This window comes from Pseudorca crassidens, chromosome 3 (genome assembly GCF_039906515.1).
Source record: "Pseudorca crassidens isolate mPseCra1 chromosome 3, mPseCra1.hap1, whole genome shotgun sequence".
NCBI classification, from domain to species: domain Eukaryota; kingdom Metazoa; phylum Chordata; class Mammalia; order Artiodactyla; family Delphinidae; genus Pseudorca; species Pseudorca crassidens.
Window position 1 is genome coordinate 163,746,955 of NC_090298.1, and position 116,241 is coordinate 163,863,195.

A 116,241-nucleotide genomic window follows, 5' to 3' on the forward strand; every position below is an offset into this window, starting at 1 on the left:
AATGGGCCCACTCCAGGCTCTCCCTGTGGGACTGACCACCACTAGCTTGGACATTGTGTAGAGGGCCCTTAGTCTCCCTAGCCGCGTAATGCGGCCAGCCCCACAGAGTTACTGAACTACTGCACTGATCCTAACCCCAGGGAAGTGGCAATGAGAAACAAGCTGTGAGTTTCTGGCAGGCCTCTTAAAGTTGCAAAGGGTAGAGAATCGAAGCCAAACGAACTAATACAAACAAGGGTATTTATTAACTCATGAATGGAAATGTTGAGGGGCTGTCCTTCAGGCATAGCTGGATCCAGGGACTGGATGACACCTTAAGGATGACACCTTAAGGATGGAGTCTCTCTCTACCTCTCAGCTCTACTGGCAGGATTCTCTGTGCAGTGCCAAGATAGCTCCAGCTTTAGTCCTGCTGAAAGCCCCAAGGTTATATGTCATTGGCCTAGCTTTGATCACATGTCCATCTGGAATCAGTCCCTGTGGCCACAGAGAGATGGAATGTGCTGATTGGCTAGGAACATAATCACCACTCTTGTAAATGACCCACTGGCCTTATCTTCCTGCAACAAACTCCCTTCTCTACACTCTGCAGTGCCCAGCCCAGTCCAGCACAGCCCAGCTCTGCCCAGCCCAGCTCAGTTCTCCACTGCCCTGCCCTGCCCAGGAGGGAGTTCTGCAGGGACAGCAAAGGAGTATGGTCCACCAACGTAGAGCCTGGCAGAATCAGCATTTAGTACACCTTTATGAAATACATGTAGAATTGTGTCTGTATGTGTGGGGAAGTTTGCATGGGGAAGGGCTGTTGGTGTCTCTTGGTTTCCCTGAGGCTCTGATCTCAGAGTAGGGATGACCGTGGAGTCAGCGGGTTGCAGTAACACCGTGAGCAGCTAGTGCAGCAATCTGGTCTTATTTTGGTTGGTGGGAAGAAGAGGCAGGGTTGATGTAGGAGGGAGCAAGAAGCTGATGGAAAATGTAGTTTTTTCCCAATTAGAAGAGGAAAGGAGGGGTCTTAACTCAGTAGCAGTTAATGATCCCAAGGCACACCTTGGGCCTGCCCCTCCTCATCCTATGATGGCATCCAGCCTTGAGACACAGGCTAAGGCCAAATTCCTCAGTCAGCCTTCATCTGGCTGATAAGTCCCTCAGGATCTGGACCCAGTCCATAAAATTACTGATATTTAGACAGGCATATGGCTGTCTAGAATAAAGAACTACATTTCCTAGGCTCCCTTGCAGGTGGATGTGGCCATATGTAAGCAGAAGTGGTGTGTACAACTTTGAGGAAAGGGGGGTGCTTTTCTGTTTCCTACTGATGGAATGTAGATGTGATGGCTGGAACTCCATCAGCCATTTTGGGCCATGACATTGCCTTGGGACTAGAGGCCTTGAATGGTGGAGCAACAAGATAGCAGGAACCTGGGTCTCACATACCATGGAAGGCTGTGCTACCCATGGACTGACCAGTGTTTTGATCACCTCCTATTGACCCCGTTGGTGAAAGAGGAATCACATGCCCTAAATAGTACAAGATGGCCAAACACATGACACCTAATATGGATAGACGACATCATCTGATGATTAGTTAGTCACATTCACAGGCCAGAATTGGAGGAGGGCACTGAGCCCCATGGTTGGGGCTCAGCAGCTGAACCAAGAAGCAGGGGCTGTGGGAGATGGGCTTGGTAGTGACAAAAGGGAGGGGTGCCCTCTGGTTCCCATCAGAGGATGTGATTGTCTTGTTTGAATAATTTCTCAGTCTGGTAGAGAGGTGAAACCCATTAGGTCGAGGACCACATGGGGTGTGGCTGGTCTGGCTGATAGAGAAACAAGTCAGGTGGTTGGGGGTGGGGATGCATATCTGACAAAAGCAGGGAAACACAGTTAGACCTTTGAGGCCCTACGAGGCTCAGAGATATCAAAGCAGCCCCTGGAATTTCAGGCTTTTCCAAACAACCAGCGTCAGTCATTTTGACCAGGCGTGAAAAAGAGGTCTCTCTCTTGTTTAAGCCACCATTTCTCTCTCTTTTATTTCTTCTCCCCCCCCCACCCTTTTCTTTTCTTTTCTTCTTTCTCTTTTTTTTTTTTGGGCTGTGCCTGACTAGGGATTGAACCCACACTACCTGCAGTGGAAGCGCAGAGTCCTAACCACTGGCCCACCAGGGAATTCCCTCCCCTCCTCTCACCTCACTGTAGAGACACGGCATGGATTATATCCACCAAGGAGAAAGTCTAGAAGGAGAACAGAAGGGAGTCCAAGGGAGACCCCCGAGGGATGCTTATGCTTGAGGGGTGGGCAGAAGAGAAGCCAGCGATGGCCATGGAGAAGGAGGGTCAGAAAGGAACCTGAAAGTATCTGGTAAAACTACAGATGTACCTGCCACATACTCGTTGGTGATGGTTAAATATGTCAAATATAAAATCATATGAAAACATTTCATTGGGTCATGGGACCCCCCAGATTAAACATTCTTTCTGGGCACATCTGTGAGGATGTTTCCAGAGGAGCTTAGCATGGGTTATCAGTGGACTCAGTAAATTCAGTGACCCTCCCCAATGTGCCTGGGCATCACCCAATCTACAGCAGCTCTGAACAGAATGAAAGACGGAGGAAGGAGGAACTCACCCCTTTTCTCTTGTCCTGCCTGCCTGCTTGAGCTGGGACATCAGTCTTCTCTTGCCCCAGGACTGGGATGTACGCCATCGGCGCCCCTGGTTCTCAGGCCTCAGACTGGAATTATGCCACCGGCCTTCCCGGGTCCCCAGCTTCCAGACAGCAGCTTGTGGGGCTTCTCATCCTCCAGAATCACTTAAGTCAATTCCTCATGATAAATCTCCTTTCATTTATATAGATTTTATATAAATACATGAAAGGATACACATACATATATATGTAAAAGGATATATATAGCAACTGTATGATATATGTCCATATATACTATATATACACGTATTTTATATATATACGCACGCACATTTTATATATGTGTGTGTGTGTATATATATATATATATATATATTTCCTTGAACTGCATGCGTCCACTTATACACGGATTTTTTTTCACTAAATTTGTGCTACAGTACCACACCATGGTGGGCTGAATCTAGATCTGGAACCTTGGATCTATAAGGTTGAAGGGCCAACTGTAAACTTATACACGGATTCTTGACTACGCAGAGGGTCAGCGTCCAAACCCTCACACTGTTCAACGGTCAAATGTATATACGTGTATATTGGGCAGGCAAGATCATTCCACACAGCAAACAACCCCAACAGTTAGTGACTAACGTCAGAGTCGGTCATCCCCACACCGCGATCTCAATAGATCAGCAGCAGGGGCCTCGGAGCCACAGTCACCCTGCGATCCAGTCCAACAGAGACCGCACTGGCTTGAACAGCTGCCTCTGCGTGGCTGGCGCAGTTGAAGAGAGAGACTCCCCAACACTTTTTCAGGGCTTCCACTCTGAAGGGCCCCTCTACCCTCCTGCTCGCGTCTCATTGGCAAGGATTAGTCACGTGGTCCTGCGTGACCGCAAGGAAGGGAGAAATCGACGGGGGGCTGGGCGGGGCACCGGGCTGGCGAAGAGAAGCAAGTGGAATATTAGGAATATTACCCTCTCTGCGACACCCAAGGACCAGCCATCTCTTCTTACACAGCCCCAACACGTAGGCACAGGGACGTTCCCTGCAGGCGCGTTAACTGGAATAAGAATTCTCTCTTGCTCTCCATCTCACAAGGCTGGCAACTTCATTTCCGCAGAGAACCCCCCCCCTCACCAAATCCCCTGATCAGAAGCAATTTTTTTGACTCTGTTTCCTCTTCCCTGCCTTATTTTTCTTCCTGGCATTTCTCACATCCTAATTTATATTTCTGCCCACTGGCCGTCTCCCCCACCTGAATATTAGCTGCATGGAGGTGGGCACCAATGTCTCCCCAAACCTAGAACAGTGCGTCTTGAGTGCCAGGTGATCCATGAACATGTGTTGTGTGAGCGAGTGAAAAAAATCCCGTAAGAGGGGAATAGATAAACAGACAAAAAAGAAAAAGTGTCCTATTAAAATAATAGACAGCAAGATCTAGGACGCACAAGGGACTCTACACATATTGTATTCATTTCCTGTGGCCATTGTAACCCATGACCACAAACCAGATGGCTTTAAACAACATCAACAGATTCGTTTCAGAAGTCCAAATTATTTATTTGGACTTGTGGAGGCTAGAAGTCCAAAGTCGAGGTGTTGGCAGGGTTGGTTCCGTTCGGAGACTACTTTGTCTCTCTTCCAGTTTCTAGTGGTTGCTGGCAATCCTTGCTGTTCCTGAGTTTGTAGCTGCATCACGCAAATATCTGCCTCAGTTTCCACGTGGCCTTTTCTTCTCTCTGTGTGTGTGTCTGTGTTTCTCCTCTTCTGTCTCTTTTAAGGACGCCGGTCATTGGATTTAGGGCACACCCGGTTAATCCAGGATAATCTCACAATCCTTCATTTAAGTATATCTTTTTTTCCCCAATAAGGTCATACTCACATGTTCTGGGGGTTAGGACGTCAGCACATCTTTTTGTGGATGACCATTCAAACCACTATATGGATTAGTGCGAGTCGAGCTAATCTCGTGAAGAAAAAAAAAAGTTGCAGAGCCAGGCTAACAATAGCGATCATTTTCATAAACTAAACGTTTTCATGAGTTGGCTGTCTCTGAGGGGAGAACTGGGTGGCTAGGGCTGAGAGGAGAGGGGGCTTGCCCCCAAATATCCTTGTATATCTGTTGAATAAAAAATTTGATTGAGATATAGATGACATACAATAAAAATGAAAATATTTAAAGCATACATGAGTCAAAACTCATTTCTGCCACTGGAGACTATCATACTAAGTGAAGTAAGTCAGAAAGAGAAAGACAGATGCCATATGATATCACTTATGTGTGGAATCTAAAATACGACACAAATGAACCTATCTATGAAACACAAACAGACTCACAGACATAGAGAACAGACTGGTGGTTGCCAAAGGGGAGGGGGTTGGAGGAGGGATGGAATGGAGGCTGGGGTTAGCAGATGGAAGCTTTTATATAGAATGGATAAGCAACAAGGTCCTCCTGTAGAGCACAGAGAACTATATTCAATATCCTGTGATAAACTATAATAAAAAAAGAATATTTTAAAAAAGAATGTGTATATATGTATAACTAAATCACTTTGCTGTACAGCAGTAATTAACACAACATTGTAAATCAAATATACTTCAATTCAAAAAAAACTCATCATTTCAAAACTCAACATGGATGCACCTGTGATGAAACCATCACCATGGTTTAGTGAACGTTTCCATCACCCCCAAAAGTATCTTCATGCCCCTTTGTCAGCCTTCTCTCCCTCCCTCCCTTTACTCCCCACCCCAGGCAACCACTGGTCTGCTGTCACCATAGATTAGGTTGCAATTTCTAGAAATTAATATAAATGGAATCATAGAGTGTGTACTTTTTGTTGTCTGACTTCTTCCATTTGGTAGCAAGGTTTATCCATGTTGTCAAATGTAACCATAGTGGTTTTTTAAAAATTATCTTTATTTTTTAAATTAAGATATAATTGACGTAAAACATAGTTTTACGTGTACCATCATTCGTTCTTTTCTATTACTTGATAGTATCCAGTGAATGGATAGACCAACTTTTTTTAATCACATGTTGATGGACTTTTGGCTTGTTTCCCATTTTTGGATGATACAAATAAGGCTGCTGTGGACAGTCATATATGAATCTTTGAATAAACATATGTCTTTAAAAATATTTATTTATTTGGCTGTGCCAGGCCTTAGTTGCAGCACGCGAGATCTTCGTTGCAGCATGCAGGATCTTTAGTTGCAGCATGTGGAATCTAGTTCCCTGACCAGGGATGGAACCTGGGCCCCCTGCATTGGGAGCGCAGAGTCTTAGCCACTGGACTACCAGGGAAGTCCCAAACATATGTCTTTTAGAAACTTTGGTAAATATGTAGGAGTGAAGTGGCTGGATTGTATGGTAAGTGTACATTTAACTTTTTAAGAAACTGCCAAACTGTCTTCCAAAGTGGTTGTGTCATTTTCCACTCCCAACAGCAGTCTAAGAGAGTCCTAGTTCCTCCACATCCTTGTCAACACTTAGTGTAGTCAGTCTGTTTCATTTTAGCCATTTTAGTGAATGTGTAGTGGTACATCATTGTGACTTTATTTGCTTTCCCTTAATGACTAATAATGTTGAGTAACTTTTTATGTGCTTACTGCCCATTCTATGTCTTCCTCCTGCTGAATTTTCAATCGTGTGAATATAATACTTATTAAAAATCAAATGATTGCACCCATTAAGTTGGCTTGGATCAAACAAACAAACCAGAAGATAGCAAGTGTTGACGAGGTTGTAGAGAAATTGCAACACTTGAGCACTGGGAGGAATGTAAAATGGTACAGCTGCTGTGGAAAACAGTATGGCAGTTCCTCAAAAAATTAAACATAAAATTATGTTCCAGCAATTCCACTTTTGGGTATACACCAAAACAAAAAACAAACAAAACAAAAAAAACCAAAACAGGGAATCGAACAGATATTTGCACACCATGTTCATAACACCACTATTCACAATAGTCAAGTGTCCATCGGTGGCTGAATGGATAAACAAAATGTGATATATTCACACAATGAAATATTATTCAGCCCTAGAAAGGAAGGAAATTCTGACACATGCTACAACATGGATGAACTAGAGGACATTATGTTGAGTGAAATAGGCCAGTGACAAAAGAACAAATACTTTATGATTCCATTCATTTGAGGTCCTTAGAGTTTCAAATTCATAGAGACAGAAAGTAGAACAGTGGTGGCCAGGGGCTGGGGAAGGGGGAATGGGAAGAGATGTTTAGTAAGGACAGAGGTACTGTTTGGAGGGATGAAAAAGTTCTCGAGATGGAGGTAGTGATGGTTGCACAATGATATGAATTTACTTAATGCCACTGAATTGTACACCTAAAAATGGCTAAGATGGTAAATTTTTTTTTTTTGCGGTACGCGGGCCTCTCACTGTTGTGGCCTCTCCCGTTGCGGAGCAACAGGCTCCGGACGCGCAGGCTCAGCGGCCATGGCTCACGGGCCCAGCAGCTCCGCGGCATGTGGGATCTTCCCGGACCAGGGCACGAACCCATGTCCCCTGCATCGGCAGGCGGACTCTCAACCACTGCACCGCCAGGGAAGCCGTAAGATGGTAAATTTTATGTTATATACATTTTACCACAATTTTTAAATGTGATAAAATTTTTTTTTACTACAAATAGGCAAGCTTAAGTGGTGGTTTCTTTAATAAATTGTACTTGTTACAAATATGTGTGTAACATATATGCATACACATACACATACAATTTAAGTACAGACCTCCCTGACAGTCCGGTGGTTAAGACTCTGCACTTCCAGTGCAGGGGGTACGGGTTTGATCCCTGGTTGGGGAACTAAGATCCCACATACTGTGTGGTGTGGCCAAAAAGTTAAAAAAAAAAACAACTTAAATACAATGAAACGAATGTATTTATATATGTATATATAAAAAACTTAAGTACACTGGAATACAAAATGTATATGAAATGTGTATATACTATATACAATATGTATACAAATTGCGTATATTTATTAAAAGGAAATGTTTTGTACATATTGTATTAGTTTGCATACAGGTTTGGCCACAGTAATTAATAGTGGCTTCATGAGGGCATCTTGTATCCTTCTTCTGATCCCATGCTTGCCACGACCCCAGCAGGTCGACCCCTCCTCAGAAGCTACCATGTTTTTCTGTAGGTTCTACACATACAGAATCTACATATCTTAAATGTGTGTCAACCACAAGTCCATGGAAGCAGTAACAATGCCATTATGGGAGAAGGAAACACAGAGAGGGCACCAAGCTTGGGGGAGGAGGCTTCCTAAGGGAGGTCACACCTTTTTATAACTAGAATACGGATACCTTTCTTGATTGGGATACTCCCAGCAGGGATGAATGACACATCAGTGCTGTGTTTCTGACCTGGTAAAGGACACGTCTGAAGAAGTCTGACTATGTCAAGTGTTGCTGCAGATGTAGAGCAACTGGAATGCTCATACATTGTTGCTACAGGTGTAGATTGGCACAACCACTTTGGAGAAACAATTTGACACATACCAGCAACTCCACTCCAATGTATGCGCCTCAGATAAAGTCTTGCACAGGTTCCCTGGGAACCCTGTGTACAAAAAGGCTCATAGAAGCACTGATCATGATAGCCCTCAAACTGGAAATAGCTGCACTTTCCACCAGCAGGACTATGACTAAATCAATCATGGGGCATTCACTATATGGTAGTGAAAATAAATGCATCCCCAACTACTCACAATATGGATGAATCATAAGAGCATATTGTCGAGTGAAAAGAGTAAGTCATAGGAGACCCCCACCATTATGAATCCATTTATATAAAAGTACAAAACAGGCAAAACAAATAATATATTATTTAGGGATATAAACATATAAGAGTGATAGAACAAAATTCCAGAATATTGTTACCTTGAGGAGGAATAAAGATAATGGAATCTTCAAGGATATTGGTAAAATTTTTATTCTTATACAAGGCATATACATGTATTTAAAATTATTATTTTGTATATTCAATATCTGATAATTCACATTTATCAACATTTGATGACTATGGCAGATTGTAATTTCCAAAGGTGGCCGTAACAATAACTCAAATGCCATGTGCTTTTAAAAAATATATTAATACTTTAGGGCTTCCCTGGTGGTGCAGTGGTTGAGAGTCAGTCTGCCGATGCAGGGGACGCGGGTTCGTGTCCCGGTCCGGGAAGATCCCACATGCTGTGGAGCGGCTGGGCCCGTGAGCCATGGCCGCTGAGCCTGCGCATCCGGAGCCTGTGCTCTGCAACGGGAGAGGCCACAACAGTGAGAGGCCCGTGTACCGCAAAAAAAACACACACACAAAAAAAACCTTTACTGCATAGTTATTTAAATTTTGGGACCGCATGATTTTCTTACAATATGTTCTTCCATTCCCCCATTAAGAGGTGGATTCTATGTCCCATCCCCTTGAATCTGGGTGAACCTTTGTGACTAATGCAATCAATAGAGTTTGGTAGATGTTATACAATGCCACTTCTGAGCCTAGATCGTGAAAGGCGATACAGATTGCTTCTAGTTCTCTCTCATAGGACTTGCCCTTGGGACCCCTCCACCATGCTGTGAGGAAGCCCAAGACACTTGGACAGATCACTCTGCTCTGTTCTGGCTGACAGACAGCATTTGCTGACAGACAGCATGAGGCATGAGAAAGCCTTCAAGGTGACTCCGGCCCCAGGTACCATCTGACTGCATGAGCGACCTCAAGTGAGAACTGCGCAGCTGAGCCCAACCAACACTTAGGACTGAGAGATAATAATACTAAATGATTATTGTAATTTTATACCACTGTTTTTGGTGTCGTTTATTATACAACAATGGATAACGGATACAAGGTCTCTTCCATTGGGGCAGGTGGGACTCTGGAAAGGGGATGAGGGGGACTCCCTGTCTGGTTTCCTTCATCTTGCTTAAGGAAGTCACTGACTTAACTCCCTTCTCGCCTCCACCCCAATATCCAATCCATGAGCATTGCCCCTCATCTCTGCATATGACCACTTTTCTCTTTCTGCTACTACCATCTGAATTCAAGACACCATCACAGCCATAATGACCTTTCCCCCTTTAAAAACTTTTAAACTCTTTAAAAACATTTTATTTTGAAGAATTTTTTGATTTACAGGTCTGTGCTATGGACTGTGCTTGTGTCCCCCTGAAATTCAAATGTTGAAGCCCTAACCCCCCCCCACAGTTTGATGGTATTAGGAGTTGGGGCCTTTGCGAGATAATTAGGTTAGGCAGGTGGAGCCTTTATGAATGGAATCAGTGCCCTTATAAGGGAGCTTTCGAGCTCTCTGTCTGCCTCTCTCTCTCTCTCTCTCTCTCTCTCTATGTCTCTCTCTCTGCCATATGAGGGTACAGCAAGGAGGCACTGTCTACAATCCAGGAAGTGGACTCTCACCAGATACCAGATTTGCCAGTGCCTTGATCTTGGACTTCTCAGCCTCCAGAACTGTGAGAAATAAATGTTTGTTGTAAATCTACCCAGTCTATAGTATTTTTGTTATAGCAGCTCGAACAGACTAAGATAATTGCAGATAATTTGTACAAAGAATTCTTGTCTACCCTTCACCCAAGTGCCCCAAATGTTAACATCTTGCCTAGCCATGGCACATTTGTCACAACTAAGAGATTAACCATTGTTGGTATAATACTATTCACTAAACTGCAGGCTTAATATGAATTTCCCCAAAAAAGGACACTCTGATGTCCTTTTTTTTTTTTTTTTTTCCTGCGGTACGCGGGCCACTCACTGTTGTGGCCTCTCCTGTTGCGGAGCACAGGCTCCAGACACGCAGGCTTAGCGGCCATGGCTCACGGGCCCAGCCGCTCCACGGCATGTGGGATCCTCCCGGACCGGGGCACGAACCCGTGTCCCCTGCGTCGGCAGGCGGACTCTCAACCACTGCACCACCAGGGAAGCCCTGATGTCCTTTTTTCATTCAGGATCCCATCTAGGACATCAAATTTCATTTGGTTATCATGTCTTCTTAGACTCCTCTAAACTGTGCCCGTTTCTTGGTCATGCTTTCTCATGACCTTAACACTTTTGAAGTATACTGGTCAGGACTTTTGTAGAATGTCCTGTCCCTCCATTTGGGACAATCACTTGATGTTTCCTCATTAGATGGAGGTTATGGGTTTTGGAGACGATGCCAGAGAGGTGCGAGTGTCATCACATCACATCAAGAGCCCGTGACATGCACATGACTTATCACTATTGATGGTAAACTTGATCACTTGATTGAGGTGGTATCTGCCAGGTTTCTTCAGTGCCAGTTTACTTGTCCCCTTTCCATTCTTTCTTCCTCATAAGTGAGTCACTAAATCCAGCCTACACCCAACGAGGGGAATTAAGCTCCACCTCCTGGAGGGAGGCACATCAAATAATTTGTGGACATATATTTAAAAACTGCCAGTACTGAATAAATATTTTAGGAGAGATACCTTTAGGGTAGGCAAAAGTCCTATTTCTCCTTCAAGTTTCATCCATGAATTTTAGCATCCGTTGGTAGACCTTGCTTGCTGCAATGATTACTGTGGTAATTGTGTGATGATGATTTTCTATTTCCCTCCCTCATTCCTTCTACCTTTATTATTTTTATTTATTTGTTTGTTTATTTATTTCTCTGCATCAGGTCTTAGTTGCGGGGTCTTCGTTGCAGCACGTAGGATCTTTCATTGTGGAACGCAGGCTCTTCGTTGTGGTGCGCAGGCTTCTCTCTAGTTGTGGTGCACAGGCTCTAGAGCATGCAGGTTCAATAGTTGCAGAGCGCGAGGGCTCAGTAGTTGCAGAGTGCCAGGGATCTCTAGTTGTGGCGCATGGGCTCTAGAGCGGGCAGTCTTAGTTGCCCCATGGCATGTGGGATCTTAGTTCCCCCAAGAGGGGTCGAACCTGTGTCCACTGCATTGGAAGGCAGATTCTTAACCACTGGACCACCAGGGATGTCCCCTACTTTTATTATTATTCCCTCATCTTCTATAAGGAAGATTGGTGCCTTCCCCCCCCCAATTATTTATTCAATCATTTATTTATACCAGTATGGACTCATGGGTATTTAATTCTTTGGATCACAATGATCTTTTAAAGTTCATCTCAGATTCCATCATCTTCTATTAAAAACCTTCCAGAGACTTCCTTTTATGCCTTCCCTCTTCCTTAAGAGTGAAATCCAGGTGTCTTTCTTACCTACAAGCCTCATATACTCCCTACCTGCTTCCTCCTTTTCTGTTTTCCTTTCTTACTTTCTTCCTTGCTCATTCCTGCTCTGGCCCAGCTGGTCTTTTTATGGTCTCTCAATCTTGCCACCCTGAAACCTTTGTTTTTGCTGGAATATTCCTCCTCCTCACCTTCACAGGGCCCCTCACTAACTGCCCTGTTTAAGCAGCCTTCTTCCTTCCTCTCTAATCCTAGCTGGAATTAGATAACATAAATTAATTTCCTTGTTTATTATCTGCTTTTTTACTGCTGTATCCCCAGTGCTTAGAACATAGTAGGTGCTCAATAAGTATTTGTTGAATAAATGAATGTGAGAGGCTTGGAAGAATATGAGAGCCACATCCATTTGATTCTTCTCTAATTATAGTAGCAGTTTGCATCTGGGGTATATATGTACCATTCAGGAACGCTACACTGTAAGGCTCAGTTTCATCATGTGTAAAATGAAGATAATAAAAGGACCCATCTCCAAAACGGTTTTGAAAGTTAAATGAGCTAAAAGCACAGGAAGATGATACTCATAACAGACATTAAACAATTGTTATTACTATCATCTATAAAAGGGGCATAACAGCGACCTACTACATAGAACCGTAAGCTCAGAACTGTTTCTGGTAAGTGTAAAGTGATATACAAGTGATTAATGTTGTCATTATTACCATCATCATCATCCAGTCAGGTCGCCCCCCAGACCATCTGAAAGATGTTTTAATCGAATTTCTTCCTTTTATTTTGCAAATCCCTTCCTTCGGCCCGGCCCGGTGGCCCCGGGATGCTCGCCAGGCCTCCGCGCACCCGGACGGGGCGCGGAGATCCCTGGGCTGGGAATTCTGGTCCTTCTGGACCACAGGCTCCCATCGCCCCGCCCACAGGCCTGGACCACCTGGGTCTCCATGGAAACCCACCAGACACAAGGGGGCGTGACGCCGTGGGGACTGATGGGCGCCTCTGCCTATTGAGTCAAAGTCATCTCGGCGAGGGGCGCAAATGGGGCCTCTGACGGGGGCGTCCTTGCGGGAAGGCGGGAATACGGCGACAGGCCGCGGGGACTGTACCGTCTCTACCAATCAAGGGCCGAGGTGGCTGTGATGGACAGGCGTAGCGGGCAAAGGCCCTGAGTGAGGGCTTTCACCCAACCCGCGGGCGGCAGTGCCGAGAAAGGGCCAATGAAGAGGCGGAGGGGGTGGGGCTAAGAGGCCGGTTGCTCCGGAAGTGGAGGGAGGGGGTGAAAATGGCGCCCAGCTCGAAATCGGAGCGGAACAGCGGGGCCGGGAGCGGCGGCGGCGGCCCCGGGGGCGCCGGGGGGAAGCGGGCAACGGGGCGGCGGCGGGAGCACGTCCTCAAGCAGCTGGAGCGGGTCAAGGTGAGGCCTGGAGTCTGGGAGGAGCGCGTCGAAGGGTGGGGAGGAGGGACGAGGGAGGCGGAGGGAGGGAGGGCGTTCGCGGGGTGAGGGGTTGGGGGCGGAGCCCCGGGGGAGGGGGGCTCGGAGGAAAGGGGTTGGGCGGGGCCCCGGGGAGACGGCTTGGATTGGGGGGGCTGCTGCGGGAGCTTGGATGAAGGGGGTTGGGGGCGGGGTCCCGGGGATGGGGCTTGGATGGAGGGGCTGGGGGCGGGGCCCCGTGAAGGGGGCTTGGATGGAGGGGGCCTTAGAGGCCGCTGGGGGAGTAAGGAGGAAGGGGGCGATCCAGGGTCAGACTCATTTTTCAAAACCCTGCTCCCACGGCCCTTCCGTTATGGAGCCTTACCGCCCCCTTGGCAGAGCCCTTGCTACCGGCTTTGGGATTCCTCCGCCTGGGGTTCCTCTCTCTGTCCAGCTCTGACCACAGGGGAGCTGGGAGTTCCTGTAGCTGCGTCTGCCTCCCGCATTGAATGGGAGGGAGCTCCCTGGAGAAGGCCTGATCTTCAGCTACCTGAGCAGGGCTCTGTCTCCCCATGATACTGTAAACTCTCAGTGTGCTGGGATCTTTCCCCCATCAGTTTGGGAGCTCCGGGAGGGCGGACAGTCTGCTGTCAGGTCAGCAGCAACTGGGGCAGGTCTGTGTCTCCATGGATTGGGAGTAGTGTGCCTTGTCCATTAGGCTGGGAACTCTGTGAGCGCAGGGCTGTGGCTTCTCCTTTTGACTGGAGTTCCTTGGGCAGGGACAGTCTCCACCCTCAGCTTGACTGCTCCTGGGTTGGGCTGTGGCTCCGCCCTTAGCTTGGAAGCTCCCTGGACAGGGATTGTGTCTCCCCAGCAGCCTGGGCCTCGCTGACAGGGCTGTTCCACCCTGGGATCTCCTTGAGGGCTGGGTTGTATCTCCCCCATTAGACTGGATAGCAGGGTCCAAGGTGCTCTGATCCCCCAGTGCCCAACTTGTGCCTGCCTGGCCCCCCAAATCCGTCCTTGGTGAAGTTTTTGGGATGAGGGAGTCTGTTGGAAGGGGGAATTGGGCAGGAGTTGGAAGGTCACTGGTCAGGTTTACCCTTCTGTCTGCCTCAGCTGGCCCCCGAGGGGCCTGTGCGCCCCGTGTATGGGCTAGAGGGTCGGGAACAGGTGAGTGTAGTTGGTCAAGCCCCCATTCCAGGCTCCTTAGCGGTTCTCGAGGCCCACAGCTCACTGTGCAGTGAGGCAGCCTTCAGGAAGGCAGCTCCGTGGCCCAGTGTGGGCCAGGGGTGACTGGGGGCGGTGATGCCAGTCCTAGTCCTCAAAGGTTGGGGGCTTAGGCAAGAGGAACCCTGAGGCTATGGAGGTGGGAGGATGGCTCGGGTCCCTGGTGGAGAGTCAGGCTCACGCCGTTTGCACCTTCCAGAGCTTGGACCTCCCTGGACCGCTATGGTTGTCAGGGAGTAGGCCTGCATGGCTGGGCTGGACCCCGAAGGTGCTGCTCGGCCTTGGGTGAGGGGACTGGGGGGCTGCAGGCTGTTTCCGCCACGTGGCGCCTCAAGAGCCCTGGCTGCCCCTTCCTCAGATCAGTGGGCAGCTCTCTCCTCGCCTCTTCCGGAAGCTGCCACCCAGGGTCTGCGTCTCTCTCAAGAACATTGTGGACGAAGACTTTCTCTATGCAGGGTGAGGCTGGGGCCAGGCAGGGGGGTGGCTGGGTGGGGCGTCAGGCTGGCCCTGACCTGGTTACTCTGCCCCTCTCCCCATCCACACAGACACATCTTCCTGGGCTTTTCCAAGTGCGGCCGTTATGTTCTCTCCTACACCAGCAGCAGCGGGGATGACGACTTCTCTTTCTACATCTACCACCTGTACTGGTGGGAGTTCAACGTCCACAGCAAGCTCAGGCTGGTAGGGCCAGGCCTGGTGCTGGGCGTCCCTTCCAACAGCACGGCTCCCACCGGTCACGGCACCCCTCTGAGCCTCGGGTTTCATGTCCGCAAATGAGAACAGCGTACTCATGGGGCCATTGCTGAGACTCCAAGTGTTAGGTCGAAGTGTAGGAAATCGCCATTTTTAGAGTTGAAAATGGGTAAACGGCAGCCATTTCATATGGTTTGAGGGCTCAAGCCAGGAGGGACCCATTAGCTTTGTTAGGACCCAGCAGGCTGCCACACCCAATTTAGGCCCTGACCTCGACTCCTCAAATGCCCCAGCCCAGGAGGTGAGTGCCGTTAACCCCAGTTTACACACGAGCTCAGAGGGGAGAACAGGTTTCAGGGTGGGTTGGGCTTGGAACCGATGTGTCTGGCTGAGCCCCCTCTGCTGGGGCAGGGCTCTCCTTGGCCGTCTCCTTTCCTGGGCCCGGCCTCCCTGTGTCCCCCACTTGTGAGGGGAAATGCTTGTGAGTCTCCTCAGCCTGTCCTCAGGAAGGCAGAGGGGTGCTGGTGGGGGCTGTTTGGGGCTCCCTGGCCCGGTACTGCTGGCTGGTGCGGCCTCGGGTGGGCCTTGGGCCCGCTCGGACCCCCGACCCAAACATGCCTCTCAGGTCCGGCAGGTACGGCTCTTCCAGGATGAGGAGATCTACAGTGACCTGTACCTGACCGTGTGCGAGTGGCCCAGTGACGCCTCGAAGGTCATTGTCTTCGGCTTCAAGTGAGACTTAGGGATAGGGTGGTCAGGGGTGGGTGGGGCGGGCGCCTGGGCCAGGCTCTGAGGCTGTGCTGGCCCCCAGCACTCGCTCAGCCAACGGCATGCTCATGAACATGATGATGATGAGCGACGAGAACCACCGGGACATCTACATCAGCACCGTGGCCGTGCCGCCGCCAGGACGCTGTGCTGCCTGCCGGGACGCCAGCCGCGCCCACCCAGGTGAGGGACCGGGGCCTGGGGCGCAGGCTGCCTGCTTCCCCGCCCTGGGGCCACAGCTGAGCCTGCGTGGCCTGTGTCGCTGCAGGTGACCCGAGCGCGCAGTGCCTGCGGCATGGCTTCATGCTGCACACCAAGTACCAGGTGGTCTACCCCTTCCCCACTTTCCAGCCCGCCTTCCAGCTCAAGAAGGACCAGGTGGTGCTGCTCAACACCAGCTACTCCCTGGTGGCCTGCGCCGTCTCGGTCCACTCGGCAGGTAGGCCCCCAGGTCTGAGGACAGGCCCTTTGCGCGTGCGCTGTCAGCCTCGGGGCCCTGTGACCTAATGACTTGGCCAAGCGGCCCTGCGAGCTCGGTGCTGTCACTACCCCGCATCACAGATGAGGAGACCAGGGCCCTGGGGAGGTGAAGTCCCTCATCCAAGGTCACACAGCCAGGAAGTGGGAATGTGGCATCCAAACCCAGCCACTCCCCACCCCAGCGCTGTCCAGTAGAACTTTCCACAGGGCTGGGATGTTCCAGATCTGCTGTATCTGCTCTAGCTGCCACCAGTAGCCACTTGACCGTGGCTCATGTGACCAAGGAACTGAGTTGTTCAATTTAGTTTTAGTCATGTTAAGTTCAAGTAGTCACGTGCGGTCAGTGGCTACCATGCTGGACAGTACAGTGCGTTCTTCTCCGCAAAAAGAGAAATGTTGATTAAAAATTTCAGGGAGTGGTTAGTGGACAGATGGCCTTCTTACATCTTTGATGATCGCAGAAATGCCAGTGAAAATCAGGTGATGTCCCCCAGCAGAGTGGCAGATGTTAAAAAGCTGGATAATGCCACTGGCTGGTGGCAGCGTGGGGCCCTGGGGGCTCTCCCGCTCTCCCAGGGACTTATGGCAACAGACGTGCCTGTGGCCCAGCAGCGCTGCACCCAGACCTGTTTGAAGGTTTGGTGGCAGGAGCCAGGGGCTGCCTGGTGTCCATCGCTGGGGTTTGGGGAGGTAGCACAGGGTGGGCGCTTCCCTTGGGTCAGCAGGGAGAGCCCCAGCATGCACATCTGTGGAGAGTGTACCTTAAAGACATGTTCAAGTGCAGAAGAAACACAAGAAGATCTGTCACCTGATACTGATACCACTTATATTTAAATTTAAGACGTGTTCCAATTTTGCCAGAATGCAGTCAAATAAAGATGCCCACTGCGAATTCCCTGGTAGTCCAGTGGTTAGGACTCCGTGCTTTCACTTAGGGCCTGGGTTCAGTCCCTGGTCGGGGAACTGAGATCCTGCAAGCTGCGCGGTGCAGCCAAAAAAAAAAAAAGAAAAGATGCCCACTAACTACACTTAAAATGGTTGTCCCTAGGGGTGTGGGAGGGTAATGGACATGAAAAGAGGAGTCTATGTATAGAACTAAGCCCACGGACCAGCAAGGGGCAGGGTGCTTGTCCTCAGGCCTGTCCAGGGGGCTCCCACCCCTGCCCTGGCCACCTGTGCCGGCATGGGCGAGGCCCTGCTTCTCGCCAAGCCGTGAGCCCCCAACAAGCCAGGCCTGGATGGGGCCGCCACCCCCTGCCCCGTTAGGAAGGACCACATGGGACAGGGTTCAGCCCGTGTGCACACAGCCCAGGTGAGGGGCATTGTCATCAGTGGTTAACACTCATCTCACCCTAGGAGGGTATTCACACAGAGGGGGAGTTTTGACTTGAACATTTTCCACTCACTCCCCCTCCCCTCCGGAAGAAGCGCCGCCACTCTGGCAGACAGGAGTTCGTTGGCAGACTTGTATTATCTCTCAGTGCGACCTTGGACAAGTTTCTCTGAGCCTCAGTCCCGAGTCTGAACTGGGAGGACAGTTCCCCTCTCCAAGGGTTGCTTGAGGGGGGCCCAAATGAAGCAGGGCAGGCAGAGCCCAGGGCCTGGCCATGCTGCTGCTCGTGAATGCACTGGGTTCTCCACACTGACGTTCCCCAGAGGGGGATCTGCCTCCCAGTCAGATGGGGTCATAGAGGCCTGGGATTCGGGCAGTCTGTGCCTGTGCTGGTCTGGCTCGCGTTGGGAAGGACAGAGGGCTGTGTAGTAAACTGTCAAACTTAAGTGGCTTTTATCTGGTATGATGATGACATGTCAGCTTACCAAGCGCAGGGATTTTTGTCTGTCTTGTTCAGTCCTCAGTGTGTGGCATAGAGCAGATGCTCAAGAGGAAGGTTTGAATGAACATGAGTGTGTGTGTGTGTGTGTGTGTGTGTGTGTAAAAGTCCTTTTTCCCTTTTGGGTGTTTCAGACTGATCTCAGAATATGTACATCTTCTAAAGGGATCTCCTCATGGTGGATTTCTAAGAACCCCCCAGCATAATGAGGGAGATCGGAAGAGCATTCTGGACTTGAACTCATCTATTGACCCCTTTCCCACATCCATCACTTTATTTTTATGTTCTAGGTGATAGCAGCTTCTGCCAAATCCTGTACGACCACACCACCTACCCCCCGGCCCCTCCCAGCCCCCCTGGGCCCCAGAGCCCAGAGATGCCCCCTGTCATCCCCACCCTCTGCCCTGAAGTGGCCCCAGCCCGGCCCTCTGGGGCCCCCGAGCACTCGCCTGCCATCGCCAAAGCCAAGGAGTTTGTGGCTGACATCTTCCGCAGGGCCAAAGAGGCCAAGGGCGGGACCTCGGAGGAAGTCCGGCCACCCCCCTGCCCGGGGCCCTCTAGCAGCCGCTGCCGCCTGCCCTCTGAGCCCTTGGCCCCAGGTGGGGAGGCGGTGCCCCGGGACAGCCCCCTTGCAGCAGAGGTGCCCGCCTCCGAGCCTGGATACGTCAACTACACCAAGCTGTATTATGTGTTGGGGTCCGGTGAGGGGACGGAGCCAGAGGATGGTGAGCGGGGAGCCCACCTGGTGGGGTCCCAGGCGTGGGAGGCTGGCCTGGAGGGGCCTCTAGGCCTCCTACCGCCATCCCTACCCCTACATCCTGCCCCCTCAGAGTTGGAGGATGACAAGATCTCCCTGCCCTTCGTGGTGACTGATCTCCGCGGCCGCAACCTACGGCCCATGCGGGAGCAGGCTGCCGTCCAGGTTGGTGCTGGCAGCGGGCAGGCCCAGGGGCAGCTCCCGGGGGACCTGCTGGGATGGCAGTTGGCGCAATCCTCCCCCTCCCCCTCTGCCCACTGTCCACAGGGTCAGTACCTGACAGTGGAGCAGCTCACACTGGACTTCGAGTATGTCATCAACGAGGTCATCCGCCATGATGCCACTTGGGGTCACCAGTTCTGTTCCTTCAGTGACTACGATATTGTCATCCTGGAGGTGGGCCCAGGTGTCGGGCAGGGCAGGCCCAGGGCCTCCCAGCTCTGGGCAGCACTCTCAGTGTGTGTCACCATCCACACCCCACCCCCCAGGTCTGCCCAGAAACCAACCAGGTCCTCATTAACATTGGCCTGCTGCTCCTGGCGTTCCCGTCCCCCACCGAGGAGGGCCAGCTCCGGTGAGTGGGCAGGGACCCCACCCTCACCCTTGCCCAGCGGGGTCCTGCACTCAAGACCTCTCAGTGGGGGGACGGGGGGATGTGAGAAGACTCCCCCTGCCCACCAAAACTTGGACTGGCCGCTCCATTACTGCTTCAAAGATAAAGGCCCCTCTGGGTAGCCTGGGTTCAAGCTCAGGGACCCTGTGGTCCCACTCCCTTTCTCCTCTGCTCACCATCCCTCCCCGCTGTAGACCAAAGACCTATCACACCAGCCTCAAGGTGGCATGGGACCTCAACACGGGCATCTTTGTGACAGTCAGCGTGGGCGACCTCACTGAGGTCAAAGGGCAGACCAGGTGAGGCAGGGCTGGGGGCCAGGGCTGGGGGTGGGTTGGGCCAGGGTGAGGAGAACTGCTCACCCCCTCTCCCTCAGCGGCAGCGTCTGGAGCTCATACCGCAAGAGCTGCGTGGACATGGTCATGAAGTGGCTGGTGCCTGAGAGCAGCGGCCGTTATGTCAACAGGATGACCAACGAGGCGCTGCACAAAGGTGGGCCCCGTGACCTGACGACAGTCCAGGACTGAGGTCCTTATCCTGGGGCCAGGCCAGGCCCAGAGCACGCACTAATCCCTAAGTGTTCCTGAATGGAGGAGCACATTGGCTGAGCTAGTGGACGCCGTGGCATTGGGTGAGGGGAGGGCAGCCCAGGCCAAGGCCAGGGGGCCAGCTCAGGTGTGGCACCTGGGGGCCCCCGGCCAGTCATTCAGTCATTCAACAGACATTTTATTGAAAGGCTGCAGGCAGGAGGCAGACATAACTTTGCAGAGTGCCTGCTTTCCAGAACCTTTTGGGCCCATATCAAGTCAGGGAAAGAGGCCTCTCCTACAGCCTGGGCAGGCCAAGGTTCCAAGGCTTTGTCCCCACCCTTCCCTGCAGGGTGCTCACTGAAGGTTCTGGCAGACAGTGAGCGATACACGTGGATTGTGCTGTGAGGGCCCGGCCGCCCTGGACACTGACTCCAACTACCTCCGCGGCCTGGGAGCTGGCCGCCTTCCCGGCAGCCTCTGCCGACCGACCGATGACCGGCACTAGTGTTAGGCTGCGGGAAGGGGGCTGGGCGGGGCAGCCCCTGGTGGCCTGAGAGTCTGGACGCTTCTTATTTATGCCTATTTAAGTTGGAAAGGGGCAGAGGGAGGGAGCCCCCTGCCCCACCAGCCTTGAGCGCCTGCCTTCACCCTAAGCTGGGCGTGGGCCCTCGTTCCTCACGAGTTTGCCCCTTTTCTCGGCTACAGGTGTGGACGTTGCCCCCCTACCCACACCCCAGGGAGGCCAGATGGATCCCATACCCCTGCCCTGTCCACCCCCAGCCTCTCCCCCGACCTGAGGTGGTGAACCTCGTGGCCATCACACCTCCCCTTCCCGGCCCTGTTGTTCCTCTTCACATAATAAATGTTTTATTTCTGAACCTCACTGAGTTCCCTTTACTGCCTGCCACTCAGGTGCTCGGGGCCCAGCTGGAGCCCCCAGCCCCAAGGTTCCCACCAAGGCCCGGCAAGTCAGCAGTAGGCAAATATCACAGCGGAATTTATTGTGTTTTAAGAAAGACTACAAAAAGGTAGAAAACAGCTCGGCACACTAGACTACCACACGCGTGGACACTTCCACCACCAGGAGAGGGGAGGCCCCGAGGGGTAAGGAGGGGGAGTCGGCAAGCCACCCCAAAAGCTGGAGCACACGGAGCACACAAAATAGTGATTTTTATACAATAGATCAGGTTTGTTTTTTCTTTTTTTCGCTTTTTGCCATAAACATCTATCTCACAGGTTGAAAACACTGAGAAAACCGGAACAGATAAGGCCATGATGGTTGGAAAAAAACCCAACAAGTTACCGACTCCGCTCAGGCGGCGCTCACAAATCGCACAATAGTCATGTGGAGGGCGGGGATCGCACGCATGGAGGAGAAGCACGGTCTCCAGCGGGAGTAGGAGCGTAGAGATTCCATTACAGACCAGCGGCGAGGAGGGCCCAGGACTCGGGGTCCAGGATCTGAGCGAGTGGAGCACCCAGCCCTGGCTGGGGCAGGCGTGGGCACTTCCGGGCCCGCTGCCTGCAGCAGGTCCCTCTGGGCTTGGCGCCCTGTCCAGCCTGCTGCTCTTTGGAAGCTGGAGGTGGTGCCCCTTCTGCCCTCCCCCTATCCAGGCCGGGCAGTGCCCCCCTCTAGGGCTGCGGGGCAAGGGAGGGCCCAGCTCTGGAGAAGATGCGACACCCACAGCTTTAATTGCACTTATACCAAGGAGTGGGAAGCGGTGGGGCTGCTGGGGGAGGGATCCCGGGGCTGCTGCTGACAGTGGCGGGTCCCCAGGTGATGCCCACCTGCGCCCACCCGGGGCTCAGGGCTGGGCCTAGGACAGGCTGTGCAAAGCCAGCGAGCTGAATAAGTTAACAGTTCTGCAAGGGAGGGGGCCTGCCTGCCTGCCCCCTGGGGGGGGTGGGGGAGGGAGATGCTGCGGCCTTTGGGGCCAAGGGCCAAGCTGGCTGCCCCAGGGGGCACCTGGGCACGTCGGCGGGTTCCTTAAGGCACGTCTTTTGTGTCAGAGTTTGCAGCTGCGGCTCCGCCCGGCCCTGTGATTGTGCCCGCTCCATCCGGGGCAGGGACCCCCTTACCTTCCCTGTCTCGGAGGCCCCCTCCCGGCCCCAGCCGAGGCTGGAGCGGTGACAGCGAAGCCACAGAAGCTGTGAGGGACCCTGGCGAGGAGGGGCAGCAGGGTAGGGCGGGCGGGGCGGCGGGGGAGGCCACAGGCTTAGCTGGAGGGCAGCGCCTGCACGAAGAGGCCACGTGCGTCTGTCCGCGCCAGCTTGGCCGGTGGCTCCAGAGCCTCGGGGCCCAGCGCGGGTGACTCGCCACCGGCCGCGAGTGAGATGTCCTGCGGCAGCTCGTCCTCGCTTTCCTCCTCCTCTTCCTCCTCCTCGTCTGGGGTACACGGACCAGGCCTGGCTCAGCGCGGGGCGGCGGCGCCACCAGGCCGCCACATGGCTCCCCAACCGCCGCCTCCTCCACCCCAGCCTCGCTGTACGCCACCCCCTGGACTCTGGCCCTCGGTAGGGGCACGCTTTACCTACCTTTGTCCGGGTCCAGGGGGTTCAGCGTGGTGGCCAGGTTGGCGAACTGGAAGGAGGGGAGAGGAGAAGGAATGAGGGTCCTGCCTAGAGGCACCCCTCCCGTGCCCTCAGCGGACCCGTCGTGCGCACCTCGCCCATGACGGCAATGGGGGTCTCGCCCTTGGCCTGGGCCACGCGATGCTCGATCAGGTAGTACATGTACTCATCGTAGAGCAGCCGTATGAGATGGAAGGAGCCGAAGCTGGCGGCGCTGCGCAGAGTCAGGTCCCGGATCACCATGGAGCTGTGGGAGGCGACAGAGAGGAAATCCTCAGGCCGGGACCCGCCCCGCGCCCCTCTTCCCTGCCGTAAGGACCCCAGGCCCGAGCAAGCCCAGCTACCACCGCCCGGCCCCGCACAGGCTTCCCGGTCAGAGAGGGAAGGCGTCCCTCAGAGAGGGAGGAGGGCCCGAGCCCCACCCACCACCAGCAGGACCCTCGACTTTCTAAAAGGCACCCGAGTCCCCCCAGGGGGTGGGGCTTTCTCTGGTCCAGCCAGAGAGGGTGGGGCTGGGGCGCTCATCCAGCCCCACCCTCCTCGAAGAGGCGGAGCCTTCACTGGTCCCATTTTGGCCTGATCCCGAAGCAAAGGAGCCTTCTCTGGGTCCGGCCCTGGTGGGAGGATCGTCCTCCCACCCAGCCCCTTCCCCGCCCGCATCCCGCCCAGCCAGCGCGCACCTGTAGAAGGACCACTTGAGGAGGAAGAGCTTAGCGGCCTTGGGAAAGCCGGCGCTGCCCTGGTAGGGCTTAAGCACTTGGCTCACGACGCCGTCCAGCCAGGCCGCCCACTGCTCCAGTGAGTTCTGCTGCTGCAGAGTCACTTTGAAGTCCTGCTCCAGCCGCTGCACCACGCGGTCCTCGCAGCGGCATACCCACGAGGCCTGCTCCTGGGACACAGCGGGCGGGTGCCCGGGGCTCAACCGCCGCCCCGGGCCCGAACCGCCGGGCCGCCCCACGCTCGCCTGCCCCGTCCACGCTCACCTGCACGTTGGCGAAGTCCACGCGATTGAGATCGCTCAGCATCTGGTTGATCTGCGCGGTGTTCTGCAGCACAGCACGCGCCGCCTGCGCCAGGTGGTTGAGCGACGTGTAGCGCCGCAGGGTCTGCGCGAAGGCGCCGGCCGCTGCCACCTGTGGGGCCCAGGGCTTGTGGCTTCCGCGGAACCCACCCCGCACAGCCCCCTGCCCCACCCAATGCGACCTCTCTGAGCCTGTTTCTTTCTCCTAAAAGGGAGGAATGTACCTTCTTGCTTTCGTTGGGAGATCAAAGGGTCGGGGTTTTCAAACTTTGGGCGACCACCCACCCAAAGAATGCCTCCAAAAAAATTCAATGTATTGTATCTGAACAGCATTATTATTTTTCATCAAAGGACACAAGTAAATCTCGGAGGGCATTGCCCAGAAAGGGCACTACTTCCATAACCTTCGGTTTCATTTTGTTTGTATTATTATTCCCTTGAATGTCAGCTCCGGGAGGGCCAGAGTTTTGTGCATCTTGGTCATTGCTGTGCTCCCTGCACTCAGAGCCATGCTGAGCACACAGCAGGTGCTCAATAAATGCGTGTGGAATAAATGAATGAATACATAAGTCTTACCCGTTCTGAAGGGCTCCCCGGGATCCAGCTTCTACTCTCTCCACAGGCCCCCAACCCCAGCCCTGTGTCCAGCGTACCCAGGGGTCATTCCTCAGACATCCCTTTCTGTTTAGCTGTCTTGTTGGCATTTTCGGGACTTTGAAAACAAACTTTTTTTTTTTCTCTCTCTTTTCTTTTTTTTTCTTTTTGCTCAAGAGCAAGCACACCCCATCTAATTCCTCACATCTTGGTAGTCAGTGAATGTGCAGCATTGACAAAGAGGGCTATTCTGTTTCCTTATAGATGTTTTTGGTTTTGGTTTTTTGGGTTTTTTTTAAGATTTTATCTCTTTCTGAACACCTAAAGCACTTTCTGTTGAAGCTCTCTGAAGAGAACTACTTCAAGTGTGCATTTGGTTTTAATTTTTTTAAGATGCCGTGTTGCATACAAAACACCACAAACAGGTTGTGTTTCAGAAGTGGGCTCCTGAGGAAGCTGGTTTGTAAAGACAACGCCCAAAGCTCACTCTGATGGGACAGACACGGGGACAAATCTTACCGCCTCTGTCAGGCAGAGGAGACCGAGGCCCCCAGCCCCCCCGCAGCCGGGAGGGAGGCCCCGGGCTGTGGGCCAAGCGGGCCCCTCAGCCCCCATCACGCCCTCACCTTCACCCGCAGCATCTCCTCAGGTATGTTCACCATGGCGTGGGTGAGCCAGCTCTCCAGGCTCTTGGCAAAGTTCCGGATTGCTTGGGTCAAGGCACCTGTGGGCGGTAGGGGGGCTGGTCAGGACTTAGGGGTGGAGTGGGGTGCGGGGACCGAGGGGCCGTGCACTTACTGGGGATGGGCCGCAGCACATCAGGGATGAGGATCTCCACCAGGCCCTGGTACAGCACGTTGTCACAGTGCTTGGTCCACTGGAGCACGGGCTCGAACTTGGAGAGGAGCACCAGGCTGGCCTTGGGCAGCCGCTTCTCGGCCTCATCGTGCCTGTGGGCACCCACCCCACCCGGGGGTCACAAGGACATTCCATGGTCCTGTACCCAGGGTCAGAAGGGCACAGCACCCTCACCCCACCCTGGGGTCAGGCAGGTACTCTGTCTCTGGAAGACTCCTGGGGTCAGGCTGACACAGACCCCACTGCCCCCAGGGTCAGACAGGGATCTTAACACCCTGCACACTGGGGCACAGGCATCTACCCACCGCAGGGAGGAAATGGCTTGGTGGGGCACGCCATCCCAAACACCGAGCATCAGACCGGTACCAATGCACACTCTGGAGGCGGGCTCAGAAGGCCATGTGCACCCCACAGACTGCAGGGGTAGAGAGGAGCCCCCCCTCCTGCATGAAGTCTGAGGTCTGGCCACCCCAGCCTTGGGGGCTGACTCACATGGTACCCAGCCTCCTCCCTTCCTCCCCCCTCCCCCAAAGGCACTCACACAGCCAGCGGCGGTGCCTCGCTGGGCTGGCTCAGGTTGTACCTCCAGAAGGTTTTCCACAGCGTCTCCACCAGGGTGAACTGCAGGTTCACCATGACATCGACGATGGCCTGTTGGGGAGGCTGGATGCTCAAGGGGGCTGAGCAGCAGCGTGGCCCTCCCTCGCCCCTGCCCACTGCCCAGATGCCCTACCTCACAGTGTTCCCGGTACAGGGCCTGGAAGGCCTTGATGTCCCCAGGCCCGATGCCTTCGGGCAGCACTTTGCCCTGGAGGTCAAGCTCTGAGAAGGCAGGAAGGCTCCTCGAGGCATCTGGGGGCAGAGGAGACGCCGTGAGCCCCTTCATCCCCCAGCTGCCTGCCCCCTTGAGCCCCATCCTGGGACCCTGCTAAGTTGGCACCACTTTGCTACCAAGCAGAAGTTCCCCCGTGTGCACTGGGGGTGAAGAGGTTCCGGGAGGACAAGTGAACCATCTGCACACTCTCCGGGGGCCACAGACCCTGCCCTGGGCCCACCCCAGAGTCCAGGGAGCCCTCACCCAGAAACTGCTGGTACTGCTGGACCTGGGCGCTGATGTCCGACAGCCCAGTGGCCTGCTGTGGCCCCACGGCCACGCCGTTGGTCATGCCCTCCATCTTCTGGATGGGTTTGAGCCTGGAGAAGGGATAGGCAGAGGACTGGAGTGGAGATGGGCTGCCATGCCTTTCCCTGCCCGCCAGCACCGGGCCAGCCCTGCCCTCCTACCTCTGTTTTTGCGAGAAGGGTTGGCCCCGCATGGCCATGTGCTGCTGGTCCTCCATCAGCCGCAGCAGGGGTGAGCTGGCCTTGATGCGCAGGCCATAGTAGTGGTACTTGGAGTTGCCCCTGGGAGGGAGGCAGAGGATGAGGGCTGGGCTGGGGGTGGTCACCGATCGTCCACCGGGAGCTTCACATCACACCTGCCTCTCCTCTCTGCTAGGGGGCCGAACAGAGCCCAGGGGGCTAGACCCATATTTCCACAGAGCTGGGGGTGCTGGGCTGGGGAAGCCACAGGGACTATGGGTGCCAAGGAGAGGCCCCCAACTGCAGACTGAGCTCTGTGAAGACAGGGCCAGAGTCAGGGGGAGGCATTTAGCAGGTATTTGCTGCCTGCTAGTCATAACAATCTGCCAGGCACTGTTCTGAGCACTTAGCATATTCGAATCCACGTGCTCCTCATCCCTACCCTATGAAGGGTACTCCTAGCATCCTAGATTGACAGCTGAGAAGACTGAGGCACAGAGACATGCAGTACTTTGCCCAAGGTTCCGCATGTACACACGCATGAATGCATGAATGAGGTGATGTCTAAGGCCTAAGCTGGGAGCTGGAACCAAGAGAAGAGCGGGGCTCAGACTGGAGAGGTGTGGGGGATTGCAAAGGAGAGGCAGGCGAGAGCGGGTTCATGGGAGGGCTCCTTGCTCCTTCCTACGTGAATTCACTGACTCATAGGCCCTGATTAAGCACTGACTGGGTGTAGCCCTTGCACTCTCAAGGGACGTGCATTTCAGCACTGGAAGACAGATCAGAAAGGAGAAGTAACGTAAGAGGCATGCTGGATGGTGCTCAGTGCTAAGGAGAATAAAGTAAGGGGGGTGGATGCCAAGGAGGTGAGGGAAGGCTGGAGTTTTAGTTAAGGGGGTCAGGGGACGTTTGAGTCAGGAGGTGGGGAAAGGGTACGTGAGGCAGAAGGCACAGGCAGTGCAAAGGCCCTGAGGTAGGAGCATGCAAGTGTCAGAGGAGCTGTGAAGAGGTCAGTGGGGCTGGAGTGGAGTGAGCGAGGGGACAAGGGGAGCTGAGGACCTCGGTAACTTAGGGTGAGGTTGGGCCTTGTGGCTGCTAGGGACTGTCAGGGGCAGGTGGCCCCACCTGGTGCCGAGACGTCGGGTGCGCAGGCCCATGAAGACAGAGCGGATGAGCTTGCCGAAGGAGGCGGCGTTGACGGGCTCCAGCTTCTGCTCCTGGCAGTGCAGCAGGTAGTGGCAGTAGAGGGTGCTCCGAGGCAGGCTCACACCCTCGGCTGTCTCATAGTTGTCCAGGAGCCACTGGACCTGGGGCCCGAGGAGGGATGGAAGAATGCTAAGAATTGCTTCCATTTCTCAAGTGCTCGTTGCTAAGTGCTCTCTATATTTATTTCTGATTGTGATCTTGACAACCGCACTGGAGAGGGTGTCATATCACAATCACCCATGGGAACTAAATCCAATGGAACTCTCTAGAACTGCACTGTCCAAATCAGTCACCACCAGCCACACAGAACTGTTAAATTAATTTACACCGAATGGAAAAAGCCAATGTCAAAAGGTCACGTAAAGTATGAGTCCATTCATAGAACATCCTCGAAATGACAGCATTAGAGAAATGGGGAACAGATTCATGAGTGCCGGGGGTTAGGGATGCTGGGAGGGAGGAAGGCAAGGGTGACTACAAAGGGTTAGCAGGAGGGGTGTGTGGTGACGGAACAGTTCTGCATTTTGACTGTGATAGTGGTTTCCCAAACCTACCCATGTGATAAAAAGACACAGAAGTAGACACCCTCACGTTGTACCAATGTCAGTTTCCTAGCTAGATACTGTACTACGGTTACGTAAAATGTAATTAGTGGGGTAACCTGGGTGAAGGGTCCACAGGGATCTCTGTACTATTGTGCAGCTTCTATGACTATAATTCTTTCAAAATAGTTTTTTAAAAAAACAACTCAGTTCCTGGGACCTTGAAACTCACATTTCAAATGCTCAATATCCTCATATGGCCAGAGGCCCCTGCACTAGGCAGCACAGAGAGAAAATATTTATCACTGGAGGATGTTCTATTGGACGGCACTGGTCTAGCGAAGCATGTTTTCAGGACCCATTAGGGAGTCATGAAATCAGTTATGTGGGTTATGACCAGCATTAAAATATTAGACTTAGAAGCCAAGCTGCATGGGTGCATAAGGGAGGTCCTGTCTTCTGAGAAACCTTCTGTCTTGGTTACGGGGTCCACAATGGGTCGCCATGGGAGAGGGCGATAGTTAAAAATGAGGGGAAGGGACTTCCCTGGTGGTGCAGTGGTTAAGAATCTGCCTGCCAGTGGAGGCGACACGGGTTCTATCCCTGGTCCGGGAAGATCCCACATGCCATGGAGCAGCTAAGCCCATGCGCCACAACTACTGAGCCTGCGCTCTAGAGCCCGTGAGCCACAACTACTGAAGCCCGCACGCCTAGAGCCCGTGCTCCGCAATGAGAGAAGCCACCGCAATGAGAAGCCCACGCACCGCAACAAAGAGTAGCCCCCGCTCACTGCACCTAGAGAAAGCCCACGCACAGCAATGAAGACCCAACACAGCCAAAAATAAATGAATGAATAAAAAAAAAAAATGAGGGGAAGCCATCACACCAGACGTCAAGCTCCAAGAGGACGGGGACCACCCCAGGACAACCCACCTACAGTCACAGAGCTGGTGAGGGGCCCAGTCAGGATTAGGATCTAGGGCTGCTCCACAGAGCCACGCTAGGCAGAGGAAGGTTATCTCGCTGCCTTCGGGATGGACACAGAACCTTGCTCGGGGCAGCTTCCTGCATGGTGGTGCCTGCATCTCCCTCCCCTTGCTATCTACCCGCCATCACCAGTTACTATCAGAGTAGATGACACTTCTTGGACAACAGCTCCAAGAGCGTCATGCATATTAGCTGAGGCCCAGAGAGGCTGAGTAACTTGTCTGAGGCCACACAGCGAGGATTCAATCCAAGGCCATCTTCACCTGAGCATCCTGACACCAGGCTAACCAGGCTCCTGCTGACGGTGGTCAGCAACCACCATCCACCACCCACCACTCCCACCCAGGGTCCCCCTCCCACCCCCACCTCCCCTGGGGCCTGGGTTGGCACTTACAGTGGCTGGTGAGGCACGGGTGGTGTGGGAGTAGGACTGGCTGGCACTGCCCAGCATGTAGCCGCCTTGGATCACGTAGGTGCCTGCTCCGCTGCCACTGCTGCTGCCACTGCCACCGCCACCGCCACCGCCTCCCCCGCCGCCGCTGCCGCCGCTGCTGCTGTTGCTGGCCCCACTCCCACTGCTGGTGGAGCTGGCGACGACCTGGCTGCCGGACACGTACATGGGCACAGAGCCACTGCTGGCCACCGCCTGGGAGGTGGCAGGTGTGCTGACCTGGGCAGCCGTGCCCGCGGCCTCGTAGTAGCTGGTGCCTGCTGTCTGCGTGTACAGCGGCGTCTCGGGGTAGGGGTAGGTGCTGGAGCGGCTGCAAAAGAAGTAGAGGGAGGGAGTCAGGGGATAAGAGCTGGGTGGCACAGGGGCATGACTGAGGGGGGAGAAGGAGAGCAGGAAGCAACAGCCCCGTGCATCACCCCAGGTGCATGATGGGCAAATTTTCACTTAATCCTCAAAGTGGCCCCCTGACTTGGGAGTCCCTACTTCAGATGGGAGGAAGTGGAACTGGAAGAGCTAAGTAACTTGCAATAGGCTACACACTTCAGTAAATCATAAAAAGAACTACTGAGGGAATTCCCTGGTGGTCCAGCGGTTAGGACTCACGCTCTCACTGCCAGGGGCCCGGGCTCAATCCCTGGTCAGGGAACTAAGATCCCACAAACCACGCACTGCAGCCGAAAAAAAAAAAAAAAAAGAACTATTGAGTGCCTGCTGTATGCTGGGCACTGTTCTAGGTACGCTGGACCCAACAGTGGATGAGAGAGACAAGGTCCCCCACAGGGGAGTTAATGCCTTAGCGAGGGAGCCAGAGGAGAGGCCAAGTGCAAAGGTAAACTGAGGGCACTTCAGAAGGTGGTACACACCAAGGCACATGAGGCAGGAAGACGGTGCTGGAGAAGCGGGGGCTCTACTTTTAAATCCAGCAGCCGTCACCCTGAGGGGCTGGTCAACAATGACTATCGGGGTACAGATGTGTTTCCCTTTGACCCAGAAACCCACCCCACCCCGGAGAGTTCTCCAGCTATCCCAGGATCTGCATCAGGTCACATGAGCTCAAGGCTGCAAATCATAGCAAGAGAGTAAAAATGACTGGCGGGGGGGGGGGTGGTCCATCTTTAGTGGGATGTCAAGTTAAAAGGTGATGGAATCTTACACAGGGGTGAGGGAGGAGGAAGAAGGTCTTGGGGTCCTGCCAAAGAAGAAGCTCCAGAACATTCGGTTAGGTGAACAAAAGAGGCAGGGAAGGGTGCAGAGAGTGGGAAGAAGGGGGAGATTACATGGCATTTCGTATCTGTATCTGCCGTCTGTGAGGGTGGAGGGCCCGCGGACTGGGGGCAGGCGCTTCACCACACGTGGCTGGACACAGTTTTGAATTTTGAGCCCTCTCAATGTATTAGTGATTTAGAAACATAAATTAAATTTTTAGAATCCAGAAAGGGAGGGAGGCCCGTCAGGAGCGGCCTGGCTCAGAAGGTGCTGAAGGATGCAGCGGAGGGCGTCTCAGGGGCCTCTGCGGGCAGCAAGGAGAGGGACTGGGCTGGGGGATGTGATCACTTGAGGTGCGCAGCATTGCCCATCAGACACCAGGATGCAGCTCTTGATCACTGTGCCCTGGTTCGCATCAGTTCACATCTACTGCACGAGTGACACCCAGAGTGCGTGACCTGAGCAGGGACTGGTAAGTGCCCATGCCCACCTCGGCAGGAGCCAAAACCAGCCCAGCACCCTACACGCGACACGTGCTCCCAGAAAACACTGCTTTGGTAACTGTTTGCTGAATGACTGAATAAATGAATGTGTATATCTCTGGACAGAAGCTGGACAGGGCCACGGACAGAGGCCCAAGGGCTGTGGCTTTGGTCAGCGTGGGGATCTGGACCAGCAAAGGGCTGGGAACATGGTAATGACCCACTATGAGGGAGAGATAAGATACAGTGTCCTCAAAAACTTCACATAGCAGAAGAATCTGATGGCAACAATGGACTCCGTGTGATCAAACATATAAACACAGAAGGAAGAACTGAACCGGAAGCAAAAGACAGACCAGGACTTCCCTGGTGGTGCAGTGGTTAAGAATCCGCCTGCCAATGAAGGGGACATGGGTTCGAGCCCTGGTCCGGGAAGATCCCACATGCCACGGAGCAACTAAGCCCTTGCACCACAGCTACTGAGCCTGTGCTTTAGAGCCCGTGAGCCACAACTACTGAGCCTGTGTGCCACAACTACTGAAGCCCGTGTGCCTAGAGTCCATGCTCTGCAACAAGAGAAGCCACCACAATAAGCCCGTGCACCACAACGAGGAATAGGCCCCGCTCACCGCAACTAGAGAAAGCCCGTGCGCAGCAACGAAGACCCAATGCAGCCAAAAATAAATAAATAAATAATTTTATTAAAAAAGAAAAAGAAGCAAAAGACAGACCAGGAGAGGCAGAGGAGCCCCTGGGGGCCCTCGGGAGCCCAGCTCCTCTTTGGAATGTCCTCTGTGGTCCCTGCCAGCTCTGGTCAACTGCACAGATAAGAGAGACTGGCAGCACTGGAAATAAATCAACAGAACTATGAGGTAGCTGCATGCTGTAGACCACGACTCAGGTGCCAGGGTCACACCCTTTGGGGTCAGCCACAGCATCAGGGCCGAGAGATCAAGTCATTCCATGAGCTAATCCACCCCCAGTGTCATGCCCACAAGAACAGGTGGCAGGGACATAAGAAGAAAATCAGGCAAATGCAAAGAAAGCCAAATGAAGCTTCCAAAAACTGAAACAACAACTAGAGACTATAAGCCCTGGAATTATTCCCATGGAGAAGGGGAGATCCTTCTCCATGGGAATATATATGGAGCATCCCCAGCAAGGAGCCAGAGCCGGGGTTAAGGCAGGCCTGGGGCTGACATCTGCCTGATGTGGCACATGCTGACGCTGAGCTGTGCGCGGCACCAGTGAGTGGAAGTCACCTACGTGTTGGCTGGGTGGGGACTGGCTATGTCATTCATGCTGTGGCTGTGTGGTGGAGTATCACACAGCAGTTAAAGAGGGTGACTGGGACCCACATGGTCGAAGAGCTTCGAGCTACAAGGCAGGAGAAGAGACAGGGGACAGAACACGCTGCCTCTATTTCTGAGCAAAGAAAGGGGGTAATTTCTATTCTCAGAGTATCTCTGGGAGGAAACAAAGAAATGGGCCACAGCCTCCCCTCTGGGGCAGGTTTGGGGGTCAGGAGTGAAGGAAACTTTTTTTTCACAGTTTAACATTCCCTATTCCTTAGAAATTTTTATCTTATAAAATTTAAAAAAAAATTTTCCCATTTTTGTTTTCTGTTTTTTTGCATAGAACCAGACCAACCTGATTCCAAAGCTCTTATGCCTTGCTGGGATGCCCTTCCCAACTTGCCAGGGTCCCCTCTGCTTTACCGCCACTTGAGGCCTTGAAGGCTGGCTGGTCCGCTGGGGGCTGGGGCCTCAAGTCCCAGGGGGTCCTGGGCAGACCCATGCCCCTCCTCCTGTCCCTTCCCCCAGTCTCCTCCCCACTCACATGGCGCTGGCCGTGTAGCTGGCATCACTGCCCTCCACATACTGCACTTGGCTGGAGTACACATGTGGGACTGGCACCTGCTGGAGCTGCTGCACCTGGCACAGGAGGAAGGGTACACAGAGGGTCAGGGGTGAGCCAGCTCCTCGCCTCTGCTTCTAAAAGTCTGGCAGCTCCCCAGCTGGAAGGCTGCACTTCTGGGCTCTCTGAATACCCTGGACGGGGCCAGGGCTGGGAATCAGCTGTGTCAGGAGAAGCCAGGACTCTCTGCTTGGGCTGGGGACAGTAAAGGTAGGGCCTGAGGTGCACAGAGGGGACCCCAGACAGGGTCCTACCGTGGGCGTGAAAGTTGAAACCCAGCGGCAGAGCCAAGTCCTGGTACAAGGCTGTCACTAAAGCCGGAGCCTGGAACTACAGACATGGCTTCAGGGTTGGAGCCTGCATCAGGGACGGACCCCTGTCTACAGGGACGGGGCCTAGAAACCTTGAACCGGATGCTAGGGGCGGAGCCGGGGCCAGGGGTGGGGCCCCGTTTGTGGGCCAAAATCTGAAACTACTGACAAAGTCTTAGGGGCGGGGCCTGAGTTCCCCACCCCATCCCCCACCCCAGTCTGTAGTGGCAGAGCCTGGGACCTGGAGCCCGATTTAGGGGGAATCAGAGGTGGGTCCCCAGACTGGCTGGGTGGAGGTGGGGTCTACAGGGCCTGCGGGGCCGGGCGCGGGCCGGGGCCGGCGGATCCCGCCCCCGCCCGCTCTTTGCACCCCGCCCATGCGTCCGCCACCTACTTTGAGGGCCGTGGCGGCCGTGCCGAACACTAGCACTTGGGGGACTCTCTGGATCCTGACCCTCTGGTCGGGGCTGGCTCGGGCCAGGAGCCCGGGCCGTGGCTCGAGGACCACTCTCTGCTGCGGCAGGAGCAGGTGCGGGGGCAGCACGCCCACCAGCTCCACCCACTGCTCGGCGCCCGGCTCGTAATGGGGCGTCGGCGGCTCGGGGCTGCCTAGCTGCGGGGCCTCCCCGCTGCACGCTGGCGGTTCCGGGACCAGCACGCCCGGCCCGGGCCCAGGCGTGGGCGGCCGGGGCGGCGGCTCCGGTGGCGGCGTGGGCCGGGGCTCTTGCTGCTCTGCCTTCCTAGCGGGAAACTGACTGCCTGAGCTCTGGAGGACAAACAGAGACACTGGGGGGTCACCGGGGGCAGCCGCGGGTGGGGCTCCAGGCCTCCACCGCCCACGAGGCTGCTGAGCTCACTCAGCAACCCGACCAGAAGATCCCCACCCCGTGTGAGGGAAGGGAGAACCAAGATCTCTCTCAGCAAAACCTGGGCCTTAAACTGCCAGGTGCCCGGAAAGAGTAAGGCTCCAGGATCGCGTCCGCAGCCCAGGGCCAGAGGTGGAGCCCAGGATGGGGCTGGGGTTCTGAAGGCTCCAGCTGCCTCCCCACCTACCCACCCACATCCCCCCAGGGGAGCTCCACTCCCTCCCTGTGGCCTGAGGGGCCTGCACCCCTCCCCAGCTCAACCCAGGCCTAGCCCCAGTTTGCCCAGAGGTAGGTGGGGGAGACACACACCTCTTGAGCCACGTGGACCGGCTGGAGCCCTTGCACTGTGAGCTGCTGCACAGGGCCAGCTTTGGGCACTTGTGGAGTGGCCTGGACCACGGACCTCTGGGGAAGGAAAGGCAAGTCAGACTATGGTAACGATGGCGATGATGGCTGCCCACCTGCCCCTAAGCACCACCCCCCGCCCACGTGAACTCATGTAAGCCTCACAGCAGCCCCATAAGGAAAGACGCCACCTTCCTCCAGCTTTTCACTGCTGGCCCTGCACCTAGTGCCTTCCAGGTTCATTATCAGGTTGCCTCTGGGCGCCATGTTACAGGTGTGGAACCCAGGCTCAACAAGGCGAGGCTGATGGGAAGTAGCACCGAGTTGAACTTGGGGCTGACTGAGGGGTTCCCTGCTCTCTACCCCACTCCCTCCATGGGTTACCCGCATGCCCATGAACCTGGCTGTCCTCACTGCCATGCCATGGAGGGCATGCGGCATTATCCTCAGGGCACAGTGAGGGACAGAGGCTGGGAGGCGGGAAGCTGCTGAGGGATGGGGCCAGGACTTGAACCCAGGCCTAGAGGTTCAGAGGGGCTCTGGTGCCAGGCAGGAGAGTATCTATGAATCCTTCAGGGTGGGGTTTCTGCTTTCCTCCAGGGAAAGGGTCTATGGTTTCACCTGGTTCTCCAGGGGATTGGGAACCTAACCTGAGTGGTAACGACCAGACGGCAGACAGCCCTTGCCTCTTAACCTGCTCTGGCTGCCGTGGCGGGCAGCTCAGAGTGAGGCCTCCTCCAGAAGACTGGGCATGGTTTTGGAGGCCGAGGCCTCTCGCTGAGCCCCCTAGGGGCGAGCCAGGACTTGGCCTTGGGGTTTCCTCCAGGCAAATGGGCCCAGAGAGGCCAAGGCTATTTCTCGAAGCTGTTTCCAGTGCCTGCTCGGTGTTAGGTGCTTTCCACGAGGACGCACTTCATCCTCACGGCGGCCCCAACCGCCCTGCTCCCAGGCCCTGGGGGAGGAGCCGTTATTTAGGTGAGAACGCGGAGTCTGGAGAGAAGCAGAGGTGCTTGCCAAAGGCCTAGGTGGCAGGCTGGGGCTGGACCCCCATCTGCTGGTCTCTCACAGGCCTTCGCCACTGCAACTCCCACTGACAACTGAAGGAGGATGCAGAGGCCGCCTGGCCAGCACCCTCGCCCCTGCCACTGCCCGCCTTTGCCTGGCACCTCTTGGGTGACGGGGACACTCTGCTGGACGCCGTGGACTTGCAGCTGCTGAGGCACCGTGCCCGTGGGGGCCCCAGCCGTCTTGCTGGAGGAGCTATTGGCCTGCACTGGCGACCGCTGCAATGGAAGGAGACACGGTGTGTGTGTGGAGCAGCCGGGGCCTGACAAAACCCTGCTCGGAAGGGCTGTCCAGAGAGCTTTTGGGGGAGGGCAGCAGCCAGAGGGGACGCAGCCAACCACCTCAGCTGGTGGCCATCCTTTGCATCCAAATGCCTGGTCCGCACCACAGCCCCAGTCACCCCAGATGCAAGGCTCAGGGCTCAGCCCAGCTTCCCCAGCGGAGAGGGCTGGGGCTCGAGCCTCAGCCCATGGGCCGCCTGCTGCCTCCATCATCAGACGGGCTGCAGCGCTGAAGTGAGGCAGGATAGGTGAGGGCGCCCCTACTTTCCAGATGATTTGCTGACGCACAGATGGGAAGGGCCACAGAGTTGTGAGTGGTGGCACCAGGTGCTGACCCCAGGTGGGCTGGCTGCAGAGCCCGCCAGCTGTGGGCCGTGCTGTGTCACAGTGGGTATCAGTAACTGTTTCACACATTTCTAACTCGGGGCTCAGTAGGCTCTGAGGGCCTGCCCAGAGTCCCCAGGACTGAATGGCTGAGCCAGGGATCTGCCCTGGAGCTGTGATTGCTGACACCCATGCTCCCGGCCACCCACGGCTTGCCTGCCTCCACACCCTCACTGGTGTTCAGGGGTCCCTGGATTCCATCCTGTGGTCGGAGGAGGAACCTCTACCCACCCTGTCAAGGGAAGAGGGGCCCACTTTGCCTCCTGGGATGCAGTGCCCTGAGCTGGAGCTTCAAGGCCCATCTCGACCCAGGGGAGAAGCTGCCTCCTCCTCCTGGAGCCGGGCTCAGCTCAGAGCCAGCAGGGGTAGGATCTGGCGGCCGAGCCACCCCAGCCAGGGTCAACAAGGACTTGGGAGGAGTGAGTCCTGACTCCTCTGGGGAGAGGGGTGGGGAGGGTAGCCAAAGGGGCCGCCACCTACCTCAGGAGGTGAGTGCACCTGCTGCGTGCCATGCACCGTCAGGGAGACCTGGCCACTCTTGCCGCCTGGGACTGTGCTCTGCACCACCAGACGCTGTGTGGGGAGAGCCTGGAGCCAGAAGGACCACAGTTCACTGACAACGGCCTGTGGTTTTTTTGTTTTTTCTGTTGTTGTTTTTTTTTTTGCTGTACGCGGGCCTCTCACTGCTGTGGCCTCTCCCGTTGCGGAGCACAGGCTCCGGACGCGCAGGCTCAGCGGCCATGGCTCACGGGCCCAGCCGCTCCGCGGCATGTGGGATCTTCCCGGACCCGGGCACGAACCCCTGTCCCCTGCATCGGCAAGCGGACTCTCAACCACTGCCACCAGGGAAGGCCCGGCCTGTGTGTTTTTAATGAGCACCTGTGCCGTGCCAGGCGCCGTTCTAGTGCTGCATGCCTGCTAGCTCACAGAATCGCCCTGACAGTCCTGATGCTGTAGTCACTCCCCCACTTCACAGAGGTTTAGGACAGTGAAAGTACCTGCCCGAGATCCTGGAGCCCATGTGCAGCAGAGCTGGAGTTTGTGTCCAGGGAGCCTGGCTCCACAGGGCACATGAAATGTGCTCTCACCCTTGAAAGCTGACAGGGCTTTGTCCCGGTCCACGCTGGACGCCAGCACCCGGTGTGCAGCCTTCCAGGTGACAGACCACCATGCACTCACGCCCGTGCTGGCTATGGGTTCCTGGTTCCTAACCGGCTTTGGCTTCTCTGCTTTGGGACACTGGGGCTGGACCCACCAGCCACGTTCCTTACTGTCAGTCCTCAGGTCTCTGTTAAGATGACTCCTGCAGCTCTTCCTTCCCCAATGGGCCCTGACTGACACGGCCTCACCGGCTGGAGGCAGCAGGTAGGGCAGCCCCTGGATAGGCCCCATAGCCTTGATGCTGGTAAGGGTAGATAAGAGCAGGCCACAGGGGTGGGTTCTGCACCCTGGGGAGGCTCTGAGGGTGGGGGCTGGATGCAGGGCGCTTACCTGTTGGGGCACCGGGATGTTGGTGAGCTGGAGGGGTGACACGTGGCCCGGCTTGGTCTGCACACTCGTCTGGACCAGCAGCCGCTGCGGGGGAAGGAGGAGGGACCTGAGCAGCGCTGGCTTCCCCAGGGAGGCCCGGCCCGGGGCAGGGGCGGGGGGGGGGATTTGCTGGGGCGGCAGCAGTGAACATCTTGATAAGAACAGGTGAGCAGATGGTTCGGGCAGCAGGACCAGGGGGGAAGCAAGGTACCCACGGCCACAGCCTCGCTGCCCCCCTCAGGTGCCCTCTCTACACACCCCTGGGGGAGGGGTGTGTGTCCTACCTGCTGGGTGCCCTGCACCTGCTGCACCACCTGAGTGGGGACTCCAGTCTGGCTGGCCGTGGAGCCCGGGCTGGCCTCTGACACAGTCTCGCTGGCCCGCATGGCACCTTCTGTAGGGAAAGGTCACCAGGTCAGCTCTGCCTGCTGCCACTGCCCCCACCCTGAGCCTGAGCCCGCTGGGATGCGACAATGCAGCCTGAAGCTAGCTCTGGATGGGGCTAGGCTCTCCAAGAATCCTGCCTGGCCCCTGGTCAGCCCCAACACTGCCCATTGGGGTGGGCTGGGGGCCCCAAGGGCCTATAATCCTTAACACCCAGAAGCAGCCTCCCTCCTCGCCCCCACCCTCACTGTCCCGAAGTCAGACCTGAAGCGGTGACTGAGAAGCCATGATGCAGTGGAGGCTTGGAGGGATGGATGCCTCTGCCCAACAGGCAGGACTGTGGACCGTGACTGACCCCGCCCCCCGCCCCCCCGCAGGTCCCGCAGCCTTGCAAGGCGTCGGGGCCACCTTCCTTGAAATGACCCCTGGCTTCCCAGGGATGGAAGCTGGTCAGAGAAGTTGCCCCAGAAGGTCTCACAGGCCTGCGGCCAAACACCCCCTCCCTCTCCACCGTCCCTGCTTCCCGGTCCTCACTGGGGTGTAGGGGGGCAGAGGGCTTGGAGCTGGGTGGGCGGGTACTCACGCTGACAGGCAGCCAAGAAGAGGCAATCATAGAACATGGTGCCCACCTGCCCCACCGCCCCGGGGGAGCCTGCCCAGCACTCCTCGCCCACCTCTTCGGGAACAGCAGGCTGTGCGGGCGGCTTTATACCTGCAACCTTGGGAAGCTAATCCCCCCAGTGGATGCAGAGTTCCTGGCTGTCCTCTTAGGATAAACACACTTCCCTCCCAGCGGGCAGAGCCTGAGTGGGGCCTTTGTGGGGCTGGGGCCACTCTGTGGGGTCAGGAGGGAGGCTGGTACCCAGAGATGCTATCAGGAAGGCACGGGTCGAGTTTCACGCACATCTCGCTAAGTGATTAACAGGGGAGCTGGGGGGGAGGGAGGGGCGTGGAGCACGAGTGTCGCTGAGAGGCACTGGTTGGGAGACCCTCACCCCAGCTGGGACACAATCCACCCCACCCCCTCTGTGTCGCCTGGTTGCTCCCAGCAGTTTCAGTTGTGGGGTAGGGCTGGGGGCACACATGCACCTGCCCTTCCTCCAATGTGCTGCCAGAAGGAGCCAAGGTCCCAGTCCCATCCCCTGGGAGCCCTCTGGTGGGATTGGAGGGCAGTGGGCAAGGAATAATAAAAGTAACTATAGCACTTCCGGTGCCCCAGGCACTGCAGTAGCATCTTCCTGGGCAGCTGGAAATGGAAAGAACTTTTATTACCTCTGTTTTTAGAGAGGGCAACAGAGACCAGAAGAGGGCAAGTAACTTGTCCGAGGTCGTCCAGCCGGGAACTAGCAGACCAGAACACAGGGTCGTGTCTGTGCCCACATGAATGTCACACCATGTGTGGAACCCAGAGTCAAGGGTCAGGCCCAGGCTGAGGGCCCAAAGGCAGTGGTGTGCAGACTCAGGCCTGTGGGTACCGGAGGACAGTGAGCCAGGGGCCTACGGGGACATCACGAGGTCCAGAGCATCCCTTTGGGGCTCAGCGTCCAAAGCGGGGAGCTGGGCCTCAGCTGCTGTGGGGAGACATGGAGAAGGGCCTGACCGGGACAGAAAGGTCACCCTAGGTAGAAGCAAAGACCTCAGGGGCCAAGTCTGGGGCAGAGCACATGAATGTATGTAAGTTGGGTGTGGGGGAGTGGTAGCCAGATGTGGGGCGGACAGTAACCGCAGGCCTGCTTGGCCAGCTGCCTCTGCAACCAGTTCCAGGGGGCACCGATTCCTATGTTTTGCTGGAATTGTCCCTCGCATCTATTGTACTTAGGCTTCCCTGAATGGTAAAAGAGGAGGTCCTCCCTGAGCTGGCCCGCTGGGAGGAACCCGAGAAAGCCCCAAGTCATGTGAGGGGCCCGGCACACCTGGGTGTCCGTGAGGCACCGGAAGCCAGGCACAGCCCAAGGGATAGTGCCTGACAGAGGAGGCCCGTGGCAGGTTTGGCCTGGCTCAGGGTGGGCAGCGAATGGGGGGCTGGCCCCAGTCACCTCCTAGGCCCCGGTGCCCTGATGAAAATGCCAGGGCTGATCCTTAAGCGGGCCCCTGAGCAGCTGGAGGCCTGGGGACTTGCTGAGATCAAGCATCTGCCTGGGACAGGGAAGCCCCGGGAACCAGTGCTGTTGCCCATCTCCTGCCTCTGGGGTAGCCCTCAAGGCCGGAATCCCCATCTTTGCCAGGCAGGAGGGCATGCCGGGCAGGTGAGGCTCCAGAGTCTACTCTTTGGACGAGGGGCTTCCGATGCGTGAGCCCCCGTCTGCCTGTAGCCAGGGCAGGCTCCCTACCATTGTGTCTAGCCCTGGCTCTGAGAGAGAGAGAGAGAGGGTGTGTGTGTGTGTGTGTGTGTGTGTGTGTGTGTGTGTGTGTGTGTGTGTGTGTGTGTGTGTGTGTGTGTGTGTGTGTGTGTGTGTGTGTGTGTGTGTGTGTGTGTGTGTGTGTGTGTGTTTGCGTGCGCGCGTAGGGGGTCACTGAGTCTGCGAGCATCTGCATCTGTCTGCAAACTCCATTCTGGGCATGTGCACCAGACCAGAGAGGGCCCTGCTGTCTCAAGTCTCCAGTCAGGAAGCGGCAGCTGATTTCCTGTCCCTCAATCTGATGAGTGTCTCTTCCTCCCTGGGCCTTGCACTTCCTCACTGAGACCTACTCAGGTCTCAAATGTCACGAGCTACTTAGGGGAAGACAGAGGGAAACCTGAGGCTCGACTCCAAGCTGGGACCCAGTTCACCACGGACAACAGATGGGGCAGTCATGGCCCTCTCCCTCCTGATCCTTTGCTCCCATCCTGCAGATGATTTCAGTCAAAGGTTCTTTGCGGGGCCTGTGGACTCCTGCTGCCCCCAGCGTCCTGAGTCCCTTGTCTGCCCTGACCTCTGTTTCCCCATCTATGCTTGGGGACACTGACAAACACCCTCCATGTCCCTCTCCTGGACACAAGTCTTGTTGGACTCCCAAGGACTCCAGGTCAGAAGCAGGGAAGAGAGGCTGGACATGGTCCCTCCTTCAGCCCAGCCCTATGCCCCTTCCACAGGCTCACTTTCGCTTTCCTAGGGACAGCTGGCGGGACCCTTCCACCCGGGTTTTGGGTGAGAGTCCGGTTACCTCTGAGGACAGGGCTTTATGGATCTAGAGGACTGCTCCTAAGCCGGGAAATTTGAGCTTCCTTCCCATCACCTCCAAAGTCACCTTAGGGCAGAGCCTGCAAGGATCGGGTTAGTTGAGCTGCTTCTGGTGCTGCTCCTGGCTGGCTCCCAGCCTAGGCTCCAGGTCTGGCTCCAGGGCCCCTCCCTGCCTCCTCCCTGCCACTCCCTGGGTCTCTGCTCAGCTCAGATTGCTTCTGGCTCTGGAGGAACCCCAGGCACCTTGCTGCAGCCTTTGCTGGTGTCAGTTACACCCCCACCTCCACCCCTAGGACTGGCTCACATGGCCCAAGGGCCACCCTTAGATAAAAGGGACACTAAAACTGGGAGAGGGTTATGGAGGAACCCTAGGAAATCACGGCAAGGGGATGGGGGAGGGGTGAACGGAGCAGCACAAGTTCAGTGACAGGGCGCAACCCAACCTCCTCTGAGAACAAATCAAGGAAGCATTGCCCAGTAAGCCTTCCGGGGACAGGCTTGCTCCCGGCAGAACTGCGAGCAGAAGGGAAATGAAATTCCCCAGGACCGCTGTGGAAGACAATTAAGCCACTGCTTGACCAAAGAAGGGAGGTTAAGATTCACGCCAACAGCCATTCACGCCAACACTGCAACCCGTCCACACTGAGTGCCCCACAGCAAGATGGGGGGACAGGGGAGGAGGGAAAGAAAGGCTTTGACCTGTAAGCACCAGGGACTCCCTGGGGGAGAAGACAAGGGGAAGAGAGGAGGTAGGCTGGGCCTTGGGGTGTTCTGGGGTCTGGAGATGTGCATCCATTCCAGACTCTTGTTCTGGGGACCCTGGACACCTGAAGCAGCAAAAGCCAGCACTCAGGAGGTTCAGGGCCAATAAGATGCCCTGTAGGCTACGAAAAGTCCTCCAGCAGTGACAGACAAGCCCTCCTACCTGCTCTTGGCTGCCCAGGGGCTGATGGGGTATGAGGACCGAGCTGGGTCAGGCCAGCATTCACGAGGGATGAACCACCAGAAGGTCTGGGATGGGAGTGCTCCTGGCAGAGGGCAACGTGAGTGCAAAGGCCCAGAGACGAACTAAGCCTGGAAGGTTTGAGGAGCCACAGGAAGACCAGTGGGGCTGAAGCAGGTAAGCCAGGGGGCAGGTTAGTACCAGGTAGGGCTGGGTGGCCAGCAGGCCTTGAAGGCCAGAGTCAGGAGGTTGGACACTTGTCAGCAGGGGCACAGGGAGTGTGGAGTTTTTTAAGCTCCTTCCTGCGAGCCACAGGGGGCCAGATCTCCTAGGGCCAAGACAGGCCAGGCCAAGGTTTCTCAGAGAGTGCTCCCAGGGCCACCTGCCTTGGAATAATCTGGGTTGAGCTGGGACATGATGGAACCTAATCAAGAGCTGGCAAGAGGCTCCCTCTGGTTGCTGTGGGGGGAGGACTGTGAAGGGTATGAGCAGAGGCTGGACCAGGGTAGGGGGCCGTGGAGGTGGGAGAGGGGGTGGGTTCTGGCTGCATTCAGGAGGTGGAGCCAAGAGATCTTGCTTGCTCAAGCGAGGGTGAGACAGGGAACTTCCTTGGCGGTCCAGTGGTGAAGACCCTGCGCTCCCACTTCAGGGGCAAGGTTTCGATCCCCGGTCAGGGAACTAAGATCCCACGTGCCGCACGGTACAGCCAGAAAAAAAAATAAAAAAGGATGGGTAAGACAGGAATGAAGGCTGACCCAGACCTGGGGGTGATATTTACTAGGACAAGGAAGTCTCAATGGAGGCCAGATTTGAAGAAGGAAACAAATCCAGACTTCTATTTGGCCACGCTGGTTTGAGAGGCCCCTTTGATGGCTCCCAGGTAGCTAGGGCTCAGGGCTGAAGCCCAGGATGCAGACCTCAACGTGGCACTGTCAGCGTAAGAGGTGGCAACGCAAGCTGAGACACTGGACAAGACCACCGTGAAGGGAGAATCACTGGAGCAGAGAGGAGACCTCAGACCTGATGAGGTCATTGCTGACAAAGTCAGGGAGATGAGGAGGAAGGAGGGAGGTGGGCAGAGACCAGGGCAGGAGGGCAGCTCCGGGAGGAGGGGGACCAGTGTGTCAGGCGCTGCCCAGAGGCTAAGGAAGAGAAGAACAGAGGGTGGCCAGTGGATCGACAAGACAGGGGCCATGGGTGACCCTGACGAGGACTGTGGCGAGGGAAGGTGCAAGTGGCTGAGGTGAGGGAGAAGAGACTAAGGAAGGGAGCGTGAATCCTTTGAGGAATTCTAACTTAAAGGGAAGAGAATCGGGCAGCAGCTGAAGGGGGTGCAGGGCCTGGGAGGCCCGGTTAAAATGGGAGCTGTTACATCTTTTCAAGCAGGTGGAGAAGATCAGCAAGAGAGGGACCCAGTGAGGAGGCCAGGATGGCAGAAGCAAGTCTTGGAGGGGGCAGCCTGGAACAGGCAGGGGGCCGATTCACCCTTCCAGAAGCCAGAAAGCAGAGCTGGTGGGTGCAGATGGACCCCGGGTGCGGGAGGCTGGCTGGGTGGGAGAAGGGGTCCTTCTTGTCATGTGATGATGCCTTGTCCCCAGAGAGGTCAGCAGCAGGGTCGGGGTCAAAAGCACAGGGTGAGAGGGAGGTGACAGAGGTGAGAGATGCGGGAGTGGGTTTCTCGGACAGTGAGGGCTATGCTGGCTAGGAAGTGTAGCAGGATCCCTGTGCAGCACCGAGAGCCCCCTGGAGATCTGTGGCCCGGTGACCTGGCCACGTCCTTGGCCTGGCCTCACTCTGCACTCAGCTGACTCTTGCGTACCATCCCTCCACACCAGTCTGTGTGTTAAAGAGTCACTGTCCTGAGCCCCTGTGTGCCCCACCCCCTGGCCCTCCCCGGGGACCCCGACACAGCCAGGAGCCTCCAGGATGCTGCTGGGGCCCAGCTGCTTCTGTCCTGGTCCTATGGGGCCATGTCAACTGCCACAAATTTTGACCCTTTATTGTCCTATGGTCCTAAACGCAGTCTTGACCTGCTCCTTCCGCAGCCTCCCAGGATGCCCTTAGGATCCCCACCGCTTCCTTTTCCACTCTGGGAGGACCAGGGCCAGCCTCAACATGAGGTTTCGCTGCATCCTCCCCTCTACACAGAGCACATCAGAAACCACTAATGACGCCGAGCCCTGTTCGGAGCTCCACATTCTCCCTTGGGGAGAGACTGCCTGTCGTGACCCTGTGCTCCCACTTCCCTCTGCTCAGCCCATCCCCATTCTAGAATAAGCGGGCATGGGGAAGATGCTCTAGGCAGGAACCATGGGTGCCATGACCCAAGCTTCCTGGTCATTTGCTCCACAGCCTCAAGGGGCGGCCACAGTGACAAACAGGAGCCCTTGGCCACATCACATGCTCACGAACTCGCCCAGCCAAGAGCCCCGCTTGGCCTGAGTCTTGCCAAAAATGAAATGGGAGGGGAGGGGAAGTGGTCCCTCAGGCCTCCCAGCGGACCTCCCTGAACTGCCACAGGGAGCACCTCACACACAGCCCCTGAGCGCTCGAAGCTGTTATGATCCCTTTACGGATGATGGCTGTGTGTTCACCCTCCATCTCCAGCAGGCGTTTGCAAATTAACTCCACTGCCCAATCCTTTCTTCAAGTGACACCTTACTTGAGGATAGAGACAGAAACAGCTCTAAGAGCTGTCCCGGTGGGGAGGAGTTTGGGGGCACAGAGGCCTCCCTGCTTGGTCTGACTACTCCTTCCCCAGAGGTGCCCCCCAGATCCCACCTGGGAACCCCAGAGAGTTTAAAAGCTGCCCTCCTGGTAACAGGCATAATAAGTGACAGTGGGAGGGCGCCAGGGTGCCTCCACATCCAGGATGCTAGGCTCCCCAAAACTCCCTTTGGGGTTGTTCACTGAGTGCCCTCGCTCTGAGCACGTGTCCACTTACCGGAGACGGTGACCACGATGTACTGCTGGGATGCCGGGGACGGGGCGGGTGTGCCGGCCGGCTGCGAGGGCGTGGGGGTGGCCGGGAGCTCTGTCACGTACTGCTTCTGGCCGCCCGGTGGCTGTGCCTGAGGCTGCGGACTCTGCAGCTCGGTGACATACTGGGGCTGGGGGGTGGCGGTGGTGGCAGGGGGCTGGGGAGGCTGGGGTGCTGCTGAGGCTGGTGGTGGCGGTGGCTGGGGCTGGGCTTGTGGAGGGGCCTGTGGCGGCTGGGATGGTTGCGGGGCTGCCTGTAGCTCAGTAACGTACGCCTGTGTTGCCATGCCAACAGTGGGGAAAATGATAATAAATAAGGCTTTTCTTTTTTTTTTTTTCTTTTTTTTTTTTTTGCTTGCTTGGGAAGAAAGGTGGGGCGGGGCGGGGGAGAAGAGGAGGAAAAAACAAGAAGGAAAAACAAGAATTAATCTACAGGCAGAGGAAACCAGGGACAGCTCCTGGCTCCCTAGAGACACATTTGAGTTCATCAGTAACTTAATTAAATCCTGAGGCTGGTGGCAAGATATAACGAATCCATCGTTACTGCAGGGCAACTAAGTATGGACTGGAGCTGGTCTGCACCTCTTCCACTCATCCCTGCCCAGGATTCCTGCCTTCTTCCTTCCTAGGCCCCAGCGCCTGGGGGACCCCTGTGCTGGGAGAGCTCCGGCTCTCACCCAAAAACAAATAATACAGTTCTCCTGAGGGCTCCTGCAGGCTGGGCACTGTGCTGAGTGCTTTCTTTACATTACTCAATTTTAATTTTTGTTTTTTGGGCGCGCCACGTGGCACGTGGGATCTTAGTACCCTGACCAGGGGTTGAACCTGTGCCCCCTGTAGTGGAAGCGTGGAGTCTTAACCACTGGACTGCCACGCCAGGGAAGTCCCTACATGACTTTTTTTGTTTTTTAAGCTTGTGGTTTTCTTTTTTTTTTAATTAATTAATTTATTTATTTTTGGCTGCATTGGGTCTTCGTTGCTGCGCACGGGCTTTCTCTAGTTGCGGTGAGCGGTGCCCGGGCTTCTCATTGTGGTGGAGCATGGGCTCTAGGCACGCTGGCTTCATTAGTTGCGGCACACGGGCTCAGTACTTGTGGCGCACGGGCTTAGTTGCTCCGCGGCATATGGGATCTTCCTGGACCAGGGCTCGAACCTGTGTCCCCTGCACTGGCAGGCAGATTCTTAACCACTGCGTCACCAGGGAAGTCCCCCTACATTACTTAATTTAAGACTTTGCAACGATCACATCTGAATTTGGGTTCCTTCTGCCAGAGGAGGAGCTGAGGCTCAGAGAGGTTGAGATTGCCCCAGGCCACACAGCAGGGAAGTGGCAGGACCGAGTCTGAACCCTGGGCATTCTAAGCACTTGACTAGTCGGCTAATTGCCAGAAAGGAAAGTCATGGGGAAGCTACCTCCCAGCCAGCCCGTGCCAGCTCCCTAATCGCCTGCCATCTGGGCTTGGATTCTTGGCTGAGTACCATTCCCAGTGGGGTGCCAGACACACAGAAGCTGTTTGAGTCCAAAAAGCCTCCCGAGCTGCTTGCTGCCACAGAAGTGAGGGCAGTTACAGGTGGTGACACCAGATGTGAGCTCCTCAAGGAAAGTGGCCTTCTAGGACCAGGGGCAGCTGGGCTGGGAACAGGTCCTGGCCACAGGGCAGGCCCAGCAGCCCCTGCTGACCTCAGAATGGGGCCCACCTGACCAGGCAGAGGCAGCTTTTGTGGCTGCTAAAAGGTTGTGGTCCCTCTCCCAGGAGCTGGGTGAGGCACATGGTCTCTCTTGCCAAGGGGGAATGGGCCCTGGTTCAGGTCCAGGGGCGCTGTTCTGGGCTTTCCCACTGGGCAAGACGGAAGGGTGGCCTGCCAGGGACTCAGGCAGCAGGGGGAGCTTGCCCACCGGGAGAGGGAAGAGGCTACTGCCTGCCATGCACACAGAGAAGACATCTTCCCCCAGCCCCTGCCCTTCCCCAACTCTTCTGCCAGCATTAGAGAGGCCCACCTCCTCAGGTCTCATACTACTGGGTCCAAACTCTGGACCAGATCAGGTGCTCAAGTCACTGCAGCTAATCAGCACCTGTCTGCCCAGTGTCAGACCCACATCCACATGAACCCTGGCCTGTCTCTTAATTCATAAACGTGTAACTGACTTTCCTCTGGGCCTCAGTTTTCCCATCTGTCACCTGGGGATGATGAGAACACCTGATTCATAAGGCTGTTGTAAAGATCCAATGTGATCAGCCCAGCACCCAATAAGCACTGAGAAATGGAAGTTGCTATTATTATTATTCATTCAACAAACATCCATGCCAGTTGGGGCTGGAAGGGAGAGAGAGACACAGTCCTCAAGCTCTTGGAAAGAGGTGCCAAGGGGGACTCTGACTCTGGTGTTCATCAGCCTCACCTGGGGAGTTAGTTAAATGCAGGTTCCTAGGCCCCACTGCCAGAGTCTGGGATGACCCTGGAGTCTGCTGTTTGAGCTAGTCCCCTGGATGATTCAGAGGCAGGTGGTTCTGGGGGCACTGAGAAACCCTGGCTTGGACTTTCCCAGCCCTAAGAGAGCTGGCCCCTAGGGGCCCCTCCCACCACAAAAGGGCTTTAAAAGCTCCACACTTGCTGGTGCTTTCTCCTCCTCGAGGTGCCAACCCTGCAGGCCTCCTCCCTTCCCCTCAGGGGCAGAGGAAGGTGGCGATGAGACAACTGAAAGGCTGAGCTCAAAAAGGGGAAGGGGGCTTTCCTGGTGGCACAGTGGTTGAGAGTCCGCCTGACGATGCAGGGGACACGGGTTCATGCCCCGGTCCGGGAAGATCCCACATGCCGCGGAGCGGCTGCGCCCGTGAGCCATGGCCGCTGAGCCTGTGCGTCCGGAGCCTGTGCTCCGCAACAGGAGAGGCCACAGCAGTAAGAGGCCTGCGTAACACACACACACACACACAAAAAAAAAAAAAGGGGGGGAAGAGGAGATGGATAAAACAGTTAAACCAACTTCTCTGTTGGGAGACCTTCTCAGCACTGTCATTGTTAGTCTCTAGGAAGAATGATACAGAATGACATATTTCCCATAACTATTTCACCAGGGAACCCCCATTTTTTTGCCATTTGTGGAAGACTAGGTTAAGCAGAGTTCTGTAGGGTGTTCCCTAGAGAGGAATAAGTCACAAATATTTATACAGGATGAGGCATTCCCGGTCTATCTGAGCATGACTCAGCAAATCTGTTCCTTAGCAACGAAACTGCCCAAAAAAAGCACCAATGGCTGCACCTATCTTCAAAGCCAACACCTGTTTTTGGAGAAAGTTTGAATCAATTCTTTAGGTCAGGGGCTGGCAAATTTCTGTGCAGTCAACATTTTTGGCTTTGAAGGCAGACAGCCTATTGCAATGACTCAACTTTGCCCCTGGAGTATTAAAGTAGCCATGGACAATATGTAAACAAGCAAGTGTGGCTGTGTGCCAATAAAAGTTTATTTCTAGATACTTAGATTTGAATTTTCATAATTTTCACATATCATGATATATTAATCATGTCACAAAATATCAGTCTTAAAAATGTAAAAATCAGTCTTAGCTCACAGGCCATATAAAACAGGTGAAGGCTGTAGTTTGCCAACTGTTCTAGATGCCAGATACTTAACTGAATGGTTTACATCTTGGACAAGGCCCTCCCAAGGAAATGGAAAGAAAACCTCACTTCCCTCACTTGTAGACTGGCTTCAAAAATGAACTTTTGGGGGAATGGGGAAATTAGATATAATAATGTGTGTTTCCTTCATCCTCTATATCCAGTTTTCTTGTTTTTTGTTTTGGCTACACCATGTAGCTTGTAGGATCTTAGTTCCCCAACCAGGGGTTAAACCCGGGCCCCAGCGTGAAAGCATGGAGTCCTCACCACTAGACTGCCAGGGAATTCCCTAGCCACTTAGTTTTTAAGACTTGTCAATAATTCCTCCAAAATAGATCCTAGGGCTGGGCATTTCCCTCCATCTTTATCAATACCATGCTAGTCTGGGCTACCATCGTCTCTTGCCTGGACCCTCTCATCACTGGCTCCTGGCTTTACTCCTGCCTGTATAGTCTATAAGATCCTTTGAAAACACAAACCCTATCGTGTCACTTCTCTATTGAGAAGGCTCTAAGGCTCCCATCACAGAGAATAAAATCCAGAGCCCTCCCCATGACCCATAGGGCCGTGTGGGATCTGGCCCTTTCCCCTTTCTCATTCTGAATGTTCTAGCCACAATGTGGCTTCCCAAATGCTCCAGGCCTCCTCCTGCCTCAGGACCTTTGCACCAGCTCTTCCATCTACTGGCATGCTCTCCTCGCCTCCAGCTGCTGGCTGCTTATCACTCATGTCCTAGTTCATATGCCACCTTCTCAGGTCTCAAGTAACCCCCTTCCAAGCCCTCTGGAATACATACTCCTGTTTTATTTTTTTCCTGGCCCTGTATCCTGTTTATTTTCCTCTTCCCTCCACGACCAGGAAAGTAAGCTTTCCCCAGGGGTGGAGATGTGACCTGCCTTGCCCATGACTCTATCCCCAGCTACTAAAACACTGACAAGCACAAAGCTGGGGCTCAACTTTTACTGTCAAATGAGTGTCCACAATGCTGGGAACACACTGCTAGTGACTGTCAAAAGCCGGTTCAAATCTGCCGACTGGTAAGACCTTGTGAAAAAGTTACTGCCTCCTGCCAGCAGCAAGCTTGTGCTACAGGGGCAGGTGATGTCTCCTGGTCCAGAACAGGCCCCTTAGGCCAGGAAGACTATGTGCCGTGTGGCTGCTATCTGGAGGCCGTGTCCCTAGTAGGTGGTGATGGGGAGTGGGGTGGATTCTGCCTAGCCTATCCCGTCTTCAGCCCCAAAATGCTGGGGCATGTGGCAGGAAGGGGAGGGAGAGACCCTTAGCTCCAGAGACACCCTTCCCAGGTCCCCACCTTTCCCATGACACCCACAGCCCCAGCTCATCCAGCTGCCTCCCGGAAGGTTGAGTCTGAGCCTGGGCCCAGGGAAAAATTTTCTTTCTGGCTACCCTCCTAAAGCTGGAGAAGGGCCTTAGGAGAGTGACACTTTCCCACTAGAAACTAGAGTCCTAGCACTCAGCTTCCCGGGATCCCAGTCATCGGCCCACACAGCAAGTGAGTCAAGCCTTAAAGCCACTAGGCTGTCACCCGATTCAAAATGATAAAAATAAATGCGAATGGTATAATTCCAAAGGCTGAGCAGGAAGCAACAACCATCATAATAACAGTAGCAGCCAACATAGTTTGAGTGATTACTATGTATTTAATGCTCAACATGTATTCTTTTATGGGATCCACAGCATAGTAATATGAGATTAAAATCATTACCAATGATCACTGTCCCTAGTTTAGATGGGAGGAAACTAAGGTCCAGAGAAGTTAAGTTACTTGCCCAGGAGCATACAGCTAGAAAGCAGTTGATTGTTTCAAGGACAAGTGACCAAAGCCAGTGTTCCCTTCAGGAACCCCTCTGGGCTTGGGCCTTTCAAATGCATAAGATATAAGAAGGGGGAGGGGCAGTTAACAAGACTAGATCACTTTCTGCTCAGAGCTCGCCTTTCTAACAGGTACCGATGACCTGGTAACTTGGTTATTTCTAGATTTTGGAAATATTTCCCAGATCACGTTATTTCCTGACCTGGGAAAAATCCCTGGAGAAGTGACACTCCCAAGCCTTATGTCAAATTCTTGAGGGAAAGTTTTGGGAGAACCTGAAACGTTCCTTCTCCCTGAAGTTTACTGATTGATTTTAAAAGAAAACGGCTGCAGAATGCACTCGCTCTGCTGATGCCAAGCTCCAAAGCAAGACGGAGAATAAGCACAGTGGACTTGGCCCAGCTGCTGTTTAAAAAAAAAAAAAAAAAAAATTCTTCCCCAAGCTGGCAGATCTTGTCCCGGCAAAGCAGTCACTCAGATTCTCCTCTAACAAATGTGGAACACTTCCCCTTCCCTCTGATCTCGGTGTCCCAGCTCCCTGCCCACGTGGCTCTGTAAGCTGGTACCTCCTCAGCGACATGTGACCCAGTTGACACCAACTTGACTGACACAAAAACATGTGTCTAGCCAAGAGAAGCAGCGTCAGAAACTTCCTCAGGCGCCCTTTACTCCATCATTTACTTCCTTCCCCAAAGGAAGACCAGGATGGGCAGAACAGCTAGGAATGGTCCCATCTCCAGGAACAAGCCCCCTGCCCAGGGACAAGACGAGATCTTAGATCTTAGAGCTGCCCACATAGAAGCAATCAAGTTTCTGTTCTTCTAACTCAGTCACCCAAGATCACTCCTCTCTGCCATGGGCTTCGCTTTCTGCGAACCAAATCGTCCGGACTAAAGCCATACCCCTATCCCACAGCTTCATGAAATTGTCTACCTTCATCTCTTTTCAGAGAGAAGGCAGATTTAGGAGCGAACAGCAATGTTGAAATCAAGACTAACAGTTAATCTATAAAAAACATTCAGAAAAAGTAGATAGGAGTAAAAAGTTCAAGAATGAGCCCTAGAGAAATTCCTGAAAGGAATTAGGAGTCCCTGAAATGCAAAAAAGAGGCGATGGCAGTGATTCTCCCCACTTTACAGGATAGAAAACTGAGGCCTCACATGTGGTACACACTTGAGTCCTGGCAGGTTCTAAAGTGACAAGGCACAGGTGGCTTCCGTCGCTTACGCGAGCAGGAATGCCTAGGGGAGAGCTGCCCCACCCGGTTCCCGGGGCACCGGCCGGTCCCGCCCACACCTTATGACCTGGCCCCGCCCACTCACTTCGGTCCCGCCTCGCCCCTCCCTCGTTCCCATTGGCCCAGCCCTCCCAGTCCCGCCCCCTTGTGCCTCCCGACATATAAAAGCCCCCCGCCCCGGCTGGCCGGCCTACCTCCACTCGCCGTCTGCCTGCGAGCGCCCGCCCCTCGCGGGGGCCGGGCTGCGGGGCCCGGGGGCGGGTGGTGTAGCCCCAGCCGGGCCCCAGCCCCCTCCCCCACGGCCCCGACAGTCGCCGCCGCCATTTTGACCGCCCGCCCCTTCCCCCAAGATTATGATTAGAGACACCCGCCGCCCGGGCCTCGCTGTCCTCCCCGGCCCGGACCGCCACCCTGGGGCCGCACGGGTTACCTCGGCTTCTCCCTACTTCTGTCCGCGGAAGGGCTTTCCACAGGTCTCGGAGGCGATGTTGGGAGGGGGACAGAACGTGCCGGGGTCCCCGGGCCAGGCCGGGGGGGTGGGGGTGGGGGTCGGCCGGTCAGTTGTTGTTGTTGACTCACGTTGCCGGGTTGCTTGGTCGCCACGACTACCGTGGCTATGGCGCCTCCGTTTCCCTCACCGGGGCAACTGTTGCTACCCACCCTACTTACGTCACGCGCCGGGGGCGGGGTCCAGGGTGATTGGCGGCACTGGGAAAAGTGATTGGATGGCGCCAGGCCCTGCCGCTAAGCTATTGGCTCCAAGGCACGTCTTTCAACATCCTCTCGACTTCCCGACGCTCTGATTCATCGGTGTGAATGTCCATCGAGGGAAACTAAGCCTTCAAAGGCAGAGGAGCCCGTCACTCCCTCAAGGAAGCTGCGGGCTAAGAATAAAGGGGTGGGGCCTGTAAGGTCGGGACTGGTTTGCGGCCGTAAAACTTGCCTTTTGGTTCGACTAAAGGGACGTCAATCTAGCCCAAAGGTTTGCCGCGCTCTCTCGCTGGAAGCTGTGCGCATGCGCAGCACGCAAGGCCAGATGGGAGTGGTAGTCCGTTTCTGCGTACTTTAAACGCCTTACCAAATATGAAGTGCGAGAAAGTAAAGATCTTCCTTCAGACTTCTCCCTTCCCGTATGGGCCAGTTCTTGGCCTTGCGCGCTGACATCACGGGAGGAATGCGGTGACGCTGCGCTGCTTGTCTGTGACGTTGGCGGCGGAGGCCGGGCTCGGGGTTCGATGACGTCACCGGGCGCGCTTTCCCTCCCCCTATTACCCTACGGTGGTAGGATGAACGTGGGGAGTCGAGGCGGGCGGGGTGCGATCCCAGGGCCGCGATACCCACCGCCACCATTTCCGCCTAAATCCATCCCGCTCTCTCCCGCCTCCCCGCCCCATTGGACCTGTAAAGGTCACCGCTGCCGGGGCTACCGCGGCTGTTTCGGCCCTGCGGGAGGCGCGGGCCGACCTGGGAAAGGTCTCCCGCAGGCGAGGGAGACTTAATTAGCTGCTTATTCCGCGGGCGATAAGCAAAGGTCACCGTCCAGCCCCTCCCGGGGCAGCGCGGGTTGCTCAACCGACTCCACACAGCTCCCCCATCCTTCCCCCACTCCCACCCGGAGTCCTCCGTGCCTCAGTTTCTCTAGGGGAGGAGAAGAGACAGAAGCGGGACTTGTACTAGGGTGAGCGTCTTGGGTGGAAAAACTCAATCATCAAGATGAATAACATTCTAATGAAGTATTGCAATATTTTTTAAATATCAAAATTAATGGGAAAAAAATAAATCCATGGTGAACAGAATAGCAAAATTTTAAATAAAGACGGGATCTGCCAGGACTGGGATTAGGGCGGGGTGAGTCATGCGAGTGCAAGGTCGAATCTTATCTTTTGCTTTTTGTTGACATTAATTTTTTTTTTTTCCTGGCAGCGACACACAGCTTGCTTCTTTATACTTTTTGTTTTTTTCCTGGCAGCGGCACAGCTGGCCAGGATCTTAGTTCCCAGACCAGGGGTTGAACCCCGGCCCTCCGCTGTGAAAGCGCAGAGTCCTAACCACTGGACCGCCAGGGAATTCCCAATTTTGACTTTTAAAAATATCTCGATGACTAATTTTTTTGACAACCCTTAAGTTTTGTGTCCTAATCCCCACCAAAGAGGGAGGGAAAAGAAAGCAAAGGCTCAGAGCCTGAAGTTCTAATTCAGATTTTGCTGTGTGACAAATGAGAAAGTGGCTCCACCTCTCTGGGTTTATGTTTCCTAGTTCAACGAACATTACACTTTCCTCAGGCAAGGCCCTGCCTGTAAAAGTGAAAAAAGCAGACAAGTCCCTAGACTCTGCATTCTACTACAGGAGGAGACACAATAAGCAGTGAAATTAATACTCAAGATAGGTTCGTAAGAGCTGTGAGGCGCTACTATGTAGAAAATAATCAGAAAGGACTGATAATATAGCACAGGGAACTATACTCAATATTTTGTAATAACCTATAAGGGAAAAGGATCTGAGAAAGTGTATATATATATATATATATATATATATATATATATATATGAATAACTTTGCTCTACACCTGAAACTAACACAGTATTGTAAATCAACTATACTTCAATTTAGAAAACAACAACAACAAAGACTCTTTAAAAAAAAAAAAAGCAACATTAGAGTGTGCGTGATAAGAGAGACCGCTGTAGCCCACGTAACCTGAGGAGGGGCTCCTTCGAACTGCGCCTGAGTTGTAGAAAGCAGGCAAGCCCCACAAAACGGAGGTGGAGGGAACTGCAGAAGCAAAGGCCTGGGGACTCGAACAGACATCTGGCAGGGGTGGAATTAGCAAAGAGGAACGTGCCAACAGGTGAGGTCAGAAATGTAAAGGTAGTCTGATGATTCTGCCGAAATCCTCCCAAGAACCCAGCAAAGCGGAATATTCCCCCCACTTGACAGGTAAGCAAACAAAGGCTCAGAAGGGAAAGTACCTCCTCTAGGATCATGTAACTGAAGGCAGCAGAACCCAGACAGCCTGTCTCCTTCTCTGGGACTTTTCAGTGTGCTTTTCTGCCCCTGGGTGTGACCCTCGATGGAAGACTAGAAGGGGCAGTCCCCGTCTGCTTGGAAATACTAGCTGAGCCCCAAGAATTAATGAGACTTCCAGGCAGGAGGTGCCCGAGATAAACCCTGACTGGCAAAACAAGTCGCTCGACCCTTGCAGCTACTTCTGTGAGACAGGTTTGGGTGCCAGAGCCAGCCATGTTGGGTGGGGGAGTGCCAAGAAGCCCTATTTTTACTTCTCACCCATTTCCCCACCTTCCTGAAGTCCTTGAACCCCCAAGATGGGTACAATCAAGCCTGGAAATCATTTCTTCAATTAAAATTACTCATTATAAAACTTAGGGCTTCCCTGGTGGCGCAGTGGTTGGGAGTCTGCCTGCCGATGCAGGGGGCGTGGGTTCGTGCCCCGGTCTGGGAGGATCCCACGTGCCGCGGAGCGGCTGGGCCCGTGAGCCATGGCCGCTGAGCCTGCGCGTCTGGAGCCTGTGCTCCGCAACGGGAGAGGTCACAGCAGTGAGAGGCCCGCGTAACGCAAAAAAAAAAAAAAAAAAACTTAATGGCAGGGAAGGCCGTGTGGGATTAGAAATGCTCTATATTTTTATCTGGTGGTGGTTGCACAGGTATATAGCTGTAAAAATTCCCTGAGCTCTCCCTTTAAGATCTGTGCACTTTATGTATGTTATACCTCGATTTGAAAGTTAAAACACACACACACTTATTAACCCATTGGAAGTAGCTCTCAACCAACTCCTTTCCGAAAATGTTGGTAATTAAAAGTAAGGAATTAAGCACGATCTTGCCTTCCCAGTAGTAACTTTTCATGGTCACCAAACAGTCTAAGAATGCCAGCTAAAAAATGTGGAAGGAGAGAATTCCCTGGCGATCCAGCGGTTAGGACTTCGCGCTTCCACTGCAGGGGGCCTGGGTTTGATCCCTGGCCCCATCCCTGCTTGGGAAACTAAGATCCCGCAAGCTGTGTGGCATGGCCAAAAAAACTGGAAGGAATGAGAGAATTAGAACAATCACCATTTTGCAGAAGCCAATGAAATAATTGATTTGGGCAGTATTCATCGATGGGTGTTCTCAAACATCGGGTGAGAAGATGTTGGGGAGCAAGATACGCCCAGGGTTCACTAGGTGTAGGGATGCAGACTTCATCACAGAGGCCAGACTGTCACCTGTGTTAGCTGCAGTGAAGCTGAGCATCACAGTAGAGGGACCCTTGGGCCTCCGGGGCCTCCTGATGTGATACCAATGGAAGTTCACAGCTTCCCCTGGGACACATCTTGCCAAAATGTTAAACTTGACTCTGATCAGGTCTCTTGACCTAACATCCAGTTTGCAGGAAATGGGAAGCGTAGAGGAACAAGTTAAATGACATCAGGAAGCAATTGACAAACCCCAAGGGTGGAGTGTGCTACAGGACAACTGTCCCGGTGTCTTCAACGCGTCAGTCATGACAAAAAGGAGTGGGGGACTTTCTGGTGATCCAGTGGTTAAGACTCCACGCTCCCACTGCAGAGGGCACAGGTTCCATCCCTGGTCGGGGAACTAAGGTCCTGCATGCCTCGCAGTGCGGCCAAAAAAGAAAAAAATAAAAGAGTGGCGACTATTGTAGGGCAGGCGACATCATTGACATTTGAGGCCAAATTGTTCTTTGTCGCAGGGGGCTATTCTGTGCACTGTAGAGTAGTGAGCAGCATACCTGGCCACCACTCACTACATGCCAGGAGCACACAACCTCCCCAACCCCTCCCTTTGCCAGGTGTGACAACGAGGATGTCTCCAGACACAGCCAAATGTCCTTGGAGATACTGCCCTGGAGGATGGTGGAGCAACCGACAGAAGGACCAGGGTCCCCAGGCTGTCTGCCAGCAGAGACAAACATTCTCTCTTGTTTAAGCCAGTTATTGGATCCCTGTTAAATTGAGAGAGAACTACAACTTTGGTAATTCTCTTCCAAGTTTTTATATTCACTGAGTTTTGCACCAGATAAGAATGCTCATTGAAGCAGGAAGTTGGAAGCAATGTAGGTGTCCATCCCTCAGGGACTAGAAAGATGAAATAAGAACGCTGAGTGATAGAGTACTAACCTAACAGTGAAAGCAGCAAAGTAGCTCTTAAAAAATGTGATGCTGATGCGGTGAAACTCAGACACTATAGCATTTTAAAATAAGGCAACCTTGCTCCTGACCCAAGAGTGAGAGGTCTTCATGGAGTTTTGCTAAAAGAGAGAAAAAAAGAAATTAAGAGCCATCCATTAATGTGCCAGTGAGTAATGAAATAAGAATCTGACACTTGGTGCATTGAAATGCAAACAAGATGTCCTTCTGTTATGCTGGAAATTCATCTTAAAAGCCTGTGCATTTCTGCTTATTAAACATGAGGTGTAGTGAATGATTAGCAGGCTGGTTCTTCTTCTTTTTTTTAAATTTTTAAAATTTATTTATTTTTGGCTGTGTTGGGTCTTTGTTGCTATGTGCGGGCTTTCTCTAGTTGTGGTGAGCGGGGGCTACTCTTAATTGCGGTGAGCGGGCTTCTCATTGCGGTGGCTTCTCTTGTTGCAGAGCGTGGGCTCTAGGCGCGCGGGCTTCAGTAGTTGTGGCACATGGGCTCAGTAGTTGTGGCTCGCGGGCTCTAGAGCGCAGGCTTAGTAGTTGTGGCACACGGTCTTAGTTGCTCCGAGGCATGTGGGATCTTCCCGGACCAGGACTTGAACCCATGTGCCCTGCATTGGCAGGCGGATTCTTAACCACTGCACCACCAGGGAATCCCAGAGTGGTTCTTCTAACTTTTCAAACTATGTACACAGTAGGGTAAAAGAAATATATTTATTTATTTATTTATGTTTGATATATAAACACTGTGCAGATATATCCATGAATCTGATGCATGAAGACAATCTTCACGCATGGAAGATTTCTGGAGGCACTGAAAAGAAGATTTGTAAAAGAAAGGAATGGACTGAGATTTAAAAATAACAAAGATCTGAGAGACAATGCCCTAAATAATTGGGCTTTTAGAGAAAATGCTTGGGGTGTATGCATATCTACATGAACCTGTGTCAACCTATTCCCCGTCCCCCCAACTCTGGAAAGACAACTTTTTGTTGGGAGGAGGCTGAAGGAAAGAAGTTAATAAATGCTTTCAATCTGGTTAAAAAAAAGAAAAAAAAAGTAAAAACAAAATAAACAAAAAATCCCACAATGTATCACTGAAAAGGATACAGATGGAGATCTAGTACACAATGTCATTTTGCAAATTACAACATACTTGTATAAGCATATAAAGTAAAAGTATGAACACACAAAATGATACATCCTATTATTTAAGACTATCTACCAGCTTAAGAACACGTAGCAAATGCCTTAGGGATGCTGGCAAAGGTTTGGGAAGGGCAAGGAATTGGGGATCTGGGATGGAGGGGACAGAAATTAAACTGGTGAGGGCTTTGCATGAACCAATGAAGGTATGATAGAATCTGGGGAGAAGCGGGGCTGGGGTGAGACCTGGGTTCATGGCAATTTGCCGGGGGGGCAGATGTCACACTGCAAAAGGCTGAGGGCCAAGTGGGAGGGGAATAATGGAGAAAGTGAGTACAGGTGAGATGTATTTGGGTGAGGAAGTCATATTCTACATCTGCACTGTCTTATATGGTAATTGCTAGTCCTGTGTGGCTATTTTTACGGGAGGGGATGCCTTTTATTTCTTTTTCTTGCCTAACTGCTCTGGCTAGGACTTCCAGTGCTATGTTGAATAGAAGTAGTGAGAGTGGGCACCCTTGTCTTGTTCCTAATTTTAGAGGAAAAACTTTCAGTGTTGAGTATGATGTTAGTTGTGGGCTTGTCATATATGGCCTTTGTTACATTAAGTACATTTCCTCTGAATAGCAGTTTGCTGAGAGTTTTTATCAGGAAAGGATATTGAATTTTGTCAGATATTTTTTCTGCATCTATTGAGATGATCACATGATTTTTATCCTTCATTTTGTTAATGTGGTTTATCACGCTGATTAATTTACAGGTGTGGAACCTCTTTGCATCCCTAGAATAAATCCCACTTGATCATGGTGTATGATCCCTTTAATGTATTGTTGAAATTGATTTGCTAATTTTTTTTTTTTTTTTGGCCGAGCCACAGGGCATGCAGGATCTTGGTTCTCTGACCAGGGGTTGGACCCTAGTCCCTGCAGTGGAAGCTCAGAGTCTTAACCACTGGACTGCCAGGAAGTCCCTGATTTGCTAATATTTTGTTGAGAGTTTTTGCATCTAGCTTCATCAGGGATATTGGCCTGTAATTTTCCATGTGGCTATTAAAACTTAAAGAAAGTAAAATAAAATACAATGAAGAATTCAGTTCCTCAGTCTCACAGGAAACATTTTAAGCGCTCAACAGCCACATGTAGCTAGTGACTACTATATGGGAAAACACATTCTCATCATCAGAGAAAGTGCTATTGGCCAGCACTGCTCTAAACCAACTCTGAACAGATATTTCAGAGACTCGGGGAAATGTTACCATTCGCTTTGGTGTAAGATGATACTGAAGAATGACTGTATATTTTGTTAGGTGTGAAAATGGCATTATATTATGTAGGAAAATGTGTGTTGGAGTATTTAGAGATGAAAAATGGTGTCAATAAGGTTGAACAGAGATGGTGTGTTTAAAGAACCAAAGCCAGACATGTAGCAAATCCTCAATAAACGTTAGTGGTCAGTAATCGTAAGAGTTTAGAGAAATGACAAATCGGGAAAAAATATTTACTACACATTTCATAACCATATGGTAAGCTTCCTTAACATATAAGAACTGCTAGGGGAGTTCTGGTGGCCTAGTGGTTAGGATTCCGGGCTTTCACTGCCGTGGACCGGGTTCAATCCCTGGTCAGGGAACTGAGATCCTGCAAGCTGCGTGGAGTGGCCAACAAAACAAAACAAAACAAAACAAGGGACTTCCCTGGTGGCGCAGTGGTTAAGAATCCGCCTGCCAATGCAGGGGACACGGGTTTCAGCCCTGGTCCAGGAAGATCCCACATGCCAGGGAGCAACTAAGCCCGTGCACCACAACTACTGAGCCCACATGCCACAACTACTGAAGCCTGTGCGCCTAGAGACCGTGCTCTGCAACAAAGAGAAGACACCTCAGTGAGAAGCCCACGTACTGCAACAAAGAGTATACCCTGCCCGTGGCAACTAGAGAAAGCCGGCTCGTAGCAACCAAGACCCAACGCAGCCAAAAATAATTAATTAATTTTTTTAAAAAAGAAAAAAAATTAAAAAAAAAAAAACTCCTAGAAATCAGGAAGGAAAAGATCAACAACTTGAAAGAATAATGGACAAGGAAGGTGACCAGAGAGGAAAAAGAAAACTATAAAAAGCTCTTAAACACATGGAAATATGGAAACATGTTCTGTCTTGCTTGTGGTGAGGCAAATGCAAATTTTCTCTACTCTGAGATACCACTTTTCACTTGTTCTTTTGGCAAAAATCCAAAGTTTGATAATATTCTGTTGGTGAAGCTGAAGGGAAACAGGACTCTTATCCATTGCTGGAGGGAGTGTGAATTAATCTAACCCTCAAGGAAGGAAATCTGGTAATATCTGTAAAAATTACAAATGCACATAATCTTCGAGCCAGAAATCTCACATTGCAGAATTTATATACAGATACACTTGCATACGTGTGAAATGACATTGGTGCAAGGTTCTTCACTGCAGTGTTAACCTAAGAACAAACGAATGAAAAAATGTCTGTCTCTGGCAGTGAAATTAACTATGGGGTATCTACATGGCAAAATACCATCCGGCTGTAGAAAATGACAAGGGTGCATAAAGAGAGCTTTGGAAAGGGGAATACTCCAGCATTTGTTGTTAAGTTGGGGGGGGGGTGTGGAGGAGGAAGGTGCAGAAGAATATGTAAAACATGTTACCTTGAACTGAAATTCTGACACATTCTACCACATGGATGGATGAACCTTGAATGATTATGCTGAATGCAAGAATCTAGACACAAAAGGGAAAGTCCTGTATCGTTCCAATTTGCAATGTACCTTGAAAAAGCAAATTCATAGAGACAAAATGTGGAATGGTGGTTACCAGGAGCTGGGAGAGGGAGGAATGGGGAGTGCCTGTTTAACTGGGTACAGAGTTTCAGTTTGGGAAGATGAAAAATTTCTGGAGATGGGTGATGGTGATAATTGCATGACAATGTGAATGTACTTAATGCCACTGAATTTTATACTTAAAACTGGCTAAAATGGTATATTTTATGTTATATATATTTTACCACAATAAAAAACCCAACATTTTAATGCTACCTTTAATGTAAAAGCAGGTGTGTGTGTGTGTTGGAGGGGGTGGAGGGATAAGGACTTGTATTCATATTTCTTTTCATATGTGCACAGAAATTCCAGAAAGATACTCAGGAAATCAAGAGCAGTGGGTTACCTGTGGATGAAGAGAGGGGAACTAAGACTTGGGAGGGAGATACTGCAGCATAAACCTTATACTTTTCGTTTTCTGAAGCCCATGAATGTATTAACTGTTCAAAAATAAAATTAACTGGACTTCCCTGGTAGTCCAGTGGGTAAGACTCCACACTCCCAAAGCAGCGGGCCCGGGTTTGATCCCTGGTCGGGGAACTAGATCCCACATGCATGCCGCAGCTAAGAGTTCACATACCACAACTAAGAAGTCCGCATGTTGCAACTATGAGCCCGCATGCCGCAACTAAAAGATCCCACGTGCTGCAACTAAGACCTGGTACAGCCAAAAATTAAATAAATAAAAAAATAAAAAAATTAGTTAACAAATTAGAAGAATGGCTTTATTTAGGATTGATTGGTAAGATTTGAGTGCTTTTTTTAAAAAGATCTGGGTTGTGGGTGTTTTTTTAATATAAATTTATTTATTTATTTATTTATTTATTTTTGGCTGTGTTGGGTCTTAGTTGCTGCACACGGGCTTTCTCTAGTTGCGGCGAGCGGGGGCTACTCTTCATTGTGGTGCGCGGGCTTCTCATTGCGGTGGCTTCTCTTGTTGTGGAGCACAGGCTCTAGGCGCACGGGCTTCAGTAGTTGCGGCATGTGGGCTCACTAGTTGTGGATCACGCTCTGGACTGCAGGCTCAGTAGTTGTGGCACAAGAGCTTCGTTGCTCTGTGGCATGTGGGATCTTCCCGGACCAGGACTGAAACCCGCGTCCCCTGCACTGGCAGGCAGATTCTTTTTTTTTTTTTTTTTGCGGTACACGGGCCTCTCACTGTTGTGGCCTCTCCCGTTGAGGATGGAGCACAGGCTCCGGACGCGCAGGCTCAGCAGCCACGGCTCACGGGCCTAGCCGCTCCGCGGCATGTGGGATCTTCCCGGACCGGGGCACGAATCCGTGTCCCCTCTATCGGCAGGCGGACTCTCAACCACTGCGCCACCAGGAAAGCCCTGGCAGGCAGATTCTTAACCACTGTGCCACGAGGGAAGTCCCTTAAGTGCATTTTTATGCTGCCCATGGTAATGGTGGTGATGATGATGACAGTAACAATAATGATATTGGTAGCAGATAACATTTCCCAATTCTTATATATGCGTTTCCTATGGCTGCTGTAACAGTTCGCCACAATTGGGTGGCTTACAGCAGTGGAAATTTATTCGCTCACAGTTTTGCAGGCCAGAAGTCTGAAATCAAAGTGTCAGCGGAGCTGTGGCTTGCTCCCAAGGCTCTAGGGGAGGATCTTTCGTTCTCTTGCAGCTTTTGGTGGCTTCTGGCATGACTTGGCCTCTTTGGCTACATCACTCCAATCTCTGCTTCTGTCTTCACTTGGCCTTTTCTCTCCTGTCTCTGTCTATTAACACTTGTCATCGGATTTAGGGCCCACCCAGATAATCCAGGATGATCTCATTTCAGAGTCCTTAATTATATCCACAAAGATCCTTTTTTCCAAATAAGATCACGTTCACAGGTCCTGCGATGTATCACCAGGAGGTGATCACCATTCAACCCTCTGCACTTGGGTGTCATGCCCAGTGCTAAGCACTTTGCATAATTTCACCCAAGTCCTCAAACAACCCGATAAAGTAGATACGCTTATTATCTACATCTTCCCAATGAACTCATAGAGGTGCAGCGCCTTGCTCGCAGGAAGTGGGATTTGCGCTCAGCTCTGATGGGCTCAAAATTCTGATTCTGTGTGAGGCACAAAAGAAGCTTCTGGTTCTGGGACAGTCAGTTAAAGTCAAACAGTCAGGCAACAAATATTTCCTGACGTGTTTGTTCATCAGCAACCCCTGGGCCAGGATTGGGGATACGGAGAAAAGGGCAGAAGGGTACATCCGTAGAGAGTGGCCAGGAGAAGAGGCAGAGGAGGGGAACATATTATTCATCAGCCCTTTTGAAGCAGTACAGTCAGATATGACTCCTGTCTTCTGGAGCGTTGGCCTTGGCCTTGGGGGCAACCAAGGCCAGGAGTCTGTCATGAAGAAAAGGACAAAGGAATAAAGTTCAAATCCAAAAGGGATGTGTCAAGTAGACATAACATTTAAGGGGCTTCCCTGGTGGCACAGTGGATAAGAATCCGCCTGCCAATGCAGGGGACACGGATTCGAGCCCTGGTCTGGGAAGATTCCACATGCTGAGGAGCACCTAAGCCCATGCACCACAACTACTGAGCCTGAGCTCTAGAGCCCGTGTGCCACAACTACTGAGCCCATGTGCTGCAACTACTGAAGCCCGCACGCCTAGAGACCACACTTCACAACAAGAGAAGCCACCCCAATGAGAAGCCCCCGATCGCCACAACTAGAGAAAGCCCTCGTGCGTTAACAAAGATCCAACACAGCCAAAATAAATTAAAAAATTAAAAAAAAAGAAATAACATTTAATTAAACAGCACTTACTGCATGCCACAGACTGTTTTAAGAATTTGACGCACTCATTGAATCCTCCTTGTTTTTTTTTTTTTTTTTGAATCCTCCTTGTTTTACAGGTGAGGAAACCAAGGCACAGAGAGCTTAAGTGACTTGCCGAAGGTCACACAGCAGGAACTAGGCAGACATGGGATTCGAACCCCGCTCTGCCCATCACCAGAGCCCTTATTGTTGTTTTATGTAAATTGAGGTGAAATTTAAAAATATATAATATAAATAATTAAATAGGACTGCACTTCCACTGCAGGGGGTACAGTTCCAATCCCTCACTGGGGAAGCTCCACAAGCTGCACGGTGTGGCCAAAAACAAAAAACAAAACAAATAAATAAATAAATTGAGGTGAAATTGACATATAAAATTAACCGTGGTAAAGTGAACAATTCAGTGGTATTTAGTATATTCATAATGTTGTGCAACCACCACCTCTGTCTAGATGCAAAATGTTTTCGTCACCCCAGAGACATACCGGTAGGAATTACTCCTGATTCCTCCCTCCTCCCAACCCTTGGCAACCACTAGTCTGCTTTCTGTCTCTATGGGTGTGCCTATTCCAGACATCTCCTATAAATGGAATTATCCACTATGTGACCTTTGGTGTCTGGCTTCTTTCACTCAGCATAATGCTTTCAAGGTTCATCCACATTGTATCATGTGTCATTGCTTCGTTCCTTTCTAGGCTGAGTGATATTCCATTGTATGGATGGACCATATTTTGTTTATCCAGTCATCTGTTGATGGGCATCAGGGTCGTTTCCACTTTTTGGCTATTGTGACTAGTGCTACTATGAACATGCATGTACATGTAACATTAAAATGGTCAATTTTGGGCTTCCCTGGTGATGCAGTGGTTGAGAGTACGCCTGCCGATGCAGGGGACACAGGTTCGTACCCCGGTCCGGGAAGATCCCACATGCCGCGGAGTGGCTGGGCCCATGAGCCATGGCCGCTGAGCCTGCGCATCCGGAGCCTGTGCTCCGCAACGGGAGAGGCCACAACAGTGAGAGGCCCGCGTACTGCAAAAAAAAAAAAAAAAAAAAAGGTCAATTTTATTTCATATGAATTTTACCTCAATATATATATTTTTTAAGTGATGCTATCAGCTGAGAAGGCCCAGAAGCAACAACATCAACTCCCACCCTCAGTAGCAATGAGCAGACTCAGCATCCAGGTCTTGGCTTCTCAATGCCACTCTCCAGTAAAGGGAACACAGGCTCCTTGGGAAAATGGCTGATACTAGGACTGGGGCAGGGGAAATGCAACATGAGCCTGGAACATCTTGTGGTGCCAGACAGTAAGGAAGTACTTAAAAAAAAAAAAAATATATATATATATATAGAGAGAGAGAGAGAGAGACAGACAGACAGACAGACAGACAGAGAGACAGAGACAGAGAGAGATAGTCATGTCAAAAGAGCAGTGCCTGAAAGAAAATGCTTAGAGCAGAGACCAATTGAAAGAGCTCCCAATGGCCAAAGCTGGAACAATTTGGGTGGTGAAATAAATAATAATAGTATTGAATTTTAACCCAAAGAATAAAAATAACTATTCATGAGTCCATATTGGTATAAACAAATAATTGCACAAGTAAATAAATGGAGATGAAACAACTCTTCCTTACAGAAGAATTCCAAATAATAAATAATAGCAAATGCACACGCTCCACCAATGAATGCTAATATCAGTGGGTGGAACAGGAAACAGGATATTTGCATAGCCTCAAAGCATCTCACTCAAAGCATTTACTAGTTAGTATAGTTTTAACATATATCCACAAATTCTTCCATACTCCTCCTCCCAGACGGTGGAGTTTAATTTCCCTGCTCTGGATGGAGGCTGGGAATGTTCTGTTTCTGGACCTGAGGGTTGGATGCAGAAGTGTGTTCAGTTTGTGAAAATTCTTCCAGGTGTCCACTGATGATCTGGGCACTTTTCTGTATGTGCCCAGATCTGTATGAACTTTGATAAAAAGTTCAATTTGTTAGAATGAAAAAAAAAAAGGAAAAAAAAAAGAAATAGACTCAGTTATGTTTCAGAGATTCAGTTATCTGTTTCAGAGATGCCCAGGTTGGTGTTAAAACTAATTCAAAGCAGGGAATTCTCTGGCGGTCCAGTGGTTAGGACTCCGAGCCTTCACTGCAGAGGGTCTGGGTTCAATCCCTGCTTGGGGAACTAAGATCGCATAAACCATGTGGCGCGGTGAAAAACAAACAAACAAACAAACAAAACGAATAAAAAGCAAAGAAGTGGTGATGGCTGAAGTCAGGATGGTGGCTACCTCTGTAGGGAAGAAATTGTGACTGGGGATGCGGGGTGGGGGGGGTTGACATCTGTGGTGCTGGCACTGTCCTTCTTCTTGATCTGGGTAATGATGACATGGGTGTTTAAAAAAATCATTCTTTTTTAAATTGAGCAAATTGCAATGTTTTTCACATTTTGGTGGTGTCCTGGAGCCGGCTTATACTGACTTGTGAAAACTGATTGTTACCTTTTCAGGAATTTGGCAACATCACACTGATATCACCTGGTAGCTTGAAATTGACCAGAAACCTATAACTGGTATAAATCAGGGCCTTTTTTTTTTTTTTCCCCGGAGAGCCCATTGGGGTTTACTTGTTTTGTTTTGTTATTGTTTAATATTTTTAAAAATTGAAGTATAGGGGGCTTCCCTGGTGGCGCAGTGGTTAAGAATCTGCCTGCCAATGCAGGGGATATCCCTGGTCTGGGAAGATCCCACATGCCGCGGAGCAACTAATCCCGTGTGCCACAGCTACTGAGCCCGTGCTCTAGAGCCCACGAGCCGCAACTACTGAAGCCTGCACACCTAGAGCCCCTGTGCTCTGCGGCAAGAGAAGTCACCGCAATGAAAGGCCCGCGCACCGCAACGAAGAGTAGCCCCCGCTCGCAGCAACTAGAGAAAACCCGCATGCAGTAATGAAGACCCAATGCAACCAAAAATAAATAAAATAAAATAAAATAATTTATTTTTTTAAAAATTGAAGTATAGGGACTTCCCTGGTGGTCCAGTGGCTAAGGCTCCGTGCTCCCAATGCAAGGGGCCCGGGTTCGATCCTGGTCAGAGAACTAGATCCCGCATACCACAACTAAAGATCCCGCGTGCTGCAACTAAGGCCTGGTGCAGTCAAATAAATAAAGAAAGAAATATTTTTTAAAAATTATTTTAAAAATTGAAGCATAATTAATTTACAATGTTGTGTTAGTTTCAGGTGTATAGAACAGTGATTCAGTTATACACACATTTATATATATGTGTATATATATATATATATATTCTTTTTCAGATTTTTTCCCTTATAGGTTATTACAAAATATTGAGTATAGTTCCCTGTGCTATACAGTAGGTCCTTGTTGGTTATCTATTTTATATATAGTAGTGTGTATATGTTAATCCCAACCTCCTAATTTATCCCTCCCCCACCCCTTTCCCCTTTGGTAATGATAAGTTTGTCTTCTGTCTGTGGGTCTATTTCTGTTTTGTAAATAAGTTCATTTGTATCCGGAAAGCCCACTGTTAAACATTGCCCAGCACACGACAGTTCCTCTCTGTATATGATATTAGTTAAACACTTAAAAATTATATTTAAAATTATGGTAACATACACATAACAGGAAATGTACCATCTTAACCATTTTAAGTGTCCAGTTCAACGACATAAAGTACATTCACATGGTCGTGCAACCATCACTACCATCCATCTCCACAACCCTTTTCATCTGCGAAACTGAAACTCTGTTCCCATAACAATTTTTTAAAAAATAAATTTACTTTATTTTTGGCTGCATTGGGTCTGTTGCTGCACGCGGGCTTTCTCTAGTTGCGGCGAGCGGGGGCTACTCTTCGTTGCGGTTCGCGGGCTTATTGCAGTGGCTTCTCTTGTTGGGGAGCATGGGCTCTAGGCGCGCGGGTTTCAGTAGTTGTGGTGCATGAGCTTAGTTGCTCTGTGGCATGTGGAATCTTCCCGGACCAGGGCTCGAACCCGTGTCCTCTGCATTGGCAGGCAGATTCCTAACCACTGCACCACCAGGGAAGTCCCAAGAGTATTTTTTAATCCTTAAAAATTTTCCCTGGGGGGAGGGATACATTTGGAGATTGGGACTGACATACACACACTACTATAAATAATATAGATAACTAATAAGAACCTACTGTATAGAACAGGGAACTCTACTCAATACTCTGTAATGGCCTATATGGGAAAATAATCTAAAAAAACAGTGGATATATGTGTATATATAACTGATTCACTTTGCTGTGCACCTGAAACTAACACAACATTGTAAATCAACTATACTCCAATAAAAATTAAAAAAAATACTTTTTCCCTTGGAGAGCATTAGCTCTGGAACCAGAGGCTCTGTTTGAACCCCAACTCCCACCTCCACTTACTAGCTGATCTTGGGCACCTTAGGTCACTCTTCTGTTTCCTCACCTGTAACCTGGAGACAGTCTTTGTCCTAGTCTCATAGTCCAGTGGCTCTTAAAGGTGTGGTTTCTGAACAAGGACCAACTGTATAGCACAGGGAACTCTGCTCAATGTTATGTGGCAGCCTGGATGGGAGGGGAGTTTGGGGGAGAATGGATACATGTGTACGTATAGCTGAGGCCCTTTGCTGTGCACCTGAAACTATCACAACATTATGAATTGGCTATACTCCAATATAAAATAAAAAGTTAAGGGCTTCCCTGGTGGCGCAGTGGTTGAGAGTCCGCCTGCCGATGCAGGGGACAAGGGTTCGTGCCCCGGTCCGGGAAGATCCCATAAGCCGCGGAGCGGCTAGGCCCGTGAGCCATGGCCGCTGAGCCTGCGCGTCCGGAGCCTGTGCTCCGCAACGGGAGAGGCCACAACAGTGAGAGGCCTGCACACCATAAAAAAAAAAAAAAAAAAAAAGTGTGGTTTCTGGACCGGCAGCATTAGCATGGCCTGGAAATTTGTCGTCAATGCAGATTTTCAGACACTCTGCACATAGGGCCCAGTGATGTGTGTTTTAACAAGCCCTCCAGGAGATTCTGAGACTTGCTCAAATGAGAACTATTATCATAGGCTGTTGGGAGGATTAAATCAATTAAACAAATATACATATTTAGAGCAGTGCCTGGCCCCACAGTGCATACTGTGTAAGCACTCATTATTCTTGTTATTATGGAGAAGGCCTGGGACCCTAGCAGTATGGTGGTGATGGGGGGCTGGCTGTGCCCTCTCTCCCGGTCTGGTGGGGGTCTGGGTTCCTGGTCTCTGCTAAGTGGAGGCCTTCTCACCTCTCTCTGTTGAAGATGACAGTGAGCTGGACCACGTCACCCCATCCCTGGTGAAAGGTTATTGCTTGGTCCGGGAAACGGGAAAGGTCAGTGCTGGAGGGGTGGAGGGGGCCGCGTGCCTGCCTCCTCTCTGCTAGTGGAGATAAAGGAGGTCACTTCGCTCCCCCATGACAGGCATGACAAGAGGGGGGAGCTAAGATGTATAAATGGGGGGCCAGGAGGCGGTGGCGGCACCAACCACAGGGAGCTGCCTTGCTGTGCCGCCTCTCACATCTCAGGCAGCCCTGTCCAGCATGGCCAAACGTCCTCTGCTGCTGCTGCTGGCCATGGGGGTGCTGGCTGGGGAGCTGTGGACAGAGGCCCAGGCAGCACCCTACGGAGTGAAGCTTTGCGGCCGTGAATTCATCCGAGCAGTCATCTTCACCTGTGGGGGCTCCTGGTGGAGACAGTCAGACATCCTGGCCTACGAAGCTATGGGTGAGGCTGGGGAGGTGCTGTGTGTGTGTGTTAGGGGCATTGACAGGACACAAGATGGGTCCAAGGAGCCAGGGACAGAGGTGAGATGAGGGGCTGGGGCAGGAGAGTCCCTCCTCCACCACATGCAGCTGGGGAGATGGGCCAGGCCCTCAAAGCTGTGTCAAGGCTGGGGGAGCCGTATAGGGGAGGGGCAGCAAGCCATCCACACCAGCTAAAAGTCTGCTTCTACTTGGGAGCCCTGTGCCCTGCATTAGGCAAGGCTGCTCTTTGCACAACACTGGGACGTGCCTTTCAGAAGCCGAAACTAACGTGCTTTCCAAGCCTTCAGGGAAGGGAGTGTGAGGGATGTGGTGAGTACAAGGCTAGATTTGCCACCTAGTAGGTGACCCTCCTACCAAGTTGCTTTCCTCCCCTGATCCTCTTTATCTGCAAAAGGGAGGCACAGCCCCTGTATCTTCCAGGTTTGTTAAGCGGCAAAATTCAGTGAAAACAGATTAGGACAAAGTTGAGTGCCTACCATGTGCCAGACACTATTCTAAGTTTTTTTTTTTTTAAATGGGTATTAATTAAATCATCTACTCTGTATAAAACCCTGGAAGGTAGGAGTTATTATTATCCCCGTTTTGCCAACAAGGAAACGGAAGCTGAGAGATGATAATGGGATTGGTGCTCAGTCAGTTCAGCTCCCAAACACATGTTCTTAACCATCAGGTCCTCAGTAAATAAATAGTAGGGGAAAAGATATGACAGAAGAGGAAAGTCAAGCTCAATGAGGTTGAGTAAGCTGCCCATCAAAGCGGGAACCCAGGCCTGAATGGAATCAAAATCTTTACTCAGGAGGCTGAGTCACAAGAACAGAGAAGTAGCTGGACCAGCCAGGAGCCTGGACTCTGGGTTTGACAGATGAAATCAGCAGCCTCTGCTAGAAGGGGAACTGGGCAGCCAGGGAGCACCAGGGTGAATGCCCCAGCCCTGCCATCCACCTAACCGGTATCCAGTTGGGCACCTGTTTCTGGCCCCTCATGCATTCATTCATCAGCGAGTCTCAGAGGTCAGGCACTGTGGACTTGGACAGAGTCCCCCCACCCAATCCTGACCTTTGAGCAGCCTGCCTATCCTGACCCTACCCTGACCCTGACCTCTCCGCAGCCCATATCATGCCTTTCCTGTCCTAGACCGTCTCCTGCTGCAAAGGATGCCCATACTCTACCCAACCTGGCCACACTGAGACCCTTACCCAAACTGTGACTCTCTCCTGTCCCAACTGTGACCACTGTCCCCTTGCCAGCCCCAATTATACCACCACCCCATTCCAGCCTTTGCCCGCTCCCGTCCCCCTGTCTGCCAGCCCCTCTTCCTCCGACCTCGCCTGCTGGGGGTTCTAAAGCTGCGGACCCCAGGGTTGGTGGAGGGACCCCTGGGTTCCCTTCATATCCTGGGGTGGGAAGCTCAGTGGGGAGAACGGATCAGAACCTTCTCCAACCCCAAAGATAAAAAGTTCCAAAGGACTCGGCATCCTGTTGGGGGAGGGGAGGGGCAGGTGTCTGCGGAGCTCGGCCACGCCTCAGCGCCGCCCACCCCCTACTACCCCTCCTCAGCCCCCGCGAGGGACTTTCCGGTGCAGCGGAGGGGCGGGGAGCCGAAGCGCAAGGTGCGGAGGCGGCTGGGAGGGGCGGTTCCGCTTCTCTTTGCTGTTCGGGCGCTGGACCCCGAGAGACAAGCGGGCGGCGCTGCAGCGCTGGGCCTGGCAGGGCCGGGCCGGACTGGGGGCGCGGGGACGCCATGCGGGGAACCCAGGCCGCTCCCTTCCCGCCGCGGCGGCGGCCGAAGCTGGTTTTGCTGCCTCTGTTGATGCTGCTGTTCTGCAGGACTCGGCCCCAGGGTGAGTTACGGAGCGAACTCGTGTCGGCGCTCTGCCGCCGCGCTCCGCGGAAACGCACATCCTCCAGGGTGAACCGCAATTTTTTGGAATGAATGACAAAGGTCCGGATGCCACTCTGCTCCCCCCCGGGACAGGGACCGGGCGATGAGAGGAGTTGGGGAATGGGCGGCAGCGAGGTGGGAGCCAGGGTCCGGGGTTGGGCGGGGGTAGGGGAAAGGGCTCTTCGGGTGGTAACAGGATGTAGCTGGTAGAGGGAGGGGAGGAGTTATGCCCGAAGCCTGGGGAGCGGTGCCCAACGCCCCCTTCCTGCTGATCACTTCCGTAAGGGGTAGGGGGAGTTCAAGTTCTGGGGTGTGAGGGCGGCTGGGGGAATTGACCCCCTTCCCTCGGACCCTCCCTCCTCCCTCTCCAGGCAGCCCTGGGCCATTGCAGTGCTATGGATTTGGACCCTTGGGCGACTTGAACTGCTCATGGGAGCCTCTTGGGGACCTGGGAGCCCCTTCCACGCTGTACCTCCAGAGCCAGAAGTAGTGAGTACAATGGAGTGATTTGGGGAAACAGAGGCTTTGGAAGAGTGACCACTCAGGTTCTAGACTTCTCAGGTTGAGAGGACCCATTAGTCCTGCCCACCCGCACCCCCCAGCCCTGCCCCACTCTCAAGCCCTTCACTTCCAGGTTCCCTCATTTCCTTGCTGTGTTACCCTGGACCAGTCACTTTCCCTCTCTGAGCCTCTGTTTCTTCTTCTATCAAGTAGTGATAATAATGGAACCTGCCTCTCAAGGCTGGTTCTGAGAATTCAATGAGTTAGGCACTTGGGAAAGAAAATGCTTAATGATTAGAAGCTGTTTTTATTGCTGTGTGACCTTAGGCAAATAGCTTAACCTCTCTGAGCATATGAAAAGATCATTTGGTCTGGTGCCAGGGATGCAGCAGTGAAGGAGACACAGAAAGCCTTGTGGAGCCCACATTCTGAGGGGGTGACTGATGTTGCTTCACAATGAATCACACCTGGAAACACAAATTCATTTCAAATTTGGCTAAGTGAGAGGAGAGGGAAAGGAACATTTGAAGATGGGAACTGGGATGGGAGGCTGGTCTTTTTTTTTTTTTAACGATGGTAAAATACACATAAAATTTACCACTTTTTTTCTCAGCCTTTTTTAAGTGTACAGTTCAGTGGAATTAAGTACAGTCACGTTGTGCAACCATCACCACCACCCATGTCCAGAAGAGGGGCGGGGGCTAGGATTTTAAATTGGTAGAGGATGAGGGAGTAAGAGAAGGTCTTCCCCTTTTTTTTTAACGAGGTGAAATTCACATAACATGAAATTAACCATTTGCCAGTGAACGGTTCAGTGGCATTGAGTACATTCACAATGTTGTGCAACCAGTGCCTCTATCTAGTTCCGAAACATGTCCATCACCCCAAAACGAAGTTCCATCCCCAACAGCGGTCACTTCCCATTCCCTGGCAACTACTAATCTACTTTCTGTCTCTGAGTTTGCCTGTTCTGGACATTTCACATAAATGGGATCATATGTGGTCTTTTGTATCTGGCATGTGGTCTTTTGTATCTGGCTTCTTTCACTTAGCATGTTTCTCAGGTTCATTTATGTCGTAGCGAATCAGAACTTCGTTCCTTTTTGTGGCTGAACAATATTCCACTGTATGGATATACTACGTTCATCCACTCATCTGTTGATGGACATTTGGGTTGTTTCCACCGTTGGGCAATTGCAATTGGGCGATCGTGACTAGCACTGCTTTGAACATAATGTGTACACGTTTTTGAGTCCTGTTTTCAGTTCTTTGGGGTATATGCCTAGGAGTAAGATGGCTGGGGCATATGGCAGTTCTGTGTTTAACTTTTTGAGGAACCACCTAACTGTTTTCTGCAACAGCTACGCCGTTTTATGTTCCTACCAGCAACATAACATAACACATGTGTTTTTGTTGTTTTTTTCTGAAGGCCTTGATTTGAACCTTTGAAATCCAACCCTTCGGGATGTCCTCAACTCCTCTCTCTCTCTCTGTCACCCACAGCAGGCCTTGCCGGCTCTGCCTTCTACATTATGCAGAATCTGGCACTCCTCACTTCCTCAGCACCCACCATAGTCCAGTTCCATCATCGCTGGCCTGGAACGTGCGGTCACCTCCTCCCTGGATTCGGTTTCCACCCTTAGCCCCACAGTCTGTTCTCCACCACAGCATCCAGAGGACACCTGTGAACTTCGGTTTTATTTTTTTTTTAATATTTCTTTCTTTCTTTATTTGGCTGTTCTGGGTTTTAGTTGCAGCATGTGGGATCTTCGTTGCGGCATGCGGGATCTAGTTCCCTGACCAGGGATCGAACCCGGGCCCCCTGAATTGGGAGCACGGAGTCTTTATTTTATTTTTTTTTATTTTATTTTTGGCTGCGTTGGGTCTTCATTGCTGTGCACCGGCTTTCTCTAGTTGTGGCGATTGGGGGCTACTCTTCTTTGCGGTGCGTGGGCTTCTCATCGCAGTGGCTTCTCTTGTTGCGGAGCACAGGCTCTAGGCGCGCAGTATTCAGTAGTTGTGGCACACAGGCTCAGTATTTGTGGCTCGCGGGCTTAGTTGCTCTGCGGGGCATGTGGGATCTTAACGGACCAGGCCTGGAACCCCTGTCCCCTGCATCGGCAGGCGGATTCTTAACCACTGGACCACCAGGGAAGTCCCGCACCTGTGAACTTCTGAATCAGGGCATGTCCCTCCCCAGCTCACAGCCCTCCAGGGCTCCCACCTCACTCAGGGTAAAAGCCGAAATCCTTCCTGCAGCCCATCAGGCCCTGTATAATCTGCCTGTCACCTCCCTGCCCTCACCTCCTCCCACTTGCTCGCTCACTCACTCTACCCCAGAGGACAAGCCTCCTCCTCACTGTTCTTCGTAAAACACCAGGCACAGTTTGGCCACAGGACCTTTGCACCAGCTGCTCCCTCTTCCTAAAATGCTCTTCCCGAGGTATTGCGTTGTTCCACACCGCATCCTTCAGGCCTTTATTCAAATGTCTCATCAGAGAGCTTTCCTGACCACCTTTCCTAAAATAGCACTGTCACTCTTCATCTTATCATCACACTGAATCCCTCTCACCCTGCTTTATTGTTCTCTGTATCGCTTATACCACCATCAGTTATATATTTATGAGTTTCTCATTTGCCTCCCCCACTGGAACACCAGCTCCGGATAGTGGATCCTTGCCTGCTTTGGTCGTAGGCCTATTCCCAGCTTCTACAACAGAAGTATATATTTGCTGAGTGAACAGTTGCGTAGAAGTCAATGTGCGTATACGTAATAGGTGCTCAGTAAACAAAATAACCAATGCTCATGTAACATGTATCGTGTCCCTGACACTTGCTGTTCTAAATGCGGTCCATTTCTCATCTCATTGTTCCCCTCCCCATTCAGCCCTTTCAGCAAGCACTTTTAAAAAAAGACATTTATTTATTTGGCTGTGCCAGGTCTTAGTTGCGGCACGCTCGTTGGGACATGCGGGATCTAGTTCCCTAGCCAGGGATCGAACCGTGGTCATTGGGAGCACCGAGTCTGAACCACTGGACCACCAGGGAAGTCCCTCAGGAGGCAATTTTATCACCCTCGTTTTGTAGATGAGGAAACTGAGGCACAGAGAAGTTAAGTTGCTTGCTCAAGGTCACACAGCTCTGAAGCAGGAGAACTGGGATTTGAACCCAGGCAGAAAATATGTTATCATTACGGCTCTGGGCCCCGCCCACCGTATGCTGCCCCGATTCTCGCATCTCTCCTCACAGCCATTCCAACAAAACCTGGACAGTGGCAGTGCCCACTGGGCAGAGCCGGGTGACCATTCCACGGGAACAGCTCACCACGTCTGACGAACTCCTTGTCTGGGTGGCCAGGGCAGGCCAACCTCTCTGGCCCCCAGTCTTCGTGAACCTCGAAACCCGAAGTAACGGGCGGGAGTGGGGGTTTGCTATGTGTGGGGTGGGTGGTCTTGGAGGCCCTGGCTCAATGCACCTCCCCTTCCTCAGTGAAGCCGGATGCCCCCCAACTGTACCCTGATGTGGACTTCTCAGAGGATGACCCCCTAGAGGCCACTGTCCAATGGGCCCCTCCTATGTGGCCACCCCATAAGGTCTTGGTCTGCCAGTTCTACTACCGAAGGTGCCAGGAGATGGCCTGGATGCTGGTGAGTGTCAGGGACCCTTTTCCCCACCCTACTCTGGGCGGGGCCCGGGACATCATTCCCAAATCAGACACCTAGCTCAGAGCTCATTCCTCAGCTGGCCCTGGAGTCTGTCCACATTCCTCACAGAAGGCCTGTACATGCATCTCGTTCAGTTAAAAAATGTTCCCCCAAGATAATCTATAAATTCCATGCAGTCCCAATCCAAATTCCACTTGGAATTTTTTTTTTTTTTTTTTGGCCACGCCGCGAGGTTGTGCTTGCGGGATCTTAGTTCCTCGACCAGGGATTGAACCCGGGCCCTCGGTAGTGAAAGCAAGGAGTCCTAACCACTGGACCTCCAGGGAATTCCTTCCACTTGGAATTTCTGAGAAACTCGGTAAACTTCCTCTAACGTTTTTGTGAATGAATAAAAATCCTCAAATAGCTTTACCTTAACCTTAAAATAAGAGGTTAACAGCAGACACTTAGCATCTACTGTGTGCTGTCTATTGAATCCTTACAAGAACTCTTTGAGGTAGATGTGTTTTATGCCTACCCATTTTACAGGTGATGAACAGAGCCTGGTTTTCAGTAAACGCTCAAAAGTAATAAAAGCAGCTCACATTTCTGAGCACCTGCCACACGTCAGGGCCCAAGCTAAGCAATCTTGATGAGTACCAACCTCCCTATATAGTAGATGCTTTTAAGATCTCTATTTTATAGTTGGGGAAGCTGAACCTCAGAGAGGTTAAACAACTTTCCCAAGTTCACACAGCAAAAAAAATGGAAGACAACTCCAGTGCAATGGGACCCCAGGAGTTGGGGAGCCTGCCCATGCACTTTAAGAGCACAGCACCAAAGTTGCAAGTATTTTTTCATCTCATATCTCATTGGCCAGAACTTAGTCACATGGTCTCACCTGATTGCAAGGGAGACTGGGAAATGTAGTCTTTATTCTTGACACACGTTCCTGACAGATACTCAAGGGTTCTATTTCCAAAGGAAGAAGGGGAGAATGGATATTGGGGATAACCCACTGTTTCAGTTACAGCTTTTCATGCAAAACACTACAATATAGAGCAGAGTTGTTGTCACTATGAATATTCATGCAATTCAGAGCAATGCTCAGATGCAGACTTTGCAATCTAACTGCCTGGGTATGAATCTCAGCTCCAGAACTCACCAGCTATGTGACCTTGGGTATGTCACTTCCCCGCTCTTGGCCTCAGTTTTCCTCATCTGTAAAATGAGAAGAATATTAATAATAGAATTTACCACCTACTGCTATACCTGGCACAGAGGATAATCAACTTGTCTCTTTTTTCCAGGGATTGTCCCAATTTTAAAACCAAAAGCCCTGTGTCCTAGGAACCTACTTGATCCCAGGCAAAGCAGGACAGTATTGGTCATGCTATTGACATATAAGGCCAGGTACTTTCAATTCAATCTTCAGCCTCATCATTCTCCCCTGTCTCTCCCCCAGCTGGAACCTGAAGTGAAATCCATACCCCTGACCCCTGTTGATATCCAGGACCTGGAGCTAGCCACTGGCTATGAGGTATCTGGCCGCTGTCACGTGGAGGAAGAAGAGGATCTGTGGAGCGAGTGGAGCCCCATTCTGTCCTTCCAGACACCACCCTCTGGTGAGGATCTCTGGGCTTACCCCTACACCCTCAGCCCCTCTCCTGGAAGTCTGGCCAATCATGCCATTCTTATTTGTCATATTTTATAGTTGGGAAAGCTGAACCTCAGAGAGGTTAAGCAACTTTCCTAAGCTCACACAGCAAAAAAAAAATTGAAGACAACTCCAGCGCAGTGGGACCCCAGGAGTCGGGGAGCCTGCCCTTGCACTTTAAGAGCACAACCCCAGAGTTGCACGTATCTTTCATCTCATATCTCATTGGCTAGAACTTAGTCACATGGTCTCTCCTTTTTTCATCCTTTCCAGCTCCAAAAGATGTGTGGATATCAGGGAACATCTGTGGGGCACCAGGCGGACAGGAACCCCTGCTTCTGTGGAAGGTGAGTTGTGAGGACCATGTCTCTGCACGTGTCAGGAAACCCCAAATAACAGTGACGTAGAGGACTTCCCTGGTGGTCCAGTGGCTAAGGCTCCGTACTCCCAATGCAGGGGGCCCGGGTTTGATCCCTGGTCGGGGAACTAGATCCCACATGCTGCAGCTAAAGATCCCACATGCTGCAACTAAAAGATTCCTCATGCCACAACGAAGATCCTGCATGCTGCAACTAAGACCCAACACAGCCAAATAAATAAAATAAATAAATATTAAAAAACCAAAAAACAATGTTGTAGGGAGTTCCCTGGTGGTCCTGTGGTTAGGACTCTGGGCTTTCTCTGCCGAGAGCCTGGGTTCGGTGCCTGGTTGGGAATGAAAATCCTGCTGAGCAGTGGGGCAAAAAAAAACAAACCAACCAAGAAAACAAAAAAACAAGCCAAACCAAAAAACCCCCCCAAAACAATGATGTAAACAAGACGAAGGTTACTATGCTGCCCTCTTGAGGTTGCTTCAGGGCTTCAAGGAGGGGATGCTCAGAGAGGTCCTGGCATAGTGCTGGGTGCAGAGAAAGACTCCACCAATGTTGGCTGAATCTAGGAGATCTGAGCTGAGACATGAAGATGGGTACAAGTGTTCCAGTCGGGGGGACACCAGGTGCAAAGATTTAGAAGCAAGACTAGGCTCAGCTCCACAAAATACAGCAGAATATGCTAAGGACTTTGATGCTAGTATTAAAGGGCATTGTGAGATGACAGACAAGAGTGAAACAGTCCTCACTGATGCAAATCTGCTGAGCACCTACCGTGTTCCAGACATTGCAAGGCCCTGGCTCACAGTAAATATGGCAAGAGACAAAACAACAGGGCTCATACTTTCTTGGGCCACACAATCTAATATCACTAACTTTAACCATGCATAATACTTACAGAGCTCTTATTATGTGCCAGGTCCTCGCCTCCAACACTTATTTACATTCACTAACTTTACAGATGAGAAAATGAGACATAGAGAGGCTACCCCAAACCAAACAACAGCTATGTGGCAGAGCTGAGGTTCTCTGGCTTTCAAACCTTAATTCACAGTTTCAGTGCCTCTTTTATTTTTTTTTTAATTCATTTTTTTTCTTACTTTTTTGGCCATGCTGCACGACATGTGGGATCTTAGTTCCCCAACCGGGGATCAAACCTGTGCCCCCTGCATTGGAAGTGCAGAGTCTTAACCACTGGACTGCCAGGGACGTCCCTCGTGCCTCTATTTTATAACACATACTTTGTAATGCCCCCTTACTATACTGAAATGAAATACATAGCTAATATAACCCATATATACATATATTTTAAAATGTGTATAATACAGTGTATTGTATTATAGCATACTGTGTAGAGTGTATTGTAATATTCAGTAGAAAATAAAGGGGAAATAAGGCTACTACATAATGGCAAAATATTCAGTTCACCAGTATGATATGAATAGTAAATCTGTATGTACCTCATAACGTGGCTTTAAAATACATAAAGTAAAAATCGAGGGGCTTCCCTGGTGGCGCAGTGGTTGGGAGTCCGCCTGCCGATGCAGGGGACGCGGGTTCGCGCCCCGGTCCGGGAGGATCCCATATGCCGCGGAGCGGCTGGGCCCGTGAGCCATGGCCGCTGAGCCTGCGCGTCCGGAGCCTGTGCTCCGCAACGGGAGAGGCCCGCATACCGCAAAAAAAAAAAAAAAAAATCGATAGAACTACAAGGAGAACTCCATAGAGTCCACAACCGTCGTGGGAGATTTTAACATACCCCTCTAAGTAATTTCATAACAAGCAGATGGAAAAACAAGTCAAGATCCAGAGAATCTGAACATATGCATAACAAACAACCTAATGGACTCACATAGGAAACATCAGAACATGCATTCTTTCCATATGCCAACAGGACATTTACCCAAATCATCCACATGCTAGGCTATTGAGCTGGTTTCCAAGGACTTCAAAGGGATGAGGTGATGCTGGGCACATTGAAAAATTCTCTGATCAGAACACAGATTGTGCTGGAAATAGATAATAAAAAGTGCTTAGAAAGTCCCCGTATGTTCTGAATATTTCAAAATTCAGTGAATGTTAAAACCAGATCCCAGAAGTTTTCGTATTTATACATCAAAATGTGTTTGGTTCTAGGATCAGTTAAAATTATTAGACAGGGTTTTTCATCTACAGAAGTTTCCAGTTGGGATGACCTTCAAAAGTTACAAGGGACGTGGGACAATTTTTTTATTTCTAGGAGAGGGTAGTGTCCCTGGCTCTTGCCCATCAAATACCAATCATTGAGGCAACCAAATATTCTCACAAGTTTCCCCAAAGCACTCTGGAGGGTACTATCCTCTTTGCTATGCGTAATTACTCCTCTATACAACAGTGGGAATTTTGCAGTCCCTAAGAACTGCACAAGACAGACTAAGGTAAGGTGAGGGAAGACAGGGTCATATAAGTGCATGGTCAGATCCTGCCTGTCGTTAGTTAAAATCTTTTTTATTTATTTATTTATTTTACTTATATTTTTGGCTGCATTGGGTCTTCGTTGCTGCACGCGGGCTTTCTCTAGTTGCGGCGAGCAGGGACTACTCTTCGTTGCGGTGCGCGGGCTTCTCATTGCAGTGGCTCCTCTTGTTGCAGAGCATGGGCTCTAGGCGCGCGGGCTTCAGTAGTTGTGGCACGCAGGCTCAGTAGTTGTGGCTCACGGGCTTAGTTGCTCCGTGGCATGTGGGATCTTCCCGGACCAGGGCTTGAACCCATGTCCCCTGCATTGGCAGGTGGATTCTTAACCACTGTGCCACCAGGGAAGTCCTAGTTAAAATCTTGATAATTTGTTTGTCATGGTTTTTCTTTTTTGCATTAATTTTTTTTAATTAAAAAAAATTTTTTTTGACCACGCCGAGCCTCACGTGGGATCTTAGTTCCCCGACCAGGGATCAAACCCATGCCCCCTGCATTGGAAGCGCAGAGACTTAACCACTGGGCTGCCAGGGAAATCCCTGCATTAATTTTTTTTTTTTTTTTTTTGTGGTACTTGGGCCTCTCACTGTTGTGGCCTCTCCCATTGCGGAGCACAGGCTCCGGACCCGCAGGCTCAGCGGCCATGGCTCACGGGCCCAGCCGCTCCGCGGCATGTGGGATCTTCCCAGACCGGGGCACGAACCCGTGTCCCCTGCATCGGCAGGCGGACTCTCAACCACTGCGCCACCAGGGAAGCCCCCTGCATTAATTTTGATTGATTAAAATATTGCGTACAACAGGGTCCTACTGTATAGCACAGGGAACTATATTCAATACCCTGGATAAACCATAATGGAAAAGAATATGAAAAAGAATGTACACATATGTATAACTGAGTCACTTTGCTGTACAGCAGTAATTAACACAACAGTGTAATTCAACTATACTTCAACTACAACTATACTGAAAAATAAAAAAAAAATTTTTTAAATATTGCATTAAAATATAATTCATCTTGATTGGATTTTTGGTATCCTCTTGTTTTGCCGCCAAGGTGAGTGCCTCACTCACCTCACCCTAGTTCTGGCCCAGGAGCTGTATTCTAATTCCACCTCTGCCACTGAGCCACTCTTGAGACTCGGTTTCTTCATCTTAGAGTGAAACAAAAACATTTCACAGACTGGTTTGTCAGGTGACCTCACTGAGAAGCACAGTATGTGCCTGATAAATGGGAGATATTAACCACTTCTTCCCCTCATCCCTCAGGCCTCGGGACACTGCGTGCAGGTGAGCTACAGAGTCTGGTTCCAGATTAAAGATCAGGAGGTGATCCAGGAGGAGACCTCATGTTGCAACATCTCCATCCCCACTCAAGCGGAGTGGGCTGGGGTGTCCGCCATCAACGCCACAAGCTGGGAGCCTCCTACCAACCTCTCTTTGGCCTGCTTGGGTAAGAGGCTGTGAGCTTCCTCTGAGCAATGCCCTGGAGGTGCAAGAGGGGACTTCCCGAGTGGACAGCTGAGATTTCTCCTCCTTATCCTCTAGGTCCAGGCTTTGCCCCTCGCGGTGTGGTGGTCAGCATCATCCCTGTAAGCTCGGATCTGCTGGTGACTTGGCAACAGGGGTCCGGGGGGCTGCAGGAGCATGTGGTGGACTGGGCTCGAGATGGTGACCCCCTGGAGGATCTCAACTGGGTCTGGCTTCCTCCTGGAAACCTCAGTGCTGTGTTGCCAGGTGAGGCCCCAGGACACCTGGGTTCCCATTTCAGCTGTTGGAGAGTGGACTGATGGCTGGATTTGCAGAAGAGAGTGTTCAAGTATCATTAATTCGTGCAAGAAATATTCATTGACTACCTACTGTGTGCCAGGCCATGTTCTAGACACTGGTACACAGTGATGGTCACTGATGCGTATTGGCATTTACCATAAGCATTAAATCATACAAACTTCCTTATAAAGTAGGTTTCTGCTATTATCATACAGAGAAAGAAAAAGGCCCAGAGAGGTTAAGCAACTCACCTGAGGCCATACAGCAAGTATGTGGTAGAACCAGGATTTGAACGACATAGTCGGGCTCCTGAAGCTAAACCCTGAACCATCACCCTACTGTCCTCTCAGCAGCATCCCCACCCTCATCCCCACCAACATCTCCATCCTCATCTTGTAGGGCAGGCACCCAATGAAACAAAAAACAAGTATATCTGTAATGTAATTGGGGCAAAGTAAATCAGGGTAAGGGAGAGGAGGGAGGATAGCTATGTCAGAAAAAAAAGGTAGGAAGGGTCTCTCTGGGAAAGTGCCATTTGAACTAAGACCTGAAGGAGGCGAGACAGAGAGCCATGAGGATGTCTAAGGGAAAAGCAAGAGGGAACAAACAGTGCAAAGGCCCTGGGGCAGGATTGTGCCTGATGTGTTAGAGCAGCAGTGAGGAGGCCAGTGTGGCTGGAGTGGAATGAGCAAGGGGGAAAGTGGGAGGAGGTGAGGGCAGGGAGGTGATGGGGCAGAGTGTGCAAAGCCTTGTGGGTCATGGGGAGAACTTTGGCTTTTGCTCTGAGTCAGGTGGGAGCCACAGAGGGTTCTGTGCAGAGGAAGGGTGTGTCCTGACTCAGGTGCTTACAGGCGCCCCCTGGCTGCTGTGGGAGGAACAGACTGGGAGGGCAAGGGTTGGAGGTAAGAGACCCAGGAGAAGGGACTGTGTATGTCCAGGTGGGACATGGTGGGAACTGGACCAGGTGGGGACCAAGGAAGGGAGAGAAGCAGGCAGATTCTTGTTGGGGAGTCTTAGAGCAGAATTTGGGGGACCCGTTTGGATATGTCGCACCTCATGTGCTCATCCAAGTGGCATTGTCCATGGGACTATCAGATACTCAAGTCTCAGGTCTAGCAATAAGTTCTAGGCGGGGATTTAACACTGGGGAGTCTGTCCTTGGTGTAAAGAACTTGGGAGAGTGTGAGAAGGTGTTGAGCGAGAGATATAGCACAGAGTCCCAAGACCCAAGAGTATATATGGACAAAAGAAGAGGAGCCCCAATTCTGGAAAATTCCCAGTTGGGGAAGCCCATATGGCAGCATTAGGTTTTGAGAAGGGATTTCAGGAGGCTTACTTACTGTAATGAGCGGTGTCAGGGCCCCACTCATAGTCCAGCATTGGACTATCTCCCAGCCTCTGGCACCTGCATTCCTGGCCTGAGGGCTTTTTCTGATCTGAAGCATTTTGCCTGCCTGGACAGCTGGAAGTGCCGGGGAATCAAAGCCCCTCAGAGGCGGCCCTCTACCAATGACTGATGTTGGTTGATGGATAAATACCCCAGCTCCCACCCTCCTCGGGTGGGACGGTGCTCAGGATCGTGCTCTCTGCTGCCACACAGAGTTCGCCAGCAGGACTGAGCCTTGGTTGGCCATGTTGGGAACTTGTTCTCTAACACATATTTACTGGGTGACTCTCCTTCCCTGCTTCACTTCCCCACTGCCCTATTGGTGTTTTCTGGGGTTGCCTCCCAGATCAGTTACATTTATTCAAATTCTTATATCAAGGTGTCCTTCTGGGGACACAAATGAAGATTCCTACAAAATAAGAAATGAGTCGGGGAGGGGAGCCAACTCTAACTGGTCTTTGCTCCTCCCCCACTCAGGGGATTTCGAAGGAGGGGTGCCCTACCAAATCACGGTGACAGCAGTCTCTCCTTGGGGCTTGGCCCCTGCCCCCTCCGTCTGGAAGTTCAGAGAGGAACTAGGTAAGTGGTGGGGCTGGAGGATGGAGGGTCCTGGAACCCTGGCAGAACTTGACCCGCTGACTTTCTCTCACCAGTACCCCTGGCAGGGCCAGTGCTTTGGCGACTCCAGGATAGCCCCCCAGGGACCCCTGCTGTAGCGTGGGGAGAGGTCCCAAGGCACCAACTTCGGGGCCATCTCACCCACTACACCCTGTGTGCACAGAGTGGGACCAGGCCTTCTGTCTGCATGAATGGTGAGCTCCACTGCTGCCTGCCCCTGTTCCCAGCCCCCACAAGACCCACCCATCAGCCTACCCCTCCCCTTACCCCCAGATGGGCCCCTTTGGCTCCCTCTCAGCCCCTGGGAGAACACACACTATCATGGGTTCCCTAGTGGATAATAACCCCGGTGGCTATCAACGTAATAGACTGTCATTTGGCTATTAAAAAAGGAGACTCCGATCTATATTTATTGACATTGAAAGATGCCTGTCATATCTTATTAAGTGAAAAAGATAAAAGGATTGTAAAACTTTGTGGGGTTCCGTTTTTGTAAAATAAACCCAGCACTGAGTGAAGCAGAGGCACAAATATGAAAAGAAATTCCCCCACAATGTCAATAGGGACTGTAGGATTACATATGATTTTTTTTTTTTTTTTTTTTTTTTGCGGTATGCGGGCCTCTCACTGTTGTGGCCTCTCCCGTTGCGGAGCACAGACTCCGGACGCGCAGGCTCAGCAGCCACGGCTCACGGGCCCAGCCGCTCCGCGGCATGTGGGATCCTCCCGGACCGGGGCCCGAACCCGTGTCCCCTGCATCGGCAGGCGGACTCTCAACCACTGCGCCACCAGGGAAGCCCACAAATTCCTTTTTAAAATACCTTTTTTACCCTTTCCACTCCAGTTTTATTGAGATGTAATTGACAGCATCACCGTGTAAGTTTAAGGTATACAGTGTAACGGTTTGGCTTACGAATATTGTGAAATGATTCCCATAAGTTTAGTTAACATCCATCATCTCATATAGATACAATAAAAAGAAAGAGCAGAACAATAATAAAAATTAAAAATATCCTTTTTTTCTAATTACCAAAGTTATCTGTTCTTTTTTTAAAAACTGACACATTGAAGTATACTCAAGTATATCGTCATTCTCATCATTTCACTGATACGGACAATGCAGCTTCCATATTTTGCCATGTGTACGTTAACATAGAGATAGGAGTTGTGCTTTTTGAAAATTTTAAACTTCTTTATTATAGAAAATTTCAAGCACAAACAAAAGTTGGAAAAAGGGCTTCCCTGGTGGCGCAGTGGTTGAGAGTCCGCCTGTCGATGCAGGGGACACGGGTTCGGGCCCCGGTCCGGGAAGATCCCACACGCCGCGGAGCGGCTGGGCCCGTGAGCCATGGCCGCTGAGCCTGCGCGTCCAGAGCCTGTGCTCCGCAACGGGAGAGGCCACAACAGTGTGAGGCCCGCATATCACAAAAAAAAAAAAAAAAAAGTTGGAAAAATAGTATAACAAATCCCTGTGTACCCACCATCCAGTTTCAATGGTTTTCTGCATTTTATCAATCTTGTTTCAATTTATCCCCCCCCCTTTTTTTTCTAGAGCCTTTGGCATCATTTCACCCCTAAATAATTTGGTACTTCAGCATTTGTCTCTAACCGATAAAGCCTTTTTTTTAACATAGATACTTTGCCATGATTGCACCTTGCACAAGTATATAGATATCCTTAGGTTAAAAATCATATATATTTATGTGTACATGTACCTATAATTAAAAGAGGACTATGTTATAGGCCCCTGAAGCTCATGAACGTGATGTTTTGCAACTTTCTTTTTCTCACCCGATTTCACTTGGACACCTTTCTGTGGCAGTATATCTTGATCTGTATTCATGTCTCCTGTAATCCTATAACAAACCAAAAAGCTGCTTCCTCTCTTGGCTTAAAAACCAAAAAGGGCAATTCAGTTAAAAAGTAAACAAAAACAGTTCCGGGAGATGCAAATGTATTCCCCTCGTCTGGGGTGAATTTCCCTTCACTGGATTCTGTGCAGGTGAGGGATATGATACTCATGCATCCTTTTATTTATGCAAATATACAGTCGACCCTTGAACAGCAGGTTCGAACTGCGCAGGTCCAGTTATACATGACTTTTTTCAATAGTAAATAGTACAGTACTATCTGCGTTTGGTTGAATCTGCAAATGTGGAACTGGGCATCCAGAGGAACCACAGATAAGGAGGGTGGACTATAAATTATACTGTACTTAGATTTTTTAGAGAGTGGAGGGTCGGCACCCCTAACCTCTGCATTGTTCAAAGGTCAACTGTATATCTTTTTTTTTTGGTTTCGTTGGGTCTTTGTTGCTGCACGCGGGCTTTCTCTAGTTGCGGCGAGCGGGAGCTACTCTTTGTTGCGGTGCACGGGCTTCTCATTGTGGTGGCTTCTCTTGTTGCGGAGCGTGGGCTCTAGGCGTGCAGGCTCAGTAGTTGTGGCGCACAGGCTTAGTTGCTCCACGGCATGTGGGATCTTCCCGGACCAGGGCTTGAACCGGGGCTTGAACCCGTGTCCCCTGCGTTGGCAGGCGGATTCTAAACCACTGTGCCACCAGGTTAAGTCCCCTGTATATCATTTTTGAGTGCTTTTTATGTGCAGGCGCTGATCCAGGTGCTGGGAATATGGCCCTCGTGGAGCTAACTTTCTAATGGGGGACATGAAGGTATAGACAAAGTAAATAAGGTCTAAGCAGTGTGTCAGATGGTGATAAGTGGTGGATAGAGAATAAAGCAAGGAAGATGAGTGGTGAAGCAGGCGCTATTTTACTCGCGGGGCGGGGGCGGTCAGGGAAGGCCTCACTGAGAAGGTGACCTTGCAGCAAAGAGCTGAAGGAGATGAGGAAGGAGCCATGTGGATATCTGGGGGAGAGTGTTGCAGACAGCATGGCACGTGCAAAGGTCCTGAGATGGGACTTGACTGCCTCCCCAACCGCTCTGGGTGTGTCCTTCAGTGAGTGGCAGCACCCGGACCATCACCCTGCCCGACCTTCACTGGGGTACCTGTGAGCTGTGGGTGACCGCGTCCACCATCGCAGGACAGGGCCCACCGGGTCCAAGCCTCCGCTTTCACCTACCAGGTATGGGCCTGGGGCAGGACTGCCATGGGAGGGGTCCCGGAGAGAGGGGCATTGGAGGGCGTTATGTAATCATTACTGAACTTCAGGGGGTGGACATGTAGACTTCGGGATGTTGACGATGCTAAATACTGCTGTGGATTATCAAGCAATGTGTGTCTCTGACCCTTTCACCCCATCCCTGACCTTGACCTTTTCACAAGCCCCACTCCCACCCCAAGATTTCCCCCACCCTTAGCCCCTACCCATTCATAGGCCCTGCCCTTTTATCCACCTCCCTGACCTATTCCCAGCTCCACCCATGAGCCTTACCTGACCCCTCCCCACCTCCCTGGTGTCCAGATGTTCTTCTGCCCCTCCCCCCTCCCTCCAGATAACACCCTGAAATGGAAAGTTCTGCCAGTTGTCCTTCTCGTATGGGGTTTGCTCCTGACGGGCTGTGGCGTGAGCTTAGCTACCTCTGGAAGGTGAGGCTGTCAGACACATGGGTCTCTGCCCAGGTTGGGAGGACAGCTGGACATTAGCTGAGCTTGGGGAGAGATGTGGTAAGGGGATGATGCTTCAGGGCTCTGTGACGTTCCTGGACCCTACGATCTGGGCATGGGTGTCTAGCCGCCTGGATTCCCTGCCCTGACTCTTACCTGCTTGCCAGGTGCGTCCACCTGCGGCACAAGGTACTACCCCACTGGGTCTGGGAGAAGGTTCCTGATCCTGCCAACAGTAGTTTCAGCCTGCCCCACATGAAGGTGAGCAGAAAGCTGGGCTCATCAGGGCCCTTTGGGGGATTGGGGAAACCTCAGACAGTGGGGAGTAGGTGAGAATTGGCGGGTATGAGGGGAGGAATCTCAGCCTCTTCTCTTCCCAGGAGGTGCCCCAGGCCCAGCCCCCTGGGGACTTGCCCATCCTGGAAGTGGAGGAGATAGAGCAGGTACCGATTATGGAGGCCCCCCAGGCCTCAGCCCCACTGGACTCTGGATATGAGAAACACTTCCTGCCCACACCCGAGGAGTTGGGCTTTCTGGGCCACACCCCAGGTTCCAGGTTACGGACTGAACCAACCCCAGGAGGGGAGAGGGGTGCTCATTTGACAGATGAAGACACTGAGGCTCAAGGAAGCTGAGTCACTTGCTTGAGGACACCCAGCCAAGGAAGAGCTGAGATTGAAGGACCCCTACAGAAAAGGGCCTGGTCCTACAGGGAATATACGGATGGATGAGGGAGCAAAGAAAAATATATAAAATCCAGAGTGGCAGGTGCCTTCCCAAATCTGTCCTGCTGCTATAACAGAACTGTAGTTGGGTACACTCCCAGCCTCCCTTGCAGCTGGGTGCAGCCACAGACTGAGTTCTTATGAGTGGAACATAAGCAGAAGTGACATGTGCCTCCAGTGGGTCTGCGTGGGGGCTCTTCCACATTCCCTTCCCTTTCCCATGAGCTGGAGCATTGATGTGCCCTGTGATCCAGCTTTGGCCACACCCAAGGTGAAGGCGGAGCAAGAAATGGAAAGGAACCCGAGTTCCTGAGTGATTGCCTGGATCAGAAGTGCCCAGAGAAATAAATTCTTTCTGTTTTGATAGCTACTGTAGCTTGAGGTCTTTTTGTTACAGCAGCCATATCTACACTCTCACTGATTCATAATCTTTGATTCTAGCAGAGTGAAGCCCTCCACTTCCCACCAGGAGACGGTGAGGTGGCTCTGTGCCAACAACAGACACACTCACACTGTCCAAATGCTCAACATTTTATTTTCAAGTATAAAGGCTTTGTCACAGAAAGGGGCCAGGGTCACAGGCAGTGTGCAAGGGGTCCAGGAGCCCAGGTGGAGATGGACATGTGGACCAGCTGGCTCCCAGGTGCCATCACCAGTCCCGTGGTGCCCTGTCTGCGCCTGGGACCATCTGCTGATGCCAAGAGGCCGAGGTAGCTGTGAGAGGAGCTGGGAGTGGGGTAGAGGGCGTGGGCTCACATAACCGCACAACACTGGCACGTCTTCTGCTTAGGGCCACTCGCCTCTTCGCCCTCGGGAGGGGCAGATGGCTCCGGCTGCTGGGCAGGCGCGTAGGTGGGCACCGCCTGGGCACTGGGGTTGGCCCTGGGCTCCTCCACCTGAAGCAGTGGCTGGCACTCAGCAGGCTGCTCCTGAGCTGGGGTCTCTGCCAGGAGGGGGGTGGCATCCCCAGAGGGGTCCTGGCCCTCATCAGAGGTTTGGGGCTTCACTGCTTCCGCTTCTGGGGAGCCTTCCTGCTTCTCCTGCGGCTGCTGTCCTTCTTCCTCCGGCCTTGGCTCCTCCTTGGCCCCCAGGGGAGCCACTTCCTCACTCACTTCCTCTGCCTGACACTCCTTTCCTCCTCCTGACTCTCTCTGCTCTTCCGGACTCAGATCTCCCTCGGCCCCTTGAGTCTTCTCTGTCTGCAATGGCTCTTCACCTGCCATTCTCTCTGCCTTCTGTGATTCCTCATCTCCTTTTGTCTCTGCCTCCGACGGCTGCTCACCGCCCGTTTTCTGTACCTTCAGTGGTTCCTCATCTCCTTTTGTCTCTGCCTCCGACGGCTGCTCACCGCCCGTTCTCTGTACCTTCAGTGGTTCCTCATCTCCTTTTGTCTCTGCCTCCGACGGCTGCTCACCGCCCGTTCTCTGTACCTTCAGTGATTCATCTCCTTTTTTCTCTGCCTCCGACAGCTGCTCACCGCCCGTTCTCTGTACCTTCAGTGACTCCTCGTCTCTTTTTTCCTTTCCCTCCAATGCTTCCTCACCTCCTATTCTCTCTCTCATCAGTGATTCCTCACCTTCTTTCCTTTCTGTCACCAATGGTTCTTCAATTGCCTCTAACTTTTCCTCACCTCCTTTCTGCTGTACTCCCAACGGCTCCTCCCCTCTTTCCCTCTCTGCCCTCAGAGGTCCTTCAACTTCTTTTCTTTCTGCCAACAGTGGTTCGTCACCTCCTCCCATCTCTGTCTCCACCTTTTCCTCAACTCCTCTCCTCTCCGGCTCCAAGGATTTCTCACTTCCTTTCCTCTCCACTGCCAGTGACATCTCTGCTCCTTCTGGCTCTGCGCCTGCCATTCCCTCACTTCCTCTCTTCCCCGCTAATTCCTCTGCCCACCTCCTCTCCGCCTCCCACGTTTCCTCCCCGCCTCTGCCGCCTGCCCCCAGTGGACTCTCATCCTTTCCCTCCCTTCCCAGTGCCTTTGGCCCTTCCAAGCCCTCCAGCCCCAGCTCTTCCCACTGCTCATTGAGGGTCACTCTCTCCACCCAAATGAAGGACCCCTCCTCTCCTCCAAAGCCCCCCTGCCCATCACCATCAGCGCTGCCCCTGGGGGCACCTTCCCCTTCTCCAGAAGCTGCTCCCCCCGGTCCCTCCTGCAGCCTCAGTGAGCTGGTCTGTGCAGCCTCCAGGCCTCTGCCCGCCTCCCCCATGGCCTCTGAGTCGCTGCCCTCTGTGCCTCCCACCCCTTCCCAGACTACCTCCACGATATCCCTGTCCTCCCTGACCCATGAAGGGAGCTCTAGGCGTCCGGCTTCCTGTCTGTCCCCGATGGCCTCCATGACCATCTCCTCCACCTTAGCCTCCAGCTCTGGGCCTGTGGGCCCCGTGGTACAGTCCTCCGTGGCCCTCAGCCCCTCCCAGACCACCTTCACCGTGCCTTCCCCTTTGGCCTCATTCACTCCCCCGTCAGACGCCGCCACTCCCTGACTCGGCGCCTGCTCCGGAGGGGGGCTGGATCCAGGGCAGGGGCCATTGGCTTCTGAGGAGGCCACTGCTGCCCCAGGGATCCTCCTTGGGGCTGGCGGAACCCCGACAGACTCGTCTCTGGACTTAGAGGGGTCCACTGGTCCGGCTGGTATGGAGGCGCTCTTGTTTAGATCAGTCTGGTCTGGGGGCGTGAGGGGAGAAGGGGAAAGGAGAGATGGGGCAACAGAGTGAGATTCAGGTCCTTCCTCTTGTGACCCCCAGACCTCAATACACCCACCTGCAGGACCTGCCTCCACGGTGGGCTGGGATAGAGGACGGTGACCCTGCAGGGATGGAAGAAACAAGGTCAGGCCGGCCCACATCTCCACTTCCAGCCTCCTGCATGCCAGTACCCCTCCCCTGCTCAAACACCATCGATGGCTCCCCGTTACCTTCAGGACCAAACCCTCTGTTGTACCTCAGCCTTCCTGACCTGTCTCATCTCCCTCTGCTCCATTGCGTTGCACACAGTAGGTGCCCAATCAACACTGTGGCCGTGCAGCCAATCCCTCTGTATTGGGGACCTACTCTGCCAGCTACTGAGGTTACTTAAGGGACACTTAAGCCTTTTGCTATTGGAACTTACATTCCAGTGGGAGGAAGCAGGTAATAAACATAAAACAAATCTGTAATTCAGGGAGTGAGAAGGGCTATGATAGGAAAAAAAGAAAAGAAAAGAAAAGCAGGATAAGGGGCTGGGGAATGCCTGGGAGGTGATGGGGTGCCTCCTTTAGGTATAAGATGCAGAAGGGCCTCTTGGAGGAGGTGACATTGAACAAAGGCCTGAAAGGTGAGAAGAGCCAGCCTTGAGTCAAAAGGTAGGAAAGGGCATTCCAGGCGGAGGGCACAGCAAATGCAAAGGCCCTGGGGCTACAGTGATTTAGGCAAGTTCAAGGAATAGAACAGAGGGTCAGGGTGGCTAGAGTGGAGTGAAGGAAGGGATCAAGGGAAAGATGAGCCCAAGGGAGGGGAGCTGAGGACACCCCTGCAGGCCACCTATGCCAAACCCCACAGATCTCCTATCCTACCCTCCTCTTTCCAGCCTCTAGGCCTTTGTCCAGGCTGTTTCCTCTGCCTGTATTCCTGATTCCCTTCCAGATTCAGCATAGATGTCACTGCCACCAGGAAGCCGTCCCTGAGCCCCCAACCTCACTCAGGTACTTCTTATGAGCTTCCCCTATATCCTGGGCTCCCCCCTCACAGACTCGTTGCACCCCATCTCCTCATCTGGACCGTGAGCTCTCTTGGGCCAGGAATCATGCCTCGCGCATCTCTAGCAGGGAATTCCCGGCTTAGACTAAAAACCCAACAAGTGCTTCCTATCCCAATTAAAGGTCTCCTCTCCTCTTTCGTCCTGAAACAGGCACCTGGGAGCCAAGGTAAAGCATCAGGGAGAGGTGGGGACTGTGGAAAACCCACACATCACCGTGGCCAGGTGCAAATATTACTGGATCTTTGGACTTCAAGGAAAACACGGAGAGTCAGATTTTAATGTGAAGTTGTCTTGGTTTTCAAAAACCTGTATGTTGTATGGCCTGCGTTGTATCTTAATAGAGACATTACCAAAACAAACCCCAAAACTCCAAAAGCCACGTAGATGCCCCAAATCATGCGAGCATCTCCCGATGACCCTTTCCCACCTTTGAGACTGAATTCCATGAACACTTCCCCACATTTGCTGACTGCTTTCCTCATTCAGGTCGTATTGGCAACCATATATCAAAACGGTCCCTTGTGCCCGTTCCAGGTACTAAGCTATGATCTCACCAACCCTCTCTCACACCTCTTCCAGGTGTGTGCTGTTGTTATGCTCATTTTAGAGATGGGGAAACTGAGGCTTGGGCAAGGAAAGCAGAGGACCCAGAATCTAAACTGTGCTTGGAGAGGTCCTGCTTTGGGTTCTGCTTGCCACACCCCCTCCTCCCACCGCCTGCTCCCCTAGCTCCTCACCTGTCGGCGCCAGGTGGGCTTGCCTGTGGGCTTGTGCTGGGCACCTGTGGATGCACTTTGTAACAGCTGCAGCTGGGACTGGAGTCTGGGGAAGAGAAGGGGCTGCTGGGAGCCTGGACCTCGGGCTTATGGACCAACCCCACCCGAAGTGTCAGTTGGAGTGGGCTGAGGGGCCTGGCCTAGTCAGGCTGGGGCAAAGCTGTCAGGCAGGGGCCCTACTCACGTGAACAAGCTGCCTTCCAGGTTCCGGATGCGGGCCTGAGCCTGGTCCTCAGGTGACTGGGGGTCCTGTGAGGCGGGGTCCTGAGGCCGCTCCGGCTCTTCAGCTGCCCCGTCCATTAGCCAGCGTTCCCGGAGAGACTTCCTCTGGGCATGGGAAGGGGCACATGGACTACCCCATCTCATGTAGCGCCCCCCTCTGGATGTCCCACCCTGGGCAGATTTCTTATTGCCCTACGACCACCCAGATGGGACAGACATTTCTCCCTCAGGCTGGGATACGTGCCCCAACGATGCCAGGTGGGGCAGACACCCCGTTACCAACCCATAGCTTTCCCACGCTGGAAAAAAAACACCCATCGATCTCCCCAACCTTTCCAGAATGGGACAAACACCCCCAAAGGTGAACTCAATGTCCCTATGAGCCCCTCCCTACCCCAAAGAGGAACAAACACCTCCATTGTCCCCACACTCTTCCCAAAGGTGGAACAAATGTCCCCATCACAACCACCCACTCTCCCAAGCTGGGGAGGACGCCCACCCCCAAAGCTGGAACCAATGCCCCCCCATGTTTAGACAGAGCCTCCTTTGGTTCCCAGAACTGACTCTCACAGACACTCCCACTTCATTGCCCGGGCTAAGCAGGCGCCCCTGCCCGCCCCCAACCTTGAGTCGCTCCACACGGAGTTTCTCCTCCTCCAGCTCCCGGCGCGCGGCGCTGATCTCCTCCTGCAGCCGCCGCTTCTCCTGCGCACAGAGGACCAGGAGCTTCCCGCGGGCCGGGTGAGGCCGGGTGGGGCCGCCTTCCCCCCTTCCTCCCTCCCTCCTCCGCCGGGCTCCCGGGGGCTCCCGGGACTCCCGGGACTGCGAGCCGCGCCGTGGGCGGAACACAAGCCTGGGCCCCGGGCCGGGAGGGGGTTGCGGAGGCCCTGACTCAGCAGCGGGTGGGGGCGGGGCCGGCGGGGGCGGGGCCGGCCGCGCCCGGGATGCTGCAGAGGCCTCGCCCGCGCGGACCTGGGGTCTGTGGGTGGGAGGGCCTTGGAATGGGAATCCGGGGGTAGGGGGTGTCTGAGATATGGAGTTAAGAGGGACGGGATTCAGAGAGATGGGGGTCCAGATATGAAGATCAAAGGGAGGCGGCTAGTGAGATGGGGGGGTCGGAAATGGAGGTGCAGTCATGGAGATCCAGCGAGACTAGGATGTAGAGAAGGGGTCCAGAGAAATGGGGGTTAGTGAGATGGGGGGTTCAGAGAGATGTGGTCCACAGAGATGGAGATTTAAATATGGGAGTTTAGAGAGATGAGGTTCAGATATGGGGGTCTGAGAGATGGGGTTCAGACATGGGGTATCTTGGAGACTGGGGTTCAAAAATGGAGCATCGGCTGCTATAGATTTCAAGAGTGCGGAGTTCGCAGCTCTCCATTCTAGGGGTGTCAGTGATCAGAGGAACTGGGGAGCGGAGGGGCCTGAGGATTTAGGTGGGGCGCCCCGAGAAAGACTGGAGCTGAGGGTGCTTCCCGCACCTTCAGAGCCCTAGGCCTGCTCCCTGTGATAGGAGGGAGGAGAGGAAAGGGCTTGGGGCAAGGCTAGGGTTGCCCAGGGCTCCAGGCTGACCGCACTGGTAGGGCTTCACTTACCGCGATGACCTCTAGCCGCTGCCGGTAGAGGGAGCTCTCTGCCATGGGCCTGCAGGGAGAGGGAGGCGGCTGCCAAAGGGGTCTCCCAGGGGCCCACACCTCAGCAGGCTCACCTCTCGAATACCCCTCTCTGAGCCAAGATCCCTGAGCTGCTGGGAAGCCAACCAAAACCCAGCACTTTCCTCTATTTCCCCTTTGCACCTGGGAGGGGTCGGGGCAGAGGGCAGGGGTTCTGTGAGGGAGAGAGAGCAGAGACCATGACAGACTGAGCTAAATCCCTTCCTAGGCTTGACAACACCTCTCTGAGCCTCAGTTTCCCCATCTGTAAAATGGACCAGGATAGCTTGACCTTCACCTTGCAGAGGTGAGATGATGGCCTTGCAAGGAAGTATCCATGCAGGAAAAAACTTAGGACATAGTGCTCCAAAAACAGTAGCATAGTTTATTATTAATAATAATTTTAGGGAATTCCCTGGCGGTCCGGTGGTTAGGATTCCGTGCTCTCACTGCCGAGGGCCCAGGTTCAATCCCTGGACGGGGAACTAAGATCCCACAAGCCGTGTACCTCAGCCAAAAAGAAAAAAATAAAAAAATTTAAATAATTCCCACGACTAATAATGTTTTTGATTAATTATAATAACCATTCCCAGAAACTCTCGAATCCCACCAAACCCGAACAAGGTCCTTTCTGGACCTTGGCTCCTACACAGCATCCCTTAAGTGCTGGGGGGTGAGGGAGTCTGGGGAGAAAAGGGTCCATCCCACCATGGACACATGCCATTGCCATGGTAACTCCGGAGTTGCCTCCTCCACCTGCAAGCCACCATCCCTGGGGGCAAGGGTCACCAGGTCACACTGCCTAGTGCCGGACTCTGAACTGGGAGGAGGGGGAGGGGGACTCGCCGTTTAAGGTTTAACCTGAGATTACCCCCATTGTTGTCCTCCTCAGAGCACCCCAGGATCCCCAATTCCCAGCCTCCAGGGCCACCCCTAGTCCATTTGGGCTCCCCCTGGAAGCTGGAGGCTGACTGGTACTGCAGGGCACTTCAGGGACAGTCATCATTACATCGGCCTCTCATCAGAGACATGCATTGAGCACTGACTACGTGCAGGTGTTTCACAGGCCAATAACTAGAAGGATATATCTGTCTGCCTGTTGGCCCTGACTCTTAGCCCAGGGTGGGCACAGAGCAAGCCCTCAAACATTTATTAAGTTGAGCACTAACTAACCTCATTGCCCAAACTCTGGTGGGGCCTCCCAGATCTTCTCTGGCCTCACCATGAAGGTATAATAGTGAGTTCACACTTAGCACTTACTATCTATAGCACTCTAAGTGCTCTATGGGGCTTTCGCTAGGCTCCCACAGCCACCTCCCCCTCCCCCTCCCTGCCCTGATCTTGAGACACTGTAGTCAACTTTTTGCTGAGTTGACATTCCAACTGAGAAGAAAATCAGCCAACCATTAGCCAGTGCACACCAGGTGCCAGGCACTGTTAAATGCTTTACTCACAGTAACTTATTTAACCCTCTCTACCATCTTAGAAGGTAAGTATCAATAGTAGTACTGTCCCCATTTGACGGATGAGAATACTGAGGCCCCAAGAAGTGGCAAAAAGACTTGTCTAATGTCCCTGAGTCAGGATTGGAACTCAAGGCTCTCAGATCCCCAATACTGGGAACACTGTGGGGAAGAGGGAAGTCTAGGCATCCTCCTCTTGACGACCAGGAGACAAGAGATCTGTCTGGGGTGTCCCCAATTCCAGTTGGGGCAGGATGCTGAAGTCATGCTTTCCAAGGTATCCCAAAGGAAGCTCAGACCCCCTGTTAATAAGTTTGCCCCTGGGGGGAAGGCTAAAGTCCCCCCTCTGCTCTCCCACCCCCAAGATGTAATCTCCCTGCCTCTTCCTTGCTGGGGGGAGGATCAGATTCCCATTGCTAGGCAACCAGGTTTGTAGTTGGTGAATAATGCAACGGGGAACCCAAAAGAGTGAAGAACCAAATTGGGGTCCCTGGGGGGAGCCCCTTTTCCAGAACTCTTTACAAACCTCTGGAGCCCCTCCACCCTCTTACTTTAAAAAGCCCTCACACCTCGAATATTAAAATAATCTGCACATTTCGTTAGATGTTGCTTATCTCTAACTCTGCAAGAAGAACATTCACGGTGGTGGCTTTTTGCCCCACCAAGAACAGTCGGTGGTCATTTCATTAAGCAGGTGATCATTTCCATTTTCCCATTCTCTTTCCCAGTTTGGGAGCTGTTAACTTTTCCCTGTTGGATCTCAAGCATTTCCTCCCACCCTGGACACTGAGGGATGATTCTAGAGGCAAAACATAGGAGTCAGAGACCTTGACATTCCCTGCCCCTCACCCAAGTAATAGCCCCACCCCCCAGGCTGGACTTTGGGCTTGGGCCTGCCAGCGGAAAGTCCCCAAAAAAGAAGGGGGTGAGGGTTCACACCTCCCACCCGACTTTCTGGGGAGGGGGGCATTGAAGAGCCTGGGGGGCTGGCTGCCGGCCGCCCTTCACTCTCCCTGGCCCCCTTAGGAGAGGCTAGCTGGAGGTCTCACCTCCCCTGCTCCGTGGAAAGGCCAGTGTCTTCCATGAGCCCCTCCCAGGCCCTGCCCACTGGCCCCCCTGACCCCAGACACTTACATGGGTGTGGCCGGAGACCACACCTGGCTTTGCAGGGCCATCTCTGCCCAGAAGCCCACGTTCTGGTCCCTGAGTCCAGGACCCACCACCCGCTTGCCGAAAGGTGCCCTGGAGGCTGTGACTTGGCTGTCGGGAGTGGGGGGGGGCTGCAGGCGGGCACTGGGAGAGCTGGTCCAGCTGGTTTGGGCCAGGAGGCGGGAGACGCATGGGCCGGGGCGAGGGGGGCCGGGGGCTGGCGGAGCAGTTCTGGGGAGGTACTATCAGCTGTCCTGATCAATTATTTACCAGCCAGTGGCCTCGTTGCTGCACTCAGCTGCCTCCTGGCAAACACACTCTCACATGTGTGGTCTAGCGGGTGGACGGGCGTTTGGAGTCCCTGACCCCCTCAGACAATGGTACCTCCACTTGCCACCCTAGACATTTCTAGTCCAGTCGCCCACCAAGGGTCACCCACCTTTGAGTACTGTTGAACACCACACAAGGGATACTTTTACAGGCTAGCTGCCCTCCCTTCTTGGACCCTGGTTCTGGGGCGAGGAGGAAGGGCTGATCCAGCTAGAGGATTCTGGAGACCAGAGCCTGTGCCCCATGGGAACCAGAACGTCTGGGCTCTGGACAACTCTGGGCAACTTCCCCTAGGTTTCTAGGCTTCGGTTTCCCCTTTGGGAGAATAAGAGAATTAGATCAAACAGCCTCCAGGACCCTGGATACCCCTTAGATGTGATAACAATTGGGGGAGTGTGGTGATGGGAAAGGTCTAGAGAGCTTCCTACCTAAATCTTGAGGGTCCCTGTTCTACCCCACATCCCATTCTTAAAGGGCCAGCACCCCTTTTCTCAGCTGATTATATGTTTCATCCAACCACTCTCTTGGGGAAATCATTTTTACTCTCCAGGCTGGTATCCTGCAGCCCCCAGTGCTTCCCTTATCACAGCCCTGGTCACACTGTGCAATTCTGACATAAACCTCAATGAGAAGAGCTCTTGTCCTGGGCTCTTTGCTTTACTTATTTATTTTTTTAAATTTTAAATTCATTTATTTTTATTTTTTATTTTTTGTGGCCACGCCACACTGCATGCAGGATCTTAGTTCCCCGACCAGGGATCAAACCCCCTGCATGGAAGCGCGGAGTCTTAACCACTTGGCCGCCAGGGAAGTCCCCTGGGCCCCTTGCTTTAGAGGGCCTGCTCCCCATGGGGCAAAGGGAATGTACCCAGCTAAATCGTCCCTCCCTGCTCTAGATCCTACGCAGGGTGTCCAAGAAGTGGCCAAGGGCAGCTGTGGGCAGAGGGGTGAGGAAAGAGCATGGGCGTGTGGGATGGGCTCCCTAGGTGCTTGCACAAGGCTCCTCGCTGTGTAGGACACTTTGGGGTGGGAAGCAAAAGGGGCCAGACTGAGGGCTGGGGTTTTCCTGTGTCCCACATTCAAGTACACAACTCCTAGGGATTCAAAATATTTTCAATTGAACGTGGTCATCTAGGTCATTCTACAAGTATATGTGTCATGATAGGAAGAGGGAAATATATATATATATATATGCAGCGCCACACGGCTTGCAGGATCTATTTCTCGACCAGGAGTTGAACCCAAGCTTCGGCAGTGAAAGGGCCGAGTCCTAACTACTGGACCATCAGGAAATTCCCCTGAGAGAACATTTTTTTTTTTTTTTTTTTTTTTTGCGATACGCCGACCTCTCACTGTTGTGGCCTCTCCCGTTGCGGAGCAACAGGCTCCGGACGCGCAGGCTCAGCGGCCATGGCTCACGGGCGCAGCCGCTCCGAGGCATGTGGGATCAGGGCACGAACCCGTGTCCCCTGCATCGGCAGGCGGACTCTCAGCCACTGCGCCACCAGGGAAGCCCCGAGAGAACATATTTTTAAAAATAAGTTTTTAATTGCGGTAAAATACACACAACAAAATTTACAGTTGGTTGCATTCAGTACATTCGCAGTGTTGTGCAACTTTTGCCACCGTCTTGTTCCAGAACCTTTTCATCACCCCAGAAGGAAATCCGGTACCCATTAAGCAGTCACTCCCCATTCCCCCCTACCCCCAGCTCCTGGCAACCACCGATCTGCATCTGTCTCTATAGATTTACCTATTTTGGACATTTTCTATCAACGGGATCATACAGTATGTGGCCTTCTGTGTCTGGCTTCTTTCACTGAGCATAATGTTTTCAAGGTTCATCCACACTGTAGCATGAATCAGTGCTTCATTCCTTTCTATGGCTAAATAATATTCCATTGTATGGATGGATCACATTTTTTTATCCATTCATCTGTTGATGGACATTTAGGTTGTTTCCACCTTTTGGAGGAGAGAATATCTTTTACTTCATTGCTTGTAGTTTGATTTAATAACTGTTAACTCTTTGGATGTATAAATATAGGCTTCCCTTTGTACCCTTGTCGTGTGTTCCACCTTGAGGCAAGATTGTTCTGTTTATAATTGTGTCTGTCTCCCAAGCTCAACTGCAACTTCCAAGTCTGGTTTATCTCTTTGTCCCAGCATTGGGAACATTCTTAAACAAGTGTTAGGTGTCAGGCACTGTTTTAGGCGTGGGGGAGTTAGGTGAGCATGACAAACAGAAAATGCTGTAATGCGGCTCACTTTGCAGCCTGGGGTTGGGGGAGACAGATAATATACAAATAAAGGAAGAAATAAAGGTAATTGATGATAACTGCAGTATTGGGTGAGTTACAGAAAATAACAGGGATAGGGTTAAAGAACAGCTGTGTTTGATGTAGGCTGGGTGATCAGAGACCGCTTCTCTGAAGAACCAAGACCTGAATAGCAGAAGCCAACCATGTGATGAGTCATTCCAAGCAGAGGGAAAGGCAAGTGCAAAGGCCCTGGGGGTGGGAATGCAGCTGGGGGGTTTGAGGAAAGCATGAAGGCTGGGATGGAGGAGTGATCAAGGGAGATGTCAGGAGATGAGATCTGAGAAGTGGGAAGGGCCTTCTGAGCCAGGGTAGGGAATTTGGATTTTTCTTCTAAGTCTGGTGGGGAGTCACTGGAGGACAGTGAACGTCTGGGACAAGGGTGGCGAGAAGTGGACGAATTCAGAATATATTTTGGAGGCAGAGCAAACAGCAATCCAATATATGAATGGATTGGGGCAGGGGCTGAGGGAAAAAGAGAAATTGAGGCTGACTTCTACATTTTGGGCATGAAAAACAGAATGAGTGAGTTGCTATACATAGTAGAGAGGAATAGAGTTGGGGGAAACCAAGAGTTCAGTTTCTAAGGTGTTCATTTTGGCATATCTATTAGACTAGGGACTGTTGGATATGAGTCCAAAACCCAGGGGAGAAGTCAGAGCTAGAGACATAAATTTGGGAGACATCAGCATAGGGATGGTATTTAAAGCATGAGATTGGAGTTTGTCAAGGTCTGAGTGTTGGCAGGAAAGAGACTGTACTTAAACCAAGTAATTGATGAGAACTCGTAGAAGGAAATAATCAAGGCATAGTGCATACCCTGGATTCGCCACAGCCAGGAGCTGTTACCACCCCATGGACCTGGAGGGAGAGAGCTACGTGGAGCTGCTGCCTGCTGTGGAGGGACACAGCCAACAAAGCTTGGAGGAAGGGGGCATGGGATAAACATCCTGACCTCACTCACCTCTCTCCCATCAGCCAAACCCAATGGAAGCCAGAGGGGAAGGAAGCCCATTGATGCAGGTGAACCAGAAGTCTGAGAAGGGGTGCCTGGGAGGTAGGAGGGAAATCAGGAGAGGATGGTGTCCTCCAAGTCCAAGGAGCTAATGGAGAGGGAATCAGGGAGGAGCCAGTGATCAGGTCTGGCAAATGGAGGTCACGGAGGTCCTTGGACAGAGAAGGTTCAGTGGCGTGGTGGAACCAAGAGCCCAGTAAGCATGGCTGGAAGAGGGACAGGAGGTGATAAAGAGTCCACTGTAGAGACAACTCATTCCAGAAGTACAGTTTTCATCCTCATCACCTCCCGAGGGAGTAAGCACTATTATCCCCGTTTTACAGACAAGGAAACTGAGCCTTGGAGAAGGCTGACACTTAGGTTCTGAGTGGGCGGGAATCAGGTGGGCCTGATTCCAATTGGGTCAATAGAGTCAGAGGAAGGAAGGAGGTCAGATGGTCAGAGGGAGGAGGGTAGCAGCTTGAGATTGGGATCAAGGAGAGAGTAGAGTGGGAGGGTGGACAGAAAGGGGAGTCACCAGGGTAGGCAGAGAGTTGGGGGATTATTGGGGCTCCTGAGGCTGTGTAGCCCCCCCACTTTCTTTAGGTAACTGTATCTTTCTTACTGGTCACCCCAAAATGGTGGGGGGTGGAGGCAGGTTTTGGAGAGAGCCCAGGGGAAGAGAGTGGAAAATGTCCCTGGGGGTAGGTCGCCTGCTCCCGGCATCGATCCTGGCCTTGAACGTCACAATCTGGCCCCAGCTGCAGGGAGCTACTTCTTCCTGCAAGCCTGGATACTTCTCTGAGCCTTCCCAGTCGCCTGGGTCCAAGGTGACCGCCTTTCAAACCTCAGCCGCTCTGCTGAGCCCTGGGCGTTCTGTGTGTGCGTCCCTCCCTCGTCCCTCAATCTGGGAGTGCACTTGGCGGTGGACGCCTCGCGTACTTTTCCTGGAGAGGGTGAGGGGAAGGGCCCTCTGGGCTTGGCGCGGGCGCTGGCTCACCGCTCGGAACCTTGCTGAACCCAGGCACTGGGAGGGAGACTGGGGCGGGCGGTGAGGCGGTTCCTGGCGCCCCCTCCAGCCCGAGCTGTGCGCTGCAGGGGTGGAAGGTGGAAGGACAGCCCAGACGCCGTGGGCGTTGCTGCTGCGCGGGACAGGCAAGGCCCCGGAAAGATGGCTTCGGGGGACACCCCACCAGAGGACAGCGTTCAGAGGCCCAGCCAGGCGTGCAGCTAGGGCCAAGCCTCCTGGCAATGCCGGGGACGTGAGGCCGAAAACGTTCTAGGGTGGCGCCCCCTGAGTGAACACTGCACCCAGACTGGCGTCCCAAGTAGCGGGCTAGGTCTAGGGAAGTCCTCTTTTAAACGGGCCAATGCCCTGAGCTGACTTGAGGTGTGCTAGTGGAAGCAATCCAGCGCCCAGCTGAGGCGCCCCCGTCTCGAGGGCGGGGCTAGGGCGGAGCCCGGAGTCCTGCCTGCAGGTGCAGGGGGCGTTGCCCGGCCCTGCCCCCGGGGACAGTTCTTGGAGGCCAGGGGCGGGTCAGAGAAGCGGCCGGTGCAGGCTACGCCTTGGAACCCGCGGACGGCGACTGCAGCCACAGGTGCCGCGCAGGGCGGTGTGTTCCAGCTCTGGGCATCAAAACTCCAGCGCTGGGAGCTACGGCTTCCCAGCTGCTCCCAACCCTGGACACCGAGGCCCCCGGGCCGGAGAGCGAAGCCCTGGGGTCGTCCGAAGAGCGGGGCCCTGAGCCCCCCGGGTTAGACAGAGAAATTCCCGGGCCTGCCGCAGAGCAGGATACCGAGGTCCCCAGGCCAGGAGGCGAGGTCCCCGTGCCCTCCCCAGACCAGGGCGCGGAGACCCCCGAGCAAGAGAGCGAAGTCCTCGGGCCATCAGCGGGGCAGGAGGCAGAGCGCCCTGGACCGACCGCAGCTGAGGGCTTTGAGAGTCCTGGGCGAGGCAGCGACGACGCTGAACCGTGTGAAGCGCGAGGCGCGGGGCTCCTGGAGCAGTGTCCCTCTCAAGGTCCGGAAACCTCCTCTGAGTCAAACTCGGAATCCCCCCAGCTGCGTTTTCTACTGCGCTCCGAGACCCCACAACAGCCCCCAGAGCAGCCGCTCATGGAGACGCCCATCGAGCGCGAAATCCGCCGCAGCTGCGAACGCGAGGAGAGCCTGCGCCGGAGCCGGGGCCTGAGCCCAGGTCGCGCGGGCCGCGAACTCGTCGAACTGCGTGTGCGGCCGGTGCTCAGCCTGCCGGGCCCCGGCTCCGCGCTCCCGCGCGCCTTGGAGCGCGCTCGGGCGGGCGCGCAGATGCAGCGAGACATCGAGCGGGAGGCCCATCGGCAGGCGGCGCTAGCGCGCCCCGAGATCCCAAAGCAGCGCGCCCGGCAGCCGCCTCAGCCGCTGGGCGAGCTCAAGCGCTTCTTCGAGGCTGCCGGCGGGTGCGGCTCCTCGCTGGCGGCGGAGGGCAGCGCGGACCCGCAGCGGCTGCCTGAGCCCGGAGGTCGGCCACGTTCAGTCGTGCAGAGCCGGTGCCCGGTGCTGGCCCGCGCCCCGCCGCCCATCGCACCATCGCTGCTGGAGCAGGAGGTGCGCGAGGTGAATGAGCGCGAGCGGGAACTGCAGCGCCAGCGCCTCAGCGTCTACGGCACCGCCGAGTTCAAGGAGCCCGCGCCCAGCCTAACTGGTAAGCCACTGGCGCCCCTACGCTGGGAATTCCCAGGGCTCCAGCCGCTCTCACCGACTGCCCAGCTCCAGTGGCCCTCTGATCCTCAGGGTCCCCCTTCCTGGCTCCCAGACTCCTCGGGCCCCTCTCAACTCACCTCTTCTGGGCTGACCATCCCTATGCTCCACACCCCCGGACTCCGTCGGACTCCCAGATCCAGACCCCTAGGCTCGTGGTGGGGGAAGGGAGGAGGATCCCACATGTCTTTGTCGGGTTCCAGGGAACCCTCCCTGGGTTCAGGCACACCTGGATCCTCCCTCTGAATTTTCGGGTTCCTACCTCCCCACCCTGGGTTTGTTTGCCTCTCTCCCCCCTCGGGTTCCTCCCTCCTCCCTCATGATGGAGGCCTCCATGGGGAGGAGGGGGGTGAACGCCTGTGTGTGTTTAAGGGGCGCGGCCGCTCTCCTTCGTCCTGGCCGCCTCCAGCTGGTGAGAGGAGGGGCAATCTCGGCTGAGCGCCCCTTCCCCCGCAGCGAGCAGGGGCGACGGAAAGCTGGCGGTGATCTGGCCTCCCCGCAGAAAGGCTTCGGAGAACGGCCTGGAGCAGGTGGGAACCCCTTTCCCCTCCTGCCTCAGGCGTTTGTCGCTGCCCCCCACCCCAACCCTCTGCGTGCGAGAACGCTGGGCTGGGGAAAGGACCCCCTGGGAAGTCACTCTGCGCTAGGACCCAAAGTCCCGGACGTGGCCCAGGGGTGTCGAGAAGGCGGTGGTCCTGGGGCCCAAACTGCCCCACCCGGGGCCTGGGTGTCCCCACTCGCGGTGCGCGGGCCCCCGAGGCATGCCTTCGGTCTGGCCCCTCTCTCCAGGAGGAGCCGAAGCCTTGAGGTTCGAGCCGGCTGGGGTCCCCGGACGAAGGTAACATGCCCGTCAGAGGACCCAGGCAGGGGCGCCCAGGAGTGCCCTCCGGATCGGCGGAAGACCTAGAGAGGGGCTACAGGTCTGAGCCAGGAAGGACGCAATCGATCAGCCCCTCCTCGAACCTGACTTTGTGAAATTGACCAGAATCTTCTATAAAACTGTTAGTCCCAATGGGGAAACACCACTATCACAACCCCGCCAGTAAAACTGCCCCGCCCTTCTCCACCTAACTGCAAACGGAGCTAGCCTCTCCTTCCGGCCTTGACTGTTAGATAGGGGTCACCTCCTCGGCTGTCCCCACTCCCCAATAAAGCCCCTTCTTTCTGGGCAGTGCAGGGCTGCTTTTTTCTGGGTCCTCTTCGTCTGCGGTGGGGTGGGGCGGGAGCGCGGCGAGAGGAGCAAGGCTTGAGAAAGTCGCCGGAGGCGCCGGCCGGAATGCAGAATGTCCCCTATCTCCCTGTTCCAGGGCCGCATATCTCCCCCTGCCCGGCCGGGGCCCTAGTGCCCCCTGGCGACGCGGGCGCGAACTGCGGCGTTGGGACAAACGAACTCATGCCCACCCTTTCCAGATTTCGTCAACATTTATTGGTGCCAAACCACATGCCCCGCGCAGGGTGCTGGCTAGACAGAGGTGATAAGAGGTTGTTCCCGCCCTTGGGGACATAAACAATGGCTACAAAAAAAAGGGAGTGGTATTGGTTCAAGCTCCTTAGTAGGGCATGCAAGGCCATTTATAATCTGCCTAGCAATTGCAAACCTCACATGCCTACAGACCTTAGGCAGATATTAAGAGAGAGACAGGGTGTGCTGTAAAACAAATGCCTCATTTCAACAGGCAGGTAGGTGTTCTTCCATATCACCAGTGCTATGAGTGAGTGAGCTTAGTGGTGTCAAGCTTCTGCTTTCCAAAAGCAACTGGAGGGAATTCCCTGGTGGTCCAGTGGTTAAGATTCTGTGCTTTCACTGCCCAAGGCCTGCGTTCAATCCCTGGTCTGGGAACCAAGATCCCACGAGCCCCATGGTGCAGCCAAAAAAATAAAAAACAAACAAACAAAAAACCCCCAAAGCAACTGGAAGTCCAGGCTTTAAAAGAGAAATCTACCAAACTTTAATTGTGACTATTTAGAAAACTTTAATTGGTGGGGGGCAGGAGGGGACAGCAAGCAACACCTGTTTGCAGACGGGCTTATGGCTGTCAATTGGCAAGCCCTCCTTAATTTCCCTCTGTCCCAAGACAAGGGGTCCAAGGCTCCCCTGGATGGGATTCAAGATAAGCTGTAAGACTGCATCTGTGCAGTATATTCTGCAGTGTTAGTGTATCAGCTTCTTAGAGGTGCGCTGAGACCCAGAAAAGACTTTTAGAATCATTGTTTAAACTCCTGGATTTGTCCAATTCTGTATGCCCTGGGTCTAGCTCACACAGCACTGCACCCCAACAGTAGCTCAGCCCAAGGACCCACCCCTGACCCCATCATCAGCACACTGACCACATGGTTGACCATGACTCTGGGAGGTACAGAGAGAAAAGCAGGAAAGAGCCAGCACTGCCAAAGTGGAAAATGGAAACGCCAAGAACCTGTTCTTAATCCTCCCAGCAGGGGAGCTAAGAATTAAGTATGTAGAGTTAACAGAACTGCTTAAGTGTAGGCCTGGGTTCTCTAACTTTCTTGCATATTAAAATCACCTGAGGCGCCCTTATGCCAAATAAATCAGAATCTGATAGAGGCCTTGGCATCAGTAAAGCTCCCCAGGTGCTTCTAACATGGAGCCAAGTTTGAGAGCCATGAGGTCGATGTAGGCTAGCATTTCTCAAAGTGTGGCATCTGGACGAGCAACGTCAGCATCACTTGGGAACTTGTAAGAAACACACATTCTTGGGCTCCATCCCAGACTTAATGACCAAACCCTCCACATGACTCTAAAGTTAGAGAATCATGGGTGTAGACAGGACCCAAGAAATTAAGCCTGTTTCCTTCCTCTCTGTGTTGTCACCACCCACCAGAAATCTAGTTTTAAGTGGCTTGTGGATTTGTCTTAAGGGAGATAGATTAAATCTGCATGTCGCTAGTCCAAATTGAGATGTTCTGTAAGTGTAAAATACACAAAAGATTTTTAAAACCTAGTACAAAAAAAGAGGGCTATCTCATTAATAATTTCTTACATTGATTATATGTTGGAATAATATCTTGGATATATGAAGTTAAATAAAAATATCACTAAACTTATGACCTCTATTTTTCTAATGTGCCTACTAGAAAATTTGAAATTACATATGTGACTCGCATTTGTGGCTCATTTTAAATTTCTATGGGACTGGGCTAGTCTAAACAGTGGAGGGGGGCCTCAAATCCGTGTCAGGGAACTTCAGAACCCCTTTGGACCCGTTCAGACCTGGGCTGTGGACTAAAAAATCCTTAATGCAGTCAGAAACTGTCACCAGAAGCCTCCAATCCCACCCCGAGTGAACAAGGGTTTTGGTCCAGTCCTGATTTACTTCACCTCTCACGTTCTTTTTTGTCACTTGTAAACTGGGATAATCATAATACTTATGATAATACTATGTACCAGGGACTATTAGGTAAGCGAGTGTTTTGCTCCATGAAGCAGGGCTCCAAGTCTCTCCTCCCACTCTGAAAATGCTAGGGGGAACCAAAAGGTGTCCCTTAGTTTAAAGCGGGGGGTTGCTCGCAGCTGAGTGACACCCGGGTCAGCAAGGACACCCCTCCCCTCGCAAGTGACCAGTTGCTATCAGAAGAACCCAGCTCAGGTCCAGGCTCCGCCACTTGGTCGCCGTAGCTCTCGGCAGGCGAGTTCACCTCTCAACCCGTGTCTTCTCTCCGGTCCAAGGTTGGGGTGAGGCTTAGCGACCCTAAGTTGGATTGCCTCCAGGCTCTCCCGCCCAGCCCGCGCCCCGGACACTCCAGGGGGTACGGCGACCTGCACAAGACAAGACCGAAAAGCTGGAAGAAAAGATCTAACCTCGGCTCTTAGGAAACTGATGGCTGGCCCTTTCCCGGGGCACGTTGGGAAATATAGTCTTTTTCGGTACAGGAAATAATTTCCGGGTCAAAACATAAGAGTGGGCGTGGCTCTGCGTCCCTTCCCACAGTGGGCGTTGAATTTCCCGGCTACCCAAAACTTGAGGTTTTCTGGGTTCCGGTTGTTGACAGGAGCAGCTACTTCCCTTTTTGCTTCATGCGCGCCTCTGCGCATGCTCTGAGCTTCCGTCCTCCCGTCGTGGACTATGGTTTTGTTTCCAGAGACTACATTTCCCAGAAGGTCGCGCGAGTGGGCGGGGCCCCCTCTCCCCAAGGGGAGGGGAGCGGCGATCCGAGCGGACGCTGAGCCTGTGACCTCTTTCTTTCTTTTATTTAACATAAAACCGGTGTGTCCACCCGCAGGGCCCCGCGGCCGGGCCGGACCCAGTGCGGACGGGCTAGCTCGGCCTGGCCCCTTGGAAGGCGAGGCGGAGCTGCACTAGGAGAACGAGTGAGCCCCTCCACTACTCCCTCTCCTGGAGTTTGGAACTGTCAAGCTCCAGCTCCCACCCTCTCTCCAGGTTCAAGACTCCTGCGCGGCCCACGCCGCGGGCCCGGCGGCGCTCGGGGGCCGGGCCGTGCCTGCCTGGCCCGTGAGGATCTGCACCAGCAGGTCGGTGGCCAGCATGTGCGACGGCTCCTCGAAGCCGATGGTCAGCAGCTGCTCGTAGTCCCCGGAAGGCTGCGGGGACAAAATCCTGGGGGCCGGGGAGAGACAGGCCTGGATGTGAGCGCCCCCTGCTACTCGGGAGCCCCTCCCCTTGAGTGAGAGGCTGTGGCTGAGAGAGGCTTTGTTTCAGCTAGGGGTGGGAAAAACCCTGGGGGAAAGTGATTTTCTTGTTGATGAGAAACATAGAGGGTAACGGCTCTGGGAGGCTGAACAACTCTGGCCCTGACCTGGCCAATTACTCAGCTAGCTGTGTGTCCTTGGGCAGGTAATTTATCCTCTCTGAGCACCTATTTCCTTCTTTGTAAAGTGGGGCTAGTAGTATAGACCTCAGCGGGTTGTTACACGAGTCTGCATAAAGCGCTTTTCAGGGCACAATAAAATGCTATCATTATTACCAGTGGAAACAGTGTTGGGGGAGGTAGATGGTGCTTGTTTGGGTTCTGCCCCTCCCTCCAGACCCCACGCCCACCTTGCCATAGCCCTAGCTCCTACCATGAAGAAAGGTCATCCTCAGCTGGTCCTAGGGGCACCCATCGGCCGATGGACCACAGCTTCTGAATCTGGGGGCATGAGTTGGTTGGACTCTTGCCTGTGTCTTCCCATGTATCTCTATAGCACAGGAAGTAGCTGGGAGGGGAAGGGGCAGCAATTAAATGTGAGCAGTTTCCTAACTTCTGTTGGAGGGCTTTAATTTTGGAGGTAAGGTAGAAACTCATCAGAAGTTGCCTTCAAGTTCTCAGGTAGGGATATGATTCAATACTGAGGCTTTTTCTCACTGTCAGCCTACTTTTAAGATGAGGGCTTTTATTTTGATGGGGGCATATATATATTTTTAAAGGTGGGGATGACCTTTCAAAGGTCCTTGATTTCCTGCTTGGCTTTCCATGCTTTGATGGTGGTGGTTCAGTGGCCCAAACTGGCATTCTCCATAGAGAGGGGAGGACTTTGATTCTGATAAGGGGACTCACTAATCCACACGGGAATCTTGCCCCTGGCTGCTGGACTCTGGGGTGGTTTCCAGGTTCCAGCGCATCTTCTTGTAGAGGTATCGGGGCAAGCGGCTGGCGGTGTAGGCGGCAGGGGCACAGTATCTAAAGATGGACACCTCGTGGGAAGGACTGATGGAGAACCTCCCGCAGAAGAAACAGGAGATGCTGGCAGGAGATGGGAGAGTGGGGAATGAGGGTATGCCCTGGACTCCTCCACCCCTGACCCCAATCCCAGTCTCCTAACCTTTTACCTTAGGGGGTCAGTCTCCTCCAGGTTCACAAACCCAAATGATGCATACATAAGGACCAGCTGTTCCAGGCGCAGAGTCAGCTGTTGGGAGATCTCCAACAGCTGCATGGAAGAGGGGGCATAATGTGATTAGCTGGCCTGCCATGAGCGTCCTCCCCATCCCCCAGGCCTGAGGGATGAAGAAAGGGGCATAGGGTCTGGGAAACCTGCTCCACACACCCCCTTTCGGATCAGCTCCTGCAGGGCTCCAAAGATGGGGGGCACACTCCGTGCAGCTGCCTCCAGGTACAGGAAGTAGGGCTCACACATCTGCAAGAAGGTGGGCATGGCCTTCGCCAGCTGTTCCTTCTGCACTCGGTCCCTGCTGAAGGGAGAAGGGGGCCTTTGCCTGAGGTCCCTGGCTCCCCCACCAATTTCTCCCATTCCACTCACTGCCCACCTGTATCCCTGACCTGGACCCCCACTACAAACCAAATCCCCCAGTGTCAGGCCTTTCTCAGAGCATCTTCCAGGACCACCAGCATCAAAAACATTTGAAACACTTGTTAAATGCAGACACCCGAGTCCCAGGACTGACTTTGACTTACTATTCCCTGGGTGAAGCCCAGAAATCTAGGGTTTAAACAACCTCCCAGGGGATTCCCATGGACATTGATATATGAGAATCACAGTCCCCTTTCCCTTGGTCTGGGAGTCGTATTATCCTTTGAGGCCTCAAACTGGTAGCCAGTAGGCCAAATCTTGCTCAGATAGGTTTTGTTTAGCCTGCCCAGGGTTCAAAACCTAAGCCAACGGTTACAAAGTGGGAGAAGAGTTCTAGCGATTTGGCAACCCCAAGGGCCCACATAATAGCCCGCACTCCCTAACCCCAAATTTCTACACAGTCCTCATAACTCTTCGAAATTGGATTGCTGATCAGCTAGCTTCATTTACCTCCTCTGGCTCCTAATGCTTTTGAGTTTGCAAATCTGGTGTCTGTCACCTATTTTGTTATTCCCTTCTCCGTCTCCTCATCCGTGGGTAGAACCTAGGACCCCGTCCAACATCACCTGTAGAACAAGTAGCTCTGGAAATCATCTGCCTTCTTGAGCAGGTAACGGAGCTGTTCGCTGATGGGGCTGAACATGGTGTCCAAGGGTAGGCGAGGAGGGGCGGGCCCGGGGCCTGGGGCCAGAGGCTCAGGGAAAGGCGTAGAGGTGGAGGCCTCGGGCAGCTGCCCCTGAATATCCTCGGGCTCCGCCTGGGGTGAGTCCCCAGGTCGGCCAGTGGGAGGCGACCATGAGGGGTCTTCGCAGGGCTGTACCCCAGGTTCCAAGTCGTCCGGGAGCGGCGTTTCCGCAGGGCCCGCGGGGAGCGGCCCCAAGAACCACTGCCTGGTTGCCATCGTGCGGCGGGAGGCGGGGACCAGAGCTCTTTAAGCCTCCGCTGCTCACATTGGCCGCAGGTTCGACCCCGCCCAGGGTACCTCGGCCTTGGCTGGGAGCGCGTCCCCCTCCATCTCACCCGGGCCTCGACCTCTCTGCCGGCGCTGCGTGGAGGGAGTTCAGTTCATTTGAATTTCAACACGCAGGAGGGGCGAGCCGTTCCGGCTCGCGCTGCGCGGCCCGGCCGCGGCGCCTCGCGCACACGCGCGCTCCCGGAAACTGGCCGTGGGGTACGCGCCGGGGGAGGCGACCTGGGCCGCTGCTGGCGCGGCAGTGTCCTGGGGGTGCGACCTGGGGCCAGCGCATTTGACTCTCTGAGGCGGTTTCCTAGGGAGGAGGGGTCTCTACCGAGCGTCCAAACCCCGGGGTTGCAGGTATAGAAAACGAGGACGGCCCCGCCCCACTCGCTGAGTCTCTGACTCCCAGGACACGGAATCTGTATATTTTTTAAAAAAACTAATGGAGTTGAGAAACTGCATTAGAACTTAGCAGCACTTGTGATGTAGTGGTTGTTACTAACAATAATAAAAATTTTCACTTGGAAAAATTTTCCCATCCCATGACCTCATCTGATGGCCCAGTCCTTTCCGCCCTTTTTATGGAGAGGGCCAGGAGGCCTGGAGACCCTACCATGGGCCCAAAACAGACCCCTGCCTGCAACAGTTGTAGGCTGGATTCTTTGTAACATGCAAAGGTTGTCAGATAATAGAGCTATGAAGCCAAACATATTAATTATAAAGACTCTGGGTAAAGAACTCAGACAGGTGTCAGGCTGCACCCCGCGTGACCCTGAGCAAACATCTTTGCCGTGATGAGCCAGTTGCCACATCTGTAAAGTGGATTTTTCACGAGCCCTGCCTCATGGGGCTGTGGTGAGACCCAGAGAATGCCCGTAAAGCCTAGAGTTAACTGCTAGTCACTTAACAAATATTTGAGCACCTACTGTGTGCCCAAGCGCTGTTCTGGGAATGGGGAGATGGCAGAAGCAGCAAATATTCCTGTCCTCCTGGAGCAGTTAGCTGGCTGTGGGGCAGCCCCATTCACTACCTGTCTCCCTTCTCAAACAGTTCTGTCCTAACCCAAGACTCCCAGGAGGCTGGTGTGGATCTCCACGTCCCCGACTACATTCATAAAATGGACGCTGTGCCATGTTTTTGTTCTCTCTTTTTTTAAAATTTTATTTAAAAAACCTTCGGTGCAATATTAAAAAGCAATACAGCCAGCTGGAGCGACAATGAACAGAAAGAAATGGGAGGGGTAAGGAAGCTCCAGGGACCCCCTCCCAGCTGCTCCCAGGGGCTGGAGGCCAGGGACAGACTGGGGAGGGGCCTGGGTGGTGGGGGAGGGGGGAACGGCCACCCACCAAAATGAACAGACAGAATAAAACATTTATATAGGAAACATCTGGCTGAACTGAAGAGGATCTAGGGAAGATGGGAAGCCCCCATTTTACTTTTCCAAAAATGTCCTAGACTGGGTGAGGGGGAGGGTTGGCCTCCTGGGGTGAAATAAGTAGGCCCTGTCCCACCCGACACTCCTCTATCAGGGAGTCCAGGCTGTGCTGGGCACCAGAGGTGTGTGTGTTGGGGAGACACAGGGAAAAGAGGAGTAGGCATGCCCCCTCACTGGAATCTGTGATGAGGGCTGAGGGTGTCCCCGACCAGCTCCCGGACTCTGGGGGTCTTGTGTAAGGTGGGGACTGGGCTGGGGCAGGGGCGAGGCTTGGCGCTCAGCCTAGGAAGCCATCGGGGTCGTCATCCTCAAAGTGGCCTTGTTGCAGCACCTTGATGTGGTGCTCGTAGATTTTCAGGGCTGGGCCGAGGCGGATGGACAGGCCGGTCAGCACATCTGTGCGCTGCATTAGCAGCAAAGACTTGCCATCGATTTCCTGGGTGGGACAGAGAGAGAGAGAGAGAGAGAGAGGGCGAGCGAGCGAGCAGGGTCAGAGCACACACCCCCACTAAGGCCCTGGAACGCTGGGGCTAAGTTGAGGGTCAGGAACTCACCTGCTCTTGGAAAGCTGTTGCCTGCTCGGGGAAGCCGGCCTCGGTGAAGTACTCTACCACATCTGTCACTGTCCACTCCACAGGATCAGCCGGCTTCTCCTTGCGCCCAGAACTGTGTTGGAACAAAGGGAACCAGTGAGCAGTGATGCTCCTCTGGTTCTGTGACACACACCTGGGCGGCACCCCTGTGTCTCAAACACCCCAACTTACGGACAGCCAAAGGGGGTCCCATCAGCCCCAGGTAGGGCTGGTTTTCCTGGGGGCAAAGGCACGGGGGATGGGGAGTCTGGCCCAGTGGCAGCAGAGGCTGGGAAATAAAAAGCATATGCCTGTGGTTTTGTCTTGGGGCTCGGTTCCTTCCCACCAGGCACCCTCCCCCACCCGGCGGGGTCCTTACCTGATCCCCCTTCCTTATTCATGGCGGCCATGGAGAACACCTGTCGGGTACCACTGCCTGGTGCTGGCCCCCGCCCTTCATCCTGGCCCTGGTGGGGTCCACAGGGTGTCCACTCCTTGATCCTCTCCTTGGCACTCTGAGGGCCCCGCTCGCCATTAAGCTGCTGGTGCTGGGCACCCGCAGGACGGTCACCCTCGGGCACCTCGGAGCCCTCAGACACTTCGTCTTCATCATCTTCATCTTCATCATCTTCATCCTCCTCTTCCTTCTCAAGCACTCGCTCTTCTCCACCTCTCTGGTGCAAGGGAGACAGGCACGCAAGGTTAGTAGCTGTTCTGGCCCTGGGCCCAATCCCTGGGATCCAGGACCAAGTGGTGTGCCTCACTACCACCTTTAATATCAACACGGACTAACTTTTACACATTCACTCCATGCCAGGCTCTGTGTTAATAAAGCCCTCAGTAGCCAAATCTCATTAAACTCGCTCAACAACCCCAAGGAGTCGCTACTGTCATTAAGTCGCGTTTTACAGCAGAGGAAACTGAGGCTGGGGAAGATCAAGTGACTTGCCAAGGTCACCACCCGCCGAGCCCGCCGGGAAGAAGCGCAAAGCCCCGGCCGCCTGCGGCCCGGTTACTACCGGGATAAGCGCCCCGCTACCAACTTCGCCCGCACCTGCCCACCGCGCGGCGCCCCCCTCCGCGGCGCGCTCACCTTGCTCCGCGACGCGCGGGCGCTGGCAGCCGATGGTGCCCGCCCGGGCCTGTCCCCGCGGGGCAGCGCGAGCGCTCCGAGGCGGGTGCGCTCCAGGCGGCCCCGCGCCGCCGCCTCCTCCTCTAGCAGCCCCTGCACGCGGCCGCGGGTTAGGCGGCCGCCGGCGCCGCCGCTGCCCCCGAGGTAGCGCACGACTTCCCGCAGGCTCACGGGCCGCGCCGGGCCGCCGGCCCGCGCCGCGCCCCCCTCCGGCGGCTGCTGTGGCTGCGGCGGCGGCTGCTGCTGCTGCTGCTGTGGCGGCGCCGGCGGCTGTGGCGGCGGCGGCAGCGGCGGCTCCCGGGCGGCGACGGCGGGCGGGGGGGCGCGGCGCGGGCCGGCCGGGGGCGCCCCTGCCGGAGGAGCAGCGGGAGCGGGCGGCGGCGCGGCCAGGGGCGCGGCCCGCTGCGCGCGGGGGCCCGGCTGCGCGGGGCCGGGCGAGGGGGGCGCTGTGGCGGCGGCAGCGGCGGCCGCGCGGGGCGCCCGGGCCGGGGCGGCGGCGGCGACGGGCGCGGGCGGTGGCGGCGGGGCGGGCGTGGGCGGCGGCGCGGCGGCGGCGGCGGCGGCGGCGGCGGCGGCGGGGCCCCCGCGGGGGGCGCGCGGCGGGGCCGGCGGGGTGGCTCCGCGCCGGGGCGGCTGGACGCGCGCCGCGTTGCGGTACGAGATGCTCCCCTTGTAGCTGACCCGGAGCACGGCGCGCTGCTGGATCAGTTTCTCGAGCTCGGCGCGCGTGCGCTCCGGCTCCGGGCCGTGCCGCCGCCGCACCATCCGGCAGATGCGCTCCAGGTCCGGCCGCGCCTTGCGCGAGCGCAGCGAGTCGATGGTGTCCAGGATCCACTCTTGGTAGTGCGGGGAAGCGGCGGACGACGAGGCAGCGGCCGCCGTGGTGGCGGCCGCCGCCGTCTCCGGCGGGGGTAGGGCCGGGGGCCCCGCCATGCCTCCCGCCCGGCCCGGCTGCACCGTGCGCGCTGCCTCCCTCCCAGCGCGGCGCCCCCCTCCCCGGCTCCCCTCCCTCCGCCGCTGCCCGCCTCCTCCGCCTCCCCCCCCCGGGGGGCGCAGCGCCTCGGCGGAGCGGCGGCGGCGCTGCTGTTTCTTTGCAAAAAAAAAAAAAAAAAGAACGAGAGAGAGGGAGCGAGAGAGAAAAAACAGTGAGAGAGAAAGAAAAGAGAGAAAAATATATGCACACACTCACTCACTCGCACGCACGCACACACAGACCCGCTTCTGCTGGGCGCGCGCGGGGCCGGGGATGCGAGGAGGGAGGAGGGGAGCGCGGCGCGGCCGGCCCCTCCCCGCCGCCGCCGCCGCCGCCGCACGCGCGCCCTGCGCCCGGGACACTCCGGCCCCCCTTCCTTCCCTCCCTCCCTCCTCCCCGCCGCCCGCCTTCCTCCCTCCCACCCCCACGCGCCCGCTTTTAAGGTGGAGCCCGGGCCCCCCGCCCGCCCCCTTTACCCTGCGCTTTCGCTCACTCAGGCTCGCTCCGACCCCCCCTTACAACTCCCGCGCGCTTTTTAAGGAGGCGCCGCGGAGTTGGCGCCGGGGCGGGGGCGGGGGAAAGCGGCGGGCGGGGGAGGGGGAGGGGAGCGCCTGGGGGAGGGGAGAGGGGGCGGGCGGGGCGGGCGGGCGGTGCTCGGCCGCCCTCCAGCCATTGGGCGCGGGACCCAGACGTCCCCGGCGCCCAGCCCCCCTCTCCACGCCTCCCCGGCGCGCTCCGCTCCCGGGACCGCACTTACCGGGAACTCGCCGCCCGTGGGTCGGGCCACCGCGCTCTGCCGGGGCTGCGGGGATCCTCGGACCACCGACGCCTCCGCGCCCCTTGGGCGCGCTTGGCTCCGCGGGGAGGATGCGGGAAGGGGGGCGCGCACCGTCACCCCCACCCCATACCCCCCTACCAGGGCCGCCCCCGCCGCCGCTCGGCCTCCCGGCGCGCCGGCCCCAGCTTCTCC

General features: G+C 53.4%; 8 protein-coding genes across 20 annotated transcripts; 4 read left to right on the forward strand and 4 right to left on the reverse strand.

The window, feature by feature from the left end:
- The first annotated feature begins 13,121 nt into the window (after positions 1-13,121).
- Positions 13,122-21,039, forward strand: DCAF15 (DDB1 and CUL4 associated factor 15). The gene is made up of 13 exons (XM_067733553.1): positions 13,122-13,261; positions 14,847-14,944; positions 15,034-15,169; positions 15,807-15,913; positions 15,993-16,132; positions 16,218-16,388; positions 18,552-18,986; positions 19,092-19,183; positions 19,286-19,414; positions 19,507-19,592; positions 19,826-19,930; positions 20,008-20,123; positions 20,511-21,039. Exons 1-13 carry the CDS (start codon positions 13,130-13,132, stop codon positions 20,564-20,566), a joined length of 1,803 nt encoding a protein of 600 aa, XP_067589654.1. The 5' UTR covers positions 13,122-13,129; the 3' UTR covers positions 20,567-21,039.
- Positions 21,040-21,147: 108 nt separating this feature from the next.
- On the reverse strand, positions 21,148-53,064 carry RFX1 (regulatory factor X1). 6 transcript variants are annotated; one of them, XM_067733549.1, is made up of 22 exons: positions 52,667-53,064; positions 45,513-45,905; positions 38,365-38,474; positions 38,042-38,125; positions 37,031-37,138; positions 35,987-36,103; positions 34,785-34,880; positions 34,004-34,375; positions 33,221-33,315; positions 29,637-30,003; positions 27,633-27,814; positions 26,490-26,609; positions 26,284-26,399; positions 25,939-26,057; positions 25,747-25,856; positions 25,146-25,297; positions 24,974-25,071; positions 23,716-23,865; positions 23,413-23,621; positions 22,826-22,979; positions 22,697-22,742; positions 21,148-22,547 (listed from the first exon to the last, which is right to left on the reverse strand). In XM_067733549.1, the coding sequence occupies exons 2-22, from the start codon at positions 45,832-45,834 to the stop codon at positions 22,378-22,380; spliced, it is 3,297 nt and encodes a 1,098-aa protein (XP_067589650.1). In that variant the 5' UTR covers positions 45,835-45,905; positions 52,667-53,064; the 3' UTR covers positions 21,148-22,377. The 6 variants fall into 6 exon arrangements, with proteins under 6 accessions (XP_067589650.1, XP_067589648.1, XP_067589647.1 ...); XM_067733547.1 differs by lacking the exon at positions 52,667-53,064 and having other exon boundaries at positions 25,789-25,856; positions 45,513-52,364; XM_067733546.1 differs by lacking the exon at positions 52,667-53,064 and having other exon boundaries at positions 45,513-52,363.
- A 16,603-nt stretch (positions 53,065-69,667) lies between these two features.
- Positions 69,668-71,121, forward strand: RLN3 (relaxin 3). The gene is given in 3 exon segments (XM_067730265.1): positions 69,668-69,706; positions 69,709-69,946; positions 71,096-71,121. Coding segments are annotated over 3 exon segments (303 nt in total).
- Positions 71,122-71,580: 459 nt separating this feature from the next.
- On the forward strand, positions 71,581-92,572 carry IL27RA (interleukin 27 receptor subunit alpha). 4 transcript variants are annotated; one of them, XR_010942428.1, is made up of 15 exons: positions 71,581-71,828; positions 72,241-72,358; positions 75,620-75,777; positions 75,860-76,017; positions 77,480-77,639; positions 77,945-78,018; positions 81,757-81,940; positions 82,036-82,224; positions 84,122-84,223; positions 84,298-84,456; positions 87,219-87,344; positions 87,715-87,808; positions 87,994-88,087; positions 92,117-92,231; positions 92,438-92,572. XR_010942428.1 is itself a non-coding variant. In XM_067733556.1 (14 exons), exons 1-14 carry the CDS (start codon positions 71,729-71,731, stop codon positions 88,459-88,461), a joined length of 1,971 nt encoding a protein of 656 aa, XP_067589657.1. In that variant the 5' UTR covers positions 71,584-71,728; the 3' UTR covers positions 88,462-88,917. The 4 variants fall into 4 exon arrangements, 3 of the variants coding, with proteins under 3 accessions (XP_067589658.1, XP_067589657.1, XP_067589659.1); XM_067733556.1 differs by lacking the exons at positions 92,117-92,231; positions 92,438-92,572 and adding an exon at positions 88,207-88,917 and having other exon boundaries at positions 71,584-71,828; XM_067733557.1 differs by lacking the exons at positions 84,298-84,456; positions 92,117-92,231; positions 92,438-92,572 and adding an exon at positions 88,207-88,917 and having other exon boundaries at positions 71,582-71,828.
- Positions 89,068-97,714, reverse strand: PALM3 (paralemmin 3). 2 transcript variants are annotated; one of them, XM_067733555.1, is made up of 8 exons: positions 97,535-97,714; positions 94,881-94,929; positions 93,910-93,990; positions 93,248-93,390; positions 93,025-93,109; positions 91,313-91,358; positions 90,045-91,216; positions 89,068-89,981 (listed from the first exon to the last, which is right to left on the reverse strand). In XM_067733555.1, the coding sequence occupies exons 1-8, from the start codon at positions 97,573-97,575 to the stop codon at positions 89,304-89,306; spliced, it is 2,295 nt and encodes a 764-aa protein (XP_067589656.1). In that variant the 5' UTR covers positions 97,576-97,714; the 3' UTR covers positions 89,068-89,303. The 2 variants fall into 2 exon arrangements, with proteins under 2 accessions (XP_067589656.1, XP_067589655.1); XM_067733554.1 differs by having other exon boundaries at positions 89,068-91,216.
- A 4,947-nt stretch (positions 97,715-102,661) lies between these two features.
- On the forward strand, positions 102,662-105,101 carry MISP3 (MISP family member 3). 4 transcript variants are annotated; one of them, XM_067733561.1, is made up of 3 exons: positions 102,682-103,874; positions 104,387-104,460; positions 104,720-105,101. In XM_067733561.1, the coding sequence occupies exons 1-3, from the start codon at positions 103,307-103,309 to the stop codon at positions 104,735-104,737; spliced, it is 660 nt and encodes a 219-aa protein (XP_067589662.1). In that variant the 5' UTR covers positions 102,682-103,306; the 3' UTR covers positions 104,738-105,101. The 4 variants fall into 4 exon arrangements, with proteins under 4 accessions (XP_067589664.1, XP_067589663.1, XP_067589660.1 ...); XM_067733563.1 differs by lacking the exon at positions 104,720-105,101 and having other exon boundaries at positions 102,662-103,874; positions 104,340-104,464; XM_067733562.1 differs by lacking the exon at positions 104,720-105,101 and having other exon boundaries at positions 102,662-103,874; positions 104,303-104,438.
- Positions 105,102-108,239: 3,138 nt separating this feature from the next.
- Positions 108,240-111,102, reverse strand: C3H19orf67 (chromosome 3 C19orf67 homolog). The gene is made up of 6 exons (XM_067730181.1): positions 110,768-111,102; positions 109,938-110,082; positions 109,720-109,820; positions 109,448-109,633; positions 108,972-109,106; positions 108,240-108,507 (listed from the first exon to the last, which is right to left on the reverse strand). Exons 1-6 carry the CDS (start codon positions 111,100-111,102, stop codon positions 108,333-108,335), a joined length of 1,077 nt encoding a protein of 358 aa, XP_067586282.1. The 3' UTR covers positions 108,240-108,332.
- A 1,191-nt stretch (positions 111,103-112,293) lies between these two features.
- SAMD1 (sterile alpha motif domain containing 1) lies at positions 112,294-115,598 on the reverse strand. The gene is made up of 5 exons (XM_067733564.1): positions 114,260-115,598; positions 113,546-113,840; positions 113,359-113,455; positions 113,149-113,260; positions 112,294-113,030 (listed from the first exon to the last, which is right to left on the reverse strand). The coding sequence occupies exons 1-5, from the start codon at positions 115,229-115,231 to the stop codon at positions 112,872-112,874; spliced, it is 1,635 nt and encodes a 544-aa protein (XP_067589665.1). The 5' UTR covers positions 115,232-115,598; the 3' UTR covers positions 112,294-112,871.
- Positions 115,599-116,241: the final 643 nt, after the last annotated feature.

Bases quoted from the DNA above. Each gene is read 5' to 3' on its own strand.
- DCAF15 (XM_067733553.1), top strand. From the start codon at position 13,130: ATGGCGCCCAGCTCGAAATCGGAGCGGAACAGCGGGGCCGGGAGCGGC. The intron at 19,184-19,285 runs GTTGGTGCTGGC...CACTGTCCACAG, and splicing joins GGGAGCAGGCTGCCGTCCAG to GGTCAGTACCTGACAGTGGA. The intron at 19,593-19,825 runs GTGAGTGGGCAG...TCCCCGCTGTAG, and splicing joins ACCGAGGAGGGCCAGCTCCG to ACCAAAGACCTATCACACCA.
- RFX1 (XM_067733546.1), bottom strand. From the start codon at position 46,035: ATGAACTCAAATGTGTCTCTAGGGAGCCAGGAGCTGTCCCTGGTTTCC. The intron at 37,139-38,041 runs GTAAGCGCCCTG...TTCTGGCTCCAG, and splicing joins ACATCCCGGTGCCCCAACAG to GCTCTCCCCACACAGCGTCT. The intron at 23,866-24,973 runs GTGAGGGCGTGA...TGGGCCCCACAG, and splicing joins AGGAGATGCTGCGGGTGAAG to GTGGCAGCGGCCGGCGCCTT.
- IL27RA (XM_067733556.1), top strand. From the start codon at position 71,729: ATGCGGGGAACCCAGGCCGCTCCCTTCCCGCCGCGGCGGCGGCCGAAG. The intron at 78,019-81,756 runs GTGAGTTGTGAG...CTCATCCCTCAG, and splicing joins AACCCCTGCTTCTGTGGAAG to GCCTCGGGACACTGCGTGCA. The intron at 81,941-82,035 runs GTAAGAGGCTGT...CTTATCCTCTAG, and splicing joins CCTCTCTTTGGCCTGCTTGG to GTCCAGGCTTTGCCCCTCGC.
- PALM3 (XM_067733554.1), bottom strand. From the start codon at position 97,575: ATGGCCCTGCAAAGCCAGGTGTGGTCTCCGGCCACACCCAT. The intron at 93,110-93,247 runs GTGAGTAGGGCC...TCTCTTCCCCAG, and splicing joins CTGGAAGGCAGCTTGTTCAC to ACTCCAGTCCCAGCTGCAGC. The intron at 91,359-93,024 runs GTGAGGAGCTAG...CCATCCCTGCAG, and splicing joins AGCCCACCTGGCGCCGACAG to GGTCACCGTCCTCTATCCCA.
- MISP3 (XM_067733559.1), top strand. From the start codon at position 103,307: ATGGAGACGCCCATCGAGCGCGAAATCCGCCGCAGCTGCGAACGCGAG. The intron at 103,875-104,386 runs GTAAGCCACTGG...CTTCCCCCGCAG, and splicing joins GCCCGCGCCCAGCCTAACTG to CGAGCAGGGGCGACGGAAAG.
- C3H19orf67 (XM_067730181.1), bottom strand. From the start codon at position 111,102: ATGGCAACCAGGCAGTGGTTCTTGGGGCCGCTCCCCGCGGGCCCTGCG. The intron at 109,634-109,719 runs GTAAAAGGTTAG...ATCTCCTGCCAG, and splicing joins GAGGAGACTGACCCCCTAAG to CATCTCCTGTTTCTTCTGCG. The intron at 108,508-108,971 runs GTAGGAGCTAGG...CCCGGCCCCCAG, and splicing joins GAGGATGACCTTTCTTCATG to GATTTTGTCCCCGCAGCCTT.
- SAMD1 (XM_067733564.1), bottom strand. From the start codon at position 115,231: ATGGCGGGGCCCCCGGCCCTACCCCCGCCGGAGACGGCGGCGGCCGCC. The intron at 113,456-113,545 runs GTAAGGACCCCG...TTTATTTCCCAG, and splicing joins GAATAAGGAAGGGGGATCAG to CCTCTGCTGCCACTGGGCCA. The intron at 113,031-113,148 runs GTGAGTTCCTGA...TGTCCCACCCAG, and splicing joins CAACAGCTTTCCAAGAGCAG to GAAATCGATGGCAAGTCTTT.